The sequence below is a fragment of the Prionailurus viverrinus genome, chromosome D1, assembly GCF_022837055.1.
Source record: "Prionailurus viverrinus isolate Anna chromosome D1, UM_Priviv_1.0, whole genome shotgun sequence".
Lineage (NCBI taxonomy): Eukaryota > Metazoa > Chordata > Mammalia > Carnivora > Felidae > Prionailurus > Prionailurus viverrinus.
The window spans coordinates 718071-839966 of record NC_062570.1 but is presented as its reverse complement, the minus strand read 5'-3'; the positions used below and the strand labels follow the sequence as shown (position 1 = coordinate 839966).

General features: G+C 39.5%; 2 protein-coding genes across 4 annotated transcripts in view; one reads left to right on the top strand and one right to left on the bottom strand.

The window, feature by feature from the left end:
• Positions 1 to 558: 558 nt before the first annotated feature.
• Positions 559 to 104666, bottom strand: CEP126 (centrosomal protein 126). 3 transcript variants are annotated; one of them, XM_047824032.1, is made up of 11 exons: positions 104480 to 104664; positions 101639 to 101758; positions 68074 to 68219; positions 60959 to 61070; positions 49667 to 49865; positions 43817 to 45953; positions 26971 to 27083; positions 24223 to 24298; positions 21793 to 22002; positions 10858 to 10922; positions 559 to 891 (listed from the first exon to the last, which is right to left on the bottom strand). In XM_047824032.1, exons 1-11 carry the CDS (start codon positions 104605 to 104607, stop codon positions 829 to 831), a joined length of 3369 nt encoding a protein of 1122 aa, XP_047679988.1. In that variant the 5' UTR covers positions 104608 to 104664; the 3' UTR covers positions 559 to 828. The 3 variants fall into 3 exon arrangements, with proteins under 3 accessions (XP_047679988.1, XP_047679989.1, XP_047679990.1); XM_047824033.1 differs by lacking the exon at positions 10858 to 10922 and having other exon boundaries at positions 104480 to 104666; XM_047824034.1 differs by lacking the exons at positions 60959 to 61070; positions 68074 to 68219; positions 101639 to 101758; positions 104480 to 104664 and adding an exon at positions 50994 to 51513.
• Positions 104667 to 110155: 5489 nt separating this feature from the next.
• The window catches only part of ANGPTL5 (angiopoietin like 5), a 15207-nt gene continuing 3466 nt past the window's right edge, over positions 110156 to 121896 (top strand). The window contains exons 1-7 of the mRNA XM_047824035.1: positions 110156 to 110251; positions 111840 to 111984; positions 114047 to 114150; positions 115209 to 115302; positions 117401 to 117501; positions 119526 to 119646; positions 121792 to 121896. The exon at positions 121792 to 121896 is cut by the window's right edge and continues 81 nt beyond it. Coding sequence (XP_047679991.1) covers positions 110156 to 110251; positions 111840 to 111984; positions 114047 to 114150; positions 115209 to 115302; positions 117401 to 117501; positions 119526 to 119646; positions 121792 to 121896 — 766 coding nt within the window. The remainder of the gene's footprint in view (positions 110252 to 111839; positions 111985 to 114046; positions 114151 to 115208; positions 115303 to 117400; positions 117502 to 119525; positions 119647 to 121791) is intronic.

Sequence of the window (121896 nt, the reverse complement as noted above, 5' to 3'; positions counted from 1 at the left end):
TTCTCTGGTTTTCTTGTTTCTTTATTTAAATATTTATTTATTTATTTTCAGAGAGAGAGAGCGCGTGAGCACGAGTCAGGGGAGGGGCAGAGAGAGAGTGTCAGAGAGAGATCCTTGCCCCTCTTTTGGTTTTCTTAACATCCCTTGGCAACAACTCCAAAGTACAAAGATCCTTCAAAGTCTTAAACAAGTAGCTTTACTATATATATGTGGGATATTACTGACTGATCATAAACTTTTTAGGGAATGCCTGGGTGGCTTAGTCGGTTAAGCATCTGACTCTTGATTTCAGCTCAGGTCATGATCTCACAGTTGGTGGGTTCAAGCCCCACATTGGCTCTGTGCTGACAGCTTGGAACCTGCTTGGGATTCTCTCTTTTGCTCTCTCTCCCTGCCCCTCCCCCACTCTCTCCCTCAAAATAAATAAATAGACTTAAAAAAATCATCAACTTTTTACACCACTGTACCAAAATTTAATAGAATTTATTAGGAATTTTAGAAAAACAAAGCTTCACAACTACAGCTAATACATAATTTTAATAACAAAATATCCTGTTGTATTTTTAAATATAATGAATTTATTTTCAGAAGCATGCCCATTAAAAACAATGAAGCATTTCCATTCACTAAAAATGTATCAATAAAATACATAATAAACTTGTAGCATAAATGTAAACTAGTCAATTTATCTCCATTACCCATGTTATGATTTACCTTTATTTTATGGTTATAGTATTTTAAATTATTAACAAATGCAGAAATCGAGGATATATTTACAGGAGATTATCAAAAATAATGATTCCATTTAATAGTTACTGTTATTCTTCATCAGTATTTTCTCTGCACTCTGGATCCAACATCAGGAGATAGACTGGTCCTTGGCTGGCTGTTCTGTAACATAATTTCAGAACACTATTTTACTGTAGTATTCATAGGCAGATTCACAGGTGGATCTCCTTACAGATTATGGATGTTAATAACACTAAATTCATAATTCAAATTCTCAAGTGCTACATATACATCAACCTCAACATAATGAGTACCACTTCACATAAAGCATCATACCAATGATAATAATTCATAATCTTCACCCTTTGCTATTGGAAAAGGTGATTAGCAGGTGCCTTTTATCATAATCTGGTGTGTAAATAGTCACAGTTTAGCAATTTTATTTTCTAAGGGAAGCTCCAGCAACTCATATAACACCCTAGGTGTAGTTTAACAACATATATTGGGTTAAAGAAGTTGCTTGAGAGGGCATTAGGTAAAAATTCATTAAATTCATAAATTCATAAAATTTATTAAAAAAAAAAAGTAAATATTCCAAAATAAAAATTCTGCTTCTAAGAGTCATAGTTTTTACACTGAAAAGCCATGGCTGGTGTCTTCAGGACGCCCTGGGACAAGCTCTGAGAGGACAGTGTTTGCATGTTGTCTCTATTAGAACGCAAGAGACTTGAAGGCAGGAAAGTGTTTTCCTCTTTCTAGTCCCAGCCCTCACACACAGGCACTGTGTGTCTGACACAGTGAAAACCCAGGCAGGCAATATCTGTTCAATGAAGAAAAAGAGGGCACCCAGGGAGCTCAGTTGGTTAAGCGCTGACTTCAGCTCAGGTCATGATCTCACGGTTCGTGAGTCCCAGCTCTGTATCAGGCTCTGTGCTGATGGCTCAGAGCCTGGAGATTGCTTCAGATTCTGTGTCTCCCTCTCTCTCTGCCCCTCCCCTGCTCGTGCTCTCTCTGTCTCAAAAATAAACATTAAAAAAAAATTAAAAAAAGAAAAGGAAAGAAAAAAAGGAGATCAGTATGATAACTTCTATGAAAAGAAAAAAATCAGGCTGCTATAGTTGCCAAAAAGATGAAGTTCTAAACTTTGACAGGATAAAACTTGGGCTGAATAAGCCTTCCTAGAGAGAATGGCAGTGAAATGAAGCCTGAAAGAATGAGTAGGAGAGAAGTATGTAAGAGGACAAGTCCTGTGAGGCAGGGGATGAGGGGAAGGCAGTGTGGGCCCTGGAAGGACAGGGAGCTCCAGGGAGACCTACCTGTCGCTCAAATGTATATAACTTACAAGCTGGGGAGCAACCAGAGGTGCAGCTGGGAAGGTCGTGAATGCAGTTCTCTGGAGTTTTAATTCATCTTTTAGGTGACAGGTAAGTGCTGACACAGGAGAGTGATATGTTCATATTCTTGGTTTACAAAGATTACTCTGGGCTGATGGTATGAAAGATACCCTGGACAGATCACATCTCTTCAGGTGAGACATGACACATTCTTCTTCTTTTTTTTTCAAATGTTTTTTATTTATAGAATAAATTTAATGTTTACTCGATGTTTTTATTTATAGAAACCAATTTTTAATTAATTAATTTTTTTAAATTTACATCCAAGTTAGCTGGCATATAGTGCAACAATATTTCAGAAGTCGATTTCTGAATGCCCCTTACCCATTTAGCCCATCCCCCCTCCCACAACCCCTCCAGTAACCCTGTTTGCTCTCCATATTTACAAGTCTCTTATGTTTTGCATCCCTTCCTGTTTTTATGATTGCTTCCCTTCCCTTATGTTCATCTGCTTTGTATCTTAAAGTCCTCATATGAATTGAGTCATATGATACTTGTCTTTCTTTGACTAATTTTGCTTAGCATAATACCCTCTAGTTCCACCCATGTAGTTGCAAATGGCAAGATTTCATTCTTTTTGATTGCCGAGTAATACTCCATTGTATATATATATCACATCTTCTTTATCCGTTCATCCATCGATGGACATCTGGGCTCTTTCCATACTTTGGTTATTGTTGATAGTGCTATTAACGTTGGGGTGTGTGTCTCCTTGAAACAGCACACCTGTATCCCTTGGATAAATACCTAGTAGTGCAATTTCTGGGTCATAGGGTAGTTCTATTTTTAATTTTTTGAGGAACCTCCATACTGTTTTCCAGAGTGGCTGTACCAGTTTGCATTCCCACCGGCAGTGCAAGAGGGCTCCCCTTTCTCCACATCATCGCCAACACCTGTTGTTGCCTGAGTTGTTAATGTGAGCCATTCTGACAGGTGTGAGGTAGTATCTCATTGTGGTTTTAATTTGTATTTCCCTGATGATGAGTGAAGTTGAACATTTTTTCATGTGTCGGTTGGCCATCTGGATGTCTTCTTTGGAGAAGTGTCTATTCATGTCTTTTGTCCATTTGTTCACTGGATTATTTGTTTTTTGGGTGTTATGTTTGATCAGTTTTATAGATTTTGGATACTAACCCTTTATATGATATGTTGTTTGCACATATCTTCTCCTATTTCATTGGTTGCCTTTTAGTTTTGCTGATTGTTTCCTTCACTGTGTAGAAGGTTTTTATCTTGATGAGGTCCCAATAGTTCATTTTTGCTTTTGTTTCCCTTGTCTCTGGAGATGTGTTAAGAAGTTGCTCTAGCCAAGGTCAAAGAGGTTTTTGCCTCCTTTCTTCTCTAGAATTTTGATGGCTTTCTGTGTTATGTTTAGGTCTTTCATCCGTTTTGAGTTTCTTTTTGTGTATGGTGTAAGAAAGTGGTCCAGGTTCATTCTGAACTTCACCGTCCTGTTTTCTCGACACTATTTGCTAAAGAGATTGTCTATTTTTCACTGGATATTCTTCCCTGCTTTGGCAAAGATTAGTTGGCCATATGTTTATGGGTCCATTTCTGGGTTCTCTATTCTGTTCCATTTATCTGAGTGTCTGTTTTTGTGCCAATATTATACTGTCTGGATGATTACAGCTTCGTAATACATCTTGAAATCCAGGATTGTGATGCCTCCAGCTTTGGTTTTCCTTTTCAAGATTGCTTTGGCTATTCGGGGTCTTTTCTGTACAAATTTTTTCCATACAAATTTTAGGACTGATTGTTCTAGCTCCGTGAAGAATGCTGGTATTATTTTGATACAGATTGCATTGAATACGTAGATTGCTTTGGGTAGTATCGACATTTTAACAATATTTGTTCTTCCAACCCAGAAGTATGGAATATTTTTCAATTTTTTGTCTTTTTCAATCTCTTTCATAAGCTTTATATAGTTTTCAGTGTGTAGATGTTCACCTCTTTGGTTAGGTTTATTCCTAGGTATTTTATGGTTCTTGCTGCAATTCTTTTTTTTTTTTTTTTTTTAAATTTTTTTTTTCAACATTTATTTATTTTTGGGACAGAGAGAGACAGAGCATGAATGGGGGAGGGGCAGAGAGAGAGGGAGACACAGAATCCGAAACAGGCTCCAGGCTCTGAGCCGTCAGCACAGAGCCCGACGCGGGGCTCGAACTCACGGACCGTGAGATCGTGACCTGGCTGAAGTCGGACGCCCAACCGACTGCGCCACCCAGGCGCCCCTCTTGCTGCAATTCTAAATGGCATTAATTCCTTGATTTCTCTTTCCGTTGCTTCATTATTGGTGTATAGGAATGCAATTTATTTCTGTGCATTGATTTTATATCCTGTGAGTTTGCTGAATTCATGGATCAGTTGTAGCAGTTTTTTTTGTGGAATCTTTTGGGTTTTCCATATAGACTATCATGTCATCTGTGAAGAGTGAAAGTTTGACCTCCTCCTGGCTGATCTGGATGCCTTTTATTCCTTTGTGTTGTCTGATTGCTGAGGCTAGGACTTCCAATACTATGTCGAATAACAGTGGCGAGAGAGGACATCCCTGTCTTGTTCCTGACCTTAGGGGGAAAGCTCTCGGTTTTTCCCTATTGAGGATGATATTAGTGATGTGTCTTTAATATATGACTTTTATGATCTTGAGGTATGATCTTTCTATCCCTACTTTCTTGAGGGCTTTTATCAAGAAAGGATGTTGTATTTTGTCAAATGCTTTCTCTGCATCTATTGAGAGAATCTTGTGGTTCTTATCCTTTCTTTTATTGATGTATCACAGTGATTGTTTTGCGGATATTGAACCAGCCCTGCATCTCAGGTGTAAATCCCACTTGATTGTGGTGAATAATTCTTTTAATGTATTGTTGAATCTGGTCAGCTAGTATCTTGTTGAGGATTTTTGCATCCATGTTCATCAGGGAAATTCGTCTATAGTTCTCTTTTTTATTGGGGTCTTTGTCCTGTTTTGGAATCAGGGTAAATGAAATGCTGGCCTTGAAGAAGGAATTTGGAAGTTTTCCTTCCATTTCTATTTTTTGGAGCAGCTTCAAGAGAATAGGTGTTAACTCTTTCTGAAATGTTTGGTAGAGATCCCCTGGAATGGCATCCAGCCCTGGACTCTTGTTTTTTGGGAGATTTTGATTACTAATTCGATTCCTCTACTGGCTATGGGCCTGTTCAAATTTTCTATTTATTCTTGTTTCAATTTTGGTAGTTTACATGTTTCTAGGAGTCTGTCCATTTCTTCCAGATTGCCCATTTTATTAGTGTATAATTGCTAATAATATTCTCTTATTGTTTTTATTTCTGCTGTGTTGGTTGTGATCTCCCCTCTTTCATTTGTGATTTTATTTATTTGGGTCCTTTCCTTTATCTTTTTGATCAAAATGGTTAGGTGTTTATCAATTTTGTCAATTCTTTCAAAGAAGCAGCTCCTAGTTTCACTGATCTTTCCTACTGATTTTTTTTTTTTTTTTTTTGGTTTCGATAGCATTGATTTCTGCTCTAATCTTCACTATTTCCTGTCTTCTGTTGGTTTTGGGTTTTATTTGCTGTTCTTCTTCCAGCTCCTTAAGGTGTAAGGTTAGGTTGTGTATCTGGGACCTTTCCTCCTTCTTTAGGAAAGACTGGATTGCTATACACTTCCCTCTTATGACTGCCTTTGCTGTGTCCCAGAGGTTTTGGTGTTGTCATTTTCATTGGCTTCCATGTACTTTTTGATTTCCTCTTTAACTTCTTGGTTAGCCCATTCATTCCTTAGTAGGATGTTCTTTAGTCTCCAAGTATTTGTTATCTTTCCAAATTTTTTCTTGTGGTTGATTTCGAGTTTCATAGCATTGTGGTCTGAAAATATGCATGGTATGATCCATCTTTTTGTACTTGTTGAGGGCTGATTTGTGTCCCAGTGTCCAGATATTCTAGATATCTTCCTTGTGCACTGGAGAAGAATGTGTATTCTGCTGCTTTAGGATGAAATGTTCTGTATATATTTGTTAAATCCATCTGGTCCAGTGTATCATTCAAAGCAATTGTTTCCTTGTTGATTTTCTATTTAGATAACCTGTCCATTGCTCTAAGTGGGGTGTTGAAGTACCCTACTATTATGGTATTATTATCAATGAGTTTCTTTATGTTTGTGATTGATTTATATATTTGGGTGTCCCACGTTTGGAGCATAAATGTTTACAAGTGTTAGATCTTTTTGGTGGATAGACTCCTTAGTTATGATATAAAGCCCTTCTTCATCTCTTGTTACAGTCTTTATTTTAAAATCTAGATTGTCTGATATAAGTATGGCTACTCCAGCTTTCTTTGGCGACCATTACCATAATAGATGGTTCTCCACCCCTTTACTTTCAATCTGAAGATGTCTTTAGGTCTAAAATAGGTCTCTTATAAATAGCATATAGACAGATCTTGTTTTCTTATCCATTCTGTTACTCTATGTCTTTTGATTGGAGTGTTTAGTCCATTGACATTTAGAGTGAGTACTGAAAGGTATGAATTTATTGCCATTATGTTACTTGTAGAATTGGAGTTTATGGTGGTGCTCTCTGGTCCTTTTGGTATTTGTTGCTTTGGGTTTTGTTTTGTTTTGTTTTTTTTCTGTCTTTTCTCCCTTCAGAGAGTCCCCCTTAAAATTTCTTGCAGGGCTGGTTTAGTGGTCATGAACTTGCTCTAATTTTTGTTTGCCTGGGAAACTTTGTATCTCTCCTTGTATTTTGAATGAAAGCCTTGCTGGATAAAAATTTCTTGGCTGCATATTTTTCCTATTCAGCACATTGAATATATTCTGCCACTCCTTTCTGGCCTGCCAAGTTTCTGTGGATAGGTGTGCTGCAAACCTGATGTGTCTTCCCTTGTAGGTTAAGGACTTTTTTCCCCTTGCCGCTTTCATGATTGTTTCCTTGCCTGAGTATTTTGTGAATATGATTATGATATGCCTTGTTGATGACTGGTTTTTGTTGAATCTAATGGGAATTCTCTGTGCTTCTTGGATTTTGATGTCTGCGTCTTTCCCTAGGTTAGGAAACTTTTTCGCTATGGTTTGCTCCCATAAACCTTCTACCCCTTTTTCTCTCTTTTTATCTTCTGGGACCCCTATGGTTCTGATGATATTCCTTTTCAATCAGTCACTGAGTTCTCTGATTCTTATATCATGCTCTTTTTTTTGCTTTGGTCTCCCTCTTTTTTTTCTGCTTCATTACATTATTCTCCATAAGTCTGTCCTCTATATCGCTGATTCACTGCTCTGCTTCATCCATCCTTGTCACCTGAAACATGATAAATTCTTAAACAAAGGCACTAACAGTAGGAATGAAGATAGTGGATGGATTTGAGGTGTATTATCAGGAGGACATATTGCCTGTGGGCATGGGAGAAGGAGAAGCCTGGATGAGATACACATTTCTGTCTGGGAAGTCTGGAGGATGGTGTCATCAACTGAAGTAAGAATTAAAAGAGGTAGAAGAGTTTTGGGGGGAAACTTGGGAAACTGAATCTTGGCTCTGCCACTGAATATTTGTGAGACTTGAGAAAATTCCTTGATGTCCTTCGCTTAGAATATTAAACAAGATAATGTGTGTGAAATAATTTGGGACAGTACTTTTCAGTGGTAGGAATCCCTAAGTGTGCTTCCATTCTTGTTTCTAAATATATCTCAACAAAATTTGGGTGCCATTAAAGAGTATTAATTGACATTTAGCATTCACCAAGGGGCTTTGCAAGACAACAGTGGTATTTTATGGGGCATAAAATCTTGCTTCAGAATATTAAAAACGTTTCCAGTTCAAATACGTCACCTCATTTTATTGTAGCCTGAAAAAGGTACATCATATATTTAAAAACCAGGTATAAAAAAATCATAAAGTCTCAACCAATATTTTCAAGTATGTAGTATGTGCTAGTTTCTATGAAGTAGACAGGTAAATGGAAAAACAGCCTCAAGAATATAGTTCCAAAGAAGATCACTCATGTAAAAAGACAACCCACAAAAATACCTATGGAGTAGAAGTATAAAACCAGTGGTACTACAGTAATTAAGTTCAGAGGAGAATGTGGTCATCATAAGCTGGATTGGTCATGGAGAGATTCATGGGGGAAGTGACATTAAGTTGGTGCTTAGATAGGTTGTATTAGGAAGGTAGAGCAAAAGTACAGCTGGTGCAGTTTGGAGCTGGGGTGAACATGAACAAACAATGAGAAAAACATGACAGCATACAGAGTACTGCAGACTTGAAGGACAATGCATTAAATTTGTTTGGCTGGAAGGAAGATTCATAGTGTAAAAAGAGAAGTAGGTGGGACTATGAATTGTTACAAATTGTTATGATTCCTATTATTTACAAGGAAGTTATGCTTTGCATGTGCATTTCACTTAAGTAGTTTCAGGAATGTTACCTTTTTCTGAAACGATGCAACCTTTTTTTTGAGACGATGTAAATGGATAAGATGATCACAATAGTGGCACTAATGATAATGCAACCCAATGGTGTCTAGCATGTGTTGTGTTATAGGCACTGTTCTAAATACTTTACACTGGTTCTTCTCTCTAGAAGCCCTCACAGGTACACTAGAGGATAGATGCCAGTACCATTAAGATGATTATGACTAATCAGTGAAGGGATACAGGAAGGGATGGGCCAAATTTTGTTCCTCTGAAATCTTACAACAGCACTTGCTCTGAGTGGTGGAAGCTGACTGCCTGCCACCTGGGAGATCCTGCTCAAAATTATTTCTTTTGCTCATGTTACAAGTGTCTAAAATCCCACTTTTAGAAATTCACTATACTTCTTCCCAGAAATTGTTTTTAAATGATTTAAATGGTTTTAAGTCTTTTAAAATAATTTTTAGAAGTGAGGGGCACCTGGGTGGCTCAGTCAGTTAAGCCTCTGACTTTGGCTCAGGTCATGACCTCATGGTTCATGAGTTTGAGCCCCACATTGGGCTCTGTGCTGATAGCTCAGAGCCTGGAGCCTGCTTCGGATTCTGTGTCTCCCTCTCTCTGCCCTTCCCCTGCTTGTGCTCGCTCTCTCCTTCTCAAAGAATAAACATTAAAATTTTTCAAAAAATAATTTTTAAAAATGAAAAATTATCTTTTAAAATTCAAGCCAAGTATTTCAACAGGAGTGAATATGCCAGTCCATTTCTCTTCCTAAGAGGAAAAACTCAAAGCAACACCACCAAACACTGTGGGAGAAGAAAACACAAGGAGTGACAGAATGGGGGGAAACACAAAAAACAGTAATAAAACACACATGTGGGGGGTGCAGCATGGTGGATTAATATATAAACTTCACTCTCGTGAATTTTCCAGAGAGATATATAATTTTTGAGAATTATAGAAATTATAGAAGAAAATAGATCAGGAGTCAAAGTGACAGTTGCCAAAAGACTCCTGTACAATAGTCACTGCATCAACAATGCCACACCAAAAAGGCCGTTTCTGAGAACCATTTGCAGAGACCGAAATAAGCAGCTTCATGAAGGCAGGGGCAGCCTCTTTCTTCTTCTTTACTACCACACTCAGGACACAGCAAAAATCTAAAATGTGGGCAGGAAATGTGTAACTTTGTTTATGTAAGAGCAAATAATAAGAGATGAAGTATACTTGTGTCGTCGTACTTTTTCCTGTCAAGATTACAGAACTGAGGGTATGTGATGAAAAACAATTGAGCAAGCATCCAATGAATTCTCTAAGAAAACATTTTTTTTTTTAGAAAAAATTTTAATGTTTATTTATTTTTGAGAGAGAAAGAGACAGTGTGAATGGTGGAGGGGTAGACAGAAGGGAGACACAGAATCTGAAGCAGGCTCCAGGCTCTGAGCTGTCAGCAGAGGGCTCGATGCGGGACTCGAACCCACGAACTGGGAGATCATGACCTGAACCAAAGTTGGACGCTTAACAGACTGAGCCGCCCAGGCGCCCCTCTAACAATGCATTTCTTTGTCGAACACCTAAGTTGAGGATAGTAAGAGTCCAGGTGCCTCACATAGTCTTAATTCATATTATGGTAATTTGTATACACTATCCATGTGTGTTCTTTCTCCCTGTTAGACTGAAAATTCCTTAATGCACTAAATTGCCACTTATATGTGTATCTTTACCAGAATCCAGTGTCAAGGCAAAAAACCAAAACAAAATTCCAAATAATGATGTCTAGTTTTGAACTTTGAAAACACAAAAGGGAGATGGGCAAGGGTGGGATCATTACCATGGTAAAATAACCAACAATTTTCCGGTTAGGCTACATACCCATATACTACATATCAGTAGTGCAATGATATCAGTTTCTGTTCCCATGGATGATGAAATACTCTGGATGGAAAAAACTTTATATTTTGATTTTTTTTAATTTTTAAAAAATGTTTATTTATTTTTGAGAGAGACAGAGAAAGAGAGTAAGGGCAAGTAGGAGAAGGCAGAGAGAGGGAGACACAGAATCCAAAGCAGGCTCCAGAGCTCTATGTGGGGCTAGACCTCTTGAAATCATGACCTGAGCTGAAGTCGGATGCCTAAGTGATTGAGCCACCCAGGCGTCCTATATATTTTGATTGTTTTAAATGAAAGGATATTTGCTGATTCTAACAAAACGTCTCATCATTGAAAGTTGACTGGGAGAAAAACTCCCTAAAAGCCAATATCAAGAAAAATTAATTTCAATACAGGATTCTGACACACAAAATCATGACATTTCCTAAAATGAGAAAAATAAAAGCTTCTTAAAGTACTTACCAGAAATGGTATTATTCGTAAGGTATTTTTGATGGATGGATTTTTGCAAATGGTTTCTTGTACATCTGAAATAATTATACCATGACACAAAAATAATTCAGTTACGTATGCTGACAGAGAAGAATCAAATGTTAAGTTCTGGTGTCAAATAACGTGGGGAACAGACTTTCTTCTTTGGTCACCAGAAACAGTCTTTAGCCTTGTATTAGGTTAGGAAACAGAAGTAATTTGATGACAAACAATTACATAAAATTAATGTTGATAAAAAGAAATTCCTAATACTTTGACTATTCTATAACAATCTTCCTTCAAATGCTGGGTTTTCTTGTCTTTTTTTCTTCCTTTTTAAAAAATACAGTACTTTTATTACTTTTTAAAGTTTATTTATTTATTTTGAGAGAGCAAGAGAGAGCAATCAAGAGAGAGTGAGTCAGGGCATGAACGAGGGAGGGGCAGAGAGAGAGAGAGAGAGAGAGAGAGAGAGAGAGAGAAAATCCCAAGCAGGCTCAGTGCTGTCAGTGCAGAGCTTGATGTTGGGCTGGAACCCATGAACCATGAGATCATGGCCTAAGCCGAAGTCGACACTCAACTGACTGAGCCACCCAGGTGCCCCTCTTCTTTTGTAAAACAAAAGGTAAATTTGATTCTTTGAGTATCTCAGGAAAGAAGAGATGTTTATTTAGCTATTAAGGCATAAAAGTTGAATAATTCGTCAACTCTTGCCTTTTCAGTGCTTAAGCTTTGGTCCATATAAAAGCAAGGGTCTGGGCAAAAGAAAAAAAAAAAACCACCTTCAAGCAGAATCCTATATGTGAAGCATTTAAGTATGTCGAAGTATCTAATAGGAAAAAACCCTCTAAAAAAACTGACCTGAGTTTTTTACTCTTGATCTTCATAATTGGACATCTTACAGCCTTAGTTATATATTGCTTCTGGGGTTGTAGCTCCCTGCTTTTTATTAATATATTATTATTAACGTTTATTTATTTTTGAGAGAGAGAGAGGGAGAACTTGTGCATGAGCAGGGGAGATGCAGAGAGAGAGGGAGAGAGAGAATCCCAAGCAGGCTCCACACTGTCAGCGTGGAGCCCAATGTGGGGCTCAATCCCATGAACCTCGAGATCATGACCTGAGCCAAAACCAAGAGTTGCCCACCAGGCACTCTTATTAATATTTTATTCTTAAATTTTAATTTTTAAATTAACACAAAAAACATATAGAGCATATATACATATTGCAATTAATTATAATGAAGCTAATGTCTATGTAATGACTTAGACTGAGAAATGTGCACATTATCACTATTTTAGGAACTTCCCGGAGCTCCCATCTCCATGCCTCTCTGGGGATTGCACTTCCTTTCCTTGCCCACAGAGGTGACCGATTACATGGGCTTTGTGTCTGCATAATTATAGCACATGAGTATACATGCATATCATATTGCTTGTTTTACCTGTTTCTGAACTTCAAATAAGTAAAACTGACCTGATTTTTGTTCTGAATTTTTATTATTGTTTAAATTTAAATTTTGATTCATTTACAGTGCAATGTAGTTTCCTGGGGTAGAATTCAATGATTCATCACTTACATATAGCACCCAGTGCTCATCACAAGTGCCCTCCTTAATACTCATCACCCATCTAGCCCATCCCCCCCACCTCCCCTCCATCAGCCCTCAGTTTGTTCTCCATATTTAAGGGTCTCTGGTGATTTGTTTCCCTCTCTTCTCTCCCCTCCACCTTCCTATATGTTCATGTTTTGTTTCTTAAATTCCACATACGACTGAAATCATATGCTGTTTATCTTTCTCTGATTGACTTATTTCACTTAGCATAATACATTCTAGTTCCATCCACATCATTGCAAATGGCAAGAGTTAATTCTCTTTGATTCCATTGAATATATACACCCATCTTCTTTATTCATTCATCAGTTGATGGACACTTGGGCTCTCTCCATAGTTTGGTTATTATAGATAATGCTGCTATAAACATCAGGGTGTATGTACACCTTCAAATCTATATTTTTGTATCCTTTGGGTGAATACCTAATAGTGCAATTACTGGATTGTAGGGTAGTTTTATTTTTAGTTTCTTGAGGAATTGTCATACTGTTTTTCACAGTGGCCACACCAGTTTGCATTCCCACCAGCGGTGCAAGAGTGTTTCCCTTTCTCCGCATCCTTGCCAACATGTGTTGTTTCTTGTGTTGGTAATTTAGGCATTCTGACCGGTGTGAGATGGTATCTCATTGTGGTTTTGATTTGTATTTCCTTGATGATGAGTGATGTTGAATATTATTTCATGTCTGCTAGCCATCTGGATGTCCCCTTTGAAAAATGTCTATTCATGTCTTCTGCCCATTTCTTAACTAGGTTGTTAGTTTTTTGGGTGTTGAGTTTGAGAAATTCTTCATAGATTTTGGATACTAACACTTTATCAGATACCTCATTTGCAAGTATCTTCTCTCATCCTGTAGGGTGCCTTTTGGTTTTGCTAATTGTTTCCTTCGCTGTGTGGAAGTTTTTATCTTGATGAAGTCCCAATAGTTCATGTTTGCTTTTGTTTCCCCTGCCTTCAGCAATGTTGTCTAGTGAGGTGCCCCAGCTGAGGTCAAAGCAACACAGGTTGCTGCCTGTGTCCTTCTCTAGGATTTTGATGGTTTCCTGCCTTACATTTAGGGCTTTCATCCATTTTGAATTTATTTTTGTATATGATGTAAGAAAGTGGTCCAGTTCATTCTGCATGTTGCTGTCCAGTTTTCCCAACACTATTTGCTGAAAATATTGTCTATTTTTCACTGGATATTCTTTCCTGCTTTGTCAAAGATGAGTTGACCATATAGTTGTGGGTCCATTTCTGGGTTTTCTCTTCTGTTCCACTGATTTATGTGTCTGTTTTTATGCCAGTACCATACTGTCTTGATGACTACAGCTTTGTAATACAGCTTGAAATCAAGAATCGTGATGCCTCCAGCTTTTCTTTTTCAGGATTGCTTTGGCTATCCAGGATCTTTTGTGGTTCCATACGAATTTTAGGATTGTGAGTTCTAGCTCTGCAAAAAATACTGGTGGTATTTTAATGGGAACTGGATTAAATACACAGATTGCTTTGGGTAGTACAGACATTTTAACAATGCTTGTTCTTCCAATCCATGCACATGAAATGCGTTTCCATTTCTTTGTGTCCACTTCAATTTCTTTCATACGCTTTCTATAGTTTTCAGAGTATAGATCTTTTACTTCTGTTTTTATTTAATGTTTTATTTTTATTAAAAAAATTTTTTAATACCTATTTATTTTTGAGACACAAAGACATAGCATGAGCGGGGGAGGGGCAGAGAGAGAGGGAGACACAGAATCCGAAGCAGGCTCCAGGCGCTGAGCTGTCAGCACAGAGACCGATGTGGGGCTTGAACCCATGAACAGTGAGATCGTGACCTTAGCCGAAGATGGATGCTTAACTGACTGAACCACGGACACTTAACCGACTGAGCCACCCAGGCGCCTCTATATCTTCTACTGCTTTAGTTAGGTTTATTTGTAGGTATCTTATTGTTTTTGGTGCAATTGCAAATAGGATCAATTCCTTGATTATTTTTTCTGCTGCTTCATTATTGGTGAGAAATGCAAGAGATTTCTGCACACTGATTTTATATCCTGTGACTTTGCTGAACTTATATGTTAATTCTAGCACCTTTTTGGTGGAGTCTCTTGGGTTTTCCACACAGAGTATCATGTCATCTGCAAATAGTGAGTTTGACTTTTTCCATGCTGATTAGCATGCTTTTTCTTTTTGTTGTCAGATTGCTGAGGCTAAGACTTCCAGTACTATGTTAAATAGTAATGGTGAGAGTGGACATCCTTGTCTTATTCCTGACCATAGGGGAAAGGCTCTCAGTTTTATCCCATTAAGGAGATTAGCTGTGGGTCTTTTGTATATGGTTTTTATGATCTTGAGGTCCATCTATCCCTTCTTTTTGAGGATTTTTATCAGGAATGGATGCTGTATTTTGTCAAATGCTCTTTCTGCAACTATTGATGGGATCATATGGTTCTTATCCTTTCTTTTATTATAGTCATGTATCACACTGATTGATTTGCAAATATTGAACCAGTGCTGTAGCCAAGGAATAAATCCACTTGCTCATGGTGAATAATTCTTTTAATGTACTGACTTTGGTCTGCTAATATATTGTTGAGAACTTTTGCATTCATGTTCATCAGGGATACTGGCCTATAATTCTTTTTAGTGAGGTCCTTGGTTTTGGAATCCCCAAGGCAATGCTGACTTCATAGAATGAGTTTCAAAGTTTTCCTTTTCAATTTCTTTGCTGGCTATGGGTCTGTTCAAATTTTGTATTTCTTCCTGTTTCAGTTTTGATAGTTTGTGAGTTTCTAGGAATTTGTCCATTTCTTCCTGATTGCTCAGTTGGTTGGCATATAAATTTTCATAGTATTCTCTTATGATTGTATTTCTGTGGTGTTGGTGGTCATCTCTCCTCTTTCATTTGTCATTTTATCTATTTGGATCCTTTCTCTTTTCTTTTTGATAAGTCTGGCTAGTGGTTTACCAATTTTGTTAATTCTTTCAAAGAACCAGCTCTTAGTTTCATTGATCTGTTCTACTGTTTTCTGTTTGTTTGTGTGTCATTTATTTCTGCTCTAATCTTTATTAGTTCCCTTTTTCTGCTGGCTTTTGGCTTTATTTGCGATTCCTTTTCTATCTCCTTTAGGTGTAAGTTTAGGTTGTATATTTTGGACCTTTCTAGCTTCTTGAGATAGGCCTGGATTGCAATATACTTCCCTCTTAGGACTGCCTTTGCTACATCACAAAGGTTTTGGACTGTTGTGTTTTCATTTTCATTTTCTTCCATGTATTTTTTAAATTTCTTCTTTAATTTCCTGGTTAACCCATTCATTCTTTAGTGGGATGTTCTTTAACCTCCATGTGTTTGAGTGCTTTCCAACCTTTTTCTTGTGGTTGACTTCAAGTTTCACATTGTTATTATCTGAAAATATGTATGGTAAAATCGCTATCTTTTTGTACTTTTTGAGGGCTGATTTGTCACCCAGTGTGTGATCTGTACTGGAGAATGTTCCATGTGTCCTCGAAAAGAATGTATATTCTGCTGTTTTACGATGAAATGTTCTGAATATATTTGTTAAGTCCAACTTGTCCAGAGTGTCATTCAAAGCCATTGTTTCCCTGTTGAGTTTCTGCTTAGATGATCTGTCCATTGCTGTGAGTGGGGTATTAAAGCCTCCTACTATTATGAATGGTTTTTTTTAAAGCTTTATTTCCGAGGTGCTGACCTCTGAAACGTCACACTTGGCACACTGTTGTTTATAAAAACCTAGTGGTATTGAAACCCTCTCCTTTTTCCCCCATCAATGGTTCTGGGGAAAATTTTCTTGTCTAGTCCCCAGAGCATGTTTTCATTCTTTCTCTCTAGCTGCTTTCGGGGGGAAGTGCTTTCCTGCAAAAACTCGAGGTGCTGCTCTCTCCCCCTTTCTCCTCTCGGCAAAAACGACTCCCCCCCCCTCCGAGGTACCCTGGCTCTTCTCGCCCCCCAGTTCACCTCTCAGCACCATGCACCTGCTGCGTTCTCTCCCTCAAACTATGCAGATCATTGTGTGAATCCTCAGATCGATTTCCTAGGTGTTCACAATGCTTTGATGCTGATCTAGCTGAGTTTGAGGGACAAGTCCAGGGTCCCCTCACTCATCTGTCACCTAACTCCTCCTGACTTGTTGCTCTTGTGCTGTGATTTGCCTTATTTTGCCCCAAATTATATTGTTTAGAATCATCTATGATGATGTGTGTAGCTGCAGTTTGTTCATTTTCCTTGCTGAACAGCGGCACATGGATATTCCACATTTAGGTGTTTTCAGTTTGGGGCTTCTAAAAACAATGATGATCTTTGTATACTTCTGCATGTCTCCTGATGCACACATGCAGGCTTCCTCGAGGGCATGTATCTGGAAGGGAAATTACTGGCTTGTAGGGTCTGTTCATGTTCAACCTATCGGATGATGGCAGGACATTTCCTCAAGAGACTGCACCCACTCACACCCCAAAGGCACTGCGGGAGGGGCTCCCACTGCTGCACACCATTACCAATGCCTGGCATCCCCCACTGTTAAACCTGTGTCTTTCTGAGGAATATGTAACTGTATTCCATTGCTTTAAAAAAAAAGTGATTATTTATTTTGAGAGAGATGGGAGAGAGGTGGGGGAGGGGCAGAGAGAGAGAGAGAGAGAGAGAGAGCGAGCCTGCCTCTCTATGCTCCATGCCCAGCACAGAGTCCAACATACGACCCTGGGATCACGACCTGAGTGGAAATCAAGAGCCGGAGGCTCAACCCCAACTGAGCCACCCAGGTGCCCCTATTTATATACTGTGAATATGAGTCCTTCTTCTTCTTTTTTTTAAAGTTTATTCATTTATTTTGACAAAGACAGAGACAGTGTGAGTTGGGGAGGGGGAGAGAAGGAAAGAGCGAATCCCAAGCAGGTGACTGAGCACCCAGGTGCCCCAATATGAGTCCTTCTTGTACGTGTTCTAAATATTCTCTCACATCATGCCTTTTTCCTTGTTTTAATCATGTTTTGATACAAAGACAAGTTTATAATTTTGATATAGTCAAATTCATTATTTTTCTCCTCTTTGGATCATGTTCCATGTGCTCTAAGAAATATTTCCTTACCCTGAGGTTAGAAAATATTTTTATATAATCTCTCAGAAGCTTTATATATTTTATTTCATATTTAATCTTTAATCACAGTAATTTGGCACTAAATTTTATATATGATGTTTGATAGGAGTTCACTTTAATCTCTACCTGGTATCCCTTTTTTCCAATATGGAGCGATAGCTTGTCTGAACATGACCCCAGCAGTTGTGGCATTTCTGTTGGTGTGCTGCCTGGGACCCCAGGACAGGCGTTGACACCTTGTGAGGGCAGCATGTAGCATCCAGCTGCCTGGGACTCTCCTCCAGCAGAAAGAGGCTGCAGCATGTGTACCTGCCTCCCTTCCCCCTAGAACCTTTAATACATTAGTCACAGCCACTTAAAGCATCTGCACGAGAGTTCCAGTGTGTGAGTCACCTCTGGGTCTGTGTCTGCTGCCTGCTTTGTCCCTTGACAGTGAGCGTCTTTCCTCACTTTTTTGGTGTTTGTTAATTTTTGACTGAATGCTAAACTTTATGTTTACAATGGTGGTTAGTGAGGCAAATAGGACTTATGCCAGGAAATGGGGATGCCTATTCTGCTAGGCAACTGGGCCATGTGTGTAGTTAATCACCAGGAATTGAGTTTTTGGTTCTGTTTTTGTTTTTGAGAGAGACAGAAAGGGCACAAGTGAGCGAGGGCAGAGACAGAAAGAGAGAATCCCAGGAGGGGCACAGGGAGAGAGAGTGAGGGAGAAAGAGAGAAAGAAGTGGGGCTTGAGCTCATCCAATGCAGAGCTTGAACTCATGAACTGTAAGATCATGAACTGAGCCAAACACAGATGCTTAATGATGCAGCTACTCAGGAGCCCGAGACTTTTTTTTTTTTTTTTTTAAGTAGGCTCTGCACCTAACATGGGGCTTCAACTCTGACCTGAGATCAACAGTCCCCTGCTCCACTGAGCCAGCAGGTGCCCCTGGGTTTGGGCTTTGTTGTTGCTTTGTTGTTTGTGCCTTTAGTCCCTCACTGGTTTACATCCCTCTGGTGTTGTTCTATGTTTCTGCAGGGTCATGGAGGTTTTTTCTTCAATGTTCCTACTCCACTCTTAGTGTCTGGCCTTCCTGTGTGCCTGCACAACCCAGCCAGGCTCTCTGTAGGCTCCTGGCTCTCCTCTGGCAGAGTTCTAGTGCTTGCTACTTTGCTCTTTTTGGTCTCATCGTGGGGGAGCAGGGAAGTTTTCTGTCCTCACAGTTGTCAACTTTGCTTTGTATCTCTGACAAGTTTTGTGCCAGAGAATTTTGTGACCCTCATGCAATAGTGGGAGACTTCTGCTGACCTTGGGGGAAAGTTCTGTTTTTCCCCATTGAGGATGATATTAGCTGTGGGTCTTTCATATATGGGCTTTATAAGCTTGAGGTATGATCCTTCCATCCCTATATTCTTGAGGGTTTTTATCAAGAAAGTATTTTGTATTTTGGGGGTGCCTGGGTGGCTCAGTCGGTTGAGCGTCCGACTTCGGCTCAGGTCATGATCTCGCATTCTATGAGTTTGAGCCCCGCGTCGGGCTCCATGATGACAGCTCAGAGCCTGGAGCCTGCTTCAGATTCTGTGTCTCCCTCTCTCTCTGCCCCTCCCCCACTCATGCTCTGTCTCTCTCTCAGAAATAAACTTTAAAAAAATTTTAAAAAGAAAGGATGCTGTATTTTGTCAAATGCTTTCTCTGCATCTATTGAGAGAATCTTGTGCTTCTTATCCTTTCTTTTATTAATGTCATGTATCATCATGATTGATTTGTGGACATTGAACCAGCTCTGCATCACAGGAATAAATCCCACTTGATGGTGATGAATAATTCTTTAAATGTATTATTGGATCTGGCTTGCTAGTATCTTGTTGAGAATTTTTGCATCCATGGTCATCAGGGAAATCGGTCTGTAGCTCTCCTTTTTAGTGGGGTCTTTGTTTTGGAATCAGGGTAATGAAGTGCTGGCCTCGCAGAATGAGTTTGGAAATTTTCCTTCCATTTCTATTTTTTGGAACAGCTTCAAGAGAGTAGGTGTTAACTCTTCTTTAAATGTTTGGTAGAATTCCCCTGGAAAGCCATCCAGCCTAGGACTCTTGTTTTTTGGGAGATTTTTGATTACTAATTCAATTTCTTTGCTGGTTATGGGTCTGTTCAAATTTTCTATTTCTTCCTGTTTTAGTTTTGGTAGTTGATATGTTTCCAGAAATTTGTCCATTTCTTACAGATTGCCTAATTTGTCGGCATATCATTGCTCATAATATTCTCTTATTAATGTTTGTATTTCTGCTGTGTTGGTTGTGATCTCCCCTCTTTCATTTGTGATTTTATTTATTTGAGTCCTTTCCTTTTTCTTTTTGATCAAAATGGTTAGGTGTTTATCAATTTTGTTAATTCTTTCAAAGAACCAGCTCCTGATTTCATTGATCTGTTCTTCTGTTTTTATGATTTCAATATCATTGAATTTTGCTCTAATCTTTATTATTTCCCTTTTTCTGCTGGTGTTGGGCTTTGTCTGCTCTTCTTTGTCTAGCTGTTTTAGGTGTAAGGTTAGGTTGTGTATCTGAGACCTTTCTTCCTTCTTTAGGAAGGCCTGGGTTGCTGTATACTTCCCTGTTATGACAGCCTTTGCTGTGTCCCAGAGGTTTGGGACTGTCGTGGTTTCATTTTCATTGGCTTCTATGTACTTTTTAATTTCCTTTTTAATTTCTTGGTTAATCCCTGAATTAAAACTTTGGTCATCATGATCTTTTTTATGTAATTTAATGTTTTCTATTTTGTCTCATAATAAGACACCAAAACCAATTTGCCTGTGGTTAGAATTTGTTTGGTACATATTTTCTATCTTCTTTATTTTCAGCTTTAAGAGTTCCGATTAAGAGTTCCCTTATTGGGTGCCTGGGTGACTCAGTCGGTTGAGCATCCAACCCTTGACTTTGCCTCAGGCCATGATCTCATCGTTTGTGGGATCAAGCCCCGAGTTGGGCTCCACACTGACAGTGCAGAGCCTCCTTGAGATTTTCTCACTCTCTCTCTTTCTCTGCCCCACGTGCACATGTTCTCTCTCTCAAAATAAATAAATAAACTTAAAAAAAAAAGAGTTCACTTATTGTGATGAGCACGGAGTAATGTATACAATGGTCGAATTAGTATATTGTACACCTAGAACTAATATAACACTGTATGTAACTATATATGAATGGAAAAAAGTTAATCTGCACCAAATTCCTTAAGAAGAATCCCAGTGCAACTTAACACCATTTATGTTCTCCCAACTTATGCATTACTTTTAAAAGGCATTTTATTTTTTTATTTTTTTATTTTTTTTCAACGTTTATTTATTTTTGGGACAGAGAGAGACAGAGCATGAACGGGAGAGGGGCAGAGAGAGAGGGAGACACAGAATCAGAAACAGGCTCCAGGCTCTGAGCCATCAGCCCAGAGCCCGACGCGGGGCTCGAACTCACAGACCGCGAGATCGTGACCTGGCTGAAGTCGGACGCTTAACCGACTGCGCCACCCAGGCGCCCCTAAAAGGCATTTTAAAAGATGTTTATTTATTTTGAGACAGAGAGCAAGCACATGAGTAGGAGAGGGGCAGGGAGAAAGGGAGAGAGAGATTCCCGATGTGGGGCTTGATCTCACGAACCGTGAAATCATGACCTGAGCCAAAACAGAGTGGGACACTTAACTGACTGAGCCACATAGGTGCTCCCTTTAGTAGGCATTTTAATGGTAATGTTTTTCTCTTTGAAACACACACTACTTTATTACATTTAGTATTTTATCCAATGTTTTTTCAAATTTACCCTCTCAGACTGTCCATCTGAAATTACTTTTGGTCTGCTAAAGTGCATTCTTTAGCATTTCCTTTAGTATGAGGCTGCTATTAACAAAACATAGGGCAAGGGCTACAACCTATGCAGACACACACACAGACACAGAGAGGTGAACAAAGCCTGCCTGTTTTCCTCCCTCACTGGCTCAGTGCTGAAGTTCAAGATGTACATGCTTTTCCACCCGTGTGTGTGTGTGTGTGTGTGTGTGTGTGTGTGTGTGTGTCTGTGTCTGTGGGGTGTAGCTCTTTGGGAGGCCCAACTTTATGGAGGGAGGATTTTCTGTGAGACTACCCATCTTGAGGATTCTTATTTCTAATTATTAAGTTAAAATAAATTTTAAATTACAATTATCTAAGTACGAAGTGTAACATTTCTCACAAAAGGTGATCTTCCACACTTACAGGACAGCCTCTCATTGAGACGACTGAGGGACTGTAGGATCTTCTGTTCATCAGCTGACAGTGCACAGATGTTGAACGGTGGGGTCTTATTTGAAGTCAGATTTGGTTTCTGTAGCTGCTTGCTATTTATGACAGTGAGAATTTCATCCTCAGGCACTGAAGCTTTCACTAGGTTTTCAGCCATCAAAAACTCAGAAGTACTATCTGAAACTACAGAAACTTTACATTAATTACTCTTCAATCCTTTTTTCTCTTTGGGATTTTCTCTTACACCTACTTAACGGACACGTGCTTGTATGTATTCGCTTCACAAAAAGAAACCCTCTAAATCTTCTGTTACTTTGCATTTTATTTATCAAGATTATTCGTATCTAGCATGTTCCCATCCCTAATTAAAACACAGAAAGTCAAAGTGATGGCGAGGCAATAAACATTCCTGGCACGTTATCTGAGCTAAAGGAAAAATGCAGCATGTTTAGATTGATTATTCCTGTGTTGTGTTTTTGTTATTCATTGGTAGTACAAAGAGACAATGAAGTAGATTGTCTTTTTTTTTTTTTTTTGAGCGTGAGAAAGAGAAAGAGAGGGTACACACCTGGGAGGGGTAAGGGCAGAGAGACAGGGAGAGAGAATCCCAAGCAGGCTCCGAGCTGTCAGTGCAGAGACCGACATGGGGCTCAAACTCAGGAACTGTGAGATCATGACCTAAGCTGAAACCAAGAGACCTACACTTAACTCACTGAGCCACCCAGGCACTTCTAGATTGTCTTTATAATAACAATTAAGATAAAAAAGAGTAAAAGAAAAGGAAAGTAAGGAAAAGTTAGAAAGTGAGCTAATGAGCTGAACTGAACTGACAGCTTAGAAAAAAGACCCAATCGGATCGAAAAACTTAACTTATCAAAGAAGCATCAGAGTCTTGAGAGAAGGGAGAGATAACTCAAGAAATTAGTTTGCTGCTTTTACAAGAATCAATTTGCGGTTTTCTATTACATCATATGTTTAAACAAAATCAAAGGTAACTAAAGAATTTAATTTAATGAATCACACCATTAAAGCAATCTGGAGGAGAAAGAAATAAACACTTCTGAATTTCTGTATGGGAAAGGTTCTTTGATCTTAAAAGTAATAGAAAAATCACTAAGAAAAGACTAAAACATGTTTATTTAAAGGCCAGTCTTCCCTAATAGACTTTAAATTTTTGAAGGGCAAGACTTTTATATATTTTGTTCATTACAGTGTATCCAATCTTTACTTGTATACAGGAAATTAGCTGTCATCTGTTGAATGAAAAATGCAAAGGAAGACTTCTATATGTAAACATATAAGTGGAATAAAATGCAAATAATAAAGTAGTAAAAACATTTGCAACTAATATGAAGAAAAGAACTCCTGACATTTAAGGAATTTCCCGGAATCACTAAGGAAATACCCGAGCTCCGGTACCTACAGGAAATAAGAGTATGAGGGACCAAATCACCACAAGTTAACACACATACAAAACAATGAAGAATGTTATTAATAAAAGGAATACAAATCAACAATAAAACACAATTTCTTTGCCTATCATGTAAGCAAATCATAGAAATAATTGCACCTCAAGTTGGTTCACATCCCAGAAAAGTTTTAAATGATGTTTTTCAGGAAAGTATTTTAGGGATATATATGTACAGCTATAACAATGCTTATTCCCTCTGATCCAGTATTCATGTAATACAGAGTTTCACTCAACAAGTATTTACTGGATGTCAATGACATGGCAAATAGTGTAATTTTAATTCTGGGAATCTCCATCTCATGGAAATGGTTGAAAAGTGAGGAAAAAGCTTCATGTAGAAAGATGTCCAATACATCATCATCATCATCATCAACATCATCATTATTATTAATTACTATTATTATTCTTTCTTTTTTTTTAAAGAAAGGCAACTGCCACTTGCAGCGCCTCATGTGGATGTGTCTGGAGTCTTGGAAGCTAGACTACCCTACGTTTTCCTACAAATGGACCTTGAGAGCTAGTTTGGAGGTTCTAGCAGGGGAACGCAGCTAATCGTATACCCTTGATGGAAGCACGGTCCTCCTCTATAGGGGAATGTCGTCCTCTTCGACCGAGCGCTCAGCTTTGGAAGGGACGCACATGGACCGGTGAGGGAGGAAGGGGACACCCACCTAGCCAGCCAGATCAGCCAAATCAACCCTGGTGATAGATGGGGTGACAGATGTCTCAGCCAGATCGTCCTCACATCCATCTAATACATTATTATTTAGAATAAAAAACCTGGCAACAGCCTGAATGTGCAGGGCAAGGGGGGCTCAGCCCCCACACGGTGGTTCACCGCTCAGGTATGTGTGCACTTAGGAAAATACACGTAACAAAATATGAAATCATGGGGAACAAAGCTCAGAGAGAAATTTTAAACCGAAACATACCTTCTTCAACATCAGAAGTACCCCTTGTTGTTTGTTTTGGCTCCCTTGAACTTAGCTGGACACTTTGTCCAAAATTCTATAAAAATATAACATGAAATCAGAACATAATTCCATATTAAAAATTCATTATTATACATTAAACAAACCCATATTCACTCTATATGTTTTTGGTTATCACTGCTCATGTAACCTGTAGGGTTTTTTTTTTTTTATTAGAAATCAAGAATTACTGGAGTAAGTCCTTTCTAGGGTACCTGAATATTAAAAAATATATATTTTATGTCAACTTTGAAAAAATTTCAGGTTGCTGTGTTGTCGTGGATGCTTGGAAGAGGGAAGTAAGGTGCTGCCTAAAGGAACAGCAAACATTTCCCTTGAGGCTTCTAACCTCCGTTTGTCGTTGCAAGGGCGGGGCGGCCGCAGGTGACTGATGTCTGGGACAGGTGTCCGGCTCGGAACGGCCAGGCTGGAGCTCTCACAGCACTGGCCGCTGGTGCACCGCTCGGCTCTCCGGCCCAGAAGGACCCCAAAATGCCCCGCAGTGGGCAGGGACTGCCTCTCACACAGGACAGGGCCTGGCTGCCACTCCCCACCCCGGGCCTGTGCTCGGCCCGGTCCAAACAGCCGCTGGCGCAGGTTTGCGCAAGAGCCCTCCTTTCATGGCCTGGGCGGCCTCACCTGGCCTCCACCGCAAATGGGAGGCTCACTGGACTGACCCAGTCCAGGCACCAAGTGGCATCTCTGCCTTTTCTAGCTTTCACTGGTCTCTTTCAGGTGCTTTCCATGTGGAAGTGGTGGGCTGGGCAGATCCAGTTGGATAAAGCAAGTTTCCCAGTACATGGTGACTGGTTGTGGGGGCGTGGTGGGCACTGCTGGATGACTGAACCCCTGTGTAGTAGGATCCTTAGTTAGAAAGCAAAACAAAAAAACAAAAATCAAAACAAAACAAAAGGGATGAGAAAGTTAAACTTCAAAACTTGATTTTGATTCACCTATTCTAACACTAAGACTCTGGAAGATGTTTAAACAGCCGTGTGAATGGAAGATGTGTGTAAAGATGGGAGTGAGGCTTCTGGAAAGAAAAGCAAAAACAGACTCTAAAAACAGTAAGACCGAGTGCAGAGGGAGAACACATGGGACAGAATAAGACCCAGAAAAATAAAAAGAATTTGGAGAGGGCACTAATCACAAGCACTTAAAACTTTGTTTTTTGGTTAAAACAAGTACATATTGCTTTAGAATTTAAAATACATTAATAAAAATAAAGAAAAAAATTGTTCACTTGACAGATTTTGAGATGTTTGATGTGAACAATGTGGAGGTTAAAAAGGAAGGACTTAGGAGGCATTATTGTATTTGTAATAAGTTATGTCTGTGAGTGAGCATATGTTATGAAGCAGTAAGAGTATGTCGGTAGTGGGGCAGCTTTATTCACACGATACATACAACTACATGACTTTTGTCTTGCCATTAAGAATATTTCGTGGTTTTCTTCGTATTAAAAATCTTATCCATATAAAAAATTAATAGTTCTTATGATATACAAACAATAGAATCCTCAACTCATAACTCAGATATAAATTCTTCATAAGGCAATCTATTCCAGTTCTATTAAAAAATCAAAAGAAGTGGTATTTAAAGTAGAAATTCCAAGTGAAATGCGATTTACTCACCCATCTAGATGTTTTAATATTTTAAATTCAATCCTTGGATCAGTAAGACCTCTAGACCTCTGTTTACTTTGCTCTCACAGAATCACCTCCACTAATTTTAAAATTACTGTTATTAACCTTTTGACTTTTACTGAAGATCTCTATCTCAAACAGCCATATGAAACTCCTTATTCATTCATTGTTGACTGTTTATAGGAATAGATCTGTTATGAACTCAACATGCCTTACAGAAAAGCCTCAGTGGGAAGTGTCTTTTAATGTACTGAACCCCCAACAGCATCATTATCAATAATTCCTGAGAACTGTACACCTCCCTCATCCTATTTTCCTTTTGCCATGTCTTCCAGGAAGCTCAGATCCAAAGAGGATATTCAAACACACGAAACTAGATTAGTCTTCATGATTAACATACATACTTCCTCTATCCAGGGCTCTAACTTACTTTTCTTTTTTAATGTATATTTAAAAACTTTGTTGTAAATAAACATGTTGGTAATCCAGAGGTGACTATAAATAACAAAATAAAAGAGTAATGGTGATTTGTTGGGGCACCTGGGTGGCTCAGTCGGTTGAGCGTCTGACTTCAGCTCAGGTCATGAGCTCGCTGTCCGTGAGTTCGAGCCCGCGTCGGGCTCTGTGCTGACAGCTCAGAGCCTGGAGCCTGTTTCAGATTCTGTGTCTCCCTCTCTCTCTGCCCCTCCCCCACTCACGCTCTGTCTCTCTCTCTCTCTTTGCCCCTCCCCTACTCACGCTCTGTCTCTCTCTCTCTGTCAATAATAAACAAACACTAAAAAAAAGAGAAACAATTAAAAAAAAAAAGAATAATGGTGATTTGTTAAAGTTGGTTTAAAAGCTTCATTAGGAATTGGTCATATAGGCAAATTAGAGTATAGCAAATAAGTCTAGTACAGTAAGTTCCTAGAATAGATTCCCAGGCTGTCTCATAATGACTTTGGCTATACTTATATTTACGTAGTGGTCCACAGTTTATAGCAAAAGCACAGTCCTTTGAGAACATTGTTTTCCAAGCAATTTTTCACCACAGAATTGAGATTTTTACTAATTCTGTACTCACATTCATTTGCTCATTGTACTTCTGTCCCACAGATCCAGAATTTTGTCTTTTCTGTTCTAAAAGACGCCTCTGCTTATTTTCAACAATTCGTTTTCTTCTTAAAACAGTAGAATCTTAAAACAAATGCCAGCAAAATGTCAAAATTTACGAGTACATAGTATATATGCACAAATGTCTGAGTTACCTTCAAACATCACAGAAAACCTCAAGTTTCATACATGCAGACCTCTTATTGAGGGGCACCTGGGTGGCTCAGTTTGTGGAGTGTCTTACTTCGGCCCAGATCACGATCCTGCGCTTTGTGGGTTCAAGTCCCGCGTCGGGCTCTGTGCTGACAGCTCAGAGCCTGGAGCCTGCTTCAGATTCTGTGTCTCCCTCTCTCTATGCCCCTCTCCCACTCTGCCTATCTCCCAAAAATAAACATTAAAAAAATATTTAAAAAAACAAAACTCTTATTGAGCTTGTTATATGTACCATGCACAACACAATTACAATGATGAATTAAACAAAATCTCCGCTTCTGAGTTTATGGCTTAGACCAGTGACCTCTGAGGTGTGGTGCTAGAATGCCAGGGGGATATGCAAAACAGATCACTGCTGTGTAGGAAGAACCTACTAGAATTTCTATTTATTTATTTAAAATGTTTACTTATTTTAAATAAATGTTTATTTTTTTAAATGTTATTTATTTTTAGTTTATTTATTTTAAATGTTTATCTTGAAAATGTTTATTTATTTAAAATGTTTAATTAATTAATTAATTAATTATGCTTATTTATTTTAAGAGACAGAGTGTGAGCAGGGCAGGGGCAGAGAGAGAGGGAGACACAGAATCTGAAGCAGGCTCCAGGCTCTGGGCTGTCAGCACAGAGCCCAGTGTAGGCATTGAACCCATGAGCATTGAATCCTGACCTGAGCCAAAGTCGGATGCTTAACTGAGGCTCTCACGTGCCCCTAAAATTCCAATTTAAATTTATAATCTAAAAATTAGAAGTTCAACTTTACTACGGTAACATACAGTTGACACTGGTGCCCTTGTCAGTTTGCACGGTTTGTAGACGGTCATATACTGCATATAGTAAAACAAAGCTCTCTTGGAAGGACAGAACAGGTTCTCCATGTGACAGGTTGACACTGGTATCATTAATTAGTGCTCCCTCACTTCCTGTAGTGTAACTAAACTGTAATGTGTGCCCTGGTAGGTGAATTTGTTGCTATCTCACAGCGTCCGAATGACTCCTCACAAAATGGGAAAGAGTCTAAAAAAGACTTTTGTAGGCTTCCATCATATGTGAGGCAGGCAAACCAAGAAACAGACTAATATTAATTGAGTATTTATAATTGCCCAGGCATTGTTCTAAGGGCCGTAGGCACTATTATCATCACTATTTTTACAGAAAAATTAGGCACAGGAAAGGAAAAGTAGCTTTCCTAAGGTCACAAAGTCAGTAAAGTGCAAAGCTGGAATTTACCTCCAAGCAGTCTCTAAAATCTAAATTCTAGCTCTTACCTTCTACGCTAGCAACTTTCATTCTGATTTGACTGTGTCTCACAGAAAGATACTTTGCATTGTGATCCAGGATGTTCTACGAAACATACTTACCTTTATAATATATGATGCCCTCTGGTAGTTTCTATACTAGAACATTCTGATTTTAAAATTATATATCATTAAAAAAATTCTGATCACAACTCATTGAGTTCATAATCCACTAATAAGTCACATCTTATAGTTTAAAATTTTCTGTTATTATTTTTATTCCCACCCACATGGCTAAGCTAAATGCTAATATGCTAAGCTAGGTATGCTAAATGCTATAGTTTTTAGTGAGATCATCTGGGCATCAATACGAGTTTCTACACTGTTTTCTATGCTTGGAAGTGTCTTTCACTAAATCTTGAAAAGTCCCTATCTTTTTTAGGAGTTTTAAAAATGTTTTAAATGAGGGGTGCCTGCGTAGCTCAGTGTGTTAAGCATCCAACTCTTGATATGGGTTCAGGTCATGATCTTACAGTCGTGGGACTGAGTCCCACATCAGGCTCCACACTGAGTGTGGAGCCTACTTGGGATTCTCTCTCTTTCCCTCTCCCCTCTCCCTTGCCTGTGCTCACTCTCTCTCAAATAAAAATGAAAATAAAATAAGATAAAATGAAAATACCTGAAATGAAAATTTCCTTGGCCACATGACTGCAGTGTTAAGAATTCTTCTCTTCCTTCAAGCCTGTTTCTAATCTTTTGGAGTCAAGATCTGCCCACACTTTTGTACTTTGTTGATTTGTAGCATAATTATTTGTTTTTGAGCTTTATTATTCTTTGTGTAGGTGTTCAGTTTTATTGATTGTAAATTATTGATCCCAGGGACAGATGAGAACCTTGGGATATTTGCAAAAAAAATATAGTTTGCACTGGCATCTCCGGCCAAATTTCTAGTCTCATATGAAAATTCTAGATGATAGTTTTACCACCAAAACTCAAAGCTACTAAGCTTTAATTATTACATACTTAATATGTATAGTGTTCTTACGTATAAACACAAGGAAAAATTCTGCAGATATCCAAAGAATGACAGCTTTGGAAGAGATCTTAGAAATTAACAGGTCAACCGTTCACTCAGATCTCACTCACAGGTAGACGAAGCTCGAATGGCTTAGTGAAGGGGAGCCCCCCCCCCCCCACCCTTGCGTTGTTGTTGGTGGTTTTAGCTCAAACTGGTCCTTACACCGAACTGAAAGTATCCTTGCAATTTTCACCCTTCATTCAGTTAGGTTTTCTCTTTCTTTCCTGTAATACACCTTCAAATATTTGTACACAGCTACAATGTCTTTTAAACTTGTGTTCTTTTATTGGTTTTCAGACCCACCCCCTACTTCCGGAGGGGTCACCCCGGTTTGTTTATATAGCCACCGAAATATACAGACAATATATAAAATAGAGCACAGTAGTACTTCCAAAGATCTGTTTATTATTGCCTAAAATTATATTACATTTTTAACAGCTAGAGCAAACTCTTTTTGGGTGGGGACTTTTTTTCTTTTTAAAAAAACAATGTCAAGACAGAGATCTTTTTCTTGGAACTGTAAAAAAAAAAAAAACAAAACTAATAAACTAACTACATACAGGGAATCTGCAAAGGAAAAGACCACATTTGACTGAAATTATATTCATCAAGAAGGAAAGGACATGTCACAAGCTGGCAGAAAATAGGTATCATGCATAAAATGACACAGAATCCTGGAGTATATGCAGAACTCTATCACTAAGGAAAAACCCAAGGAGCAGATATCTCTCAGAAGAGGAAAGGCAGACGGTACACAAACATAGGACAGCGCTCCCTTCATTCGTAACCAGGGCAATGCAAGTTGTTCTAAGTAGACATTATTTCTCACCCACAAGACTGAAAACAGTAACATGTCTGACTGTCAGTTTTGATAAGCATATATGGCTCCAGAAGATAATTTGGCACCTAGTTAAGTTAAAAATACACAACCCTATGACCCAGCAACGTGTGTACCAGCAGGCATACCAAACTATTCCCAGAAGCATTATTGATTCAAGCAAGAAACTGGAAGCAACCCCAAAGCCCAATGACAGAAGAATGAAAAACCTTTGTGCATTCATACAATGAAATGTAATACAGTAATGAACATGAATGAAGTACACCTAAACTAATAATAATGGATCTAAAAAATAAAACTGAAAATAGCAAATCACAGAATCAGATGAAATGGCTTCATTTACATAAATTACAGAACTAGGCAAAAAATATGTTGAGATAAATTTACAAGCAGTAAAATGATAAAGAAAAGCATGGAACAGGGGCACCTGGGTGGCTCAGTCGGCTAAGCATCCAGTCATCATCAGGTCATCAGGTCACGATCTCACCATTTGTGAGTTCGAACACCGCATTGGGCTCTGTTGCTGACAGATCAGAGCCTGGAACCCACTTCAGATTCTGTGCCTCCCTCTCTCTCTGCCCCTTCCCCCCTCGCACTCTCTCTGTCTCTCTCAAAAATAAACAAACATTAAAAAAAAAAAGCATGGAACAATTAACACCATCCTATATAGTGGTCTAGTCTGTAATAGATGAAGGAGATACAGGTGGGGAGGGGCTTATGAGATCTCAGCAATACCAGTAAGTTTCTTTTTCTTTCTTTTTTAATGTTTATTCATTTTTGAGAGGGAGACAGAGAGCATGAGTGGGTGAGGGGCAAAGAAAGAGAGAGAAAGACACAGAACTTGAAGCAGGCTCCAGGCTCTGAGCTGTCAGCACAGAGCCCGACGTGGGTATTGAACCCACGAACTGTGAGATCATGACCTGAGCCAAAGTCAGACACTCAACCAACTGAGCCACCCAGGAGCCCCAGTAAGTTTCTGTTTCTAAAACTGAGTAGTGGGTACAGAGTTCTTTTTTTATTATTAGTCTTTACTTTGTACTGTATATTTCTTTTTTTTTTAATACATTTCTCTTCTAAGATATATTTCACAATAAGAAAAACTGTAAAAATTGCCACGACTTTACAGTTATATTTTCCAAACTGAACTTTATTACTCTGATTTACCACTTCAGTTAGAAAAGATGATTTGATTAAATATATGATATGAAAAAGTCCAATTGAAGTTGAAGTATATTTGTATTAGCAAAAGAAATAGATTACAATGTCAATGGGAAAAGGGAACTGTTGTTAGATTCTTTGCTTTTGTTATAAATGTTATAATGACCATAAAAAATTTTATTATCAATGATAAGTAATAACAATCTGAAGACCATTCCAATCAAGTCAATCACCCTAATTCAGTGGTTATTCTTAGCCTCACTCATGCTGAGATAACCAGAAATGTTTCCTGCTGTGATTAAATATAAACTAGATAATATCACCTGCAATGTAAACTAGCTAAAAATATTTAAGTTGAATATACCAAGGCTTAAGATGTAAATTCCAGTTCCAGGAAATGAAGGAGATAGAGGAACAGATAAATGACACTAAAGAAAGTAATTAAGGATTGTTTTTCTATGTATTGGGTCTTAAGTGTTTTCCCTTAAAATTTTTTGATGTTCCCTGTTAAGGTCCTATACTTCTTTTATGACATTTATTTTTAAAACTTTCTATCCTTTATTAGTGCTATAAAATATACCTTGCTTAAATTTTCTGTTTGTTGTTGAAGTAAGAAATAAAAATAAGATGTAGATTCCTGGAAAAAAAAGAAAAAAAGAAAAGATGATTTAAATCTTAACTCCATTCTCTGTTTCATTAATAACTTTCTTATGCCTTCTACAAATTGTATATAGATCAATGTACTTTTAAAAAATGTACAGGGGTGCCTGGGTGGCTCAGTTAGTTGGGCCTCCGACTTTGGCTCAGGTCACAATCTCATGGTTCGGTTCGTGGGTTTGAGCCCCGCGTCAGGCTCTGTGCTGACAGCTCATAGACTGGAGCCTAATTCAGTTTCTGTGTCTCCCTCTCTCTCTGCCCCTCCCCAGCTTGTACTCTCTCTCTCTCTCCTCCCTCTCTCTCTCTCAAAAATAAACAAACATTTAAAAAAATTTTTTTTAATGTACATCACTGAAAAATCTGTGGATATTCAATTCTAAAAAGTTAGGTAAGTTAACTTCTATTTTCTGAGACTTCCGGGGACGGTGGCAGAGCAGGATGACCCTAAGCTCACCTTGCTAGTCCCCTGGATACAACTAGAGAACACCCACATGAGCATCAATAACCTGGAAAATGACCTTAAGGCTGGCAGAATGGTCTCCACAGTTGAACATTGAGAATCAGCCACGAGGAAGACGGCAGGAGAGGCAGAGGTGCCGTCAGGAGCTAAATGGAACCCTGAGGGGCCCCTGGAAGGGAGAGACTCATGGGAGAGAAACAGAGACGCATTGGGACCCTGCATGGGCAAGATGACTCCCTATACTGTTTGACTTTGAAAACGAGAGGGGGCCGAATTTTGTGAGTTCTTACAATCAGTGGGCTCAGAGAGTTGGGAAGGTGGGAGGAAACGGAGTCTGCACCCTTAAAGAGACAGCATAGGTAGCAATTTGAAAAACACCTCGGGCACACAGGATGGAGATGTGTTTAGTCATCTCAGGGCAAGTGCTCCCAGTATCCCTCCAGGGGGGAGGGAGTGATTCCCTCCAGGAGTCCCCTGCTTCCCCCTCCCCCTGCCCCCAGCAAAACACATGGCCACCTGAGGGGACCAGCACAGGGCCTACACTCACTACCTGACTTGCTCACAGCTCCGCCAGCCAGGCCTTGATTCCAGGTCTCCTCCCTCAGCAGACTCCGCAAACCTTCCTAACCCTGTGTTCTGCCCTGGGTGCTGCTGGGGATCCAGTCCCCCCAGCCCGGCCTGCCTCTGTCCTGGCAGCTACAGGTCCCCTTCTGCACAGCACTACTGCAAACCTTGCTAATACTGCCTGCCCTGCCTCCGTGTTCCCCTGCGGTCCAGAGCTCATCCAAACCGGGGCTGCAAGCCTGGCGGGGCACAAGCAGCCCCGACGAGGGCCAGTGCCACTCCAAAATGAGTCCCGCCCCAGGGGGAGGGGAAGACAACCACACATACCGGTCCCAACTGGCTGCGGTAGTGGGTGGGGGTGGGGGGGGAGACATCTGGTCTGACCGCAGGCCCTGCTCACCAACAAACTTCTCAGGGAGCAACAAGCACAAGGCCGGTGCTACTGCATCTCTGGCGAACCCCTGCTCTGACTCAACTCAAACCCAAGGTGGCCCCAGACTGGCCCACAAACAGCCCAGGGACAAAACCCTGCCCACAATAGGCAAAGACACCCTGTGCAGACGACTGGACTTAAGGCAGAGGGAGCTCAGCCACCACAGCAGGGCGCACATCACATACAGGACATGCCCCTGAAGGGCCAGGTTCTGGGGAACAGGGGACAGCACAGCAGGACATGGAAAGTTCTCTCCTTCATAAGGACACTACTTTCAAGAGCAGGAGATGGAGCTGACTTTCCTAACACACAGAAACAGACACACAGACAAGATGAGGAGACAGAGGAATATGTTCTAAGTGGAAGAGCAGGAAAAATTCACAGTAGGAGAGCTAAGCAAAACAGAGATAAGTAATTTTTCTGATAGATAATTTAAAGTAATGGTCATAAAGATACTCATGAGACTCAAGCAAAGAGTGGAAAACTTTGGTAAGACCCTTAACAAAGAGATAGAAAACAAAAAAGAGCCAATCCACGAAGAACTGAATAAATGAAATTAAAAACACACTGGATGGAAGGAATAGTAGAGGAAGCAGAAGAGTGAATCAGCAGCCTGAAGGACAGAGGAATGGAAAGCAGTGAAAGTGAACAAGAGACAGACAGAAGGAAAAATAATAATAAATGAAAATAGACTCAGGGAACTCAGTGACACCATCAAGCATAGTAACATTTGCATTATAGGGATCTCAGGAGGAGAAGAGAAAGAAAAGGGGATGGAAAATTTGTTTGAAGAATATAGTAGCTGAAAATTTCCCGAAGCTGGGGAAGGAAAAACAAATCCAGATCCGGGAGGCAAAGAGAGCCCCCAACAAAACCAACCCAAGGAGGTCCACACCAAGACACATAGTAATTAAAATGGCAAAAAGTAGAGACAGAGAATTTTAAAACCAGCAAGAGAAAAGAAGACAGTTACATACAAGGGAAATCCCAAAGGGCTATCAGCTGATTTTTCAGCAGAAACTTGGCAGGCCAGAAACAAGTGAAAGGATGTATTCAGAGTGCTGAAAGGAAAAACCTGCAACCAACAATACTCTATCCACGTAGGCTATCATTCAGAATAGAAGGAGAGATAAAGAGTTTTCCAGACAAACAAAAGTTAAAGGACTTAATTACCATGAAACCAGCCCTACAAGAAAATGTTACAGGGACTCTTTGGACAGAGAGGAAATACCATAAGTAGGAGTAAGTAAAATAGGAAGCACAAAAGCAGTAAAAATAAGTATATCTGTAAAAAATCAGTCATGGGATTCATAAAATAAAAGGATGTAAAGTATGACACCATATACCTAAAATGTGGAGGGCAGAGGAGTGAAAAAAATGGGTTGAAACTTAAGTGACAATCAACTCAATATAGACTGCCATATGCAGAATTTGTTAGATACGAACCTAATGGTAACCATAAATTATAAACCAGTTACAGATACACAAAGAATTAAGAGAAAGGAATCCAAGTATATTGCTAAAAAAAGCTAGCAAACTGTGGGTGAAGAGAGCAAGAAAGAAACGCAGAAGAACTGCAAAAAACCCAAAAACAATTAGCAAAATGGCAGTAACTACATACCTATCAATAATTACTTTGAGTGTAAATGGACTAAATGCTCCAATCAAAATAAACAGGGAGACAGAGTGGGAAAAAAAAAAAAAAAACAAGACTCATCTATATGCCTGCTAGATATATCTATATCTATATGCCTGTAAGATACTCCTTTCAGACCTAAAGACATCTGAGGATTGAAAGTGAAGGGATGGAAAACGTTTACCATGCAAATGAAAGTAAAAAGAAAGCCGAGAGTAGCAATACTTACATGGACAAACTGGACTTTAAAACAAAGGTTGTAACAAGAGACAAAGAATGACACTGTATAATCATAAAGGAAACAATCCAACAAGAAGATTTAACAATTGTAAATATGTATGCATCCAACATGGAAGCACCCCAATACCTAAAACAGTTAATAACAAACATAAAGGAACCAATTGATAGTAATACAATAATCATAGGACTTTAAAACCTCACTTACACCAAACAGAAAATCACAAGGAAACAGTGGCTTTGAATGATACACGGGATCAGATGGATTTAACAGTGTATTCAGAAAATTTTATCCTAAAACAGAATACACATTTTTTTCAAGTCCACATGGAACGTTCTCAGTGTAGATAACCTATTGGGCCATAAAACAAGACTCAACAAATTAAAAAAGACTGAAATCATACCACGCATCTTTTCTGACCACAACCCTAGGAAATTAGAAATCAATCAGAAGAAAAACTCTGGAAAGAACACAAATACTAAACAATGAATGGGTGAACCAAGAAATCAAAGAGGAAATAAAAAATTACATGGAGACCAATGAAAATGAAAACACAACTATCTAAAATCTTTGGGATGCAGCAGAAGTGGTTTTAAGGGGAAAGTTTATAGTAGTACAGGCCTACCTCAAGAAGCGAGAAAAATCTCAAATAAACAACCTAAACTTACACCTAGAGGAGCTAGAAAAAGAACAAACAAAACCCCCAAACAGCAGAAAGAAGGAAATAATGAAGATTAGAGCAGAAATAAATGGCATATAAACAATAAAAACAATAGGACAGATCAATGAAGCCAGGATCTGGTTCTTTGAAAAAATCAATAAAATTGATAAACTTCTAGCCAGGCTCATAAATAAAAGGGAAAAGAAGATTCAAATAAACCAAAGTCAGAAATGGACAAGGAGAAATAACTACAGAAACCACAGAAATACAAATGATTGTAAAATAGTATGGAAAATTATTATGTCAATAAATTGGACAACCTAAAAGAAAAGGATAAATTCCTAGAAACATATAACCTACCAAAGTTGAAGCAGGAAAAAATAGAAAGTTTGAACAGACACATTATCAGCAATGAAATGGTATCAGTAATCAGAAAACTTCCAACAAACAAAATAGCTGGACTAGATAGCTTCATAGGTGAATTCTTCTAAACATTTAAAGAAGAGTTAATAACTATTCTTCTCAAACTATTCCAAAAAATAGAAGAGGAAGGAAAACTTCCAAATTCATTCTATGAGGCCAGCATTACCCTGAAACCAATACCAGAAAAAGGTACTGAAAAAATAAAGAGAACTATAAGCCAATATCTCTGATGAACACAGATTCAAAATTCCTCAACAAAATATTAGCAAACTGAATCCAACAATACATTAAAAAAATCATTCACCGGGATCGAGTGGGATTTATTCCCAGGATGCAAGGGTGGTTCAATATTTGCAAATCAATCACTGTGATACATCACCATCAACAAGAGAAAGGATAGAAACTAATAAAGGCCATGTATGAACAACCCACAGCAACATCATACACAATGACAAAAAACAGATTTTCCCGAGGTCAGGTACAAGAAAAGCGATGGAAAATGGACAGTCTTCCACAGAGTACTGGAAGCCCTAGTCATAGCAATTAGACAACAAAAAGAAATAAAAGGCATCCAAATCAGTAAGGAAGGAGTAGTATTTTCAGTATTTGCAGATGACATATTATATACATAGAAAGTCATAAAGACTCCACCAAAAAACTACTAGTCCTGATAAATTAATTCTGTAAGGTCGCGGGATACAAAATTAATATGCAGAAGTCTGTTGCATTTCTATACACTAATAATGAAGCAGCACTTAACGTGATTAACACTGAGTAATGTATGGAATGGCTGAATCACTATACAGTACACTTGAAACTAACATAACACTGTATGTTAACTATACTGGAATTCAAGTAAAAAATACAATAAAAATTAGTTTTTGATTTTCCAGCTTCATTGACATGGCATTGATATATAAATTATGTAAATTTAAGGCATACAATTTGATGATTGCATACACACATATACTGCGAAATGATTACCACAATAAGGTTAGTTAAAAGTTCCATAGAATTATGCCTTTTAAGGCATTTTATTTATTTTTTTAAAGTTTATTTATTTTTTGAGAGAGAGAGAGAGAGGGAGGGAGGGATAGGAGATAGGGGAGAAAGAGAATCCCAAGCAGGCTCTGTGCTGTCAGTGCAGAGCCTGACACAGGGCTTGAACCCAGGAACTGTGAGGTCATGACCTGAGCCGAAATTAAGAGTCTAAAGTTTAACTGACTGAGCCACCCAGGCCCCTGAGTTGTGTTTTTTGTTTTTTTTTTTAAACAAGCATAATAGCTAAGTAGTTAAGAGCATAGATGCTAGAGACAGAATGCCTCCATTTTAATCCTGACTATGCCATTTAGCCTAGCAATGTCCCTTACACAAGTTATTAGCCCTCTGTTTGCCTCAGTTTCCTCTTCTATAAAATGGAAGTTATATTATTTACCTCATAGAGTTATTGTGAGAATTAAATTTGTCTCCATATGTAAAGTGCCTGGAATAGTGACCAGCACACTATCTAATCCTTACCTAGAATAATTTGCTTCAGGGTCTCTGATTAAATTTCTGATCTCAGGGTGCCTGGGTGGCTGTCAGTTGAGTGTCTGACCTCGGCTCAGGTCATGATCTCATGTTTTGTGAGTTCGAGCCCCACATCAGGCACTGTGCTGACAGCTCAGAGCCTGGAGCCTCCTTCGGATTCTGTGTCTCCCTCTCTCTGATCACACTCTGTCTCTCTCTCTCAAAAATAAACATTAAAAAAAAAATTTCTGATCTCATCATGGGCGCCTGAGTGGCTTAGTTGGTTAAGCGTCCGACTTTGGCTTAGGTCATGATCTTACAGTTTGTGAGTTTGAGCCCTGCATCGGGCTCTGTGCTGACAGCTCAGAGCCTGATGCCCACTTTGGATTCTTTGTTTTCCTCTCTCTCTGCCCTGCCCCCACTTGCACTCTGTCTTTCGCTCTGTCTCAAAAATAAACAAACATTTAAAAAAAACTTCTGATCTCATGAAAACTAGATTACTGTAAGGTAAGAACAGTAGGGCTGTAATACAAAATCCTGCCTCTGCTTTAATCTAGCTATGTTATCTCAAGCTATAATTTCACTTATAATGTGTATCAATGTCCTTATCCATTAAATGTAGGAGTTAAACTCAATTGTATCTTTGGTTCTTTCTAGTAATCACATTTCTTATTCTTTGAAGATATTCTTGATACTACCTGGAAAAGGGAAAAAAAATGCATCCTGTTTGAAATCATATTTCAAAGGATTTATATGCTGACATCATTTGGCTTTTTAAGAAATGCAAGTAAAACTGCCTGTAGAAATGTGTACAAATTATGGGTATATAGATCCCATATAAACACCCAGATTGCACAGCCATCCAAATCAAAAAGAAGTTAAAACCAGCACGGAGAAAGCGTCCCTCCTTCCCTGTTTTCACATACCGCCCCCCACCAGAGATTTGCTTGTTCTTGATAGAGTATGAATATAAACCTGATAGAAATGGAATGTGTGTTTTTGTGACTGGCTTCTTTTGCACAGTATTATGGTGTGAGACTCATCTATGTTACTGTTTCCTAGCAGTGGCTCCCTGATTTTCATTCATTGTGGTGTTTCATGGAATGAGTGATGTGATTTCATTTTCTTTCTATATCAGTGTTGAAGGGACTTCTGAGGTAATTTCAGGTCCTGGCTATACAGCTCGTGGACATGTCTTTTTCTGTCAGACTGGAATTGTGGGGTTATAGGACATGCCCATCACAGTTGACCCTTGAACAACTCAGACCTCTGTGTGGCCAAAACTCTGCAATGTTTGGCTCCCTCACAACTGAACTAAGAGCCTACTGCTAACAAAGAAGTCTCATTGATAACAGAAACACTAGATGAACACGTATCTTGTAAGTCATATATATTATATGCTGTATTCTCACAGTAAAGTCAGCTACAGAAAAGAAAATGATACGAAAATCGTTAAGAGAAAATACATTTACAGTCCTGTGCTGCAGACATCCACTTGTAAGTGGGCCGGTGCAGTTCAAATCTGTGTTGTTCAAGGTTAATTGAATTTAACTTTAGCAGATATGAGAGTTTCTAGGTGTGTCACATCTTTGCCAACACTTAGTATTGGAACTTTTTAATTTCAGCCATGCTGCTGTACGTAGTTGCATCTAATTGTTTTAATGTGGATTTTCCTGAGGACTGAGCCTGAGATCTTATCATGTTTATTGACCTTTTGGCTATCCTCCTATATTAAAAACATACTATTACTATTAATTATTATTATTATTTTGAGAGAGAGAGAGGCGGAATATCCCAAGCAGGCTCCACACCCAGCACTGAGCCTGGCACAGGGCTCAATCTCACAACTACAAGATCACGACCCGAGCCAAAATCAAGAGTCAGCTGCTTAACCAAGCCACCCAGGTGCCCCTGAAAATCTTATTTAAATATTTTGTTTTAAAAAATGGGTGTGCTGGTCTTTCTGATGTACCACCTAGTTTACAGTCCCATTGTTCAGTCAAATACTATGGTAGGTGTTGCTGTGCAGGTATTCTACAGATGGTTTTAGCTCAATCAATTTGCTTTAAGTAAGGGGGAGGATTACCTTGGATAATCTGTGTGCGTCTGATTCAATCAGTTCAAAGGTCTTAAAAGCAGGACTGAGGCTTCCTTGAGAGAATACAAAGTTCAGCCTGTGGACCACAACTTTCAGTGCATCCCTGTGAGCTCTGGCTTGCCCGTCCTCTTGGCCTGCCCTAAAAATGTCAAAATTGCCAGCTCTCATACTCGCGGAAGCCAGTCCCTTCCAATAAAGGTGAATACATCTCACTGGACCTGCTTCTTTGGTTGAACCCTGACTGATATAGTTGGGTTGTCTTTTTCTTATCACCTATAAGAATTCTTCATATATTCTGGATATGAGCTTTTTCTTGGTATTAGGCACTGCCAACATCTCTCTGTGGTTTACCTTTCCATTATCTTATGGGTGCTTTTGGATGAAAAAAATTTGTAATTTTAATGTACAATTTGTCAATCTTGCCCTTAATGGTGTTTTTTACGTTCACATAAATCTTTGCCCACCCTAAAGTCATAAACATATTCCCTACGTTATTTCCTGTTTCACTTTCCTTATTTATATCTATAGTCCATCTGGGATTGTGTGTATGGTGTGAGGTATGGGTCATTTTGCTAATTCCATACAGTAAAGGGTTCACTTGAAATGTTTAATATGTAGGGGTGCCTGGGTGGTGCAGTCGGTTGAGCGTCCGACTTCAGCCAGGTCACGATCTCGCGGTCCAGGAGTTCGAGCCCCGCGTCAGGCTCTGGGCTGATGGCTCGGAGCCTGGAGCCTGTTTCTGATTCTGTGTCTCCCTCTCTCTCTGCCCCTCCCCCGTTCATGCTCTGTCTCTCTCTGTCCCAAAAATAAATAAAAAACGTTGAAAAAAAAATTAAAAAAAAAAAAAGAAATGTTTAATATTTAGATAGTTTGGACAAACCACGTGTTTAGCATTGTTAGTACTGGATTTTCTGAGTATGATTACGTACGAAGAACACACAACAGTTTGAGTATTTGTATCTCTTTAAAAACAGGCTTGCCTGATAAAAATTTTTTTTAGAAAGGAGTACCTTGGGGCGCCTGGGTGGCGCAGTTGGTTGAGCGTCTGACTTCAGCCAGGTCACGATCTCGCGGTCCGTGAGTTCGAGCCCCGTGTCAGGCTCTGGGCTGATGGCTCAGAGCCTGGAGCCTGTTTCCGATTCTGTGTCTCCCTCGCTCTCTGCCCCTCCCCCGTTCATGCTCTGTCTCTCTCTGTCCCAAAAATAAATAAACGTTGAAAAAAAAATTTAAAAAAAAAAAAATAAATAAATAAAAAGGAGTACCTGGCTGACTCAGTCAATAGGGCATGTGACTTGATCTCCAGGTCAAGAAAAATTAAAAAGAAATATTAAAAGCAGGACTAAAAATGGGGTCCCTGGGTGGTTCAGTTGGTTAAGTGTCTGACTTCAGCTCAGGTCATGATCTCACGGTTCATGGGTTCGAGCTACACGTCAGACTCTGTGCTGACAGTTCGCAGCCTGGAGCCTGTTTCAGATTCTGTGTCTCCCTCTCTCTCTGCCCCTCACCTTCTTGCACTCTGTCTCTCTCTCTCTGTCAAAAATAAATAAACATTAAAAAATATTTTTAAAAAAGCAGGACTAAAACTGTTAAATTCATTATATTTTCCAGTGTTCCTGCTCAACTACCCCGAAGAACTACCTCTACGATTAAATGTTAGAAACATATTGACTTCTCCAGATGAACATACATTATATTCATTCATCTGAGAATGAGAACATCATTTTAATATGCTACTCTTCCATGCTTAAGTTGTTGGGAAATTATGTTTCCTTATATTTTTCCTGATCAGCTCAGGCTCTGAAAGATGATGTTTGCTTAATACCTACATTTATTATACAGTTTTAGTACAAAACTCCTGGGACTTGGAGCCACAGGTATTTGGAGTGAAATGCTAACTTTGGTATCTATTAGCTTTTGACCTTGGGCAATTCAATTTCCTTTTTGCAAAATGGGGTTTTAAAAAATACTTATTTATCAGGCTTGTTGTGAGGCTTAAATGAGACACGAAGCGTACACTTAGCACTGTAACTGGCACAGAGTAGGAACTCAAAAACGTAACCATTATAATTAATTTATCATTACTTTAGAATATCCAATCTATATAAAGCTTTCATCTTTTTTTGGGGGGAGAAGTAGGGTGAAAACTAAAGTCACATTGTATAATGACTAGATAAAAAGAGAATAAAATCTTTAGTGAGGAAAATAATCTAAAGCAATGTAGGTTTTTGCCAAGAACCAGACTCTGAACTACACAGAACACACTGGGGGTCACCAGAGGGGAAGTGAGGGTGAGGGTTAGGGCAACAGGGGATGGGAATGAAGGAGGGCACTTGTCCTGATGAGAAGAAAATAAAATGAAAAAAACAATTTAGATTTTTATAGATAACTACTGAAGATTTTTAGATAGGAGTCTTTGCATTTAGCTGATATGACTTGTGTCCATCAATTTAAGAAAAATTTGGGTGATGACCAAGCACCATGTAATGAATTACAATAAAAGCCCTCTGTCCTTAAAATCTCACAGTCTAATTATAGAAGAGTTTGAATATTAAAATTTAAACTGACTCCCTCGTTACATCATCTTAGTATTTAGTCATACCTTTGGGAAAAGGAAAGAATTGCTTTTCTGACTTTTTCCCAAGTCCTATCTATTTCTCAATAGGCAACTGATTACTACTGGTAGGCAAATTTACGGGCTTCTAGTCCATTCCTCCAGAGGAAAATAGCTTCACCAGGAGTTAACCAGCTACTAAGGGTGATGGCATTTTATAGGGAACTGATTTTCAAAACTGTAGAAAGGAATGCTATCATTCCCCATACGTAACCCAGCATACATAACATCTAAAAGTAGAGCAGCCGCTCTTTTGGAAAGGGAGTGGGAAGGTCAAACGCCACCTATGATTAGCTTGTAACTATTCAATTTAACATTTCAAAGAAAAATGAAAGAAAGTATTATAACCACATTTACTTACCTATTTAGAATAATTAATTAAAAATATTTTTCACTGTGCTTATTTTGACAGAAATTTTGACTATAATACTGGGGTAATGTAATGACAGAAAGATATGGGATAAGAATTGGACCCTGTTCTTTGTTTTCCCTCTTTTAAACTAACAAGAAAAGTCACAGAAAAAAATGGAGGCTGGGAAAAGTTTCTAATTTTAGTTGAGCAAAGGTTGGGTCATTCTCTTAAAAGCTTCAGCTAGATAGACAAGGATAGAATATTAAGGGAGATTAGTAATTTGTATTTACTTTTAAACATTTTTCTTAAAAATGTTTATTTTTGAGAGAGACAGCATGAGTAGGGGAGGGGCAGAGAGAGAGAGAGGGAGACACAGAATCTGAAGCAGGCTCCAGGCTCTGAGATGTCACCACAGAGCCCGCCATGGGGCTTGAACCCACAGACCGTGAGATTATGACCTGAGCTGAAGTCAGATGCTTAACCGACTGAACCACCCAGGTGCCTCATGAGATTAGTTATTTTTATAAGGCTAAGTTATTACTTAATATTATATCTATAGGGTGTACACAGCCATACCTCAATGACAAAAATTTCACATGAATTTAAAAGCTGTACGCTTTATCTATAAAAATATCTAAGTTTTTTCTTACCAGCAGCCTTTTCATTTTGACCCAGGATATTATTTCGTCTTTTCCACAAGGGAACAGATTCTTCTTTAGTAGTTCTAAGAGTCACAGTGTGATGACTTTCTTCATAAACAGGACATCTGTGGGTGCAGTGAAACACCCCACCTTGCTGGGCAACCGTTTGTGTGCCGTTTGAAACATGTATTTTTGCTAAAGTTCGGCACTCAGGAGAACAGTATGGCAGAGAAGGCATCGTAGTGGCTAATTCAGAGCAAACATCTGAGGGCGGAAAACTACTTTCTTGATTCCATTCATTTAACCTGTGTTCTGTTGGAAGCACAGGTTGTGAATTAAAATAGTTTTGTGTCATGACGTTTTGAGAATTTTCAAGCGTTACTGATGGACACTGAGACACCTGTGTATCTTTACCACCCCTCATATGCGACGGAGACTTAGGGGGAGGATGAGGCACAGTCAGTCTACCCCGAGCTGGTAAAAATGCGTCAGCTTTGCTTGCGGACTGTGGCCGAACGACAGTGCCTTTTCTGCTGGTACACGCAGAGTGTGCCTGGGCTTGAGCACATCTTGTTCTCCTCACGACTTTTGCGCCACCTCTTCGTGGGTGAGCTTTCTGAGCTTTAGAATTACCACTAGGTATAGGGGCTTGGCTTTCCTCTTTTTCTGAGGCTGGCCACGCTTGTTTAGCAACATCATAACCTGAAGGTATGAGACAGCTCCGAGGCACAGGGTCTGTTCCAGGTTCTCCTAAAGCAGCGGCATTTTCAGAGATAGAGCCCTCCGTGGGCTTTGTTCCCTCAGCAGAATTCACAGGACAGGCAGGAGCGTTAATGATGTTGCCGGCAGCACCACTTTTAGTCTGAACGTGGAATGGTTGAGACCACTGTTGAGATAGTTCTGTTCTCTTCTTCAATGAATGAGTATCCGCAGCAGTTTTTTCTGTATCTCCAGTTTCATCAAACCACCTCAGTTTTTTAATAGTCTTTGGTATTTCTGTACCTTTTTCTTTTGTTAATTCAATACTATCTCTGATAGCTGCTGCTCTTTGATTTCCAAACTTAAAGCTTCGGTTTATAACTAGTGCCTTAAAACAATCGTGTTCGTATTTAGATTCTTTTTTTAAAATACTTTTAAGAAACCTTACACCGTTTCTCTCATGAATGTTGTATTTCATTTTCTTGTGCTGACCGACTAAGTCACAGTTAGAGATTACGTTAGACACTGATGTTGATGTTTCCGCTATTTTTTGTTTTCTATCTTTTGAATCAGAGTTGTGAGGTATATAGGCAACTTGAAAATCATCTGAAAATAAAGGCCAGTCTTCCTTATTACAATTAAAATATTTTATCTTCTCATCTGTTACATTTTTCAATTCTCCTAACTTATCAGAACACTGCACTGGGTCGATTTCTTTTATATGTAGGCTGCTGTTTGGTAGGGGCCTAGCTGATTGCATATTAGGCAAAAACAAAGGTGTCGCCGTGGGTACAAATGAAGTAGGAACCGAAGTAGTTCTATTTTCCTGTATTAATTCGGAATTTTTCCCTTGGTCTGTAGATGCAGTCGTTTCCTGTGTTAGGGAGTCTGGAGTGGTGTGGTTAGAGAACCTGCTGAACGTAAATGCCGGGCTCTCAGCAACAGAGGGTCTCTCTCTTCTGAACACTCCAGTAGAGGACTGAGTTGTTCTCACAGCGCTGGTTTTGGAGACCTCTTTGTTTTTTCCATCTTGTACACATACGGGAGGACTATACACAAAGGTTACTGAATTATTAGCAGTATTTGCGACTCTTTCCACAGGTGGATTTTGTTCTGTACCGTTAAAACGTTCACAAGAAGATAGAACATTAGGTTTACTTAAAATATCTGAGAAAGGAGTGACAGTCCGAGTATCTGGATCATGTACATTTATGAGCCAATTATTTATATGTTGAGTTTTAGAGAGTGACAGTTTATCTTCATCAAAGCAGCTTAGATTTGTTGATTGTAGATTTACTGATTTGAGAGAAACAGAATTTTGCTGGTTTGATGTGGAAAGCTCCTTGTTAATTGTTAAATATATTTCTTCATGTTCCCCAGCCTCGAGACTGTCTATACTTGAGAGGGTTTCAGAGTTTGTTATTTGATTAACTTCATCACAAAATTTCTGAAAGAAAAAAAAAAACCATTGTTCCATAGCTTAGAACTTTTCAAATGCCAAAATTAATGATTCAACACCCCACTGTTACTGAGACCTATTGTCCTTGGCATATAAAATAATGACTACAAACACTGTAAGTATATAAATAGTCTATATCCCTGGAGTAGTCCTCAGAGTGAAAAAGAGGCAGCCAACAAAGACTTACAATAAAGTGTGTTTGCTTTAATTTCTACACCTGAACTAACTACCTAATTATTCTAGTCACAGTTCTAGCTTAGAAAATAATTTTGCTATTGCTATTCCATTTGGAGTATTGAGTTTCTTGAAAGTTTCATAACAGCAAGTGAAAATTCTGAAAAATAGTTATTTACAAATGGTATTTTTCCCCTGAAACCTTCACTGGATTTGCATGAGATCCCTAAAGTTCTGTGACCCTAACGTGAGCTTCCTGTAGGTAGGGCTACATCTTTGTATAACAGTTAATCTTGTGGCCTATACAGTCGAATTCTCCACTCCGGCTGCATAGTGCAATCACATAAGGAGCTTCGTAGAAATAACTAGGCCTGGGTCCTGCTGCTTTAAGACTGGTATGGGGTTCATGTATTGGTATTTTTGTTTTAAAGTTCCCCAGGTAACTCTAATGTGGATGTAGAATTGAGAATTCTGGATTTTAATGACTCCTTTTCTGAGACTTAAAACAGTAATAATTTCTATGAATTTCATAGACATTCTCATCACTATTTCAATGAAATTTAATGGAACTTATCAGTCTTTAATAAAATTTCATGATTACTTCAAAGTATGGTATATGTTTAAAGATATTTCTAATTTCTCACATATACCTAGAATGTACTGATCTGTATCACATATCAATAAATATATTCAAGAGGATTTTAGATTGTAAATCCTAGTCAAAAAGTTAAATGGACTCAAAAGGAAATTATTGTCCTCAAAGATTTTTCATGAATTCTAGAAAATTTAAATATTCTGATCCTAAACAAAAATATACTATTTTTCTAGCCCATTAAATAAATGAAGAAACCCAGGAAACTGATTACAGAATAAAAATATTTTAGTTTGTATAGTTGATGCTTATTGATATATTATCATGAAGTAAGTTTTGAAAAAGATTCATGAGAGTTTGATATTCCTAGTGTTTACCACCTACTTCTCACATCCTTCAGGACTATGGGGTCTTTTTAAAGCGATGGTCGGTCACTAGCCTAATCGGGAGAACAAAACAGAGCTTAGGTCCTTCACTGCCTGTTTCTGCAGATGAGCTGTTTTAAAAGATAATGATAAGGAAACCCAGGAGGGCTTCCTTTGAGTTTACATGTAATAAGATGTATAAATCTGGGTTTGAGGGTCTTTCTAGATGTATGTGTGATATTCATGGCTCTAAGATTTCTGTTGTCATAGGTCTCTGATGGCCTCATATCCCAAAGCACCTGGAAAGAAGTTTAGTAATTTCTGATTTCACTAAACTATCTTTTCCCCCAGATTTTTTCTCATACCTAAGAAATGAAACCTATAATCAGCTTCAACTTCTGCTGGTAAGTTACTGATGTAACTGTACTAATTTATTGTTGTCTTTCAGTATTTCTGTGTTTTAGTTTTAAAATCAACCTTATTGAGGTAAACTTATCTAGTAAATGCATTTTAAATGTATATAGTTTGATGGATTTTGACGAATTATTCACCCAGACCCACCATATCTAACGTGAAAGTCCGTACCTGTCCACCACTAACCACCATTAATCTGCTGTCACTACAGAACTGAGTTCTCATCTGGTATCATTTTCCTTCTGCCCGAAAAACTTCCAGTGGCATTTCTTCTAGCTCAGATGCTGGTGTAGCACAGTGGTGTTCAGCTTGTTTAAGATGCCTATTTTGCCTTTGTTCTAGAAGGATACTGTTAGCTGGATACGGGATTCTAGGTTGGAAGTTTTCTGTTCTTTCTCAGAACTTTAAAAATGCTTTGCTGCCTTCTGTCCTGCAGTTAATGTGGTCTGTCTTGTCTTTGTTCACCCACATGTGTAGGTGGATCTTTTTCTCTCTCTAGGTAAATTTTTCAAAATAATTTTTTAAATGGGCACAGTTGACACACACAATGCTACATTAGTTTCAGGTGTACAACACAGTCCACAAATCTGTATGTGATGCCGTGCTCACCACCAGTGTGGCCGCCCCAGTCCCCACACAAAGTATCACACCAATGACTACATTCCCTGTGTTGTGTAGCTGCACTGAATGTTGATGCGCCTTTGCAGGGTGTGTGTGAGTGTGTACACGTGTGCATACTTCTCCTTTGGGGAGCTTGCTGAGCTATTTGGATCTGAGGATTTACAGTTTTGCCAACTTTGAGACATTTTCAGCCATTATTTCTTTTAATACTCTGGGATTTTAATTAAATGTATGTTAGACTGTTTGATGTCATCTCAAGATTCTGTTCATTTTTTTCCTGTCTTTTTTCTTACAATGCTTCGATATGGATCATTTCTACTGCCATGTATTCAAGGCCACTGATTTTTTTTTTTTGTCTGTAATGCTTGCACTGTTAAGTCCACCCAGTGAAATTTTCATTTCAAATATTTTTCAGATCTAGAAGGTCTATTTGGTTCTTTAAAAAATATCTTTTTCCAACAGAATCATTTTTACTTTAATTCCCTAAAAATATTTACAAAAACGATTTTAAATTCCCTGCCTGTTAATCTTTCATCTCTGCCCTCTGTGTAACTGATTATATTGACTAATTTCTCTCCTGGTTATGGGCCCTATTTTTTTTTTTTTTTTTTTACATGTCTGGTAAGTTTTGATGGAATATTGGACATCATGGACCTTATGTTGTCTGACTAGATTTTAGTCTTTAAGAGACAGAGAGTGGGTTAGCTGTGGATTTTTTTGAGGCTCGTCCAGAGAATATGTCCAGGTAAAAAAGCCTAAGCGAGTATAGGGCTCCTCTCATTTGTTCACCTGTTTTTGAGATTACAGCTGATAGTGCCTGTTGGCTAATGTCTAGACACAGCTGTTTCAGATACTTTATTCAGAATTATGGTTGTTTACAGCAGGAAGGCATTTCATCATAGCCAGAAGTCTCCTGATTTGCTATTTTTTAGCTTTGTCACAATTGGTTAGTTATTGGATAAATCAGGCCAAGGTTATGAATTTAATCTTGATACCAGCCTATTAAGAATCTCATAAAGGTGTGTAGTTACTCATGAAAAATAAAGTGCGCAAACATTTCAAGAAAATGAGCTGAAACTCATACTCATTTGTGGGGAAAGAAAACAAAGTGAATGCCTGACCAGAGAGCTAGAAAAGAATGCCATTTCTAGCTAATTGCAACAGATTTTCATTAAGAACCTAATGTCCACATGTATTATAAATTTTAAGGATGCTTTTTATAATCCAGTGTCTAACAATGATACTTATGTTACATTTTACTTAAAATAGCTTTCATTTTTGATCAGAAAATAACATTCATAAAGCATATTTTTCCAAATATGAGAGACGGCAAAAGAATAGAGAAAGCAGAGTGAAAAGTGAGCAAAAGGTAGAAAAATCTAAAAAATTATTTCTGTAGTATCTGTGATGAATTTGTGTTGATTCATCCACGTGCTATCCTCGGTGAATGGCATACTTTTCTTTAGTGTAGAATATGCAGAGATGGGACAGAATTATTACTAGATATTAAAATATTAACATTTATAGTTTCATACTTGCAAACTGCTTAGATGCTGATCTTCTAGGAGTTTCTGAGTTTCTTCCAGTTTAAGCTGGAACGCATCTTTGTTAGTAGCCAAGTTTGCCCTGTTGTTTTCCTTCATTTCTTTATCACAATTGATTTTGGATAAGAGATGTTTCTGATGCTTGTGACCATTTTTTGACAATGATGAAGGCAAGGCATTATCTATAGCTCTGTGAACCATACACAAAAAATATTTAGTACATTTAAATAAAGTTAGTTTCTCTCTATATATAAATGACACATTTATGTTTGGTGTGTGTGTGTGTTCAGATAATCACATGTAAGGATACTGGAAGGGGAATTTAAGGCAGTCAACAGAATAAAATGGGTGTGGGATTATAGTACCAATAAAGTACTCCACCTTTACGTGGGAATACCCCATTATTCACGGCTTTGATTATTAAATGCTATTCCTCTATTGTTCGGGATAGAGGTAGAAGGAATTCCTATAGATATGTAGAGTCAGTCCTTAGTTCTTTAAGAGCATTCCTATCTGGATAAGAATATGCTGTATTACCCTTAGTTCTGAGTTGATGTGATAGCTGGTAGGTATTCCTATAACCCAAATAAAGTTGGTTGAGGATTCAAGCAGACAGAAAATATGAAAATTGCCTGTCAGGGGAGGCAGGAATTTCCATCCCACTTTACTAGGCTTGGGAGCCTGGGTCTTACTTAAGGGAGGGCAGTATACACACTTGTTTACAAATGTAAACATGGTTTTCACGCCACAGAAAGGGTATCTTTAGTACAGGGTCTACTTCTAGTGTGCGAGTGCACCCACAAATTATTAGTGGGTGACATCACCTTCTATGAAAATTCTGCATCTTCTGGAAACTTACAGCATGTTCGATTTCAGCATAGGCACACAGTGAAAAGCAAAGAACAAAGGAGCAGTGTTTCAGGGGGATGGGGAGGAAGTATATCAAAGAGCTGACTGCTGCTGCATTATAGCCAGTGGAATGGACCCCAAGGGCTTTATTCCCAATTCACTTGCATTATTCCCCATTGAGTGAGGATAAAAATGTTTGGAGGACACACGGCCACATGTACCATATACCTATCTCCAATACGCATATATGTCTTTATTTGGACAAATGGAATAGTCAGGGCCTAGATTCCTGACTACCCTCTTGTGACCACAGGGAGGGTATTTAATGCAAGCCCCTGAGCACTGGGAGTATGTTTCTCTCTCTTCCTTGTAGGCTTCCTACTCTTACAGATTCCTTCCCCTTCAGTCACCCTTCCCAAACAGAATGTTGCTAAATCTACAAAATATCTGATAAACTCAATTTATTTACCTTTAAAGTTGACGTCTCTCAACTTTTTCTTCTCTATTTCTTTCTTCTCTATTCCACTTGCTTCTCTTCTCTTCTCTACTTTCTTCCCCCAGGGAGGAGGGTTGAGGGGATGAACAGGAATAAAAGGAGATGGGGAGGCAGGAAGAGAGGGAGAGTAAAGCAAGGGGGGAAAGGAGGAAGAAACAGGACAGGCTGGAAAGGGAAAATTTAAACATGTCGGAGGCAAATATGGTGAGGGAGCTGAATGCAGAGGTGAAGAAAAAAGAGGGGTGGATGAAGGGGGTAAGGATGGAGAAGTGGGAGAGGAGAGGAAGGGAGAGGGCAGAATGGATGGAGAGGATGTGGAAGTGGAAGGTGATGGAGACAAAGAGGAGCAGGGAGAGTGACAGGGAGGCAGATGGCAGGGGACTGAGGCCAGAGGATGGTCTACAAAGGCCTGGGACAGATCTGACAATGTTGTGGTTTGTGGAACAGACCGCTGGGCTGACCGGAAAGGATCTAAGATAGTGGGATGTGCAGGCACCAGACTGGTATCAGGGAGAGTGGGGGCTGGCTGAGGAGGGAGGTGACTGGGTAAACAGGAAGGCTTCAAAGCAGGGAGAGCTTCCATGGGGACTGGGGATACAACCAGTCGAGCTGGAAGGGAACGACGAACAAGGGCAGGCATTAGAGTGACTGGAGTACAATGCTGTGGGGGGCAATGTCTGGGTCTGAAAGTTTTGTAGAATAACTGGCCCTGTGAGTCAGGATCAGGGATGACCACAGAACTTCGGGGTGGGTGGGGCACACGGTCAGGTTGGCCAGAAGGCATTGGGGCTGGTAGACGGGGGAAGCTGCTAGAAAAGCTGGTGGTTACTGGGGCTGGGGGGTGAGGAAGATACGTGACTGGGGAGGACAGTATTGGGGCTGGTAAAAAGGTCTTTGGAGGAACAGAGGGGACAGCCAGGCGGACAGGCAGGGCTTGGGGCTGGTGGGGGGTAGAAACAGTGGGACAGCTAGGGAGGATCTGGGAACGGTGGGATAGCAGTGGGGCCCGCACAGGAGACAGCTGAACAGGTAAGCAGGGATAAGGTGTGGGAACAGCTGGACAGGCAGGAATGGATCTGCACAGGTGGAAAAGCATTTGGACAGGCAGGTAGAGAGACAGCCTCATTAAGATGTTTTTTGTTGTTGACGTTCATTAGGCTGTCTCTAGGCTCTTGATTCGTATCATATTTTGGTCCTGAGGGTCCATGCATGACACTCTTCTCATCACCCAGCGCCCTCGCACATGTGGGGAGAGCAGTGTGTAGTTTATTCACGACCCCTTTTCTCTTTCCTCGAAAGAATACTTTCACCTCTTGGAGGCCTGACAGTCAACTGGATAATGAACATGGGCTAGAAAAATCTGATTTACATTACTGGTATGGAAGGAAAACAGAGGTCCAGTGGACCACGGCTGGGCTGTGGCCAGATTTCTCAGGGTTGCATGTGGCTCAGGATCACCTGTCTCACCACAAATACATGGATATTGGAGATAGATATCTAACATCATCATTTTAAAGTATAAAACTTTAATTTGGGGGAAATACAGCTTCTTTTACCTTGTATCTACCAGAAGGGTGAAGTAAGTTATCCTTGTGATAAAGATTTGCTCATGATGGAAGGCTGATTACTTGTATTTTTAATGTTAGTTCCTTATTAATATTCTTATATCTCATTACTTCCTGAGCAACTTCTATTTTCATATGGATTTATTTCTCTGATTGTCCTTGATGCTTCAGCATTGAATGCCCTCCAGTTTTTCATACAATTTTTTTCCTTTAGATTATCACATTACCAACATCCTACTGTTATTATCTGCCACTAATATTTTCCACATTAGAACAATTGTGTTTGAGTACCAATAGAATCAATTTCCTCGGATGCTCCCTACTTCTTGGCATTACTTTATTCCTTAACACATTTTAGGTTTATATTCCACATGCAATGTATTTTTGATGTGACAATATTTGTAGCTTAATCATATTTTCAATAAATAGTACAAATAAGTATTTCTATTAATACTTGATCCTCAATATTCTGATATTTCATATTTGTATAATTTACAAAACATTATAATTTACAAAACATTTTCATACATATTATTTAACACCGTTATCTGTGGAGAAAAATTAACCTTTTTAATAAGTAAGCGATAGTGCTCTCTCTGTAAATTTGTTATATACAAATTATAAAATTTCTCTGTATACATTTGTTGTTTTCTAAATACGTAACATTTATGTGTGTGTGTGAGTGCATATATATATATATATATATATATATATATATGTATATATATATATGTATGTATATATACATACATGGGTATAGATGTCATGAAGTCATGGTCAAAAGAATATATTACAATAGCATATGAAAATGATATACTCTAATTTAGAATGGAGAGCACGTCTCATAAAACAAAGATGATGTGTGCTATTTAATGGTCCTAGCCCAGATTGGGTGTAGTGCTAGCTACGTTTGCTACAGGGAAATCAAAGTTATTCTGATACTTCATCTCTTCTAAGACTCTAAAGAACTGTACACTGTTGAGCAAAAAAGGTCTAGCCTTTCATTTCTAGCACTAAAGAGCCTTTTTTATTGAAAATATCTGATATCACAAAGGATAACAACTGATACGTGGAAAGAGAAAGCTGTGAGTAAGGAAAACCTGTATACAAAAATGCGTATTACTTTTATACTAAACGATTGGGATTTTTTATTACTCTAAATTCCTCCTGGACCCTAAAATCTCCTGTAAATGTCTGTCTGTCATCTTCCCCTTCCTGCCGAGTACTCTGAAAGTCTATTGCTGTCCCTGCCTCGACTCCCACTTGTCCCTCAGCCGCTGCCAGCTGGCCTCCACCTCCGCTGGTCGGGGCCCAGCTCTCGCTCGTGATTGACGAACTGACCGAATAGCTGCAAACATGGACACTTCCCGACTGGAATCCCCTGGTCTTCATGCCATTGCTCTCCTGATTATTTCCCTACGTCCCCGGGTGTTCCTTCTCACGTTCCCTCTTGAGCTCCTCTCTTCGCTTGTCCTTTATACACTGGATTATTTTATAGTAAACTTTAAAGAATTTATTTCAACTTCATTTACTTATATTTCTTGGAATGGGAATATGTATATTATTCACCAATAAATGCTTACTGCTTTAAATTTACAATTACCTTATTTGCAGAAACTTAAAAATTATTCCAATTAAATGAAAAAAAAGTACAAAAAAATTTCTTTTGCATTTTTACAGCAGCCAAAAGTTGTAACCAAAACTTGTCAGCGGCTGTTTCCTAAGCTTAAAGCATTCTGACTTCATATTTTGATTATCAACAGCAGGGGAAGAAAGACCATAGCTTTTACACTGCACCTAGCACAGTCTCCCTTCTGGGCACTCACAGCTTGATCCTGGATTATTATTTTACTGTTCAAACACAGCCAATTGCTCAAACTTTCAAGAAAGTTTAGGCGCACCTGGGTGGCTCAGTCCATTAAGCGTCTCACTCTTGAGTTCAGCTCAGGTCATATTCTCATGGCTCGCAAGATCGAGCCACAAGGTGGGCTCTGTGCTGACTGTGGAGCCTGCTTACGATTCTCTCTGTCACTCCCCTGCTCGCTTTCACTCTCTTTTTCTACCCAGAAAAAAAAATTTTTTTTAAATAAATAAAGTTTAAAAGGACTTTTGGTACATATTACTGGTAATGCTTGCTAAGATTTAAGAACCCCCAAAATGGGAATCAGAAAATGACCCACAATTTAAAAAAATACCCTAAGGGACTGACTACTACACAGCACAATCTGGTGTTCAATATCAATAGTGTTTTTGAATTAGATGGTATTTTTCACAAACCACCTCATTAAGTATCTGGTAAACACTTTGCCATTACAGTAAGTGTTGGGAGAATAAGTTCCAAAGAGAATTAATCTGATTTGCTTAACCTAACACTGCAAGACAAAATCTCCAGCATAACCAAGACTAGGAACGTATGCTGTGGGTCTGCACGCCCTTAGGGATGCTCATCTAGACTGGTACTTCGCTTCTAAAATCCAGAGAATGGCTAAACACTGAAATGGACTCTTGCTTTAAAAGCGATCTGTTGGGGTGCCAGGGAGGCTCAGTCGGTTAAGGGTCCGACTTTGGCTCAGGTCATGATCTCGCAGTCAGTGAGTTTGAGCCCCGCGTCGGGCTCTGTGCTGAAAGCTTGGAGCTAGAACTTGCTTCAGACTCTGTGTCTCCCTCTCTCTCTGCCCCTCCCCCGCTCATGCTGTCTCTCTCAAAATAATAAACATAAAAAAAAAATGATTTGTTAAATGTGTTTGTAAAACTAAAAAAACTTTCCAAAAGGTCAAAAGAGATACAATTATTTTATCTCCTTACTCCAGGTAATTCTGTTAAAAAGATACAGTCTGAACTCTAATTTTAATTTATAAAGTTTTGATGTAAAAGCTAATGTATTGAAATCCAGTAAAGTTCTTTTTTTTTTTTTTTAAATTTTTTTTTTCAACGTTTATTTATTTTTGGGACAGAGAGAGACAGAGCATGAACAGGGGAGGGGCAGAGAGAGAGGGAGACACAGAATCGGAAACAGGCTCCAGGCTCCGAGCCATCAGCCCAGAGCCTGACGCGGGGCTCGAACTCACGGACCGCGAGATCGTGACCTGGCTGAAGTCGGACGCTTAACCAACTGCACCACCCAGGCGCCCCAAATCCAGTAAAGTTCTGAAACTTCATTTAAATTAAAAAAACAACTATGCATTTTGGTGAGTTTTTACAAGCTGTACTCTTGACAGAAAGAATCACTTTTTTTATCTTGCTGGGATTTTTGAGAGTCACATGACCCACTTCCTTGCTTCTCCGTCCCTACCCTGCGTACAATCCAGAGGACTGGTTGGATACACCACAGCTAGCTGATATCAAGCTACAGCTCTGGGTTTCCCTGAGTGTGGTAACTTGTGTACCTGGACACGTGTCTCACACGGACCTCGGCGGCATCGCTGCTCTGGAGCCATCGCCAGAAATACTGGTTCCTGTTTGGAAGATGGGGTTTCTGCCAGGGTGGCTCTACACCCACCCACTGGGACCTTGTTTCCTTACAGGTGAGATGTCACTTGAGGGGCGAGGGGCATAGCAAAGACTGACCGCTTTGTGCTGAGCCACGAGGACTCCTCCTATTGAAATAGAACCTTGTCCGTTGCCATGAAGTGTGCTCTGTCCTCTAAGTGAAGCCAAACTCGGCTTGCTGTAGCTGTGGGAGTCCGATGGCCTAGCTGAACTCATGAGCCACGTCTTTAATTCCATCCATTTGTTGGCAACGATCACATCTATATTTGTGGCTGAGATTTCTAACCATGAGAAACTGACTCGGGAATATCCTACATGTGTCCCGACAGTTTGCTATCCTCTTGCCAGTTGCTCTGTCCCTTAAGCCTCTCCTTCCTTAACAATCCTTTTGATAAACGGTGTCACTACCTCGTAACTGACCAATCTCCGTCCCTTTCACTCCTCCTGAACCCCTGGTTCCAGTTCGATTCCACCTCCTAAACAGCTCTCACGAGGTCTTCATTTTCACTAAGTATCACTTGACCTGATTTTCCCACCGTTAGCCTTACCCTACTTTTGTCCATTCTGACAGTCATTCTGAAGTATACGCGTGGAATGTTTCATTCAGTAATTGTTTTTAGGACAGACTCTTTAACAAGGCCCTTGATGAGTTAACTTGTGGCTTCCTTTCAGCCAGCCTATCTGCCCCAACTCCTCTCTGTGCGCACACCGGACAGGCCGAACTGCGCTCAGTCCCGTAACACAACATGCTCTTTCATGGCATCATGCCCTTCCACACACGACTTGTTCCCTCGTCTGTGGTTCCCTCCCAGTGTTTGCCTTTCCTGAATACCCTCCTCGTCAATTAAGCTTCAGATCAAGCTCATACTCTCTGAGGAGTGTTCACGTCTCTCCACTCCAAGTATTTACTGAACGCCTCCAACATGCACAGCACTGAGCCAGGAACACCACCGGCACAGCACCTGCACGTGTGACATCTAGCCTTTATCACATCCGGTTGGGGAGACACTAGTACATGTAACAAGCAACAATATACATAATCATGACTTTCAAATGTATTTCTATAGCTTGATCTCTCATTTCATCTTAGGTCAAATTGTTTTTATACATTTCTACTTGGATATTTATCCCCTCAATTCAGAAGCCTCAAATGAAATTTATTTACTTATTTAAAAAATTTAAAAAAAATGTTTATTTTTGACAGACAGAGTACAACTGGGTGAAGGGCAGAGAAAGAGAGGGAGACGGAATCCAAAGCAGGATACAGGCTCTGAGCTGTCAGCACAGAGCCCGACGTGGGGCTTGAACTCACGAACCGCAAGATCGTGACCTGAACTTAAGTCGGAGGCTTAACCGACTGAGCCATGCAGGCGCCCCTAGAAGCCTCAAATGAAATTCAGCAATATCTCACCAAACCAGTACTGTTTCATTTTGTTTCTTTTTAAAGTCACCAAACTACCTCAAAATTTCAGTTCCTTTTGATTTCGTTTTTTTCATTTTCTTTATTCCCTCATACACCAAACTCATAATCTAATTTCTATAATCTATTTCTATGAAATGTCTTTTCCTTCTTTCTTTTCAACTTTCTTTTAACATAAGTCCTTTTAAATTCATGGCTGTGCCTCCTGATTTTCCTGCCACTAATCACTCTGTGCTCCAATTTGTATATGTCTAGTCGATCAACATTCTTAAACTCTTATTTCTTTATGTCATTTCTCTGTTTTGTGAAAAGGCATTTTCATTTCTTCTCTCATCCTTTCCTTCTAATCACTCAAAATATTTATATTCTTTAACAGATCTATCATTTCCTCGCTATACAAAATTGTACTAGTCCAGCACTGGCAGTGACGACCTCTCCTTGGGATCATCCCATTAATTTCGTCTTGTGCCCTTTGCCTTCAATGTCTCTCCATCCTTTTCATTCTCCAACACTCATACCAGTTATCTTTCTAAAACAACAGAGGATGAGATCACTCCCTGATTCATCACCTGCATGGGTTCTCTACTAGTTATAGAACAAACCTCAAACTTCCTAGCCAGAAATAAAAACATTTCACATTCAATTTCAGTCCATTTTCTGGACCATCTCCTGTCCTTCCAGCAACACACCCTACAGTCCCGTCTCTCTGAGCGAGTCCTATTTCCTCCTACCACACTGCAGGCCTGAACAGGCCTACACTCGGCCTCTGCTTCTTCATGAGACAACGTGCACCCATCCTTTAGGACTTATTTCCAACTTCACGATTCATACGTTGCCACTTGGCGAATATTCCCGTTACAGCTCCCCTTACACAGTGTTACGTGTGTGTTCTAACGTAACTGCAAACCTTTCCCGAGAGGAGAACCACATCTCACTCATAGTGTAACCCATGCTAATCCTCGTCCAGCTCAAACTAGGTACGTAAGATGCTCCACATGCTTGCCCTCCTCTGTCTTTCTAGAGCACGTTCTGTTACTCATCAGTCTGTGGGAACTGACTGGGCCCTACGTCTTTTCTGGCTATCGTTCTATCACTCTTTTCCTTTTGAAGACAAACTACGCTTCTTATCTTTACTTTCTTGCTCTCCGTGTCTTTTCAACTTCTAGTAATCTCTTTCCTGTGCCTATCACTTCATTGAAACTACTCTGACAGAGTCACCACTGTGACTTTTTTATTGTGAAATATAGTAGATGCACTGCTTCTTCTTTAAAAAAATTTTTTAACGTTTTTTATTTATTTTTGAGACAGGGAGAGACAGAGCATGAACAGGGGAGGGTCAGAGAGAGGGAGACACAGAATCTGAAACAGGCTCCAGGCTCTGAGCTGTCAGCACAGAGCCCGACGCGGGGCTCGAACTCACGGACCGCGACACCATGACCTGAGCCGAAGTCGGACGTTCAACCGACTGAGCCACCCAGGCGCCCCTAGACGCACTGCTTCTATAGTGGACACTGTCTTTTCCCCTCCAGATTCACTTTCTGGGCTTCTCCACTTCTCTCTGCTTGGCAGATACTAAATGATCCTTTGCATTCTGATTTATGGCTCAGTTTGGTTGATGGGAGGCACAAGAGACAGGACGACAGAGGGAAGAGGCGCTTGAGAACTGTCCTTTTAGCCTGACCTCTGCCCTCGGCAATGCTCCCCTACCCGGGACCACGGGCTGGCCAGCAGCCCTCTTCCACAGCAGCTGCAGAGCTTCCGGTTCAGCTCCGAGGTGGTCACGGTCATGCTGATTCTATTCTCAGTACCTGGGGCACTTCATCATTCTTTGTTGGCTTTGCACTTCCTTTATCCACCTCTTTTCTGTCACCCCTTTTTTATGTGCCACCTGTTTCATGTCAGGGTAACAAGTTTTTACGTCACTAACTCCTTGGAAGCCATTTGAACTCTACTAACTGCTTTTTTTCCAGGAAACTCCACACTTCTTAAGTTTGCATGATCCCACCCTGTCCCGTCCTACGTCAACCTTCTGTTCTTATTTGTGGACCTGTTTTCTACATCCTTAAATGTTGCTATTCTTCAGGGCTCTGCCCTACACCTGCCTTCGCGGTACACACTCTCCATGGCTGCGTCTCATCCATGAGCTGTGTTGAATCAACTTAAGCCTATATCTTTCTTTCAAGCTATGAACTCATATAATTTCAATGACATATACTGGAATAGCCTCCTGTTTTGTCCTCTTCTAATCCATTATCCACACGTGTAGATTGGAATGATAAATGATAAAAGAGAGAAGCTGATCTTACCCCCCTTCTACTTGAGATCCTTCACTGACTCGTCTCGAACTCTCAGGATAAAGTGTGCACTCCTGAGCGCACAGACGCATTTACCCCTCCAATCTCCTGCCTGGACAGGCTACTGGGATTCTGTGCTCTGGCATTCCACGTGCTCTCCTTCCCAGAGCACATCACTCCTTCTACCACTCTTGTCCTGCACACACACTCATCCCTCTCTGTCTGGAGTACCAGGGCTCACTCATTTCATAATTAATCCCTAGTCTCTTCAAAGCTTTGTTGAAGAATCTTCTATTCCATGAGGTCTTTCCTCAACTACAATGAAGACTGAGAAAATGAATTGTTCTTAGCTCTGATCAAGGGAACTACTGGCCACAGATATTCTAAAAATGGAAGTACTTTAGTAAATAACATTATGTACAGGCAAAATATAAACATTAATTAATGTCTCCATTGTAAATGTCTTTATATAAATAAATATTACATATTATTATCATTACTCTTGGGGTACTAGAGTATTAGTATTTTGCAGTATTACACTTCTCTCCTAGATTGTACACTAGGAATTGTATTTTACCACGTTCTTCTTCCCCATATCCCCTTTACAAAGCCTGACTAATGTTATGCAAGTGGTAGCTTTAATAAACATTTATAATAAATAAATGGAGACATAAAAGATGTCACAGGGCACTGTGTGATTGGTTGATCGACTCTATTGCTTCTAATAATTCATTTAAGCTCCTGGAGAGGAACCACAAGCCATTACCTTTTTCAAGACACCCAGGAAAGATTCTCCATGAGGAAACACCCATTTTTCCCATACAGTTACTCCTTTTATCTAAAAATATATCACTACAATTCAACACTATTTTTTCCTTGCAGTGAAGGTAAATAATGAACATCAATATTTTAAAATGGTTTGAATGATAGTTTCCATAGAAATTTATTCAACATAGGCAGCACTGTAATACCAAAGACAATAAATTAGAATTTTGCCTTACTCTGGAAGCAATTTATATTCTACTCTACCTTAATGTAATCTGTGAAAATAAAACATTAAACTCTACAAGGGTGAGTAGAAACTGATGAAATGGCCTACAAACTCAGTAATAGAAAGCTATTTAATTATTACATATTAATAATTATACATAATAATAATACATTACTTACCTCCAATTTACTGTTGGTCTATGGGAAGAGGGAAGGTTTACTTCTGATTTTAAGTTGGATTCCTGAATTTGTTTGAGGGCTTCTTCCAAAGGAGGAACTGGTTTTTGAAAAGCTAAGAGAATAAAGAAAAATCAAATAGTATAGAATCACTTCATCTTCTATCCTAACTGGTCAATAATAAATACTACTTTATTTTTATTTATTTATTTATTTATTTATTTATTTATTTATTTATTTAAGCAACTCTTCCTTTTCTTTTTCTTTTTTTTTTTTTTAACATTTTTATTTATTTTTGAGACAGAGAGAGACAGAGCATGAACGGGGGAGGGTCAGAGAGAGGGAGACACAGAATCTGAAACAGGCTCCAGGCTCCGAGCTGTAGGCACGGAGCCCGACGCGGGGCTCGAACTCACGAACTGTGAGATCATGACCTGAGCTGAAGTCAGACGCTCAACCGACTGAGCCACCCAGACGCCTCAATAAATACTACTTTAAAACTTTTGAAAAAAGAAAATATTTTTTAGAATAGTATAAATATTTTAAATTTAGATATTTAATTACCCAAAGAGAAACTGTGACCTCAAAATTCACGTCACCAATTTTAAGAATATTTATCTGGAAAAAAAACTGAGAAATGTTCAGGCCCTTCATCCCGGCATGCAAACCACACTGTATTTGATCTCATGACTCCATAAATTTCTGACAAAATTTATTAATATTCTTATGAAGAAAAGGGGAAGGTATAAAAACACCAGCTGATGTTTACTGAGCACTTACCATTACAGACATTATTTTTGAGCATGTTGTAACAAATGTAATCCTCACTACAGCCTGTGAGGCAGATGCTCTTTGAATCTCCATTTTGCAATGGAGGAAACTAAGTATCTTGTTCGAGGTCATAGACCATGTGGACGTTGGTTGACATGCTACACAGTACAACCTCTTACCCAACTCTACTTTGCGTGCGTAGTAGCCACTTTGCAAAGCCCTTTTGCTGGGCATGTTGGTTTCAACGTACTCAACCTCTCCTACTTCTCGAAATACCCTTTCACTTATGTGGTCAAGTTGAAACTCAGCTGTCTTAAATGGAAACTCACCTGCTTAAATGGAGGCATTATTTTGCATTATTTTGCATCACATACTACAGAAAACTCAAGGCCTGGAGGTAGGGTAGCTGACTTTCTAGCTCTCTACAGACACCTCCAAACTGTCTTTCCTCCTTCTCCTTTAAAAACGCTGTATGTTTTCAGGCTTTTTCATTATTGCAATCTTTGTTATTTACCTTAAAATTCTAAAGCAAAGCCAGTACATTATTATGTATGCTTTAGTTCAGACGGAACTCTAGAGACAGTCCATTTCCTTAATTAAGAGGTGATGGCATAATATTCTGATGAATACAGCTGTATGACAGGGCTTGCAGGATATTCCAATCATAAAGGACCAATCCTTTTGAGGCAGATATTGTCAAGTGTTATATATCAACTGGTTTTCTGATTGGTATACTCAATGTCTAACATGGGTTTTTGTTGGTGAAAAGAACAGCCTGGTGAATATCTTGTTGAATGTTAAAAATGGGATTTCTTTGTTGAAATTAAAGGTATTCAAGACAAGTGCATTTTCATAAATATATTTTAATCACTCCCTACCTTTACATGAACAGGGAATAAGAATGCAGGGAGGTCTATATCCTTTACCCTATCGATGATCTCTGAGTCTTGATGTCTACTCAGCCTTGTGTCTGACCGTTAATACAGGAACATTTCTCAATGTCCAATGCCAGATGGCACAGTTCTGTCTCTGGAATGTGGCTGTGTGTATCTCAGCAGACCTCTCATAGAAGGTATAGTTAGAGTACCTACAAGGACAGAAAGCTGGGACTTTATTCAGCTCACTGAACAAGCTGTATGAATGTTCTGTGTCTAGTCATACAAGATTAGAGTCTGAGACTTGCTTTTATTAACCTTCACCACTTGATGCCTATCAAAGAGAGCCTAAACACTAATTTTAATGCTAACTCAGGTCAACAAAGACATTACATCGAAGAGATAGATGTACCTGTATGTTCACCCCAGCATTATTTACAACAGCCAGGAAATGGGAGCAACCTGTGTCCACTGATAGATGAATGGATAAAGAAGATATGGTATACTGGGGCTCCTGAGTGGCTCAGTTGGTTAAATGTCCGACTTCGGCTCAGGTCATGATCTTACAGTTCGGTGAGTTTGAGTCCCGCACTGGGCTCTGTGCTGACAGCTAGGAGTCTGGAGCCTGCTTCGGATTCTGTGTCTCCCTCTCTGTGCCCCTGCCCCATTCATGCTCTGTCTCTCAAAAATAAATAAATGTTAAAAAAAAATTCAAGAAAAAAGAAGATGTGGTATATATACATTATGGAATATTATTTAGCCATCAAAAAAGAATGAAATCTTTCCATTTGAGACAATGTAATGGACCTAGAGAGCATTATGCTAAGCGAAATAAGTCAGACAGTGGACAAATACTGTATGATGTCACTTACATGTGGAATCTAAACAGAACAAGCCAAGTGAACAAAACAGACTCACAGAGAGAGGAAACAAACTGTTACTAGGGAGGGCAAAGGTTGAGGGGCTGGTGAAGTGTGAGATAGGTTGGGGGGGTTGGATTAAGAGGTATAGACATCCAGTTGTAAAATAAGTAAGTCATGAGGATGTTATGTACAGCACAGGGAGAATAGTCAGTGAGGCTGTTAGAATTTTGTGTGGTGACAGATGGAACTAGACTTATTGTCAGGATCATTTAATAACGTATAAAAATAAAGAATCACAATGATGCATGCCTGAAATGAATAGGATATTACATGTCAGTTATACTTCAGAAAATGAAAACTACCTTAGATCAGTGTACGACCACCCATGACTGCTTCTTGTTGCTGTTAATCTAACGACTCCTGGTTACCACCCCTCATGCGCTGGGGATACTGGAAGCCTGTTATTTTTCAAGTCTTACTGCAGACCACAGCTGCATTCCTTCATTTAGCCCAGGAGCTCTGGTTTTTCCAGTTCTTCTACCCTAATATGCTCACTCCAACGGTTTTCTGACCTCATTCAAACCCCCAGCCTGCTGCCCTTCTTTGTAGCACGGGGAAGAGCCGACCACCAGGCTTCCTGGTGAGCTTGCAGTTAGCCTTCAGGGTTTGGGAATAAAGTGAACTAACAGTCAATTAAGTAGTAGTCTTTCATAGCTTTGTTCTTGCTCTCCACTGATAGCACTGGCTTTTCTTAAAATTTTATTTTGACAGGGGCGCCTGGGTGGCCCAGTCGGTTAAGCGTCCAACTTTGGCTCAGGTCATGATCTCGTGGTCCGTGAGTTCGAGCCCCGCATTGGGCTCTGTGCTGACCGCTCAGAGCCTGGAGCCTGTTTCAGATTCTGTGTCTCCCTCTTTCTCTGACCCTCCCCCGTTCATGATCTGTCTCTCTCTGCCTCAAAAATAAATAAACGTTAAAAAAAATTTTATTTTGACATTTTGCATAGGTGACATATTCATACTCAGAAGTGAAAAATATACATGATACATTTGGAAGTCTTGCTCTCCTTGGTCACTTGTATATTCTTTCACTGTTTCTTTTTAAAAAAATTTTTTTTTTCAACGTTTATTTATTTTTGGGACAGAGAGAGACAGAGCATGAACGGGGGATGGGCAGAGAGAGAGGGAGACACAGAATCGGAAACAGGCTCCAGGCTCTGAGCCATCAGCCCAGAGCCCGACGCGGGGCTCGAACTCACGGACCGCGAGATCGTGACCTGGCTGAAGTCGGACGCTTAACCGACTGCGCCACCCAGGCGCCCCATCTTTCACTGTTTCTTTATGCAAATACAAGCAAATGTAAATACAGTAAAACTTTGGATTGCGGGGAACTTGTTCTGTGAGTGTTCCGCAAGATGAAATTTCTCTAATAAATTTTAACTAGATAAATGAGTGGCTTGCACTTGTTGCAACTCGTTGCAAGATGAAGGAGTGATGCCAAATGTCACATGATCAGAACTGAGCCAATGGTTCTTGAAATTCACTTTGGCATATGAGTGCTTTGGTTTATAAGCATGTGTCCGGAACAAATTATGCTCACAAACCAAGGTTTTACATATACATTTTAATTTTGACAACTACTTCTCAAAATCCATTTTTTGGTTTTTCTTGCTCTACCTACAATATACACTGGTATGTGTTAAGATCCTATTTTAGGCCCTGCCCTCAATCTATGGTCTATATCCTGTTGTTTAGTTTATCTTTCCCATGGCTTCATTTATCAACTATGTATCCATTCATTAGTGACTCTTTTTTTTTAAAATTTTTTTTCAACGTTTTTTATTTATTTTTGGGACAGAGAGAGACAGAGCATGAACGGGGGAGGGGCAGAGAGAGAGGGAGACACGGAATCGGAAACAGGCTCCAGGTTCTGAGCCATCAGCCCAGAGCCTGACGCGGGGCTCGAACTCACGGACCGTGAGATCGTGACCTGGCTGAAGTCGGACGCTTAACCGACTGCGCCACCCAGGCGCCCCCATTAGTGACTCTTAAATATATACATCTCTATTCTATATCTTGTTCTTAAGTTTCAGACCCACATTTCTAGTTGCTGATTTGATTTCTCCATTTGGACAAGCCAAAGGAGGCTCAAAATCAATACATTTAAAACTTAATGATCATTCACACTTGTAATCTGATTCATCCATAACCCTGATTAATATGATCATCTGCCAAAATCATTAATTCTGTAAAAATGTCTAAAAACGTGTGAGGCTCTCTGCAAAATCCTAGGGCACTGTTCTCCACCTGGACCCTTGGCACTTTCCATTGATTGTAACTGAAATCTACTGATTACATCTCCTGAATATATTACCACTTCCCTCCACATCCAGTACAGTGCTTTAATTTAGCAGCTGGACCTCTCTTGCCACAAATAACGAAATAGTCTCATACTAGTCTATCTACTTCAGTGTCTTTACTGGAACCCAACATCCATGTTGTAACTGTAATTATCTTTCTAACAAACAAATCTAATTATAGTAGAGACCCCAAGTTTCCCACCCAGTATCCATTTTCCCTTTCTTCCTTGGCAACAGACCCTACATTAATAGAGGAGTAGCAATAGAGCCTTAAAAAATTTTTTTTTCATTTTTCAGTACCCCCTGCACATGAAGTTGCCAATTGTAAATTACACTAAGCAGACAGATGGATATTTATAGGAACATAATTTAAAAGGAGCTCAGAGGTACAACCTTTTTTCCTTTACAATTCTTCCTTCTTCATGCCTACAACATGGCATGATGGCTGGAGCTTTGGCAGGTACAATGTGACCATGAGGGTGAAGATATAAATCACAAACTAAGAATAGGTGAGCTGAGAGACAGAGGCATTGGAGTTCCCAGTGATACTGCACAGTCCCCAAACGAGCTGTGACTGCCTACCTCAGGACTTCATATTATCAGAAGGAGAAATAAACCCCGCCATATTTAAGCTGTTATTATTTTTAATGGTGTTACCACCTGCCCTTACTCACTGTGACACACAGTAATGGCTTCATTTTCAATTAAAAACCTTAAGTGGATTGCATTTTGGAGAAAGACAACATTCCTAGCATTCCTAGCATGATATGCAAAGCTCTTTGGGTCCTGGTTCTAACTTAGTTTTTTAAACTTACATTCATTTTTCTTCACTTTTTCCCCACCCTATGCTTCAGGATACACCAAAATACATAATTTATTTGCAAAAGCTTTTCCTTCCACTGGGGATTAAAAAATTTTTTTCTCTATGCATGGCAAAATGCTCATTCTTTTTTTTTTTTTTTTTTTCAACGTTTATTTATTTTTGGGACAGAGAGAGACAGAGCATGAACGGGGGAGGGGCAGAGAGAGAGGGAGACACAGAATCAGAAACAGGCTCCAGGCTCTGAGCCATCAGCCCAGAGCCTGACGAGGGGCTCGAACTCACGGACCGCGAGATCGTGACCTGGCTGAAGTCGGACGCTTAACCGACTGTGCCACCCAGGCGCCCCAAAATGCTCATTCTTCAAGATTCAAATTAAGTCATTTTTTCAGGGATAATGTCCTTGATGTCCCTGTACAGCTGTAGTTTTCTTCCTTCTGTGTTCACACAGAGCTTCACATATTTTGTTACCACAGCAATCATCAGTGTATTTATTGACATTGTTCACATTATTCTCACCTCCAAAATAAGCTGTGAGATCTTTAATGGTAGAGTAGGACTAGATTTCTCTCTGTCTCAGCCCAGGGCTAAGTACAACGTAGTACAACGTATGTTTGTTGAACATAAAGGTTCTGCCTGTCCTTTTCTTTTTGAAGCTTTGACATTTTATTCTTAATTCTGTGTTGCTATTTAAGGTATAAAAAATGTAGATGTGATACCAAAGAATCCACCACACTCATATTTAGATTCTTAATAGCTTCTAGGTCTCAGATTGTTGGATTGTATCACTTTGTACACTTTATTTTTATTTAAATGTTTCTCAAACAGGAATTTGAACCAAAATGTGAATAAAATACCAGAATGAATGTGACACTAATTTACTGAACCTAAATGTTAAATTTTCTTTTTACTAAATCAGTTTTAAAAAGACAAAGCATTGTGAGCCAGGATATAGTAGAATCAAACTTGCAAGCTTTCAAAATTTACTAATAGAGCCAACAAAATATTCTCCAAGTTAAAGCTAAATCAAATTACAATTTTTCACTTGGTTAAAACCTTATTACTCAAAGGCATATTTTTTTAGTTTGAATTTATACTTCCTTTCTTTTTTTTTTTTTAAATTTTCTTTTTTAATGTTTATTTTTGAGGGGGAGAAAGAGGGCAAGCAGGGGAGGGACAGAGAGAGAGGAAGACACAGAATCTGAAGCAGGTTCCAGGCTCCGAGCTGTCAGCACAGAGCCCAACACAGGGCTTGAACTCAAAAACTGTGAGATCATGCATGATCTGAGTCGGAGTTGGACGCTCAACTGACTGAGCCACCCATGTGCCCCTATATTTTCTTTCTTAATTTATCATTTTACTGCCTACTCAATATTGAATATTAGATATAACTTTCATTTTTGTTCTCAGATTGTTCTAGAGATTAAGGTACCTGCTCTCCTCCGTTGTGAAAGAGGAATATGGGCACGTTGGAATTTTTCAGTGACTTCTTCAAACTTCTCTTTTCTTTGTTGAAGTATTTGTTCTCTGATTTGTTGTTCTCTTTCTTCTTGTTCTTTTCGTTTCTCTTCAAAAGCTCTATATTTAAAACACAAAGTAGATAACTGAATTAGGGATTAAATTTTAAAAATCTCAATACAGAAAACAGCTTCAAACTGGTGATTTATTATACAGTGATGTTTTCATATTTCAAAAGTCTACTTACTTAGAAACAAATTTTTAAAAAAAGGCCCTTAGATAAGAATTTTAATATCTTTATATGTGGTAATTCCAGAACCTTATCCAGGCCTGGCAGGCCTACATACATGTTTCCACCTCCCAAAGCCTGCTGTGGAAGCATTCTTTACTATTTTCTGGAATGTGAAGAGCTAATTCATTGGTGAAAGAATCAGTCTTACAAATTATGGGGCAGTCAGGACAATGTTGTATATTTCTTTTTTTCTTTTAGGCCAAAAGTTTAAAATTGGCTGTCATGATAAGTCTGAAGTATGCTAAAAATCCATGCAATTTACGTAAAAATCTTGATTTCCACCTCCTCTGGAAAATATGTAAGATTTGTCAAGTATGAACTCCTATTCACACATTCCCTATTTTTCTTAACTTTCCTATTTCATTTATTTCTGACTGCACCTGGGCACTTGAGTTTATATTCTCTAGTTTCAAAAAATTAATTTTGCTTGTGAAAAATATGTGTGTGTGTTTCAATAATTATTTGCTAGACAATGAAAAAAATGGAAAAGGAGGATTGCAATTCACTGGTTGAGAAACTGCCAAGTGGTTCTCCTCTTCAGAAACCATGGGGCTGAGAGGTGGTAGGTAAGAAGTCTTTAAGATTTTTAGTGCCATGCATTACTATTAACCATCCTTCCAAAGGCCTTCACTGGCTGGAGCATTATTCTACTCTAAATAACTCAGATTTAGGGAAGTACACTTCTGGGAAGTAGGGATATGTATATTTAAGTGGTCTTACCCCAGTGGTAGGTAGGAGATAGTGGGTTTGATGCAACAATTACAACACTGTATTGCAAACTTCATAACATGCAGACATAAAGAAAATCCATGAGCAAAAGGATGCCAATATGGGGGTGGGACTAACAGAATCATAAAGTTGAAGGATCCTTATATTTATGTGAAATGGTCCAGTTATAACTCTAAATAGTTAAGAATGAATATTACAATGCCTAGAGGAGCCACTAAAAAAAAAGTAAAATTGAAAATATTTTGACTAACTCAAAGGGAGGCAGGAAAGGAAGAAGAAACAGGAAGAAAAAAAATAGAACTGATAGAAAACATAGTTAAATGAGAGACCTACATCAAACTGCTTTAAGAATTATTAGATGTAAAAAGACTAAACACAAGGCAGAGTCTTGTTTTTGGGAGACAGTTCTCTGTAAATATTTCGTATTTCTGCATAGCCCAGGTTCTCTGAATGAAGACATTCACAGCCAACTCATGAGTGTGTGTGTAGACAGTGCAGTATAGTAAAGCAAAGAAAGGTCTCCCTTCCTGGAGACGTGGGGTAGCGAAGATAAAGATCTCTCTCTTCTCCAAAGAGTGCTTACACTCCAGATCAAACATAAGGTTTCCTTCTCTCTGAAGAGGGGGATAGCAGCGGCCATGTAGTTTCCATGTGTCGTGGTTCTTAGTCTGTAATGAACTAGTTCCTACTCTGTGCAGGAGCCATCTGGCCCTCACAGCATTGCCCTTTGGGGAGTAGACTTTAGGAAACTGACACAAGACATTGCTTTGGCTACGCTTTTTCCACGAGTGATACACAGTTTGTTTTCTTTCAGCCTGCCACAATACATACGAAATAGTGGTAAGCTAAAAAAATTAGCTTGCTTGTCAAAACCTCAGATCCTATACAGTTCTTCACAGTTTCTGATTTAGCGCTTGCTAGACTGAATATAACCAACACACAAGAGGATTTCCACAAACACAGACAGGTTGAAAGCAAAAGGATGAAACAGTAGAAGACATTTACTAAATTAATAGCAGACAAAGTAGGCTTTAAGACAGGGAGTATTACCAGAGATGAAAACAATATTTCATAATGATATAAGGGTCAGTTCATCAGGACTACATAAAAATCATAAATATGTATGTAACTAATAAGAGACCTTCGAAATACATGAAGCAAAGAACTAAAGGGAGAAACTGATGAATCCATGATTATAGTTGCATATTGCAACATACCTCTCAATAATTGATAGAACAATCACAAAAAAAATATCAGTAAGAATACAGATTTGAACACTATCAACTACCTTGACCTTGTTGATATTTACAGAACAACTATTTAGGCCCAACAATTGCAATACATATTCTTTTTGAGTGCAACATAAGAAATCTTACATAGGCCCATAAAACAAATGCCAATGAATTTCATAAGATTTAAATCTTAGAGTATGTTCTCCAATTAAAAAATAGATTTATATTAGAAATCAATTATGGTATCTAGAAAAGCTCAATAATTGGAAATTAAGAAAAAAACAAGAACATACTTCCAAATAAGCTATAGGTCAAAAAAAAAGAAATCAAAAGGGAAGTAGCAAAACAAAATGAACAAAATGAAAATGCAGCATACCAAATTTATTGAGTGCAGTTGTTCAGAGGAAAATTTATCTTATTATTTTTTTAATGTTTATTTAATTTTGAAAGAGGGGGAGCAGAGGATCCTAGGCAGACTCTGCATTGACAGCAGCAAGCCCGATGTGGGGCTTGAACTCATGAACCGTGAGACGGTGGTCTGGGCCTACGTTGAATGTCTAATCAACTGAGCCACGCAGGCGCCCCCCGGAGGGAAATTTATAACTTTAAATGCCTACAGTGGAAAACGATAAAAACTTTAAATCAGTGATTTTAGTTCCCACCTTAAGAAGATGGAAGACGTGCAACTTTATTCTTTGGTAAGAAGAAAGGAATGAATAAAAGAAGAAAGCAATGAAACACTAAACTAAAAAATAGAGACCACACAGACTAAAGTTGTGTTTGAAAACCTTAGTAAAATTGATAAACTCCTACCAAGAATGATGAATGAAAAAAAAAAAGAGTGAAGAAAAAAAAGTAAACAAAATGATCACTCTCATGAATGAAAGATAGGCTATCACTACCAATACCACAGACATTAAAAGAATAATATGACCAACTTTCTGCTAATAAATTCAACAACTTAGATAAAATGGATCAATTTCTTGAAAGAATCAACTTAGCAAAACTGACAAAAAAATACAAAAACTTTATTAATAAATTTAATTTATAATTAGCAAGCTTCCTACAAAGAAAACTCCCTGTTCAGATTTTTTATTATTACTTTTTGTCAAACATTTAAAGGAGAAATAACAATCATAGAACCTTTTTCCAAGTATAGAAGTGGAGGAAACACTTTTTCAACATATTTTATTTATTAAAAAAATTTTTTTAATGTTTATTTATTTTTGAGAAAGAGAGACACAGTGCAAGTGGGAGAGGGGCAGAGAGAAAGGGAGACACAGAATCCGAAGCAGACTCAAGGCTCTGTGCTGCCAGCACGGAGCCCGATGTGGGGTCAAACCCACATGAGATCATGACCTGGGCTGAAGTCAGACACTTATCCAACTGAGCCAGCCAGGCATTCCCCCCACCACCCACAACATATTTTATAAAGCTTGTATAACCTTGATCTCCAAACCTCACAAAGATATTACAAGAAATTTATAGACCAAACTGTACACAAAAATCCTTCACAAAATATTAGTAAATAAAATCCACCAGTTTATTAAGAAAACTCCCACATCACCAAATGAGAGTTACCCTTAGAAGGCAAGGCTGACTTGATATCTCAGAATTAATCAGTAAAAGAAAAATAAATAAAAAATAAAAAGGGGTGCCTGGATGGCTTAGTCAGTTGAGCATCCATCCGACTCTTGATTTCGGCTCAGGTCATGACCTCAGGATTGTGGGATCAAACCCTGCATTGGGCTCTGTGCTGGGCACAGACTCACTCTCTCTCTCTCTCTCTCTCTCTCCCCCCTGTCTCCATCTGCCCCTCTCCCCTGCTCACGTGCTCTAAAACAAACAAATAAATAAATGTCAAAGTTAATCAGTAAAATTAACCACACTGACCAAATAAAGGAGAACAGCTGTATGACAATATTGAATACATGTTCATGATAAGAACTCTCAGCATACCAGGAATGAAAGGAAACCTCCTCAATCTGATAAAGGGCAATTATAAAAAATCCATAGTTAGCAGCACAGTTAACTGTAAAATAGTTAATACTTCCCTCTCCAAAGGGACAAAAGGCAAAAAAGCTCATTATATTGCCTCTATTCCCCATTACACTGGAGCTCCTAAAAAGTTCAATAAGGCCAACATAAAAACAAAAGGCACATCAATTGGAAAGATGAAGTTAATTCCCTTTATTTCAGATGACATGATTATACAAACAGAATATGCTAAGGAATTTAAAAATAACTCCTAGAACTAATGAGTGAATTTAACAAGTTCTCAGAATACAAGGTCAATGTAGAAAAATCAATATTTCTACATATAACAATGGAAAATGAAATTTAAATCCATTTAAAACAGCATCATAGAATTTGAAATACTTAGGAATTACGTAACAAAAACCATGTAAGAACTTCACTTTGCAAACCAGAAAATACTGCTAAAAGAAATTATACAAACAACAAGAACAAAAAGAAAAAAACAGGAGAGAGGAAAGGAGAAATATACTGTGTTCATGGATTTCATGTATTACAAGACTCAATATTGTTATATCAATTCTTTCTAAATTGATCTGTATGTTCATCATGGTATGTTCAAAACCATGCAGGTTATTTATATGGAAAAGCAAAAAATACCAAGAAGAGACAAAACAATCTTGAATTAAAACAAAACTGGAGGGTGTGGCGCCTGGGTGGCTCAGTTAGTTGAGCTTTGGCTCAGGTCATGATCTCAAAGTTCATGACTTCAAGCCCTGCATTTGGGCTCTGTGCTGACAGCTTGGCGCCTGCTTCAGATTCTGTGTCTCCCCCTCTCTCTGCCCTTCCCCTGCTCACACTCTCTCTCTCAAAAAATTAGTAAACACCAAACAAACAAGCAAACAAAAGTGGAGGGTGTGCACTGCCTTATTTCACTATGAAACAGTGGTTCTCAACTGGGGGCAATTTTGCCCCTTCACTCTCAGTAAATATTTGGCAATGTCTGAAAACATTTTTAATTGAGCCACCACTGGGCATACTATTGGTACCTAGTAGGTAGAGGCCAGGATACGTCCCATAATACATCTCATCCAAAATGTCAGCAACGTTGTTGAAAATCTCTGCCATAATGCCACAATAAGCGAGGCAGTGTAGTCCTGGTGTAAGGATAAACAGACCAATGGAATACAATATGGAATACAGAAATAAACCCCCACATACATGGCCAATTCATTTTTTTAAATATTGTTTATTTTTTTTTAATGTTTATTTATTTTTGAGACAGAGAGAGACACAGCATGAGCAGAAAGGGGCAGAGAGAGAGGGAGACACAGAATGTGAAGCAGGCTCCAGGCTCTGAGCTGTCAGCACAGAGCCCGACGCGGGGCTCAAACTCACGAACTGCGAGATCATGACCTGAGCCGAAGTCAGACGCTTAACCGACTGAGCCACCCAGGCACCCCATGGCCAATTCATTTTTTAAAAAGGTGGCAGGGCCACTAAACATAGAAAGGAATCGTTTTTCAACAGATGCTGCTAGAACAACTGGACCAACTCAAAGGAATAAAGCCCAGCCTTACATAAGAGCACAGACACAGACTCTGATATGGATGGTAAGCCTAAAAGCCAAAACCAGAAACTTTCCAGAAGGAAACAAGCAGACACTCTTCATAACCTTGGAATAGACAAAATGTCTTCCGGAGTACACAAAAAGCTTTATCTATAGGGGCTCCTGGGTGGCTAAGTCACTTCAGCAACCGACTCTTGATTTTGGACAGGTCATATCTCACGGTTTGTGATTTTTTTAAAAAAAAAAAATTTTTTTTTTTCAACGTTTATTTATTTTTGGGACAGAGAGAGACAGAGCATGAACGGGGGAGGGGCAGAGAGAGAGGGAGACACAGAATCGGAAACAGGCTCCAGGCTCTGAGCCATCAGCCCAGAGCCCGACGCGGGGCTCGAACTCACGGACTGCGAGATCATGACCTGGCTGAAGTCGGACGCTTAACCGACTGCGCCACCCAGGCGCCCCATCACGGTTTGTGATTTTGAGCCCCATGTCAGGCTCTGTCCTGACAGTATGGAGCCTGCTTGGGATTCTCTCTCCCTCTCTCTCTGCCCCTCCCCTACTTGCACTGTCTCTGCTAAATAAACTTTTTTAAAAAGATGTTTATTGGGGCTCCTGGGTGGCTCAGTCGGTTGAACATCTGACTTCGGCTCAGGTCATGATCTCGCTGTCTGTGAGTTCAAGCCCTGTGTCGGGCTCTGGGCTAACAGCTCGGAGCCTGGAGCCTGTTTCAGATTCTGTGTCTCCCTCTCTCTCTGACCCTACCCCACTCATGCTCTGTCTCTCTCTCTCTCTCTCAAAAATAAATAAACATTAAAAAAAATTTTTTTTAAAGATGTTTATTTATTTTGGAGAGAGAGTGAGCACAAGCAGGGGAGGGGTAGAGAAAGAGGGAGACAGAGAATCTGAAGCAGGCTCCAGACTCTGAGTTGTCACCACAGAGCCTGACATGGGGCTTGAACCCACTGAGAGATCATGACCTGAGCCGAAGTCAGATGCTTAACTGACTGAGCCACCCAGGTGCCTCAAGCTTTTTTTTTTTTTTTTAAATCACTAAATATAGAACAAAGAACTGACAAACTATACTTCATCAAAACTTAAAACTGCTTTATGAAAGATTTTATAAAGTAAATAAAAAGGCAGGCCATAGACCGGAAGAAAATACTTGCAATATATATCTCTGACAAAGGAACTATATCCAGAATATATAAAAAAATCTTACAACTCAAAAAGAAGACAAATAATCCAATTAAAAATGGACAAAATGGGGCGCCTGGGTGGCTCAGTTGGTTAGTGTCTGACTTCGGCTCAGGTCATGATCTCACGGTTCATGGGTTCGAGCCCTGCCGCAGGCTCTGTGCTGACAGCTGAGACTGGAGCCTGCTTCAGATTCTGTGTCCGTCACTTTCTGCCCCTCCCCTAGTCATGCTCTGTCTCTGTCTCTCTCTCAAAAATAAATAAACGTTAAAAAAATTGTTTTTTAAATGGACAAAATACTTAACAGAGATGTCACCAAAATCACATAAAAATAGGTAAGCAGGGGAGTCCAAATTACAACTACTTCATATCTACTATACAGCTAAAATTAAAAAGACTGACATTGCTGGTGGGTGTGTAAAATGGTTAGTCCTTTCAGAAAACTTTGTGACAGTTTCATATATGGATAAACACAAATGTACCCTAGGATTTAGCAATTCTACTTTTACTCAGGGGAAATGAAACATATGTCCAGAACAAGATGTCTTATAGTAACTGATTCTCTCATGTTTTACAATTTCAGCTTGAATTATCTTTCAGTCGGCAGCTTTATTAATAGCCTCAATTATAACAACCTAATGTCCATCAATAGGAGAATCGATAAACAAATTATGATATATCCTTACAATGCAAAAGCACTCAGCACTAAAAAAGGGATAAACTAGTGATATATACAATGACATGGGTAAATCTCAACATTAAGTAAAAGAAACCATTAACAGAAGTGCAAGGACTGGCAAAACGAATTCTGATGACAGAAATCAGAACAGTGGTTGTTGAGGGGTGGAGACTGATGATAATGGATTTGAAAGTATATGCAAGGGAATGACAGGGACAAACTAGGGAGTGAGAAGCTCAGTCTGAATAGAAGTGAGAATTCAAGGGATAAGAATAACAAAGAAAGGGGGATAAGATAGATGGACTGGGGTGGGGTCTTACAATTGCTAAACTCAGGGTACAAGAGGAAGTGACACGGAGAGGCAGGTGGTACAGATCACAGATTGAGATTCCAGGAACTGAAATTTTGGAGGTGAAGAAACAATTGGTGGTAGCTGAGGTGAGATGCCATTGAATGGGTGAAGTTCAAGAAAATGATAGGTCACTATGTTGAATGGGTGATCTATGAAGATACTGAAATTACAAAGAACGATCACCGGAATAGTGGTTGAAAGGGCGAGCCTATGCCTGCCGACTCCATCTTGTTCTGTGTCCTTCACCTTGACCACGCCTCCTCCCCTTGAGTAACCTCCCGCCCACCTGCCTAACAGGACTCCGACCCCCACCCTTCCCCAGCCAATCGGCTGAGGCCACAGCCATTACCTCACCAACTGCCCCTAGGCCCCAATAAAACCTTTGTCCTTTTGAAACTCGCTCTCTCTCTCCGGCATCTCACCACTGCCGTGCAGGTACGGGATTGAGCTCGAGCTAGCTCGAATAAAGGCTCTTTGCTTTTGCATCGGACTTGGCTCCCTGGTGGTCTTTGGGAATCACGAATTCTGGGCATAACAGTGGTAAGGAGGCAAGAAGAGCCAGGTGCTAAAACTTTCAAGCATTGACACAGGATCTATAGAGCATCATAATAATAGTGATATTATTACGACAGGTAATAGTGTAAGACAGGTAAGACAGGTAAGAGTGAGCAGTACAGTTAGATAGCATGTGCTTTAAAAGATCTTGGGGACCAGGGCACCCTGTACCCACTCTGGCCCATATCCACGTTAGCTATGGCTATTCCAGCAGGGTAGTCACAGCATAGATTGCCCTGGGATCCCCAGCCCATGCCAGACATAGCTCCAGTCACCGGCACGCAGAGTCTACACAAGGAACAATGACACACAAGACCACTTCATCATGTTTAGGAGAATTATCTGTTCCACCCGATTCATAGAAACAAACACAGAAAGTAAAGCAAAATTAAGACAAAGGAATATGCTCCAAGTGAAATAAGACAAAACCTCAGAAAAAGAACTAAATGAGAAGGAGAGAACAAATCTACCTGATAAAGAGTTTAAAGTAATGGTCTTCAAGATACTCACCAAACTGGAGAAGAGTGGTTGAACTAAGTGAGAACTTTAATAGATAGAAAACATTAAAAAAGAACCAATCAAGATTTGAAGCATACAATAACTGAAATGAAAAATACACTAGAAGGAATCAACAGGAGATTAGAAGGTGCAGAAGAATGGATCAGCAATCTGGAAGACAGGGTAATGGAAAAAAAAAAAAAAAACTCCTAAGCTCAACAGCAAAAAGAGGAAAAACAAAAAGATTGGTTAAAGGATCTCTTGGATAACATCAAACAAACAAATATTTGCATCACAGGGATCTCAGAAGGAGAAGAGAGAAAGGAACAGAAAGCATATTGGAACAAATAATAGCTGAAAACTTCCCTAACCTGGGGAAGGAAACAGACATCCAGGTGTGGGAAGCACAGAGAGTTCCAAACAAGATGGACCCATGAAATTCTCTCTACACTGACACATAATAATTAAAACACCAAAGATGAAAAACCAAGGAAGAATTTTAAAGCAACAAAGGTGGGAGCACCTGGGTGCCTCAGTTGGTTGAACATCCGACTTTCGCTCAGGTCATGATCTCACAGCCCATGAGTTCGGGCCCTGCGTCAGGCTCTGTGCTGCCTGCTTTGGATTTTGTGTCTCCCTTTCTCTCTGCCCCTCCCCGGCTCATGCTCTGTCTCTCTCCTCTCTCAAAAACAAATAAACATGAAAAAAAAAAAAAGAAAAAAAAGGCAGCAAAAATGAAGCAACTAATTATGTATAAGGGAAATGCCACAAGGCCATCAGCTGATTTTTTTCAACAGAAACTTTGTAGGCAGTGACATGATATATTCAAGGTACTAAAAGGAAAAACCCTAGAACTAAGAATATTCTGCTTAGCAAGGCTATCACTCAGAAGAGAACAAGAGATAAAGAGTTTCCCAGACAAACAAAAATTAAAGGAGTTAATTTACTACGGAACCAGCCTTACAATAAATGTTAAAGGAACTTCTTTTAGTGTAAATGAAAAGGCCATAATTAGAAAATTATAAAAAGAAAAAATACCATGAGTAAAAGCAAATATACACTAAAGTTATAAGAGCAATCATTTGTAAAGCTAAAAAGTTAAAAGACAAAAGCAGTAAAATCAATTTTATCTAAAAAATTAATTAAGGGGAACTCAAAAAACATAAAGATGTAAAACATGACAATATATACATAAAATATGGAAGAGGAAGTAAAAATGAAGTTCTTTTAGAATGTGATGCTATATTCTTAGGATATAATATATGAATCTCATGATAACCACAAAGCAAAAAACTATAATAGATACAAAAAGGAAAGAGAAAGAAAGCCAAGTCTAACACTAAATAAAGTCATGAATCACAAGGAAAGAAAGCAAAAGAAGAAAGGGACAGAGAACTATGAAAACAACCAGAAAACTATGAACAAGATGGCAGTAAGTACATATCTATCAATAATTACTTTAAATGTAAATGGTCTAAATGCTCCAGTGAAAAGACATGGGAGGGTCTCCATGGGGAGGAAGAGGATTGAGGACCAAGGGTCTGCTGCCTCCCCTTTGTGCTGTGGGACCAGTTATTTCACGGGGGGGTGGGGGGGGTAGGTTTTATCAGGGGTGGATACCCATCCCCCTCTCCCAACAGTGTCAAGGACATGTGATTGGTGCTGAGCTATGGGTGTAGCTCCAAGGACTGGAGACCTCAAGTGCTCTAGGAGGACAGACATACCTCCCCATCCCCAGCTGAGGAAGACACATTTCCATTCAAGGGCTCAGAGTAGGCCGTGGCCAGCATGGCTTCAGCAGCTGGAGGAGCACAGCGTGACATCACTGCAGTGGAAGACACAGCTCTGTCCTGCTGCGGCCACCTGGCCACCCGGGGCCACCCGGGAGGAGCCTTGTAACAAGAGTCAATGTGGGCGCCTGGGAGGGCAGTGGGGCAGGAGGACCCGAAGCTCACCACACCCAACAGATACACCTTGGTAAAAGCCACATGGGTCGGCAAACCCCGAAAACAACCCAAAGAGTGGCCAGTCTATCCACAGTTAACAGTAGAGGGGAGGCCACATCAAGATGGGTGGGAGGGTGGAGATGTGGCCAGGAACCAAATTTCCAGTGAGATTAACCACGAACGAACGGGAGGGTCACCACAGGCATGAAGAAGGCATGGAACTGGACCCCCCACCAGGCTCCCCAGACACAGGGGCCCTGCACTGGGAGGACAGATCCCTAGAACATTTGGCTCTGAAAGCCAGTGGAGCCAAACTTCTTGAGATTTTACAATCATAGGCTTAACTCTGGGTGCTTTAAAATCTGTGAGCTTAGCTCCGGGAGAGGCAGAGGGTGAGGACTACAGGAAACGGAGTCCCTGCCTTTAAAGACACAGCTAACAAACCACCGCTGTGAGCTTTTGAGCTAAGGCATAGAAACAGCAGTTCGCAAAGTGCCTGGGGCACACAGGAAGAAGATTTAGTTACTAACCCCAGAAATTTGCTGGAGGGCCAAGGATCTTTAGGAGGCTTCTCACTTCTCCAAGAACAAACGATCTGGTACAAATCTGGACAGTGACATGCAGAAGAATGAACCTGGACCACTTTCTTACACCATACATAAAAATAAACCCCAAATGATTTAAAAATCTAAATGTCAGACTCCAAACCATGAAACTCCTAGAAGAAAACAAAAGATATCCAAATAATCTCTTGGACATCAACCATAGATGTCCTCAGGCAAGAAAAACAAAAGCAAAAATGAACTATTGGGACTACCCCAAAATAAAAATCTTTCGCATAGCAAAGAAAACCACTGACAGAATGAAAAGGCAATGGAAGAAGACATTTGCAAAATGATATATCTGATAAGGGCTTAATACCTAATATAAATAAAAAAATTTATACCACTCAACACCAGAAAACCAAATAATCCCATTAAAGATGGTTAGAGGACCTGAATACACATTTTCCCAAAGAAGATACACAGATGGCCAAAAGGTACATGAAAAGATGGCTGTCAATCATCATGGTATGGAAATCAAAACCAAGTGAGGTATCACCTCACATCTACCAGAATGGCTGTTATTAAAAAGGTAAGAAATAATAAGTATTGTTGAGGATGTGGAGAAAAAGGAACTCATGTGCACTGTTGGAGAAATGCAAACTGGTAGAGCCACTGTGGAAAACAGTAGGAAGGCTCCTCAAAAAACTAAAAAGAGAAATATCACATGATCCAGTAATCCCATTATTAGGTTTTTACTCAAAGAAAACAAAACATGAATTCAAAACGATATATGCACCCCTATGCTTATTGCAGGATTATTTACAATTGTCAAGATATGGAAGCAATCTAAGTGTCCATCAATAGAAGAATAAAAAAGATGTAAATATATACATATGTACACACACACACACACACACACACACACACACACACACACACACACTGGGATATTACTTAACCATAAAAGGGAATGAGATCTTGCCATATGAGACAGCACAGATGGACCTAGAGGGCATTATGTTCAGAGAAGTAAGTCAGACAAAGACAAATACCATAAGATTTCACCTAGAAGATCTAAAAAGCAAAAGAAACAAAGTAGAAACAGATCCACAAGTAGAAAAAACAGATGCATGCCAGAGGGGAGAGGCATGAGGGAAGGGGCAAAATGGGTGGACGGGAGTGGGAGATTCAGGGGGATGGAAGGCACAGCATAGGGAACACAGTCAATGATATTGTGACGGTGTTGTATGGGGATAGATACACTTATGGGGAGCATAAGGTACAGAGAGGGCCAATCACGTTGTACCTAAAACTAATGTAACAATATATGTCGACTCTATTCCAGTTAAAAAAAAGGGTGCCCGGGTGGCTCCGTCAGTTAAGAGTCTGACTTGATTTTGGCTCAGGTCATGATCTCACCCTTAGCGAGACAGAGCCCCGCGCAGGGCTCTGCGCTGACAGTGTGGAGCCTGCTTGGGATTCTCTCTCCTTCTCTCTGTTCCTCCCCTACTCATGTGCAAGTGCATGTGCACACTGTCTCTCAAAATAAATAAACTTAAAAAAAGTTAAAAAAATAAAAGAGCTAAGGGACTTTAAAGAAAAGTGCAATGGTTAGAAGAGACAACAAAAAGCAACAGTGACTCTTCAGGCTTCATCCTGTGTGTCTATCAAGTATCTATTATAGTGTCTTAACATACTTCCCACAATAGCACCTATTCCTTCCCTCCCACGTTCTTTATCATAAACAAAAATAGAAGCTGTAAGCAGAGAATTTGTTCCATACCTAAAAATTACTTGTATCCATATTTACCTCAATTTGAGTTCTAACAAATTTCTAATACAATCACATGTCTTCAACTCCTTTGTCTTACTTTTCCTTTTGGTTAAACATTCCCATGTCTGCTCTCTTCCAAAAGGCACCAACTACACTTGTGGGTAATTGCTTATGTAACTGACTTTTGTCTTTGGGACAGGGGATACAATCAGGATTGTAGGGACTGATGTAGAAAGTAAGTTTGGGAGAAGGCTTCTGGCAAAGCAAAGTTCATCACTAGACATAAGATGGACTGTGAAAATGGAATAGAACACCACTCATTTATTACGGCCAGGCAGTGCATCAGAATTTCATGTGTGCGGTCTCGCTTTAGCCCACAATTCTGGGAGTTGAATATTTTACAAATGAAAGAAATGAGTCTTAGAAAGGGTAAGTAATTTTTTCATGGTCACATAATCACTAAATAGAACAAACAGGGAGTCTAAGCTAGGCAGTCTGACTCTTCCTGGTTTTTAATCGCTTTCCTAGAGACCATATAACAGACTTTTTATAACTTTTCTCAAGGCACCTCTATTCTCAACATCGACACATACACAACTTTGCCTTCCCATGGAATCCTAAGCTTAACTTACCATAGTGTTTATCTTACTAAATTGTAATTATGTTTACTTTTCTGTATTGCTTATTAGACTTTAAGTATCACAAGACAGATAATGTGTCAGCACATAACATAGTGCTTGAAACATAATAGGAACTACATAGAATTGCTGAATAAAAGAATTAATTGTATTTTAACTATCTCCCCCATCAGATGCTAAGTTTATTGAGTGTGGGGACTGAAATTTTAATTTCTGGAATTTTGGTGCCTAACACCAAGCCTTGAACCTAAAAGATGTTTAATACATAATTGCTGAATGAATGCTTGTTCATATGTCAGCTTCAAATATAATCAGAGCACTTCTAAAAGCGGTTATTTATTATTTTGATTTAATAATTTATCTGCTGGGAATATAACGGTAAGCAAAAATAGATGTGATCTGTGCAGTTTTTTTTTTTTTTTAATTTTAAACGGTGAAAGCACATGAGTGGTGGAGAGATGCAGAGGGAGAGAAAAAGAGAGGGAGAGAGAATCTTAAGCAGGCTCCACACTCAGCATGGAGCCTGATGTAGGGCTCGATCCCACAACCCTGGGATCAGGACCTAAGCCGAATCAAGAGTTGGACTCTCAACAGAGTGAGCCACCCAGGTGTCCCTATGCAGTTATTTATAATCTAATGAAGCAAGCTAACAAAAGCAAGTATACAAAGAATTACTGATTGTCATAAGTGATGTGAAGTAAAGAAACTCTAGTCCAAGACAGAGAACTTATTTTATTTTTAGTTTTTTTAATGTTTGTTTATTTTTGAGAGAGAGAGACAGACAGACAGAGCATGAATGCGGGAGGGGCAAAGAGAGAGAGGGAGACACAGAATCCAAAGCAGGCTCCAGGCTTTGAGTTGTCAGCACAGTGGGGCTCGCAGGGCTTGAATTCACGAACCATGAGATCATGACCTGAGCCGAAGTCGGACGCTTAACTGACTGAACCACCCAGGTGCCCCTAAGGGAACTCACTTTAAATGAGGTGAAACAGGGAATATTTCTCTGGAAACATAACATTTAAACTAAAAATTCAGAATACGGCCAGTCATGAAAAGAAGTGAGTGGAGAAAAGTGCTCTAGGTAGAAGGAAGAGCATGCCAAAACAGTAAGTTGGGAGAAAGAGAAAATAAGACAATAATACCAGTTCAGCCAAGTTCGGCAGTGAGGAACGATGAATTTCTAAAGCTAACAGGTGATGCTTTTTTTGCTATAATCAGGGAGCAATTCTGATAGCAAGTTACCATCACTAGTATTTAATACTGTTCTCTGGGCTCAAATGCATATACAAAGTAATAATAATTTCACACAGTACTTTCTAGGACCATAGGAAATAATGTGTGTTCCAGACTGAATAAAATTAAACCAGGGATGCAATGTGATCAAGGACAGAAGTTTCTACTCCTGAACTCAGTGATGGGCTCAACAAGAAGTTTTGTTTTTAAATTTTTATTTAATTTATTTTTTCAATTTACATCCAAGTTCATTAGCATATAGTGCAACAATGATTTCAGGAGTAGATTCCTTAATGCCCCTTACCCATTTAGCCCATCCCCCCTCCCAAAATCCCTCCAGTAACCCTCTGTTTGTTCTCCATATTTTAAGAGTCTCTTAGGTTTTTGTCTCCCTCCATGTTTTTTTTTTAATTAGTTTTGCTTCCCTTCTCTTATGTCCATCTGCTTTGTATCTTAAAGTCCTTATATGAGTGAAGTCATATATTTGTCTTTCTCTAATTTCGCTTAGCATAATACCCTCTAGTTCCATCCAAGTAGTTGCAAATGGCAAGATTTCATTCTTTTTGATTGCCAAGTAATACTCCATTGTATATATTTACACCACATCTTCTTTATCCATCGATGGACATTTGGGCTCTTTCCATACTTTGGCTATTGTTGATAGTGCTGCTATAAACATTGGGGTGCATGTGCCCCTTTGAAACAGGGATAAATACCCTTGGATAAATACCTAGTAGTGCAATTGCTGAGTCGTAGGGTAGTTTTACTTTTAATCTTCTGAGGAACCTCCATACTGTTTTCTAGAGTGGCTGCACCAGTTTGCATTCCCACCAGCAGTGCAAGAGAGATTTTTTCTCTGCATGTTCGCCAACATCTGTTGTTGCTTGAGTTGTTAAGTTTAGTCATTCTGACATGTGTGAGGTGGTATTTCATTGTGGTTTTGATTTGTATTTCCCTGATGATGAGTGATGATGAGCATTTTTTCATATGTCGGTTTGCCGTCTGGATGTCTTCTTTGGAGAAGTGTCTATTCAGGTCTTTTGCCCATTTGTTCACTGGATTATTTGTTTTTTGGGTGTTGAGTTTGATAAGTTCTTTATAGATTTTGGATACTAACCCTTTATCTGAGATGGCACTTGCAAATATCTCCTCTCATTCTGCCGGTTGCCTTTTAGTTTTGTTGATTTTTCCTTGGCTGTGCAGAAGCTTTTTATTTTGATGAGGTCCCAGTAGTTCATTTTTGCTTTTGTTTCCTTTGCCTCTGGAGACGTGTTGAGTAAGAAGTTGCTGTGGCCAAGGTCAAAGAGGTTTTTGCCTGCTTTCTCCTCAACAATTTTGATGACCTCCTGTCTCACTTAGGTCTTTCATCCATTTTGAGTTTCTTTTTGTGTATGGTGTAAGAAAGTGGTCCGGGTTCATTCTTCTGCATGTCGCTGTCCAGTTTTCCCAGCACCACTTGCTGAAGAGACTGTCTTTATTCCATTGAATATTCTTTCCTGCTTTGTCAAAGGTTAGTTGGCCAGATGTTTGTGGGCCCATTTCCGGGTTCTCTATTCTGTTCCATTGATCTGAGTGTCTGTTCTTGTGCCAGTACCATACTGTCTTGATGATTACAGTTTGTAATACAGCTTGAAGTCCGTAGACAGAAAGTTTTAATAAGCAATCGTAGAGGTGACTGATGTAGTTCTTTCCCTCATCACCGACTCCTCTTCATGCAGTTATGTGCCAGGCATTGTGGTAAGTACTCTGGGAACAGATGGGGCTGGTGATAAAAACAAGACACCTGTTCCTGCCACTGTAGAAGGCAGAGCTGGAAGAGCATGGTGCTGCTTCCCATTAACCCTGGAATCAGTCTTTTTTCAAGGTAATCATCACTTTTTATGTCTTTTCAATTTATTTATTTAACTCCAAGTTAGTTAACATACACTGTAGTATTGGTTTCACGAGAACCCATTGATTCATCACTTACATGTGACACCCAGTACACATCCCGACAAGTGCCCTCCTTAAGGCTGATCATTCATTTAGCCCATCCCCCACCCACCTCCCTCTAGCAACCCTCAGTTTGTTCTCTGTATTTAAGAGTCTCTTATAGTTTTCCCCCTCTCTGTTTTTATCTTATTTTTGCTTCCCTTCCCCTATGTTCATCTGTTGTGCTTCTTAAATTCCACATGAGTGAAATCATATGATATTTATCCTGAATGACTTCTTTCACTTAGCATAATATACTCTAGTTCCATCCACAGTGAGGAAACAGAGAGCTTTCCCCCTAAGGTCAGGAACATGACAGGGATGTCCACTCTTACCACTGTTATTCAGCATAGTCCTGGAAGTCCTAGCTTCAGCAGTAAGATAACAAAAAGAAATAAAAGGCATACAAATTGGCAAGGAAGAAGTCAAACTTTCACTATTGGCAGATGATATGATACTCGACATGGAAAACCTAAAAGACTCCACGAAAAATCTGCTAGAACTGATACACGAATTCAGCAAAGTCACAGGATATAAAATCAATGTACAGAAATCAGTTGCATATCTATACACCAATAATGAAACAGCATGCTGAGAAATCAAGGAATCAATCCCATTTACAATTGCACCAAAAACCTTAAAATACCTAGGAATAAAGCTAACCAAAGAGATAAAAGATCTACATGCTGAAAACTATGCTGAAAACTACACAAAGCTTGTGAACAAAATTGAAGACACAAAAAATGGAAAAACATTCCATGCTCATGGATTGGAAGAACAAACATGGTTAAAATGTTGATCCTGCTCACAAAATCTACACATTCAGTGCAACCCCTTGGAGTTAGCCTTTTTCATGGAAGAAACATGGCCTGTCTTAGCAACTTAAAAAAATTCATTTACTGATTTGTGCTTGGAAAACATAAACTGGGGCACCTGGGTGGCTCAGTCAGTTAAGCATCTGACTTCAGCGCAGGTCATGATCTCACAGCTCATGAGTTCGAGCCCCATATCAGGCTCTGTGCTGACAGCTCAGGGCCTAGAGCCTGCTTCAGATTCTTGTGTCTCCCTCTCTCTCTCTCTGCCCCTCCCCTGCTCATGCTCTGTCTTTCTCTCAAAAAAATAAACACTAAAAAAAAGAAAAGAAAACCACAAATTGTATATATTGAAGGTGTACAATATAATGTCTATATGTGTAAACACTGTGAAATGATTATCCAAACCAAAGCTGTGGACATATCCCTCTCCTCCTATAGTTATCTTTTGCTTTTTGCTGATGAGCAAACTGGAGGTGTACTCATTTGGCTAATTTCAACTATACCATACACTATTAATTAATTACAGTCACCATGCTGTACATGAGATTTCTAGAACTTATTCACAGCTCAAGGTTTGTTCTTTTTTTTTTTTAAATTTTTTTTTTCAACGTTTATTTATTTTTGGGACAGAGAGAGACAGAGCATGAGCGGGGGAGGGGCAGAGAGAGAGGGAGACACAGAATCGGAAACAGGCTCCAGGCTCTGAGCCATCAGCCCAGAGCCTGACGCGGGGCTCGAACTCACGGACCGCGAGATCGTGACCTGGCTGAAGTCGGACGCTTACCCGACTGCGCCACCCAGGCGCCCCAAGTTTGTTCTTTTTGATCAATAGCTCTCCTTTTCCCCCACCCCTCTCTGCAGTTCAACCTTTTTTGGATTCCACATATAAGTGAGATCATGCGGTCTGTGTCTGACTCATTCCACTTAGCATAATGTCTTCCAGGTTCATTCATGTTGTCACAAATGGCAGGGTATCCTCCTCTTTTTAAGACTGAAATAATATTCCATGGTGTATGTATCTCTCACATTTTCTTTGTATATTCGCCAGCTGATGAACATTTAGATTATTTTCCTATCTTGGCTACTAGAATAATTCATTTCAGCAAATTTTGAAGGGTCTATTTAACGTGTACAGTTCTGCCTCATGAAACATGTAGACCACCTTGGCTCAATGTGAGCCCCGCATCACATGATTGTCGCATGTCAGATTGTTTGTTCTGTTTTTCCAGGAATCCACAACTATGGAGTATTATTTTCTTCTGCTGGAAATATTAAAAAGTGAAGAAATAACTGTCATGGCAACAATTTTAGCAAGAGAACCTAAGCATAGTATTAAGAGCACCTGAGGTCACAGGAGACACAGGCAGAACTGGAAAGCTGGCCTTTTGTAATGTATTTCTTTTTTCTGGATGGAACTGTATTTAAGATTTAAATAGGTACAATATTCTAGAGATATGATCATTTTTTTTAGTTTAAAAGTTTAAAAACTATATTTTGAAATAATTAGAAATCAAATTTAAAAATAGAACAAAATAGCACTCCAATTAAAAAACTATAACTGGAGAAAGAGTAGTTTTCAGGAATAAAGCATAAGATTTTAAATACATGATAATGCCAATAGCTTATAAGAAATAACACTAAATACAAGAATATACTGTCACATTTCGCTGCTTGTCAAAGAAACACGTGTCACAGTTAATTCTTTACTTGTTAACACTTAAAATTATTTGAGATCCCAAAAACCTGTAATGAAAAATCCTATTTCCAACTGATTGACTTTCCCTTGACTGGAAAAGAAAATAAACGGAAAGTTTCAAACAGTCATGAAGACACCAGTGCAGGAAAAAACACCCAAACAACAAAGATCTATACTCTGATTTCCCACACATGACTAGTAACGCACGGACTGCAAAAGGAAACCATAACAGCCCCTCACTTCTTTCAAAGACTGAGATGTCAGCCAGAAAAACCGTGCCAATATCAGTTAACTAAAGTTCATAAGTTTTAATCATTAGAGAGTCTCCTAGGTCCTTATTCACATATATTCTTATCTCAGATTCAGTTCTAATGAAAATCTTCTATTTACTAGGTCATAATGTATTAGAAATATAAAAGAAGCAAGGCTAAGGGGTTAGTTCTAAAAGAGAAATACTAACATCAAAAAGAAACAAATTCTGCTTCAGGTAAAATGGAAGTACACATACTTCTTGCCATTTCTCTCACTAAGTACAAATAAAAATCCTAGACATTACATATATTTAAAAAAAGAATAAAAAAGTAAAAGGTGGAAAGAAGGAAACAGAGTAACCATGGACCCCGGGACCTGAGGAACGACACGATGGTAAGTTTCCTGGTTTTTCTTTGGCTTCAAATATCCCATACTTGGAGTGGAAGAATCAGGCAATGTGTATATGTCAACAGGTTTAGACAAAATAAACAAATAAACTAGCCAAACGAAGCTTGCTCTCTCTAGCCCCAGGAGAGGAAAAGCCAACCCAGCAAGACAGAAAACTTTTATTCAACAGCCCACCACTCTACCCAAATACCACCAAAGAAACACTGTGGCTCTGCTCCCACCCTTGCCAGCAAAGACTGCTGGGGGGCCTGGATTTCCACGCTTGCCAGGCAGTAACAGGGCACCCCCAGCCCTCCTGCTGGAATAACGTCAGAGAAGCTGAACAGAACGCCGGGCTTGCATCCCTACCTGGTGGTAATGAGGCCCACCTCATCACCTGGTATTAGCAGAAAAGAGGTCCGGAGTCTGGCAGGATGAGTCTCTGCCCATCTCTGCCCAACTGGGTAGTGTCTGAGGAAGACTTTCTCCATCAACATCTAGCAGTAATGAGGCCACACACACTGCGGTGTCAGTGGAAACGCCCACGCCCCCTGAAGTAATAAGGGGCCCCTCCCCTAACCTGGTGTCCACAGAGACTGAGGGGTGAACTAGACCGCCACCTCCATCTGTCAGTAATGAGGCAGCGTCCACCCCCATAGCCTTCCCCAGCTGGTATGGTGCCAGAGCCAGCTAAAGGTGACACTTTAGGAAGTTCCAGAGTCTCATAACATAATACAAAAATGTCCAGGTTTTAATAGAAAACCACTTATTCCAAGAACCAGGAAGATCTCAAACTGAGTGAAAAAAGACAACAGATATCAACACCAAAATGACAGAGATGTCAGAATTATCTGACAAAGATTTTACAGCAGCCATGATTGATAAAAGTGCTCAATCAGCAATTATGAACATGTTTGCAAATGAAAAAAATAGCCTCAAGAATAGATGATTACAGAATCACTATGAAGAACCAATTGAAAATGTTAGAACTGAAAAATACAATAACTGAAATAAAAAACTCAGATTGATTAAAGAAAAGATGTCAGTTCTCTCCACACCACATAGATGTAAAGGTATAATGCAATTCTTATTAAAAAACTCATCAATGTTTTTGCAGATACAGATAAGATTATTCTACATTTTATATATAAAGGCAAAGGAATTAGAATACCTAAAATAATTCTGAGAAAGAATAAAGTGGGAGGAATCAGTCTATGTGATTTGAAGACCTACCTTATTACACAAGAATAATTATATAACTACATATTATATAGCTACATAATCACAATAAAAACCGAAGTATTGGTGGAGGTTTAACAAAAGAGATTAACAGAAGAGAGAACCCAGATATAGACCCACACGAATACGCTCAACTGAATTCTGATGAGGGGGGCCTAAGTCTCACACCTTATACAAAAGTTAACTCAAAATGAATCATGGGGGGAGGGTGCCTGGGTGGCTCATTTGGTTAAGTGTCTGATTCTTGATTTTGGCTCAGGTCATGATCTCACGGTTTGTGGGTTCTAGCCCTGTGTCGGGCTCTGTGCTGATTGCATGGGCCTGCTTGGGATTCTCTCCTCTCTCTTTCTCTCAAAATAAACTTAAAAAAATTTTTTAAAAATGAATCATGGACTTAACTATAAAACATTAAAATAGAACGTTTAGGAAAAAGAAAATTTTTAGGATCTAGGTCGTTAAGCACAGAGTTCTTAGACTTGACATTAAAGCACAATCTATAAAAAGAAAAGTGGATAAATTGGACTTCATAGAAATAATAACTTGTGCTCTGGGAAAGACCCAACTAAGGAGATGAAAAGCTAAGCTCCAGAGGAGCACATGCCTGACAAAGTATCTAGAATGTATACAGTTCTCTGACATTCAACAGTAAAACAGCAAGTAATCTAATTAGAAAATGTACAAAAGACATTAAGAGAAACTTCATTAAAGAGGATAGATAGCAAATACGGACATGAAAAGATATTGTCATCATTAGCCATTAGGGAAATGAAAATTAATACGATGAGCTATTACTACACACCCATAAAAATGAATAAAATAAAAACTATTAACAACACTGGTGCCAGCTGGTGAGGATGTGAAACACTGATCAATCTTACAGTGGTGATGGGTACAGTCACTCTGAAAAACAGTTTGGCAATTTTTTAAAAACACGAATATGCAATCACCATATGAACCAGCAACTGTATTTTCAGTCATTTATCCAAAGAAATAAAAATTTCTGTTCACACAAAACATATACATGAGTATTTACAGCAGCTTTATTTGTCATAACCCAAACTGGAAATCACCCAGATGTCCTTCAGGTTAACCCCCCTTTGGTGCACCACCCACATCACGGAGAACACTCAGCAATAAAAACAGTGAACCGCTGGTGCACACAACAACCTGGACGGATCCCAGCGTGTTGCACCGAGGGAAAAAAGTCCATCACTAAAGGTTACATACAGTATGACGGCATTTATAGAGCGCTCTAGAAATGCAAAACCTGGGATGAAATGAGAACAGATTAGTGATCTCCAGAGGGTGGGAGTGGGAGGGAAGTGGGTGTCACTATAAAAGGCAACGTCAGGAATCTCTGCGACGATGTTCTGTATCTTGCCTGCCTAAGTGTCATTATTCTGGTTTTGAGGTTGAACTATAGTTTTGCAAAATGTTACCATTGGGGAAAACTAAGTAAAGGGTATTATGGGATTTCTATTATTTTTTTTACAACGGCATGTGAATCTACAACTATCTTAAAGACTTCAATTTAAAAAAGAGAAATTTCAGCCAATAGAGAGAAAATCTTTAATAGATAAACTCACCAAGCTTACCTGTCAGGCTACTATTATAAACTAAATAAAGGTTAACAGCTCAAGGCAAAACAGCAACACAACAGGGAATATTTGATGCTTATCATAATAATCCTAGAGCATAAAGGAAAAATAAAAAATTTATCATAATTTATCACAGAAATTTAGGAAGACTGGTATTAAAAACGTTAAGGTTTACAAAATCCATAAGTATCCCATTTTGACAATGCTCCTTACGCACCACCCATGACTTGAGACCCCCCAGTGACCCTCTCCCCCTTCTTGCCAGGTCAGTGTAACAACTCTCTACTTGTTCTTTTGTTTTTGTCTCCAGGTGCTTTCATTTCATCCTCTAGTCCTTGGCTGTAATCAGCTAAAATGTAAATGCAGTCATGACACTCTGGTCTTCCTCCTTCAACAGCATCTCCGAGTACTAAGGACAGGGTTTAATTGCTTTTTAGATCAGCACACAAGTGGTTTTATGAAGTATCTCCTTACCCACTCTATAGCTTCATCTCCTAATGCTCTTCCACATTTTCCCGTGTGTAAATCACATAACGTTTCTCTCTTATATTCCATAACATTAAACCTCTCCACATATTGTCCTCTTTGAGTTAAATTCCCTTCCTGCTCCGGCCGCCTGGATAACTCCTGGTCATCTAACAAGACTTCCAGAAGTTCTTTGTTCCGGACTATGTGAATGTGCTTCCATAGTACGTCACAGTATTCATTGCATAGCATTGCTAGCCTTTATTCCTTCACTATTAGTAAGTTGAGGGCAGGAATCATGCATTTACTTTTTTATTCTTCAGTATATGAAATCTTTAAGTCTCCCAGCAAATATTACTTTAGTGAGTAAATGGCTGTATTCTAGATTTTTTTTATTTAAAAAAAAAAAAAAAATTTTTTTTTTTTTTCAACGTTTATTTATTTTTGGGACAGAGAGAGACAGAGCATGAACGGGGGAGGGGCAGAGAGAGAGGGAGACACAGAATCGGAAACAGGCTCCAGGCTCTGAGCCATCAGCCCAGAGCCCGACGCGGGGCTGGAACTCAGGGACCGCGAGATCGTGACCTGGCTGAAGTCGGACACTTAACCGACTGCGCCACCCAGGCGCCCCTATTTTTAAATGTTCATAAATCACTTGTAAATGTCTTAAATTCCTTGAATTTTTCTTTTAATACATTCTGGATAATATAACCATGGATATTTACACATACTGATATCTAAACCTACTTGAATCTATTTATATTTTTTAGCTTACGATATATATCCACATGTAGAGGTTTGATAAACATGACTTACCATGTAAAGTATAATTTCTTCTTATTTATTCTAAGGGTATATATTTCCGGCTTCATGGGAAACTTCAAACTTCATCATTTTCCCAAACAGATAATGCAGTTACCCCATATTTCATGTTCACCAGGTAATTCATTACATGATTCTCTAGCTAATTTTCTTCTGCCTTTATGATATTTAAGAAATCTGTCTTACAGATTTTAGCGACTCTTCCAAAGTATTTGCCCTTCATTTATTACCTGGTAGTCTTTGTTCTCTTTATTTGGGAAAATTTCCCCATTCTGTCCTTTTTTTTCTCTTTTTCTGCCAGTTAGTTACATAGGAATTTTGTCTGATAATCTGATCTTTTAAGTCTATATGCTTACATTAGTATTTTAAAACTATTTGGAGGTTGAGTTGGGTCCAAGATAGCAGCACAGCAAGTCCTGAACCATGTCCTCCCCTGGACACAAATCTACAACTATGTATGGAATAATTCCCACTGAAAGGGACCTGAAAATGGAATGAACGGAGCCTCCACAACAAAGGATAAAAGGGCAACATCGGTAAGAGAGGGAGGCAGAAACACGAACTTGTTAGGGGAAAACAACACCCCAGCTGCTATGGGTCACAATCAGAAGGGATATAAAAGGTATGCAATGTTTGCTGGAGGAGTAAGAGATTCCAACTCCATATCCTAAACCTTAGATTCTACACAGGAGAGAGGAGCCCCCAAAACAGTGAACAGGGATTATGTTCAGGAAAACTATAAAACCATAGGGAACAGAAAACTCACTCTAACGGCCTTTGGCACAGACTCAAACACTAGTCTGAACTGCACACAGACAATAGGGAAAGGAGACCCATTCGTTCACCTTAAAAAGTCTGTGGGAGGGACTGGAAACAGCAGGGACTTTCCCCTGGGGAAAGAGACAATGGCAGAAGTCACTCAGTTTACCTTCCTAATTCTAGTACCAGGGAGCACCCTTGTGGAATTCTTCCTCTAATCTGCTAGCACCAATGCCTATGCCCCTGAGAGCTGCGCCCACCAACGTGCTGCAGTCAGGAATGTGCTTTGCAACTGGGGTCAGGAGCCACCCCTACCTGCCAACCCATGACAGCAGTCACAGGGGCTTCCTGCAGCGAGACTGAGTCCCGGCCCCGCCCACTAGCACGCACAGCTATGGCCTCACTGTAGTAAGAGGGTGCACACAGCCCACACAGAAGACCATCCTTGAGTGCCATGCTCTGGTGACCAGAGGATACTGCACTTTTGAGCCTCGTAAGACATCTCTTACATAAGGTTACCCCTTCCAGACTGGGAGAGGTGGCTGTCTTACCTAAATATATAGAAACAAACACAGAGCATCAAGAAAAAGGAGGAGAAAAACAAATACGTTCCAAAAGAAAGAACAAGATAATACCACAGAAAAAACTAAATGAGGAGCGCCTGGGTGGTTCAGTTGGTTAAGTGTCTGACTTCGGCTCAGGTCATGATCTCGCGGTTTGTGAGTTTGAGCCCCACATCAGGATCTGTGCTGATAGCTCAGGGCCTGGAGCCTGCTTCAGATTCTGTGTCTCCTTCTCTCTCTGTCCCTCCCCCGCTTGTGCTCTTTCTGTCTCTCAAAAATGAATAAATGTAAAAAAAAAAATTAAAAAAAGGAAAAAACTAAATGAAATGGTGATAAGTAATCTGCCTAATAAAGAGTTTAAAGTAATAAAGTTCACTGAACTTCAGAGAAAAATGGACGAACACGGAGAGAACCTCAACAAAGAGACAGAAACATAAAAGGTATGCAATGTTTGCTGGAGGAATAAGAGATTCTGAACTGAACTTGTAACAGAAAGTTGTAACTGAACTGAAAAATTCACTAGAAGGGTTCAACAGCAGCTTGAATGAGGTCGAACAAATCGGTAAGTTGGAAAACAAAGCAATGAAACTCACAGAGACTGAGCAGCAAATGTAAAAATGAATTAAGAACAGTGACGATACCCTAAGGGACCTTTGGGACAATTATCAAGCAGAATAATGTTCGCATTATAGAGATCCCAGAAGAAGAAGACAGAGGAAAGAGCCAGAAAAATTATGTGAGAAATAATGGTTGAAAACTTCTTCAATCAGGGGAAGGAATCAGACATCTAAGTCCAGGAAGCCCAGAGAGTTCCAAATAAGATGAACACAAAGAAATCTACACTGAGACATATTATAATCAAAATGATAAAAGTTAAGGATAAAGAGAGAATCCTAAAAGCAGCAAGAGAAAACCAACTTGTTACACACAAGGGGAAACCCCAAAAACTCACAGCAGAATTTCCAGCAGAAACATTATGGGCCAGAAGGGTGTGGCATGACATATTTAAGATGCTGAAAGAAAACAGAATCTTTCAATCAGGAATCCTCTACACAGTGAAGTTACCACTCAGGATTGAAGGACAGATTTGGAGTTAAAGGAGTTCATCGCCACCAAACCAGCTCTGTAAGAAGCATTAAAGGGTCTTCTTTCAGCTGAAAAGAAATGGCACTAATTAATAAGAAAACACAGAAAAGTAAAAACCTTACTGTAAAAGGTAATATATAACAAAGGTAGTAGATCAATCACTTATAAAGCTAGCATGAAGGTTAAAAGACAAAAGTAGTTAAAATTATTAAAAGTACAATAATTAATTAAAGGAAACATAGGACAAAAAGATGTAAAATGTGTTACTGAAAATATAAAAGCTGGGGGGGGTGTTGTAAAAAGGTAAAGTTTTGGAATATGCTTAAAATTAAGTTGTTATCAACTTAAAACAGACTGTTATTTACATACGATATTCTATGTGAATCTGACAGCAATCACAAGGAAAAAACTTATAACAAATACACAAAAGAAAATAAGAAAGGAATCTAAACATGACACTACAGAAAGCCAAATCACAAAAGACAAGAGAAGAAAGAAACAAGAAAGAACAATAAAATTGCCATAAAACAATGAGCAAAATGGCAATAAGTGTATACTTACCAATAACTATTTTAAAAGTAAATGGCCTAAATTCACCAATCAAAAGACAGTGACTGAAGAGATAAAAAAAAAAAAAAAAAGAAAAAAGAAAAAAGAAAAACAAGACCTATCTACATGCTGCCCACAAGAGACTAACTTCAGAAATAAGCATGCATGGACTGAAAGAAAGGGATGGAAAAAGATATTCCATGCAAATGCAAATGAAAAGAAAGATGGAGGAGCTATACTCATATCAGACAAAAGAGACTTGAAAACAAAGACTGTAATTTAAGGCAAAGAGGGTACTGTATAATGACAAAAGGGTCAATCCAGCAAGAAAACATAAAATTTATAAATACATAGGAAACCAATGTAGAAGCACCAAAATATATAAAGCAAATTTTAACAGACCTAAAGAGAGAAAATGAAAGCAATACAATAACAGTAGGAAACTTCAATACCCACTTTCATTAATCAATAGATCATTCAGATAAAAAAATCAATATGGAAACATCAGCCTTAAAAAACACACTAGACTACACAGACTTAATAAATATACACAGAACATTCAATGCAAAAGTTGCAGCATACACATTCTTCTCAAGTGCCCATTAAACATTCTCTTGAATAGATCATGCATTGGACAACAAAACAAGTCTCAATGAATTCAAGAAGACTGAAATCATATCAAGCATCTTTTCCAGCCACAATAGTATAAAACTAGAAATTAATTACAAGAAGATAAATGGGAAAACTATAAATATGTGGAGTTTAACAATATGTTACTGAGCAGCTGTGTAAGAGAAGAAATCAAGGAAGAAATTAAAAAAAAATCTAGAGACAAATGAAAACAGAAATATGACATACCAAAATCTATATATAGCAAAAGCGGTTCTAAGCAGTAAGTTCATAACAATACAGGTCTACCTCAAAAAACAAGAAAAATGTCAATCTAACTTTACACCTACAGGAACTAGAAAAAGAACAAACAAAGCCCCAAACTAGAAGAAGGAAAATAATAAAGATCAGAGGAGAAAGAAATGCAGAGAGACTAAAAGGACAATAGAAAAGATCACTGAAACTAAGAGCTGGTTCTCTGAAAAGATAAAATCAACAAATCCTTAGCTAGACTAACCAAGAACAGAAGAGAGAGGACTCAAACAAATATAATCAGAAATGAAAGAGGAGAAATTACAACTGATATCACAGATATACAAAGGATCATACCAGATTACTAGGAGCAATTATACATCAACAAATTGGAAAATATAGAAGAAATGAAAAAATTCTTAGGAACACACAATCTTCCAAGACTGAATCATGATGAAACAGAAAATCAGAACAGACCAATTATTAGTAAGGAGAATGAATCAGTAATCAAAAATCCCCCCAAAAACAAAAGTCCAGGACCAGATGGCTTTACTGGTATTGTCTACCAAACATTCAAAGAAGATTTAATACCTATACTTCTCACACTCTTCCAAAAAATAGAAGAGGAAGGAAAGCTTCCAAACAAATTCTACAAGGTCAGCATTACCCTGAGAGCAAAACTACACAAGAACATCACAAAAAAAGGAAATTACAGGCCAACATCCTTGATGAACACAGATGTAAAAATCAACAAATATTAGCAAACCAATTCCAAGAATACGTTAAAAGGATCATAAACCACGGCCGCCTGGGTGACTCAGTTGGTTAACAGTCCAACTCTTGATTTCGGCTCAAGTCATGATCTAATGGTTCATAAGATCAAGCCCCACACTGGGCTCTGCGCTGACAGTGCAGAGCCTGGTTGGGATTCTCTCTCTGTCCCTCTCGTGTCTGTCTGTCTGTCTGTCTGTCTGTCTCTCTCTCTCTCTCTCTCTCTCAAAATAAATAAATTAACTTTAAAAAAGAAAAAGAAAAAGAAAAAGAAAAAGAGTCATACACCAGAATCAACTGGGATATATTCCAGGGATGCAAGCTTGGTTCAACATCTGCAAATCAATTAAAATGATTCACTATATTAACAAAATGAAAGATAAAAATTATATGAACATCTCAATAGATGCAGAAAAAGCATGACAAAAGTCAACATCTATTTATGATAAAAACCACTCAACGAAGTGGGTAGAAAAGAATGTACCTAAACATAATAAAGAATGTACCTAAACATAAATAAACATATATGACAATCCCACCGTTAACATCATAATGGTGATCCTCTAAGAACAGGGATGCTCACTTGTGGCACTAGTATTCAATAGAGTACTGGAAGTCCCAGACATGGCAATTAGGCAAGGAAAAAAAAAGTCATTCAAATCGGAAAGACAGAAACAAAACTGTCACTAATTGGCAGATGACATGATATTATATACAGAAAACCCAAAAGAATCCACCAAAAGACTGCTAGAACGAATCTATAAATTCAGTAAAGTTGCGGATACAAAATCAATATTCAGAAATCCATTTCATTTCTATGCACTAATAATGAGAATCAAGAAAACAATCCCATTTATAATTCCATCAAAAAGAATAAGATATCTGGCAATAAATGTAACCAAGGAGATGAAAGACCTCTACACTGAAAACTGGAAGACGTTGGTGAAAGAAACTCAAGAAGATGCAAATAAGTGGCCCCTGGGTGGCTCAGTTGGTTGAGGTTGAGCGTCGGACTTCAGCTCAGGTCATGATCTTGTGGTTCGTGACCTCAGGCCCCACAAAGGGCTCACTGCTGTCAGCCTGTCAGTGCAGAGCCCACTTTGGATCCTCTGCCCCCTCTCTTTGCCCCTCTCTTGCTTGCTCCCCCTGCCAATAAATAATTTAAAAAAAAAGAAGATGCAAACAAACAGAAAGATGTTCTGTGCTCATGGATTGGGAGAATTAATATTGTTAGACTGTCCATACCACACAAGGCAATCTAAAGATTCAATGCAATCCCTGTCAAAATACCAATGGCATATTTTATAAAACCAGAATAATTCTACAATTTATATGGAGCCACAAAAGATCTCAAAGAGCCAAAACAATCTTGAGAAAGAACAGAGCTGGAGGTATCACACTTCTTGATCTCAAACTATGCTGCAAACCTAGACTAATCAAAACAGTATGATATTGGTATAAAAATAAACACACAGATCCATGGAACCAAAGTCAGCAAATGACAAATTTCATATGATTTCACTCATATGTTTAGGAAACACTATAGAAGAAGATAGGAGAATGGGAAGGAGAAATAAGATAAAAACAAGAGGGAGGCAAACCATAAGAGACTTAAATACAGAGAACAAACTGAGGGTTGCTGGAGGGGAGGTGGATGGGGGGATGGGCTAAATGGGTGATGGGCATTAAGAAGGGCACTTGTTGGGATGAGCGCTGGGTGTCATATGTAAGTGATGAATCACTGGGTTCTACTCCTGAATCAATACTACACTGTATGTTAACTAACTTGGAGTTTAACAAATAAATTAAAAAAAAAATACAAACCAAACAAAATTAAAACAAACTTAAAGAAAACCACAACCATCTGAGGCTCCTTTTGGACTCTTCTTAACATCTGTTTCAATTTCTTACCCTTATGAAGTCACATTAAATCAGATCGTCATTTCTAAAGTTTAATAATAGAATAAACAAAATTTTTTTTTCTCCTGATATAATGTTTAATCATGTGTACTCAACCAGTTATGCTTGTTCAGTAAATAGATGCCTTTTTAGTTATAGATAAAAGATAGTTCCAAAACTGAAATTTTTTAAAATGTAGGAAATAGTTAATTTCTGTGTGTGTGTGTGTGTGTGTGTGTGTGTGTGTGTGTGTGTGTGTGTATCTTAAGATTACTTGGTCTACATAGTAGCATAATAGAAAACTATGTGAGGATGTGCTCCAACAAACTGTTATAAAACAAAACAAAAGGGATGCTATGGGAAATAAGAAACTGTGTCTCCAAATCCCAAGAGCAAAAAGGGGAAGTCCCAGAATGCCAGTTATGCATTAGGCCTACAGATAGCCAGTACATATGGGGGCAGTATCTACAGAAGGTAGGAGGTCTTGGAGTAAAAGAAAGGGGACTCCGTTCTACAGATACTGAATAAAAGAATGGAAAACTTGAGAATGTGATAAAAACATTTAAGAAAAATACTGGCAGATAGAAAAGCAAAGCAGTAGTAAATAACAAGAAAATTAAATGTGCGTGATTTTAAGCAATGAATGGGAATAAATAAAGAAAAATTGATGCTACGGACACTTTCTTTGAATACTACTGGGGACACAGCACTGACAATGTCAAAGTATAACTTACCTAAGAGTGGAAGGAGAACAGCTCTGCTTGTAGGAAAAAATGGTTTTTAGACAGAAACTGTGACCACGATGGGAGCGGACAGCATAAACTTACATGAAGTAAAACATAAATAGATAACAGCAAGGCCCAAAAGGCCATTATAATAGACACATTTTGAAATTCAGGAGTGCACAAATAACTTGGCCCCCTTTATAAAAAATGAAATGATTTGGGGCACCTGGGTGGCTCAGTCGTTTAAGTGTCCGACTTTGGTTCAGGTCACGATCTCACAGTTCGTGGGTTCGAACCCCGCGTCAGGCTCTGTGCTGACAGCTCAGAGCCTACAGCCTGTTTCAGATTCTGTGTCTCCCTCTCTCTGCCCCCTCCCCTGTTCATGCTCTGTCTCTGTCTCAAAAATAAATAAACATTAAAAAAAATAACAAAATTTTTAAAAAATTTAAAAAATGAAATTAGTGTTTAAAAGGAAATTTTTACATGTCTTTACACAGCACTGGAAGGTAACAAAAATAAAACATAATTAAATTATATTGGAAAATGTCCTCTTAGAATTTTAAACCAAAATTTCTCTTCTTTCTACATCAGAATTGTTTTTTTGATGAGAAAAGTATTTGATGAGAGAAAACAGGAAGTCACTTTGTACTATTTTACAAAGCAACTCAATTATTAGAAAACACACAATTGACAAGTATTATTAATCAACAAAATAAACTAAATAAGGAAGAAGCAGTACTGGTCAGACACTGTGATACGTATTTTTCCACATGTTTTCAACTATTCCTCTTCTAACATTACCTTTTTGGTCTACATAACAATCCCTTGAGTTACATGTTATTGATTCCAATCATAAAAACAAGAAACTGAGGGTGAGAGATTAAATACCTTGCTCTAACTCATGGAACGAGGATTTAAACCTAGATATTTGATCTAGCCCATGAATGTTTCAACATATGACTATTCATCTTCATTGAACACCTGGCACGTGCCTTTTATAGGTCCCCAGAGCCAAAAGGTAGGGGAAACACAGTAAGACACAAATACAAAACAAAACTTCATTAAATAACTTTATACCAGATAATGAAAGAGCTAATCTAAAGAGAAATACCATGCCAGAAAAAAATTACAGGTAAACAATTTTGTATTCCCCAAATGGGATTTGCAACACATGCCCAATGATGCAGTTGATAAACGCTAGGGATTTGCTGCTATTGACGTATTGTGGAAATATAGACAAGGTAGCAAAAACATTGTTACCAATCTGTCTAAAAAACCAAAATCTAATAATTCAAAGAAACCTTGAAAAATGTGAAGCAGCGACTGGATGGTTTACACTTTTACTTTATTAGGCTTCCAGTTTACACTAGAAAACTGCATTTTTTTATGGAAGTCATTTATAATATTCTTTGTATCATATTTCCACAATTGTTTATATTTTCCCCCATTTTTCTGATTGGATGAATGAAGACAGCCATATAAAAAATTATATAGAAGTGAATAACAAAATCAAGTTACATTCCATTAGAGACTAAGGCTCTAATTGGTCATCTTTTAATTTGTCATGAAATGATACGGAAGACAAAGAGAACAGTACATTTTGCAGTCACATGACACTGTTATAGGAAGTTCTATGACAAGAAAAGACTGCTATGGTCACAGTCAGTGGAATTAGACAACATACCAACATCTTTCTGCTTTAGGCAAAAAAACGGTTAAGAAAATTTATGAAGGGACAAAAATCTTGATCAGTGTTTTACAGACAAAGCAATGTCATGACTTAAGTTCATAAAACGCTACAAAGTAGAGAAACTATTAATTTATAACGACTTTGATTTTCTACAATTCTGAAGAAAATACGATTACTTACTTTTTTCTCCGGTTTGATTCCACAAAATATTTACGAGCTCGATTTCGACATATTTTTTGTTGCTGCAGTAATATCTGGCGCTCTTCTTCCAAATTTTTCTCTAGATGGATTTTCATGTCTCTAATGGTAGCACAAAGTTAAGGACAATGGCTCATGTCTTCAGTGGATGAGTGTCAGTGCTATCTGATAGATGTAATCACAGCCTCATATCAACGATGCAATGATTTTTTGCAGAACAATTAATATGTGTATACATTAGTGTTAGCATATGGCCAGCAAATGTTTTACGTAAAAAAGATTCTGAATTAGTATTAGCACTGAAGACACATCTCACTTTCCCTGGGGAAAAAATTGTACTTTTAGGTATTATGAATTCAGATAATGAGACTGCATAGCTTTACATTCATTACGAGCCTCCACAAAACCAGCTAAATGCAAATCTGGATTGGATTTCTCATTCTTTGTTGTTCTCTATAGCTCCCTGTCACATTTGCAATAAATTCTCTATCTCTAGACCCAGTATATAAAGCATTTTATAATCCAGTCTGTTTGTTCAGCTTCAATTTGCAACGTTTCCCTGCATGAATCCTACGTCCAGACACATGAAGACACTGACGGAACAGACCGGGCGCTTCATACCATTACCACTGCCCAGCACCTCCTTGGCTAACTCCCCACATCTGCCTGGGGCCACCGCACACAGTTCCTCTCCTATTTTCTAGCCACTGGAGAACTTGACATCTTCCTGAGTACATGCTACAAATATCTGTCTCTACATTTCTAGAACTCCAATGCATGGCATGGTGCTTAGAATATAGTAATGGCTTAATAAAACCTCACTGAACCATTTCCTTGGAGAAAATTCTCCACAGACATACAGGACAAGATATATATATATATATATATATATATAAAATAGTTTTGGGTGTTGTTTATATACATATAAATATATATTATATATAAATTATATATATACATATAAATATATATGTTTATATATATACTATATATATATATTTTATAGTTTTTAGTGTTGTAGTGTAGTGCAGACAGTGTAGACATTAATCATCTACTATAGTGGAAGTATTTTCCCAGTTCATTGTACTGACACAATTTCTCCTTACGCTAAAGTTTTAAACTAATGAGTCATCTTTGAAGCAGCTTTTCTTTAAAATTTCTTTCCTTTCCAAAGGTAAACGTCCTATACCTTCAAACACATGAAAAAAAAATAGGAGATTCTATTTTCTGTCTGTATTCTTTCACAACTTTATACTTCTATTTTATTAACTTAAGTTTATTTCGGAAGGCAGTACCAAGTGTGACACAGGTAGAGATGGCGAATTTAGATTACTCTTTTCAGAGGTCTGAATACAGAGACTGAGAAGATACCAGAATAAAGTTAAAAGGGTTCTTAGGATCAAGGGGTTTGAGTCTTGGTTAATTTTAAGGATGGTCAAGACCTGAGTGTGTTTATAAAGCTGTAGGGAAGGGAAGAATGGCATCAGCAGGTGAAGGTAAATTATAAGAGCGGTGGGATAACTTGCAATCCAGGGGTGCTGAGGAGAAGAAAAGCTATGCAGATAAGGGCACAGGTGAACAGACGCACCTTCCGCCGTGACATCCCATCAGTGAGCCGGAAGCAAGGTTGGGGGTAGGGGGTGGTGCTTGGGAGTATGGGAGTTTGCGGGGTTTGTGAGGAGGGACCTGAGAGCCTCCGTGCTGCTGCTGTCTTAGGAAGTGGAGGGACAGTCCACGGAGAGCTGGAGGCGTCGACTGGCACAGGCGTTAAGAGGAACAACAGAGGACCCTGTTCTTGTTCGGGTAAAGCTGGAAACTGGTGGTCTGTGTGGTGGCGGCCCGTGTTGTTCTGCGATTCTCCTCCGCAGCATTTTTCTTACTGGAGTGAAGGAACAGAGAAGCAGGACTGTAGTAGCTACGGGGTGGTTGAGGCCGAAGACCAGGGCTGCAAAGAACCAAGGATGTTGGCGAGAGAGCAGGTGCAGGGAACCAAGAGCAGGGTAGGAGACTGGGCAGGGAAGAAAGAGGCAAGGTGGGTGCGGCAATATTTCTACTGCCGTAGGGGCGCCCGGGGGGCTCAGCTGGTCACGCGTCCCACTTGGGCTCAGGCCATGATCTCACAGCTCGAGAGTTCGAGCCCAGCGTCGCGCTCTGTGCTGGCAGCTCGGAGCCTGGAACCTGGGGCTCTGAGCTGGGCTCAGCTGCCTCTGGGGCTGCCTCTCTGCCCCTCCCCCACCCATACTCTGTGTGTGTGTGTGTGTGTGTGTGTGTGTGTGTGTGTGTGTCTGAGAGAGAGAGACAGAGAGACAGAGACACAGAGAGAGACAGAGAGAGACCGACCGACCCGGACGTTTGACGAACCGCAACAGGAGACACGCCGTTCCCCGCTCGCTTGCGGACGGTCCCCACCGCCGCCAACGCGCCCTTCGCGGACACAGGGCCTAATTCTGACTGTGCTGCCGTGCTCTGCAGGACTCAAATCGGCCCACGGATTCGGACAACAAAACTCGCACAATTTTCGACCGAAGGTGGGCTGCACCGAGTCCCGGGGAAGAGAGGCCGGGTCCCGGCTCCGCGCCTCCGTCCGCGGGGCCCGGCACGGCTTCGTCAGCCGGGCTGAGCGGGTCGGAGCCGGGTGGGGGCGTCCCGCGCGCAGCTGCATTCGCGGGGCCGGGGACCCGCCGCCCCGCCGCCCTCACCCCAGCCGCCCATCCCCGTCACCTCCGCGCACCGCCGTCACCCTGCTCACCCTTGCCCGTCCCCGCCGGCGCGCACCCCAGTCACCTCCGCGCACCCGGCCCCCGCCGCCTCCTGGAAGGATACAGGTCGGCGCCAGGCCGGCGGCACTCGCGGCCCGAGCGGGGGCTAAGGGGGGCTCCGTCGCGGGCGTCCGAAGACTCGGTGCCGCGCGCCGCCACCGCGCTCCGGGCTCCAGGCCTCCAGGCCAGCATCCCTCACCTCAGCGCCGCCGTCCGGCCCGCCGCCGGCGCCTCCCTCATGGCAGCCCCGGCCCCGTCGTCCTCCTCGGCCCCCCTCCCCCCCCACTCCGTCTCTCAGGCCTCGCGTCACGGGCGCGGGAGGCTTGGCCGCGGCAGCCCCGGTTCCCGTGCAGCAGCGACGGTAGCTGTGGCGGCGGAGACCTTGCCCGGCACCGGCAGAGGGGGCGGCAGCAGCCCAGCCGACGCCGCCGCCATCTTGGCAACCAACGGACGCCGCGTCCTTGGCGACCGAAACCACGGCGCGCGGGGCAGCCAATAGGCGCCGGGGGCGGGGCTCCGGCCGCTCCCAGAGCCGAGTCTGCGCAGCAGCCCCTCGCTGCGCGGTGCCTGAGCGCCGGGTTCAGTCTTACCCCCGCCTTCGCGGGGCGTGGTCGCGGGAGCGTTGAGAGCGGGGTGGGGTTTGCGGTGCGGATCTTTCCGGGCGGCGTGGCCGGGGTTGGGTTGGAAAGGCCGACTCCGGTGGGGTTCCAGCTGGGAGTCTTCTGGGAGTCAGCATCCCTGACAAGGTTTGCTGACGTGGAAATTTCCTTGCCCCGAATCCCCGCGCCGCTCCGGGATGCTCGGCCAGTCCCTCCGCAGTCTCTTTCTTGTCTGCCAGCTCCCCGCTGGAAAGGTCTGCCTTTCAGAGGCTCCGGACGCTGCCTGTCTCGCTGCCAGACGCTGGGAGCCGACCACCCCAGTGTGGCCTGGACACAGATCCCCCGGGAGGATGTGCCTACGGTGGTCACCACGCTGACATTGCTGCAGGGGGCGTGGAGAACAGAATGGAATGAAATGGCTTTGCTCGTGAAGTTTTGAAAAAAAGGCTGCAACTTTTTGTTGGAGCTCATTAGAAAAGTACATATAAATTCTGTTTCAGCCAGGGTTCTTTTTTTTTTTTCCTTCCGGTGGAAAAACTCCCAGACTGGAAGCAGAATGTACAAACCAAATAAAAATCACTCATCCACCATTAAAATGCCTCTGCCTTTGTGAATCAGTTTGTTCATTTTTGGAGTTCAAATATAAACTTTTCCAGTTGAAACTATTTAAAACAGTTTTTGCCAAGTTGGATGCAGTGACTCAAATTGAAATGTCATCTAGTGACGGAGATTTTAAAGTGCCACAACATATCCAGCTTTGACTTAAAACACAGAACACATAAGCTCCCTTCAGGACCATGCCTAGAGGATAGAATGTATAATGTTGACAAGGAGAGGCTAACTGTGCATACATGGATCATTAGCTATCTTGGCAAGTTTTAGACCAGCCTAGCCAGGGCGCTGACCTATCATCACAAGTCTGTCTCTCTAGGGCCTATTTGAAAGAGAGGAAGAAAAGCGGGCAGGGCACACAGAGTGCAAACAACAGAAGATTGTGGTTGCTGTTGTGGGACTAAGTACTCTTGTGGAGTATTTAGGCATGCTTAGACTTCTCGGAAGTCTAACTTTTGTTATTAGTCTGGCACTTTTGTGCTTTGTTGCACGGTTTATTAGCATTAAGAAGCAAGGCTTGGTTTCTCAATTGCCTGGAAATGCTTGTTTATATAATCATTCTTTGTTCAAATGTTGCTTTACAATGATGACCAAGAAGAAAAAATTTAAACATTGTTGTTAGTTTTTTTTTTTTTTAAGAGAGAAAGAGAGAGAGAGAGAGAGAGAGAGAGAGAGAGAGGCAGGTATGAGCAGGGGAGAGTCAGAGAGGGGAGACACAGAATCTGAATCAGGCTTCAGGCTCAGAGCTGTTAGCACACAGCCCGTCAACGGGCTCCTGAACCGTGAGATCATGACCTGAGCTGAAGTAGGACACTTAACTGACTGGGCTACCCAGGCGCCCTAGTTACTTTTGTTTTTTTTTTAATCATAGGATTTTTTTAACCTTTAAATTATTTCTTCAAAATATTAGGTTTCCGTGTTTATTTGACTTGTATAGTCCTAGATTCTAAAGAAAGAGCCTTTACGATTAAATATGTGAATAATAGATAATTTGAGGCATTTATCAACTTTATCTCTTGGCAGAAAGTCAAGTATGATTCAAGCAATAAAAAAGAATATTACACTAAAATCTCTATATTTTGTCAGAAGACATCTGAATTGAATATAATGCTTAATTCTTTTGCACTTTAAAACCATGATATATTCTATATAATAATAAACTTCATTCTTTTATTAAGGAAATATACATTGAACACTTACTATGTGCCAAGCACATTCTAGGTGCTGGGAATACAGCGGTGAACAAAACTTCAAAGTCCCTATGCTCATGAAGCTTGTATTTATTTTTCTTCCCCTCCCCCAAGCGAATATATTAGGGAGTGAAAAGCACTACAAGCAGAGATGGAGTAGTGTAGGGGACAGAGACTGACCCCGCTGTATTTTGGGTAGGGTGCTCAGGGAAAGCGTCAGACGATCTGAACGAAGAACGGAGGTTACCATTCAGATGTCTGGATGAAGAATGTCAGAGGCAGAGGGTGCTGTACATACAGAAAGCTCTGAGGGAAGACCTATATTTGACATATTTGTAGACCAGAGAGAAGACACTGTGTCTAGAAGAGGGTGAGGCAGGGGAAGTGCGCAAGGACATGAAATTGTAGAAATGCCTTGTGGATGTACTTGAGCCTTACCAGAGATTTAGACAGTATTCAAGGAATCAGTATAATATCCAACTTCAAATGAAGAGGGAGCCATTGGAGAGTTTTGAGTATGAGAAAAATATGATGTAAGTCACTCTTTAGAAAGGATAACTCTAGGGGCACCTAGGTGGCTAAGTCAGTTGAGCTCCAGACTCTTGATTTTGGCTCAGGTCATGAACCCAGGGTTATGGGATCAAGCCCCATGTCCGGCTCCGAGATGAGCATGGAGCCTGCTTGGGATTCTCTCTCTCTCCCTCTGCCTCTTTTCTCCACTCACTCATGCTCTCTCTTTCTCAAATTTAAAAGAGAGAGAGAGAGAGAGAGAGAGAGAGAGAGAGAGAGAGAGAGAAATATATCACTCTAGTTCCTATAGGGAAACTTAGACTCTAGTTGATAAGCCTAGAAATGAGGAGGTTAGTTTGAATGTCATTACAGTAGGTCAGGGGAGAGATCAGATGGTGGTGATTGAAGTGGTAAAAAGTGTTCAGAATTTTAATGTTTTTATTTATTTTTATTTTTTTGACACAGAGAGACAGAACATGAGCAGGGGAGGGGCAGAGAGAGAGGGAGACACAGAACTGGAAGCAGGCTCAAGGCTCTGAGCTGTCAGCACAGAGCCCAACGCAGGGCTTGGGCTCACAGACCACGAGATCATGACCTGAGCCAAAGTCAGATGCTCAACGGACTGAGCCACCCAGGCGCCCCAAAAAGTGTTCAGAATTTTCAACCTTGACCCAATAAGATGTTTTGATGAATGGTTGTGGCAAGTGAGTGAAATGGTTGTGAGTGTGACTCTGATTTGGGCCTGAACCAAGTGAATGAAAGGTATTGCCAGTTACTAAGATGGGGAGGAGCAAGTTGAAGGGGGAGGAATAAGACTTGGGCTTCAGACATGAGCTGATTAGGACATGTCTAGTAGACACCCCACTTCATTCACACGTCTCATAAGTTGTTAATGATGTTCTATCTACAAAAGAAACCAATAATAATGCCTTTATGGTTGCAAAGCATGTTCACACAGCTTATCTAATTTGAATACCATAAAAACCTTGTGAATTACGCAAAGCAGCCTGAAATGGACAATCCTTGAGCTTCCACTTTCATCTTGACTGAGGCTATTTTTTGCATCTTCTGCTGAAGTATTTTCTTGCTCTGGTAAGAATTTCCTGGATTTGTCTCTGGGAAAGGTGTGAAAGAACAAAGAATTTTAACATCTGATGGCTGATGTAAAATTACTGAAGTTCTGCTATAGGTGTCACAATTTTGCAAGATCTCAACTAGAAATTTAGGATTAGAGGTAACTTCTCATCTACTCCTAATATAGATGATAAAGGTCATCAATATTGTCAGCAATGTTAGAACTGCAATATAGATCAAGTCAAATAATAGTAATAATAGTAATACCTAACATTTGGATGTTTGTTTTTGTCACGCATTGTGGTAAGTGCTTATGTATAAAAATCATCGAATCCACACAGTTGTCCTCATTCTACAAAGGAAGTAATCAAGCTATAGTGATATTAGGTCCCAGAGCAAAGGAGTGGTGCAGTCAAGGTTCAAACCCAGGCAGATTGGTCCCAGAGCCGGCTTGCCCAAATGCCTCTTTCTGCCCCCTGGAGAGACAGAAAATTTCAGGAGAGTAGGAGATAAGTGGTTGGGTTAAACAGTGGTGGTGAGGAAGTAAAGTCAGAGAATACATAACTGGTTTAAGATATTATTTCATTAATTAATATTTTAGTGCCTGTGGTCCCAGTCACTATATTAGTGCCATTAAAACCATGGCGTGGTCCCCATCTGGTACTTCTGAGGCTGGCAAATGAAATGGAGAAAATAATACCTTGAATAGGAAGCAAGACTCAGGAAAGTTTTGGATTATTTTATTTTATTTTAGCATAATGAATACTATACTCTTCAGTATAGAAACATGTCTCTTCTATACTGAAGAGAAGGAACTGTTGTGAGGGAGTGTTTGAAGAGTCATTACAGACATTGATCTATCAGCTTTGAGAGAGTGATCATTTTCAATAACAATAGTTCCCTTATGTTAACAATTTTTGAAGTTTTAGTAATACAGATGTAAAACATACAAATCAGAGATCTAAAATTTGGTAATGATAGGATTCATGTGACCATCATTGGTGGCTAAATTCAAAATAGGTAGAAGCATATTTTACATCTGAATTAGCTTCCCTGCATGTCCACATTGGTTGCATTTCTGCTTGGTGTTTCGTAAAAAGTTTCTTTTTTTTTTTTTTAACATTTATTGATTTTTGAGAGAGAGAGAGAGAGAGAGAGAGAGAGAGAGAGAGAGACAGCACAAGTGGGGGAAGGGAGAGAGAGAGGGAGACACAGAATCTGAAGCAAGCTCCGTGCTCTGAGCTGTCAGCACAGAGCCTGATGTGGGGCTCGAACTCACAGAGTGAGAGATCATGACCTGAGACGAAGTCCAACACTTAAGGACTGAGCCACCCAGATGCCCCAAAACAGTTTCAATATAACATTCTTTCTACTCCATCATTCATTTCTACTTCCTTACTGTTTTTATGCAAACTGGTTTACAGTTATTGAGGGATAGTTTATCATTAGATGACTTTATAAATTCACGTTTCATCCATTTATTTATTTATCTAGTTATTGCCTGTATTCTAAAAGCAGGCATGTAGTGATAAAAAAAGGTTTGCATAACTTAAAAAGGGCAGGATCTCTAGAGGCTACTTTGTTTTCTGTATGAAGGGTGTTGTTTCAAACGAGGGCATGGAACCAGTAAGTTTTGGCTTCTGTTTTTGTTGTACACTTTCCAGAAGTTTTTAACTGAAGACTCTATGCACTGTAGTTCTTTCCACAGAGAGCTGACTGGTATTTGAAGAAGTTTTTCTTTTCTTCAAGAAGAATATGATGTATCTTCCTCAAGCTTCACTTCTATTCTTAAATACATTTATTTTTATTTGTGGAGAAGTTATACAAGGTAACTGTGTACGTCATTCTACGGTAAGAATTTCAGCAATGTTATTTGACCTAGGAAGTATGATTATATAGTTTTCAAGATACATATTTAAAATTTGAAAAGATTAATTGTACCATCCAATATAATTATGGAAAACTTAAAGTATTTAGAAATGCTGAGATTCTGCTTTAATATTATTTTTAAACTTAGGAAACCATAACTGAGGATTGACACTTAACATATTTCTCGTGAAAAAATTTTAAAGAAATTACAGGCCTAACTTAAAAACCAGCTGGCAACTTTCTGGTTAACTTTGATAATGAAATACTGGTAGGTAATAACAAATTTATTTTGTTATTTAAAAAAATAAATATTTTATAAACGTTTATATTTCAAACACAGTCTTGTGCTTCCTTTTCCAGGAAACTAGAAAATTTCATTTAAAACAATGTGAAAGTGACAGCTAATAAAGTATATGCAATACTCTGAGTAGATGGTGATTTGAATCTCTACATATTTAAATACTGGTTTATGATTTTAAAATGTTCTACAATGTATTACCGTGATATCAATCCCAAATTCCAAAGTTCCAAGGTTTCATAAAGATAAATTTTAGGAAAGCTACGGAAATAATAATAATATAGTTCTCTAAAATACTCAAAATTTAAAAACCTTATTTTGGATCAGGAAAAATGTAGTTGTTGTCAGGTTTTCGAAAACATCTAGGATGCCTATTATTACAGGAGTAGAGGGGAAAGAATAAGAGGTTAAAAGTAGGTCCATGTAACAAAATATAAGCGTCTTTAGGTGGCAAATATCTTTCATGCTATGATTAGCTTTTCACCTTTCTCTCAATATCCAGGTCAAAGGAAGATAAAGCTTGTTACTATTTTCTTTTAAAAACAGTTATTTAAATCTGTATAAGTTCCACCAAAGAATGTTTTATGTAGAAAAACCAGCATTTACTAACAAGAATAAATACCTTTGGAACGGCGGCTGGTAGCTGGCTTTTCAAGATGACATCTGTTGTTGATTTTGCAAAGGAAAATCCCAGGCTTTTTTTCTGTTCTGATATGTTTCAAATCAATGAGTACTTTACCTATCAAATCTGTAAATACTTTAGCTTACGTAAAAGTGACAAGCCTCCCACACATCCATCTCTCCCCCTAATTCCTGATAATTGCTGGCAGAAAGTCCATTTGGCATAGAAATGTAATCTATGGAGAATAATCAGGGAACCTTCTTAGTTCTGTTCAAGGAACTTCAGATTCCCAGATGTTTGGCAGAAGGCTGGCTCAGCGCTGTATCAGATGTGGAAACATGCCAAAGTTAAGGATAAAGGCCATGGAGTCACGGTTATAGAAAGTAGACCCTAAGTATATCCTTTTGGTATTTGGAAGAAAAGGGGAGAGCAAAAATATTGAATTAATGTATACTTTTTATTGATCCTTAAAATTTACCCATAAGGTTTATTTGTAGACTTCTAACCAGTTCATTATGTTCTTGTCTAGTGATCATCCTTGTGTATGTCCTGAGATTTCACCTTTTCCATGTACTCTTATATTTATTATGTATAGGTCACATAACATACTTCATATATTCTTTTCTCATTTCTATTTTTTTAATGTCAAGGATTCTCCAGGAGTCAACACTGTAGAAGATGTATCTAATGCAAAAGATGAGAGTAAAAGTAATGATACTGTTTATAAGGAAGACTGTGAAGAGTTGTGTGATGTTAAAATTAAAATTACACGAGAAGAAAAACATTTCATGTGTAGTAAGTAATAAAAATAATCACAATTATAAGGGTATATGATTTATTACTTCTAAGGTATGGAATACATAGAAAGAAATACACCTTAGCTTTGTTTGGGTCATTTAATATGTATCTTGATCCTTCTAAGTCAGAGGTCTTCTGTGTTTGGCACATAGTAGGTGCTTAGTAAGTGTTTGGTAAATGAATGAATGAATCCTTCCAGGTAGCCCTTTCAGCTGGCAGCAGAGGAGAGGGGCAAGCCAGATGGCACTGAGAGTTAGGTTTTATCAGTTCACCAGAGGCTACTCTCAAACTTCCATCTGAGCCGTTATGAAATTTCACCTTAGTTTTGAGGGAGAAATTCATTAATACTGAATGAATACTACATTAGGCATATTAAAAATTCATAGCCAATTTATGTAGCAAAATGTAAAAATAAACTTTCAAAGTCTTGATTTTTGTTTGCAACTGTTGAGTGACAGTGTGGGAATTTTCATGGCCTGTTATATGCACATGGGGGGGTGGGATGAAGAAGGAGAATCAGAAAGGGAGGGAGTGGTGATCTGGTCTAGGTCTTAAAGGATGTAAATCCTAGGCCAGAAAGCATAAAAAGCCCACTTTAATGTGTTTAATTCTATGTGCAACACAAGCATCTCCTATTTCTCAAACCGGTGAGTTGCACTTAGGTCCATAAAGACAGACACCTAAATCCAGGAAGGCTCTAATGGAAAGCAAGAGACTGAAAGTAGAAACGAGAGATGAGCCTGGATGGGGTGCATTTTAAGATACCAAGGATTATTAATGTGAAAATTAGGAATGTAGAGGTAAAGTCACCTCTTAAAGAATAATGTGTGCAATAATGTGTAGATGCTTTTGCTGTAAAGGGTGAAATTTGTATGAGGCCAGGGAATACATGGTAGTCAATGATTACTTCCCGGTTTTGAGAGTTGTGTTGTAAGGAATGTCTTTGGTGTAAGAAATACAGACTCAAATATCCAGGGACATCATGGCAGCCTGGTGTCAAATGATTTACGAAAGTTATTTAAACTGTTTTGCAACTATTCTCTGAGTAAGATTCCTTTGACATAAAAAAAAAAAAACAACCTTCTAAAAAAAGGAAAATAGTTCAATCAGAAACCAACCAACCCAAACTCTAAGATTTATCATTTATAGGGGCGCCTGGGTGGCTCAGTCGGTTGAGTATCCGACTTCGGCTCAGGTCATGATCTTGTGGTCAGTGAGTTTGAGCCCCACATCGGGCTCTGTGCTGCCAGCTTGGAGCTTGGAGCCTGTTTCAGATTCTGTGTCTCCCTCTCTCTCTGCCCCTCCCCCACTCACGCTCTGTCTCTCTCTGTCTCTCAAAAATGAATAAACGTTAAAAAAATTTAAAAAAAAGATTTATCATTTATATTTGTTTGCCATTTGTTTATATAAAAATACATAGCGTCAATAGAACAAAAGAAATATTTATTTTGAAAATTAACTTGCATGATATAGATTATTGCCTTTTCCTTTCTTATATGATAAGGATTGAGGACTCCCAGACCTCCTCCTTCCATATCTCTCATCTTATTTTTTTTATAAAGTTTATTCATTTATTATTTCTCAGAGAGAGAGAGCCCACGAGCTGGGGATGGGCAGAGAGAGAGGGAGACACAGAATCTGAAGTGGGTTCCAGGCTCTGAGCTGTCAGCACAGAGCCCTACGTTGGGCTTGAACTCACTAACCATAAGATCATGACCTGAGCTGAAGTCAGTCGTTTAACTGCCTGAGCCTCAAAGGTGCCCCTGTATCTCTCATTTCATAAAATGAAAATTAATATTCAAAATGTTATCTCTCTGTTACATCAGATTCACTTATTTGGGGGTAATCTAAACTATTAGAAAGCATAGTTTCATTAACCAGTGTGGATACAATTATTTTCTTGGGTGATCCTGAGTTAAACAAAAGTTATACTAACTGGAGTATTTAGATAGATGGAGATATATTGTGTCTTACGTTTATCCCAAATCATTTAAGCTCATTATTTTTCACCGTATTTTCTCTAACAATATTTAGCAAACACTTTTTATTATGATTTAAGGAAATTTGCAAAATTCTATTGTTTCCTACACACGAAGTACCAAAAAACTGCTAAGAAACATGATGGATGAGCAACAAACCTCCTTGGATTATTTATCCAGTCAGGTACAGACCTTTTCCTCTTGTGTTGTTATTGCACAGATACAGCGATACAATTAGAGGTACAACTGTTTAATTTTTTAATGCATTTGTGTCTAGACATGTGTTTACTGCCTGCTCAATTAGAGGCATCCCAGGAAGCCTCAGGCAAACATTAAAAAACAAAAACAAACATAAAAAAATGGACCTTCACTCCAGGGGTGCACAGTCAAGGGGACAGGAAGACGCGCTGAAAGCCTGTTGTGAACGCTGTCAGCGTTTTGCAGAAGAGAACTCCGAGGTCCGCGCTAGGGGATAGCTTTCCAGGTGCGAGAGCCGGAGGTTTGAGTCTCCCAAGACGCACACCTGCTTCGGAAGCCGCAGAGACGGCTCAGAAAGCAGAGTCTCTTCTGCTCGGGGTTGCTGTTTGCAGCGGTGCGGGCAGGCGGCAGGTGTACAGGGGCAGCCAGTAGTGTGTGATCGGGGAGGGGAAGGACCCACTTGGGGACCGGTCTGGAGGTGAGCAAGGGTGGGAGACCGGCGGGGGAGCCGCCCACCTACGCAGATGCGAGCCACCTGCGGGGTACACAGCGCCTCCCACTCACCCCTCCCCCCACCCCGTCCCCGCCAGGTGCCTTCGTGTCCACGAGGGGCCTGCTAGATCACCTGGGCAGGTGTGAGCCACCTGTGTGGTACACCCCCCCCCCCCCCCCCCCCCCCGCCAGGTGCCTTCGCGTCCACGAATGGCCTGGCCTGCAAGCCCACCTGGGCAGGTGTGAGCCACTTGCGGGGTACACGGCGCCCCCCACTCCCCCCACCCCCCGCCAGGTGCCTTCGCGTCCACTAATGGCCTGGCCTGCAAGCCCACCTGGGCAGGTGTGAGCCACTTGTGGGGTACACGGCGCCCACTGGACAGGCGCCTTGGCGGCCTTGCTGCGGCGCTGGGGGCGTCAGGGTGGGGCGGCGGACACTGTTACACACCGCGGAGCTGCTTTGTAAGAGGCTGAGGGACGCCAGCTACACAATTCAGAGGAAGGAGTTTTGTTCAAATATAAACGTGCTGAAAGGTACGCCCGTGTGTTCAGGTTAACGAGCTCATGAATCGAGTTCTCCTTCTGACGACAGAAGTTCTCCGAAAACAGCTGGACCCTCTTCCTCACAGGCCAGTGCAGTCACATGGTGAGAACTTTTCTATTTCTGCCTCTTACTACTTGACTTTTATTGCGTAAAATTTTCCTGGACGGGTTGGTGCATTGAGAGGTTTTGTTTATAAAATACAGCTCCTTATTATCTAACAGACTGGAGGGTAATACGTTCCCTGAGGCCGCCGTCTGCCCAGACAAATGTACTTTCCTGAATCGGGAAACTTTTCCAGGTGCCCAAAAGCCGTGGCTGTTCACAGATAACCCGAGTCCACCGCAGATGGAACACTTTTATGTAACTAGTTTCTGGGCTGTCCTTTACATTTAGTCATAATTAGTCTTCAGTCAGAAGAAAAGAAAGTTTTCAGAGTTCTTTCTGCCTGCAAACAGTTTTTTTGAATTGTCTGAAATATTCCAAATTGGGACATAAAGTTTGAAATAAAAAAGGAACTTAAGACAGAAATAAACTGGAATTTAGAACCTTTTGTATTCAAATGCAGTGTAGTAATCCCTAGAGGCTTGTGTTTCTAAGAAAAATAGCCCATCACTCTTACAATTATGAATTCACACCAGAGTTCCAAGTAAATAACTATTATTGAGGGACTACTGTATGATTTTTTTGCTTACAAAGGGAAGGAAATAAACAATTACTGAGAGTCTCCTAAGTGTCAGGTATTAAGGCACTTCCGCATGGTATTTTATTTTACATTTTTATTTTAGCTCATGTAGTTAAGAGGGTGGACTCTGAGGTCAGACCACCTGTCTTCAAATCACTGATGCCTGTTTCCTTGATCGTTTCCTCATCAGCAAACTGCAGTACGTACCTCACAGTTGTTGTGGGGATTGCACGGCTAAGTGCACGAAAAGCTCTTCGAATACTGCCTGAATGACAGTAAGACAATAGAAGGGTTTGCTGTGGTGATGAGGATCATCAGAGGAGGAATATGCAGCCCAGAAAAATCTAAATAATGCGTTCATACTTATGTGAATGGTGATGGCAGAGTGGAGATTCCAGCCCAGATCGGTCCTTCGTTGTGAACGTCTAGCACAGCTCTGAGCATAAGGTTGTGTGAGAATGTCTTAGCAATTCAGAACACAAGCAACGGATCTATATCTTCCAGCAATAAGGGGGAAGCAAACAATTTTTTTACAGCGAATTTTCTGTAGGTGACATTTTCTGCACATGTATTGTGTGCCGGGCACTGTGCTAAGTGCTCTCCCTATGCCTTGTATGTAAATTGCCAGAATAACACTACAAAGTAGACAGTACTATTAAAAGGATGGAAGAAAAGCGGGCAGGTAAGTTTGCTAAGGGTTCTCGGCTGCTGAGAAGAGCTAGGGCGGTAAGCAGGCTTTTGGCTCTGGAGTCTCAGGCTTTCGTGTGTTTGTTTCACCAGGTGATTAACAATATAAGGGTTGATTTTATTTTATTACTATAGAAGATAATACACAGTAAAATGTCTTAGAATAAATGTAACACCCTTATCCACAGAATGTGCTTCCAGTCCCCTGGGAAGCGGGATGCTTTGGAGAAGGCAATTCTGGGGCGCTACACTTTTAACTATAGGCGGCAGTGCAGGCTCCGGCCGCAGGCATAATTTCCTCTTGGGGAGGAGGGATTTCCTTGTCCTCTCCCTTGGCTCTTTGTAACAGTGGTCCCCAGTCTCCGCAGTCTCCAGTAGTCAAGGATGTGTCACTAGTAGTTAATCAACTTATTCATTTGGGTTTCTCCTTCCCATTCACATAGACTTCCTTTACACATTATGTCCCCAAGATAAGCCTAGATTCCTGAAAGGGAATTACTTATTGGGTGAGAATGCATGATTATAAATTATATTAAATCAATGTGGGTCCCAAATGAAAATTTTAAGTAGTATGGAGGGCTAATCACTAACAGTGATGTTATTAGTGAAGGTTTATTCCAACATAAATTCTTTAGTCTCATTTCTTACATGTATTTTCTCCTGATTTCTAAAATTGAGATCATTTTTTTTTATTTTTAAGAAGTTAAAATCATATCACAATGGAAATTATATTCATAATTTCAGATAGCACTGTCAGATCTCTACAGCAAAATGATTAAGTCTTAAGTGTGCACTTGAAAATATCCTAAATAACTAATTTTACTTTTCTAGGTTTAGATTGTACTGATATTAAAGACACCATTGGCTCTGTCACCAAAACACCAAGTGGTTTGTATATAATCTACCCGGAAGGATCTAGTTACCCATTTGAGGTAAAGTCTTCCCTTATTATGTGGAATAGGATAAGCAACCTATCTATTTAATTAATATTAAAATTTTAATTCTTCTCATATTTTATTTTTCCTTGAAAATTTTAAAATAAATGGGTAGAAGTTCCAGTTTCCCAATTTTGGTTTTCTGAAATTCTTTGCCCAAACCACAAGCCAGTAAAAGAGCCTGAGATTCTTTCGCTTTTCCACGTGAGGTGTCATGTTTACACTCTGCAGTAGGTACATTTTGTGCAGGATCTTATATACAATCTAAATATGCAGTAGAAACGCTCGCTTTAATTAGCTTGTGGATATTAGAAAGCAGTGCAGTGCTGTGCCTTGGAGCTTGCCAAACATACTTAGATTTCCCTTCCTGTACGTGGTTATACTTTCTTTGGGTGATAAACGATTTTACGTGGTTATATAAGAAATTAATAAATAAGAAACCGCTTTCACTACACTATGAGACAGATCGAGAAGCTAATCCATTTTTAAATTGAACAAAATACATTACCCTTATGTCCAGGATTTCTGGAAGAAACTTCTATCCAAATTATCTATTATTGGCAGGATATATATAATATCATATAATACTAACATAGTAATATATATGGTAACGTATAAGTTATTTACACATATTTTTTTCTGCTTGCTTTTTTGTGCATAAGAAAGTTTATGATGCCAATCTCACACCTTATTGATAATCTTCATTACACAGTAGTTTTTTTTCTGAATAGATACTACCAGTTCCTCATCTTGAAATTACCAACATTATTCACTAATTTTTTTTTTTTTACTAACCTTGCTTTTTGACATCCATTGACCAGATGTTAAAAAATCGGGATTTAGGAGGGAAATAATTTTAAAATTATCTAACTTGCAGGGCGCCTGGGTGGCTTAGTCGGTTAGGTGTCCGACTCTTGATTCTGGCTCAGGTCAGCACCTCACAGTTCGTGGGATCCAGCCCTGAGTCGGACTTTGTGCCGACAGTGCAGAGCCTGCTTGGGATTCTCTTTCTCTCTCTGTCTCTCCACCCTTCTCAAATAATAAAATAAACTGAAAACTTAAAAAATTAACTGGGGCGCCTGGGTGGCTCAGTCGGTGAAGCATCTGACTTCGGCTCAGGTCATGATCTCACAGTTCATGGGTTTGAGCTCCACGTCTGGAGCCTGCTTCAGATTCAGAGTGTCTCCCTCTCTTTCTGCCCCTCCCCCACTCACACTCTGTCTCTCCTTCAAAAATAAATAAGCGTTAAAAAAAAAAAATTACCTAACTTGCTTCACCTACAGATTCAAAACTGAGCCTGAACCCACATGGAGAGGGAAGGAAGACTTTTAATTTTGTGAAGAGTGGGAAGCGTTATTACCTTTTGTAATCGTGGGAAGGTGTTGATTCCCTAACTTCCTCCACACTGCCTTTCTCTGTGAGCAGGAAGTTTCTAATGGGGACAACTGCATCTGATTTTCTGCGTCCTTACCATTGTCCTCTTAGGGGGATTTTACAGAGCACTGACAGATGCACCCAGGATCACAGGCTGTGGTGAGGCACAGATCACACCTTCCTGTCTGAAGATCCCATCTGGACATAGGCCGTTCATGCCTCTGGGGAAAAGAGGGATCAAAGACAGGCCCACACACATATGTGGTTAAAACTTAAAAAACATCACTGTTTTAATATGAAGGAGTTAGCAGATTCCTCATTCTGCTACAGGTTGGCAGGGTCACCACTCAACTGAAAACTGTGGACGTGAGGAATAAGAGGGTGACCTCAAATGCTACCAACACTGCATCTGTAACGGAATGACTGACACAGGAGACTGTAATTAGGTTGGCCTCAAGTTTGCCTTTTAATAAAGTGTCCTTTCTAGAGATTTAAAAATGTCTGAATATACTAATAGCATACAATTGCATTGAAACTTTTAGTGCAACGGTCTTCTCTTTCTCTAGGCTTGAGGGTGAAGCATAAATTTTCCATCAATGAGTGAAAATGATAGTATGTGATTTTTGTCTTTTCTGGGCCTGTTTTAGGTGATGTGTGACATGGATTATAGAGGAGGTGGATGGACTGTGATACAGAAAAGGGTTGACGGGATCACTGATTTCCAGAGGCTGTGGTGTGATTATCTGGACGGATTTGGTGACCTTTTAGGTCATATTTTATTTCTCCTTTTTCTTTTTCTTTCTTTCTTTTCTTTTTTTTTTTTTTTTTTTTGGCATGACACTGATAGTTTATCTGTTGGTCAAAATCATTAGTAAAAATAGTAAATCCTTGTGAATATCAAAATAGGACTTACTTTCTCTTCATGTCGTATTATTTTAGAACATGTGGGTTTTCAGTTGGGCGATGGGAATCGTTATCTTTGGATACCTGCTGAAATGGGGTTGAGTGAAAATTCTAAAATGGGTATCTATTAGGTATTTACTGTGCACCCAGCAGAATTCTGGTAGATACTCAACAACCTTTTGTAGAAAGGAACACTGAATGGCAGGCAGGGTTGTCATGAACCTTGAAATTCTTGAGGTGTGTGCTGGGTCTACACCAATGGAGAATTGAGGTACATGGTGTACAGATTCAAATTATATGACTTGGGAGGAGTGTATAAAAATATCAGTAAGAATCAATGCCTCAAAATTTGAAAACTGTAAACCTCAAGAGAATTGTAAAATCTGTTTACATTATTGCTGCATGACAGTATTTCTTTTGCCGGCAAACAGAAATTCTAGTATTTGTGAACACTGCAGAATTTTACCTATGTTGGAATTTTTGCAGATGATTTTGATCACTTTTATGCTGTTATTTTAAGTTGCTGTTTTAATTTAAAAGCCTTAACATCCCATAATAAGGTCATCCAAAGATTCAGTAAGTGGTGGTATTGTGTTGCCAAAAACCCCACTGCATGCTAGTGATTGTAGAAAGGATGTGAAATATAATTATGTATTATGTATTATGAATAAAGCTGAATAGCTGCCATGTTATGGAGTGCAGCTAATACATTGTGTTTTCTTAGCATGACCCCTACTTTTCTGGTAAGTGCTACCTCCTGATTCAAGTAGTCCTAGATCTACAGGCTCCAAATTGTCATCTTCCTCACTTTATGCTTATTTCTATGGGGAAATTAACTGAATTTTGAGAAAAATGTCTTCAGGCAGGTACAGTTCATGGGAACAGACTGCCTTGTACTTTGTATATTTCAAAAAAAAAATAAACTTGGGATTAAGGAAAATATACTGTTAAGCCAAATTAGGGGCTGGGTAGAGGGGCAGGATGGCAAGGACACTTACATTGGAGTGTCTTGGGCTGGGGACACTAAACAGACCCACCTTTCTTTCTATATACCTCCTTTCTTCCTGCGCTTCCTTAGGGTATTTTTCAGTTCCAAGTGGGGTGCAGTTAGTGCCTCTCGTGAGCCCTGGAGAGGGACATGGTATCTTAGCTAGAATTTTAACAATGTGAATGCTGTCACACTGTCCCCCAACTCTCTCAAATTTTTTTGGACTAGACCCTTCCTTCCTTCAGGAATTTAATGATTCAGGTACAGGAATATATTCCAGAATAGAGGCTATGCCAGGCTGGGTGAGGGTGGGATGGGGGGTGGGAGTGGGGTTGAAAACCATTAGCTAGAACAGCAAGAAGAATGCCGTCCAAACACTACATTTACTAATTCATCCTGGATCTACAAACACCATTTCATTTTCATTCATTACATTACATTACATTTTTATGGGTAACAGACAAAGTGCATTGTAATGAAGAAATATGCACAGAGCATCATTCTAAAAGACAGAAAAAATAATTGCAAGTGAGCATTTTCAGGAAATGTTTCTTTAGAACCTGCCACTTTGGAGGTTAAAACTCTTAGCATTTTTGAGTACACATCATTTTGTTACCTGCCACAGTATTTCAACAGCTTTTTGTTGACATGCCTTAAGGTAGATCTTGAATTTTTGGTCAATTGTTAAATGACTTTTTGAATTTAATTTGGTGAGATAAAAATGAAACAGTCTAGTTATTCCCAGTCTAGTGAAATAGGAAGATTTTATATATATATATATATATATATATATATATATATATATATATATATTTATTTATATAATGTATTTGTGTGTGTATTTTTTTTTTTTTGTAAATTAGACAAACACTGATAATTTGAATTTGAGCTAGGGCTATCTAGTCTGTCAAATAATTTATGTGAGCCATTTCAGTATTAAAAACTAACACCAAACCCTCAATAATAAGGAGTTATTATAAGTTGTATTAAAATATATTAAAAAAACATTTCTTTTTAAACAGGTGAATTTTGGCTAGGACTAAAAAAGATTTTTTATATAGTAAATCAGAAAAACACCAGTTTTATGCTGCATGTTGCATTGGAATCTGAAGACGACACATTTGCTT

Bases quoted from the DNA above. Each gene is read 5' to 3' on its own strand.
- CEP126 (XM_047824032.1), bottom strand. From the start codon at position 104,607: ATGCTGGCCTGGAGGCCTGGAGCCCGGAGCGCGGTGGCGGCGCGCGGC. The intron at 45,954-49,666 runs GTATGAAACTAT...TTTTTCTTTCAG, and splicing joins AGCATCTAAGCAGTTTGCAA to AAATTTTGTGATGAAGTTAA. The intron at 10,923-21,792 runs GTAAGTGTGGAA...TAATTATTTCAG, and splicing joins TCTCAATGAGAGGCTGTCCT to ATGTACAAGAAACCATTTGC.